Genomic DNA, 144,179 nt, shown 5'->3' with positions numbered 1-144,179 from the left:
CCATCAGTTAAAAAATGGTTCAAATGGCTCTTAGCACTATGGGACTCAACTGCTGAGGTCATCAGTCCCCCAGAACTTAGAACTACTTAAACCTAACTAACCTAAGGACATCACACACATCCATGCCCGAGGCAGGATTCGAACTCGCGGTTCCAGACTGCAGCGCCAGAACCGCGCGGCCACTTCGGCCGGCCAACCATCAGTAATACATTTATCGAAGTCAGAAGCGAGTATACCATTAGACGATAAGTAACGTTGGTGGAGCACTCATGAATGTGTTCAATCTATATAAACCCACATTTATACTTACGCCTTCCACACACAAACTCGCCAAAGTTAACGTTCTGTCCAATCGGAATAACATGCTACCGACATCCACTAATCATTTGTGGAGACATGCTTTCATAACACTTCCACCTCTCTATAGCAAACGATCGTATGCTATATTACGCACTCTGTTTGCATTTCAAAGCATTTCAATATTTTCGCAATATTAATGGACGAGCTATAAATATTTATCGTCTTCTTTCTTCCTAACTGTTGTTGTTGTTGTGGTCTTCAGTCCTGAGACTGATTTGATGCAGCTCTCCATGCTACTCTATCCTGTGCAAGCTTTTTCATCTCCCAGTACCTACTGCAACCTACATCCTTCTGAATCTGCTTAGTGTATTCATCTCTTGGTCTCCCTCTACGATTTTTACCCTCCACGCTGCCCTCCAATACTAAATTGGTGATCCCTTGATGCCTCAGAACATGTCCTACCAACCGATCCCTTCTTCTGGTCAAGTTGTGCCACAAACTTCTCTTCTCCCCAATCCTATTCAATACTTCCTCATTAGTTATGTGATCTACCCATCTAATCTTCTGCATTCTTCTGTAGCACCACATTTCGAAAGCTTCTATTCTCTTCTTGTCCAAACTATTTATCGTCCATGTTTCACTTCCATACATGGCTACACTCCATACGAATACTTTCAGAAATGACTTCCTGACACTTAAATCAATACTGGATGTTAACAAATTTCTCTTCTTCAGAAACGCTCTCCTTGCCATTGACAGCCTACATTTTATATCCTCTCTACTTCGACCATCATCAGTTATTTTGCTCCCCAAATAGCAAACCTCCTTTACTACTTTAAGTGCCTCATTTCCTAATCTAATTCCCTCAGCATCACCCGACTTAATTAGACTACATTCCATTATCCTTGTTTTGCTTTTGTTGATGTTCATCTTATATCCTCCTTTCAAGACACTGTCCATTCCATTCAACTGCTCTTCCAAGTCCTTTGCTGTCTCTGACAGAATTACAATGTCATCGGCGAACCTCAAAGTTTTTATTTCTTCTCCATGAATTTTAATACCTACTCCGAATTTTTCTTTTGTTTCCTTTACTGCTTGCTCAATATACAGATTGAACAACATCGGGGAGAGGCTACAACCCTGTCTTACTCCCTTCCCAACCACTGCTTCCCTTTCATGTCCCTCGACTCTTATAACTGCCATCTGGTTTCTGTACAAATTGTAAATAGCCTTTCGCTCCCTGTATTTTACCCCTGCCACCTTTAGAATTTGAAAGAGAGTATTCCAGTCAACATTGTCAAAAGCTTTCTCTAATTCTACAAATGCTAGAAACGTAGGTTTGCCTTTCCTTAATCTTTCTTCTAAGGTAAGTCGTAAGGTCAGTATTGCCTCACGTGTTCCAGTATTTCTACGGAATCCAAACTGATCTTCCCCGAGGTTGGCTTCTACTAGTTTTTCCATTCGTCTGTAAAGAATTCGTGTTAGTATTTTGCAGCTGTGACTTATTAAGCTGATAGTTCGGTAATGTTCACATCTGTCAACACCTGCTTTCTTTGGGATTGGAATTATTATATTCTTCTTGAAGTCTGAGGGTATTTCGCCTGTTTCATACATCTTGCTCACCAGATGGTAGAGTTTTGTCAGGACTGGCTCTCCCACGGCCGTCAGTAGTTCCAATGGAATATCGTCTACTCCGGGGGCCTTGTTTCGACTCGGGTCTTTCAGTGCTCTGTCAAACTCTTCACGCAGTATCATATCTCCCATTTCATCTTCATCTACATCCTCTTCCATTTCCATAATATTGTCCTTAAGTACATCGCCCTTGTATAGACCCTCTATATACTCCTTCCACCTTTCTGCTTTCCCTTCTTTGCTTAGAACTGGGTTTCCATCTAAGCTCTTGATATTCATACAAGTGGTTCTCTTATCTCCGAAGGTCTCTTTAATTTTCCTGTAGGCGGTATCTCTCTTACCCCTAGTGAGATAGGCCTCTACATCCTTACATTTGTCCTCTAGCCATCCCTGCTTAGCCATTTTGCACTTCCTGTCGATCTCATTTTTGAGACGTTTGTATTCCTTTTTGCCTGTTTCACTTACTGCATTTTTATATTTTCTCCTTTCATCAATTAACTGCCAAATGAGTTTGTCGTTTACCCTATATCAGATTATAGATAACGTTATCTATTTCACAGCAGACAGTCGCCCGCAGCTATCGCCATTAAATTCGCTGACAATATCAAAGTCATCTCTGAACTGTTCTACTTGTTGGCCACTAGGATCCAGCACCATCCTAACTATCAAGTTGTATTCAGAAACGTTAAGTGAGCTTCGACCACCGGTTTGTTGACAAGGAGTGACAATGATTTATTGCTGTGAAACAGAGGGTAAAACTCGTATGCAGACGTGGAAAGTCGTCGTTCGTTGCAATAGTAACAACCTATCGCATTCGTCACCTGAAAATGATACTACCTGATATAAGCCACAATAATTTCCATAATCGTTCTCTTTCCAAAGCTAAACATTTCGTAGACTCATCATCATGATTAGTTCAGAGGTTTTCGTTTCTTCAGCAATACATAAACGAACAATTACAAAGACGTGGATTTTTGAAATGTCGCGAAAGCAGTACTGTTACAACTGGGAACGGAGTGTCTCGCAGCGGCATTCTGGACACAAATACTTTCGGCGTGTTTGCCGCGTTAGATTTGAATAAGAAATCAAGATTCGGACGAATCTCTCCATCGTCTCTTCCTTGACCAGCCGGCTGCAGCCGTGCTGCCAAAGAAGGCGTCGATGTCTGCGACACTGCTTCCACCATGCCTGAAACGTTTCCGAGTCTTGGAGATCCTGTGCAGCTTCTCAAGGAAAGACGGTAGCCGTGGTGCCAGTGCAAGTTTCTGCTATACATTCCCATCTGTGCGGCCTGTCTTTTCACGGAACTGATGTACCTTAGTTTTACCTGAATATAAATAACGTAACTAATTTTGCCTAAAATAATACAGCGAATATTTATATTTATTGCTAACTGTTTTTCCGCATTATGGTCCTAAGCATTTTCAGGTTTCGTAATACCCTCTCTGTTTTCACACGTGTTGGTGGCCGTCGGCAGGCAAATGCACCATTAGCAGAGCAGGAAACTCACCGCCGTCAAATCAGCATCGGAGACGAATTTATTCAGGCCTTACTTGTATTGTAAGAGTTGACTGCTTGACATGCTTTCGTTATTATGGCGTTTTCCATTGCGACGCGAAAAGAAATAGTTGTTATTATTATTTTATCAAGAGGTTAGTGAGTATCTCTGCAGTTTTTTCTTTTTTTTTGGGTGGGGCGGGGGGGGGGGGGGGGGGGGGCGGACAGCACTTCATTATCTAAAGGCCACGGCAGGCGTATGTGGCTCATACACTAAGGTGACGTCGTAACACCCACACACTCGCGTCATTCATTATGAACGGCTCTGCATTGCCACGTGTGCTAGCCCTGAAATCGAGCGAGCATGGCCTTTATGCTTCTCACTAGAGTAATAGGTTAAGTGCTCTAAGAAGATACATGATTTTCTGAAGAGGTGGTTCTTTCCGTTTAATAAGACCCCTTTTTTTCTAGTGATGGTATTAACCATCTACGAAAGCGTGCAAATTGGCCGATATCTGTCGGATGGCGGATATCTGTCCGGGCTATGAGCCCAGACCTTATACTCCTTGTGGTTTTGTGTTCGCCTCGTCAAACGGATCACGTGCTCTCTGTTGGCAACACGCTAATAATATTCCAGCAGCGTCTTGCATCTCGAAATTCCACCGCAGTCTGTTTCACATTTTGGTATATATTAAAACAATTCCGAAATTTTTTTGAATGACCACGAAAACAGAAGTTGTCATTTTTAATTCCTCTTATTAAGCGTGCCATTCGTCGTGTTTCAACAGTCGACATCGCAACGCTGTACCACAGATCGGCGCGAATTGTACATCTACATACTCTCTCGAAGTCATTGCCCAATACGGGACAAACACATCTGCGGGACATTTGTGATGATACAATTGTTCTCTTGTATTCGAATCTCCGATTTCTCAGTAATATACTTACGTAGGGGAGCGTATCTGTGAACGTCAAATGGTAGGACTGCTACTACACAGTACGTAGGGCAGTATTTGCAAATCGGTCTGCCAATACCAGTTCTGTCTTATCAAGCAACCTCTGCGATATCGATCCTGGAAATGTGCTTATACCAGAGCCAGCCTCTCGCTTAGTGGCGAGGGCTACGGCAAACAGTGGCCGGAGACAAGACACCCCTTACTCGTTGCACAGCCGTGTGGATGGGTCTGTAGTCTTTGAGAAGGTTTGTCGCCGTGCCTAAACGCCTAATACTTTTTGGTGAAATATGTTTGCAGCAGTGCCCATCTCGCACATCTTTCCACAATGAGCGTAATCTTGATCGCTTAATAAATGAGCTGCGTACGCTTCAGTGACCATGCACGAGGCTTTCGAACATCCCTTTACGTGCAGTCTTCTCCTCACCCTCCACCACATCGTGATTCCACTGGTGTCTGCCAGGAATCCGTGCTCTCCACCATCTGTTAATGTTTCCTCTTCATATTACAAGAAGACTGACAAGTTCACTTCGTCAAAGGATAGCTGCATTGCACAGACCATGCGTGTAAAAGTTATGAAGTTCGGGACATTGACGTTTGTTCGCTGTAGCAAAGTCGAATAACGTTTAACATGTAACCACATCATTAGAGGAAAACGGTTTCCGAAATTTTCGCCATCTGAACGTTGTGTTCCGTGTTGTCCTCGTCTGTGTCGCATCGTCCTTCTTGATTGCTCAATACAAACATGGAAACCCGCAGCGGGTATTACATACCTTGATGGAGGACTAGAGGCAAAATTCACATTTCAGTAGAGTGAAAACGGTAAATTAATAGAATACGGGTTGCCTCTGACAGGAGGACAAATGAGGGCAACTTGGCTCCATAGGTTAGTGTGTGACAGGTGTATATGGAGATACAGAGACAACTTGATATCACACTATTGATCGGTCTCTGAGTCATCACTTCCACATCACAGACGCCATAAAATTATTTCGTCTCTACTCACGATGATAGGTGCAATGCGACCGACGCCATTAAAAGTTGTGTTTCATTTTCCGTGCACTGGGAATTGAGCAACGGCGCACTGCCTCTCTTTTCATTAATACCGATGATGTAGGACCTCGTATGTTGCCCCATAATAACGTAACAGACGCTTGTGTCACGACATTTATACATTTACTACTACATGAAACATGGACACGTGATTGTCTTCATTTCTAAAGAAGTACTATCTCGTACGTCGGCTAAGTATGATAAACGTGTATATGATGTTCTAAGTTTTGCTTTTTCTCATCCTGAAGACTGATTAGTCGAAAGACTGTGTTCACGCGCACATTTTCTGTGGATTACCTTTCATTTTGAGTAAAGACGTCCCTATGTCAGATTTTAATTACGTTCCTATAGCGCCGAAAATACGCATGTACGACCCTTAGTTACGACACTCACATTCTTACGTTTCATACTGTCTTTCCGACCTGCACTTTTGGTCAAATTGTCGTTCCGCAACCCGGTATCACGTTGCTGGGTGGGAAACCTTGCTCAACCAGCACTGCTTAAATTATACTCTTTTTATGTACGCTACACGTATGTCATTGAATGAGTCTAAAGCCCGATCATCCGCCTATATTCTAATGTTGTTTCTTTAATTTGATCTGAAAGCGGTGCCGATAGTCAATAAAAGCGGGTTAAAAGCTGTGAGCTGTCTGGGGAAGTTAACCTTGCATTACTGAGCAACTGTTTCACCAAGTATCCAGTCTAGCTTACCAAATTCCCAACCAGACTAACATTAATTATAATCTTTTAATAGTCATACGACAACCGATATATATATATATATATATATATATATATATATATATATATATATATATATATATATAAGAGAATCTAAATAAAAAGAAATAAATCAGTTTACATTTGGAAATTTATTTTAACATTGATCATTGAAATTTCAGCATATTAAACTTGAATCATAACTAAGCTGGTGCCTTATTTAGGACTGTGAAAATGTGAGTTTGTTATCTTACGGAACACATCAAATATGGAGCCAGGATTGGGAGGCTGCATACAACGCTGCATTCATAAAATAACACACGAAGAACGTTGAAACATATGCAAGAGGAAATTAACCACAACCAACCGATTCAATTTTCACCCAAAGAAGTTACGTTCGTAGCACAATCCTGTCCGTCATGTAATTACCACACACTGGTATACTAAATTCATACTAACTCTCTGTGAAATCTTCCCCAAAAAGAATAGCTGAGGGCTTCTTTGATGATTACACCACATGCTTCACGTGGTCAACTTGGTTTACACAAAGAGCGTAATTCCACAATAATTTTGATAATTAAAATAAATTAGATCGAAAAGCAATTTACAAAAGAAAAACCTCGAACTGGTTACTATCGTCTTACTATTAACCTGATGGGTCAAACAATTGTATAAGCACGTGGTACTGGTCTCACAAAGTACACCCCACGTGGGTTGAACATAAAGAAAAGTTGCTATATTGAAAAATATTGTCAAGACGAGACGTTATAATCTCACGCACATTCGCATTTAAGATTGATGATCTTAGTTAAAGCTACTGATCAACACGTGGTTCCACTTTACTCACAAAGTAGTGACAAAGCAACTACCGGAATATATTCTAAACTTCACACTCGAATTACACTGCGTTGCTATTTAAGATAACATTAGATATTTTAGAGGTGAACCTGAAATTTTCAGTTAGGCTGAACTTAAGAAATCCATTGTCCTACGGACTTAACAGACACGCGCTTAGCCGGAGATCTTACCACTTCAGACGCTCGCCACGGACCGACTGCTCTGGTCCCTTCCTGAGGGTGGCTCACAAATACAAACGGAAGTGGCCAGAGAGGCAGCTTCCTATACTAACATGACAAGGGACAGACAGGACCATACTAAGGATAGAAACCTCTATGCTTTTAGAAAGCGTAGCTACCTGTTCCGACGTTGGTCCTACTGTTCTCTAGCAGACAGGCTTGTCTGCTACCATCAAGCATGCAACTAGAAATACATTTGCTCATTCATACTCTCACACAGAAGGGAAGGGGGATGACAGTATCTTATCATATACAGTATATAAAAGAAAGCGGATGTAGGTTCCGTATGAGACTGTGTGACATGAATTACATATAAAATGTGTTTTAAAGTGTAGTAGTGTGACACATCGTTCTTGTTTATGTGTAAAAGTAACACGTTCCACTACTCAGTCTCCTCCCAGATAGTCAGAAGCACCACAGTAAATTTAGAAGAGGAATTTATGCCGTAAATGACAACATATTTAAGAAATTAACATGAAAGGAATGCAACAGAAACCTTTCAGTATTCTGCCACGTCACTGGAACGCCAGCACGTGACATACAAAATCGCGACGGCAGCATCAGAGCCACATAACTAAACAGTACCGATTATGTGATATGAAATAGCGGAGGTCGGTAAGACGAGTGTCGAAGCCAAGAAAAGGGCCACCGAAGCCAAGAGACATGCAGAATTAGTAAGGGTAGAGGCAGCTGGCGCCAAAACATTGGCCAAAACCGCAAATAACCGTGCAAGGATAGCTAGGCGAATGGGACACATGAATGCAATAGGAATCGATGCAATGAAAGCCCAGTGGAAGGAAGCACTTGCGAGCACAACGCAAAGAATGGAAAGCGTTGAAGAACGCGTTGCGGGTACCACCCAAAGGTGTGGAAGCCTAGAAAAAGATGTGGCACGCCTGGAACGCCGAGTACAAATTGGTACACAGCGTCCAGAGGCGGCGGCCGGCTCGGCGCGACGCAGTCGAGTACGAATCGCGCTCAACAGCCCAGGGAGCGCACGGCTGCAAAACTGCAGCCCGACCGCGACAACTAACGCTCAGTTCCAGTATCATTGTGGGGCAGAACCAGGAGGTGTCAGTTTGCGTCAAACAGAAGGGCGCGTGTGATACTACACCCAATAGAAATGTGCAAGAGGTACCAGTGTTTGATTAAAAACACATTTTACCGGTCCTCAAATTCCAAAATTTCCGGGAAAATGGAGGCTCACTTCACCCAAAAATTTGGCTGTCACAATTTTCTAACACGCTACTAATATCTTGGCCATTGACAGAAAAATTAGAATTTATCTGCGGGCACATCGAGGGCACGGCAGCTGAGAAAATGCGTAGTGTTGCAGGTGCATGCCGAACGTATCAAGAATTTCACCGACGCGTTAATGGGAAAGTATTGATCGCGCCAAGTGCAAGACCGAATAAAAGAAGAAATCATTTTGTGTCCATATCCGGAGGCGTCAGGATACAAGAGCCCCACGAAGCTCTTTGAGGCTTTAATTAGAAAGAATCAGTTTCTTGATGTGCCACATAGTGATGGTGAAATAATGAAGTTCTGTTTCGCGAAACTGCCGAGCAACTACCGGATAGCGCTTGTAGGAAAGTACGGAGCGAATATCGAAACATTGAAAAGCCTTCTGCGCGAGTTGGAGTTAATTTTCGAAAAAGAAGCAGCGCATGATGGAAGGAAAGGGCAAAATAACTATTACAATGGCGACTGTCGTGGAGTACCGCGCAATAACTACATCCATCAGCGTGGAGGCAGGACTATAAGAGACAAAATAGGGACGGCAGAGTAACTTGCAGAGACAAAACGATACCCGCCAGTATGACACGAGCTGGAGCCGCAGAGATTCACATGAAGAGCGGGATGAGTGAATCGAAATACGTGGTCCTAAACCGAGATCCAATCACCGAAACAGAAATGGAGGGCGAGATGGAAGCCAGGACCGTGCGGTTTCGGCTGGGGGAAAATCCGCACAAATACTCGGACAGAGCCGTTTACATATGTTGAAATGGGAGGAGCACAAGAACGTAGTTTTTGTACAGAATAAAAGTGTTGCCTGTGTGTGAAACAAAAGGGAAACATTTGTAAAATAGACTGGCTTAGAAAACATCTTTCTGTTGTGTACGTATGAGACATTAAGTGTGGTAATTTGTTTTTATTTATATTCTTTAACATGTACATGTGTAACTTGTAGGGGCTACGTGGCGACATATGGACCTTCCGCGTTCTTTGTTAACTCCGAAATCGAAGGGTCGGTCTAACTCACATTTCTGTACTTTCCATTTCATGGGGGAGCCACCACTGTTCAAAGTCATTGGTAACACAGACTCCATCTTCACGTGTGTTTTGTCTTTACACCGTACCTATTACTGTGTCTTTGTTGAGGAAGAGCTACTGGATGCATACCGACAGTGTTCTGGGCACGCCTTACAGCGTTGCACCTCTTCTTTGTTTGCGCGGTATTTGTCACTGCTGTCATGGGCACACAATTGCGGTGTTGCACCTACTTTCAGTGAGACTTTCCTCTTCGTTGGCGTGTTGGGCACGCCACAGCGCGTTGCACCATACTCTTAGGGTTTGGAGGCGGATGTACAAAGGTGGCCATTGTGCCCACCCATGCCGCTGCTGTTAAGCGCAACCTTTCTGGAGTGTGGCGAGTTTCTCGTACGGTGGTACGTCACGTCTCTGAACGTGAGCGGTCGTCGGGATTTATCGTGTGAGCGGTGTAATGCCGAAGGTATGGAGTTCCTCAACAAGTCCGGTAACTGGGGTCTCGGTGTGAGACTTAGCACACACGAGAAGTCTAAAAGTATGATATTTACAAGAAATTGTGTACAGAGGTAGAGTCCTTGCATTGTAACTTGCGAAGTCTGCCGTGTTTTTTTTGTGTGTGTAAATTTTCCACCGTAAGTTTGTGTACATCCAGTTCCATCTCAGATGAGTAGCGACCGACTCAGCGATCGGCCTCGCCAGAGACAGCAACATCCACCGAGTTGTCGCAGCGGGGCAGGACGGGGGGGGTATGTATGGTGAACGGGTGTATCCGGTAAGTTACATACAGTATTTTTATTAATTTCCATTACTAAGGCGATTACAGCTAATTATATCTCGTGTAATATGTGTTCATTGTTTATTTGTGTGCGTCCGCCATGTCTTGAGCAGTTTCAGGGATCCATCGAGGCCTCTGGGATCCGAGACGGCGAGGGACGTGCAGTGGCGCCTGTAGATAGCGTAGTTGGTGGAGTTAAAGAGTCAGCAGTAGTTGTGAGCATGCTCCAGTGACAGGTATGTCATAGGTGGGATTACGTACAGTATTTTAGAGTTACGGGTGGAGTACTTGAGCTTCTCTGTATCTTAATGAATCGTACCCTGGTATTAACAATGGGCCCATAGGTTAAGTCACTATTCTTTACAATAAGCATTAATTATAAAGTCTCTCAGCAGAGTATAAGAATTTTGTGTTGTATTAGTGTAACAGTTCTATTCATGTAAATATTCATCTCTATTAATTTGTTTTATCGAATGTACAAAATACGATTTTTACAAATTCTGAATGCTGTTTTAGTAAAAAGTTTAGAGGGGGCACTCTTTATGAAAGGTCTTAAGTATTGTGCAGGTACTGCGAACAGCGAGTGACTGCCGGACGAGAAGTGACGCTACACGGTGGTCGGTGTGGAGTAAATGGAGGCCGAGCGGCAGGGAGACGCCCGAGCGAGGCGGCTGTCAGTCACGACACACCCCGCCCCTCCGCGACGGCTCAGAGGCGCGTGCCGCCCACCTGCTGAGTGAGGCGGCGGCTCACCTGGCCGACAGCTTCCGGTCAGCTGAAGGCGGACACAACCCCGGGATCCCACCGGGACGGGCGACCCCGTTGGCGGCTGGCCGAGGAGACAGCACGGCACCGCTCAGCGGTGACGCAGAAATGGGGACTCCACTAGAAATGGGGACTCCACTAGAAATGGGGATTCCACTGCAGAAGAGGTGCCAGACGACGAGGGCGTACTCTAACAATGGCAGAACGGAGAGTCGGAGTGATCTCTTGAGGCGCACTTATGACGGACGCCGTTTACAGTTCCTGCACCAGTTTGCATAAATCACTATAATAGGCCGGACTGAACGCCCAAAGCAGTTCTGTGCCGGGTATTGCTGGACTGCAGTTTGTCGTGATTATGTTCTCTCCTACAGAGAGCAGTTCCGAGCAATCGGCCGCGTTGATCGATCTACTATCCTGGTTTCAGCCTCCATCAGATGAATCCACGAGTGTTGCAGTCACTCTAAGAGTAGAATCCCGTATTGCAATTTTTCGGTCTAGATAAGACCGAGTGCTACGGTCTTAGGACGGCCAACTACCTGTCCTACGGCTCTGTCCCGATTCTTGCGGTCCTCAATACACACAGAGCCCGTACGTGTGCTTGCCACCGTACCGCACTGTACTGCACATCAACAGTAGGCTGTCGTACCACCCCACGAGCTTCTTGTCGATGGACAGTGCCGCTACAGAGAGTGGAGGACGACTGGAGCAACTTCCGGATGGCGCGCCTGGTTCCCAGAAACATTAGATTGGTGGCCCACACCACCAGTCGCACTGCTTCCAGCTGGCGCCGCTTTCTCCACGCCAGGAACCACCATCCCGCTCCACACCCGAGTGTGGCAATATTCGTGTGTTGAGTGATTCGTTGTGTGACGTCAGCATGCGAAGGACGTTACGGTAAACTGTTTTTTTTTTTTTTTTCTTTTCTTGCTCAGACAACTGCGTGAACACAGTAACATTCGTGCTTTTAGTGAAAACGTTGTATTTTTTTTGACCCCCCCCCCCAAACTTTATTTCAGACACTAGAGATTAGAAATTCAATGTCAAATACATGTATATTTTTTTGCTTTATAGCTTTCAGTCTTCTTTTTTTATATGTACATGTTCATGTTAAGGATATCCTGGTTCCCTATCATCATGTCAGTTTGGAACAATTTTTTTTTTTTTGTTGATGCACACTACGTTACATAATCTTCGATCACACAGGTCTTTTTATGTACACTATATCTCTCTATCTCACTTATGTTCATGCCTGTCAATTGTCACTATGTGTACAAATTTCAATAGTTACAAAATGTTATATACAATAATATGCTACTGTTACACGAGAGTATTTTTGTTTGTCTATGTGAGCGGAATATCTGTCGTTACAATTCTGGTTAATGGTGAATGGACCATCAGCCAATCAATCACTGTAAAAGCTTTATCATCCTTTCTGTTCAGGGAAACGGCGTGAGGGTGGTTAAACGTTTCAACCATGAAGCATAGAGATGTTGTTTGTCTTTTTGGCTTCATGCAGAAGTATGTGTGTGTTAGAGTTGGGCATCAGGAGCTAATTCTTAAATGTTACTTTAATGAGAAGCTTGCAGGTCCATTAGGTCAACATTTTACTGCAGCTTCGAACTTAGCCTTCTGGCATGTGTTCAACATTTGTATGACTCTGTGAGTATGTCCATGCATGACAGTGGGCTCCCTGAGGGTGACTCTGTGTTGCGTGTGACTTATTCGTCAATGTGAGTAAGATGTTGGCGAAGCCATAAGAAAAATTCCACCTTTCATTTTATCATCAATTTCCAATTTAATCTGCCAGTTCGTTGTGACATTTTGGAAACTGGACCGATTCTTTCTGAGTGATTGACACACTACATTTGTCAAGTGTGTCATCCACTACCAAAAATAATCTAAATTGACTGGTGGTGGGGGGTGGGGGGGGGGGGGGGGAATGAGAGGTTCTGTGTACTCTTTTGCGTGTCTCCTCTCATTTTAATCAATTTTATCAGAGTTCTATGTCATTGCACGGTAGTAACAGACCGAATAAGGTTATTGTAATGAGAGTATTTGGACTGAGTGCTCAAAAAATAATTTTCGCTTGATTCCTATACATGTTGGGTTACTTCCCTGGGTGGCTTGTGCGAAGCAACCATCGGAGGACGTGGCACATGGCATTTCCGGTTGGGGGCTGCTCTTCCCTGAATCTGAGGGGTTCGTACAGTAGGCTTAAGCCCCTGGCGGAACGACCTGCGAGACGTCTGAGTGTCGCCGCAGTTTATGTGTTTACCATTCCGGCGCGTCCAGAACGAAGATTCCTGGCACCGACTGACTGCATTCTCCTCTTAATTCTGACAATACTTGTGGACTGTGCCCTCCGGGGTGCGACTGTCTGGTGCCAGATGGCCCGTGGTCGAGGCAGGTTGTTTCCGTAGTCAGTCAAACGGCAAGTTCAGTGCCCTCAGCTGAACAGCAGAGGCATGACTGGTCAACATTAACTGAGGCTAGTTGACGTCATAAAGCCCTGCTCGGAATTGGAGGGAACGGCCGTTATTGGCGCGAATGATGTTCCGAGACAGTGTGGCGGAATTTTGTAATCAGCGGTTTCCGAGGAGAGTAGAGAGTTCAGCAATGCTGGCTTCGCTCTTGCTTATAATTCTCAGACAGCCCTCGCTGCCAGGGGTTGACACAGAGTCGCTGCACGGCAGAAGTCGGCCCCTGCATCACCAGGACGCTGCATACCGACGGCGTGCTGCAGATTTCAGTACCGGCACAGCATTGTGCGGCTCCAGCATTGTAGGTCCTTATCAACACTGAATCACTCAGCAGCAAGCATGCTCACATTGTTACAAGTCCACCTTGTTTGTTTCTCCATGTGATCCCCTCTGACTGCTAATTGCCATACTGCTATATAGTCGGGAGATTAATATTTGATTCATTAGGACCTCCAGTCATTATCGTCAATCTATTGCATCACAGAGAGTAGGAGCCCCTTGTTCTCGAGCCAACTCTTATTCTCATAATAATTCAGTAACCCTATTCTTTAATGAAGTGTCTGTGTCGATAATCATGTGAATTTATGTTCTGATGTATAATAAATCTCATTCTCATATTTAATCCGTATATCTTGTCGTAGAGATATGCAGAATCCCATTTCCTGTTGTTTAATATGATAGAGTTCTCTTTTTTTCTGAGTAGATTACTATTCTTATTAAATTATTGTCAGTGTGCACTCCTTATTTAACTAACTAGCAGGGGCCACCATCATTTTCTTCCATTACCATTGTGCGCATAATTAATTAGCTGGTAGATAAGGAGGGGGTCGAGTGCATGTCTCGTTCTCATGCAAAATTCGTCATAATTAAAGAGGCACAAACTCTTCTCCACCCCGGCACCTCGCAAGATTTAATTAATGACTTAGCTGTCACGACAACCCTATGATGGCAGACATCTGTAGCTAAATCTTTCTCTTTCGTGCTTGGTTATCGTTGTTGCCGAGAAAACTGCAGCATTCATGCACATAATGCAGTAAGTAATTCGGTTCGCCGTTTACTAAGTATTCAGTTTATAAGGTTAGTCGCAACAGGAATGGCTCGGACTGGAGGAATTGCTTCCCGGACAACTGCATGATAGACGTAAGACTGCTACATCGTGTGAGCATTTTGCTCTGTCTTTACCTAAGAAAAATACCAGAATAGTAACAGTAATGGTCAGCTTCGCCATGAATTACAGGCATAGTTAAGTGTAGTTCATAAGAAGTAGTCTGATTCAACTGTGTGTAAAATAATATCTGGCAACGACGATAACTTTAGTGAGTTTGTCTCTGTAGTGCGTAGCTTTAGCTTTAGCTGTTAACTCAGTCCCACTACGTAATTTATCATTTAAATTCGTCATCGCATTAAACTACCAGAAACGTGCTGCTTGACTGCTAGATGCCGCGTTCTTTACTTCTTTCTGTTTCTATTCCTTTAATAGAATCACAATTTAACTGCCATCGTTCTGTGGCGCCCACACCAGTAATCGACCGCTGATGCAGCGACAGAGCTCTCTGGCCTGCAGGAGACGGAGAACAAACGGAAAGATAAACTCAGCTTCTACATTACTATGATCTGCATTTGCGATTAATGTCTGAGGTTGCTCACAAGCAGTACAGTGTCACTATGAGAATCTGATGCTGCGTTCATGATTTTGAGGCACGCGCGTGGCTTTCCAGTGTCGTGGCGGAATATAGGCGGACGACTGGGCTGGGAGTCATTCAGTGAGCTGTGTGTAGCGTGCGTAAAAAATGAATTATTTGAACAGGGCTGGTTGAGATAGGTTTGCTATCCAGCGCCGTTATACCAGGCGCGGAAAAACAATTTGACCAAAAGTGCAGGGCGGAAAGATAGCATGAGACATAGTATTTTGTGTAGCTGCATATTTTCTGGGCTACAGGAACGTAATATAAATCTGACATACGAATGTCTTCACTCAAATGACTGGTAATTTACAGAAAATGTATACGTAAACACAATACTTGGACTAACAAATCGTCACAATGAGAAAAAGGTAAATTTAAATTATCACTTTCACCCGTATCAGACTTAGTTGACGCACGCTAGACAGCATTGTTTCAGAAATGAAGAAATAACATGTCCATGTTTCATTTTTCAATACGCCTTAAAAGGGCCAAAAGGAACGAAAAATAAGCCACCAGTTAATTAACAAAATTATGTGGAGCAAATGTTCCAACTGACCACGGTTCATGCTGGCATAGCGCCTTAAATACTCAACTGCGACCTCTACATTCCTTCATTTGATGTTTTGGCTTTTGGTCAAACTGTGGTTGCGCACCTGTATGTGCCAGACAATGCGTGACATAATGTTGGTCGAATGCTCAGGAGTCAAGTACACCTAACCTTTGGTGGAGAGTGCTAACAAAGGCAAAATGACGGTTGCGTTGGTAGCGATCAGTAACTTTAAAATTCAGCACACAATAAGTATCATACGTTTGACAAAGGCGCTAAGAAAATAGATGTATAATACAAACAGTCCTCTAGTAAAGTAGTAAATGTGTAAACGTCGTGACATGAGTGTCAGTCACGCTGTTATGGGGTAACACATGAGACCCCACGGAATCGGTATTATTGATAGCAAAGACTGTGCACCGCTGGTCGATTGCCAAAGCACTGAAAACGAAACAAAACTATTAACTGATTCGCTCACATCGATCCTATCACCATGCGTAAAGACGGTATTTTTTAATATCGTCTGTGAGCCAGTAGTGATGAACGAGAGACTGTTAAATACGGTGTTATTAATTTATTTTTGTATGTCTGTATGAACCTAAAACATATGGGCAATGACCTAAGGTACCACGCAGACGTCGACCAGAATTCAATATTTGCTGCGATTTTCCACGTAACCTATTTACTGAGCAGGCAAGGTGAACGGTACGACAGATACGACGTTTACACCGGACACAACATTCTGAAGGCGAAAATTTCGTAAACCGTTTTTCTCTACTTATGTTTACATATTAAACCTTGACAGGTTTTGCTAGTCCTTATGACGAGATTCATAATTGTTACGAGTATCGTCTCTGTAATGCAACTGTCCTTGGTACAGCGAACTTATCGGTGTTTTCCTAAAATGGAGAGGAGACATTAACAATTATTGGAGGGTATGGATTTCTTACGTACGCCAGTGAAAATATAAGGAAGAGGGGAAGGAGGAGATTGCACGTAATGGGATGCTCAAAAGTACTATCCACGTCCGTTAAAGTGTTGGAAGGTGCTATGTTGAGCGTCCAAAGTTAAGCTTACTGCTGCACGGTTGTGAATTAAGTGCAGATATAAGTTGCGCAGCTATTTGTTTTGCGGCTTTGTGGTATAGACTATTCAAACACGATGGAGAATGGACGGCATACTTGACAAGAGGTTACAAAAATGATAACTCTACGTGTTTCCACATTGTCAACAAGCCAAGTACGGGCCTGTTTTTATATACGACCGGAAAGTGCAGGAGACCACAGCACCATATCGGGAAAGAAGACGTCGCAGCGATGTAAACACGTCGTCCACACGGCTCAAGCGATCCTTTTGCTGAATCAGGAGACAGAGCGATTAATAATTATATAGTTGGTAGCTGTAGCCAGGAGAGCAAAAACCAGGCGGAAAGGTGTCCGCCGTTTGCGTTTTCAAGGTGTATTAGGCGTAAACCAGAGCAAAAATGGAAAAAAATGCTTCTTTAGTAGGGTCAGTCGATTACAGGGTTGGCGCGTTTGTCAGGGCAGGATCGTTCGTAATGAGTGAGTCGCGAGTATCGATGTTATGACGTCACCATACTGTCAGCGATAGACGCCCTCCCGAGATCTGAATATATGTAACACCACTGAAGCGAAGGGAACAGTTGATTCTGGGAAGCCCGCCATATTTCTAACATTTGATACTTGCCCAATCTGAGCGTAATACTTCGCTAAGCGTTGTACGCAAAACTATTTGGAGTACTGTTAAAACGAAATATCGAGGAATACACAGATTCCTTTCTATAAGAAAAGGGTTTTACTTTTTCTGTCATCATAGAGGCCGCACAGATCAGATTTTGCAAACATGATTTCAACCTGTACAGTGGCTGTTCTGCACAGCAGTTCGTCGAATCATCTGTTTCCCGACTTGGGGGAACAGCGTCGCAGACGTCGACACCTTGTCTGGCAGCACGGCGATAGTGATGCGTAGACGGAAAAAAAAGGCGATGGACCTTTCTCAATTAATCCTGAACTGCTAGTAAAGTTCATCTCGACAAGAGCACGGACGTGGCACAAGAAAGCCGTCGCGAGAAACACCGTTCCCAGCTGTGACGGAATTTTCCGGCCTACAGCTGTTTTCACAGCAATTTATTGTAAACACCGGGCCATTTTAATTGTCCGTTTACGTGACCGTGACGAATTACAGGGCGGTGAAGTAGAAAGAACTGCGATTACGATGATAATCTCAAGGCTTTTCTTAGCAGTAATTTAATCGAAAGAACGTAACATTTCTTATCGTGTTTTCTGTGGATTAAGGGAGACAACGCTATGCCGTTTCAGTCCGTCCCCTAAGCAATGAAACTAAAAGACAGATTTGCCCCGAGTGGAGAAATCGCTTCATCGTATCGCTAGTACGGACGACCTCCAGTTTGAAAAGCGAAAACAAGAGTCTGCTATCGATGCTTCCTCAGCTCCCAAATAGAGCAGTGCACACACCGAGAGGTGAGTAACATACACGGTAATGAATCACTTCCTTAAATATACTGATATCAGGTTTCTTTTTTTTCTGGTCTCGCTATAAACCTACGGCACAAGAGGAACATACTGTGTGTGGCACGGTGGTGGTACGTGCAGCTACGGTGAAGTATAATCTGTCGAAACAAAGAGGTGCTATCAGTTTCTTCTGACCAGAAGACATCGTAGCTTCATATACTACCAATATGTTACCGATTCTGAGTAAACTGAAAGCACCTAAATACTTCTTCCAGAACCGTATCTGCACTGGCTCCAAAACTTTAATAGTAGCTGGAAATTTCGATATTTACGTCGAAGCATCGGTCTGGACGAATCAGAAGAGTCCTGTTGTTTGTGTCATGTAAGAAGGCGGTCCAATTTTCAGCTGTTCTCCTCATCCCCCTCCACTAGCCACTGGCGGCCACTAATATTCATGCTCTTTCCGAGAGGCTAGCAGCGAGTTCTAGCAGAGAGCGAGAATCTCGCTCCTACGTGCAGCACTGTTGCCGCACTTCGCCACAACCGAACTGTCCATCCAACTATCAATTTCTCTCTTTCTTTTATTTTCTTGCAGCAGTACAGCTGTGAATCTGTATCTTGTAAATGTTTAAGAGCGATTAAAAAAAAAAGTCATATGACGGCAATCAACGTGAAGTGCATCACAAGCAGGCGAGGCGGATTATTTACCTCAATTATAACTTTTTCAAACGTGAATTTAAAAGCGAGCCTCCTACGGTTGATATTTGAAAGCACAACAATGGCCCACAGAACCATGTGGAGTCGGCTCGTTAAAGCGAATTGTAAAGGGAAGTGTCAAGACTGTCGGAACTGTAGAAACAGTTGGTTTCGTGTCGCCGGAAAGCATCGAAATCGCAAAGAACCAGTAACACAAATGGATAGTTTTAACAATGATGTTTTAAAGAGATCCATGTGAATGATGAATGCCTGACATAACAAAAACGTGTTACAATTACGCAGGCTTCAATGGTAAGCGCTTCGTCAAGGTAAAGTATTTTCAAAGACATTGGTTCCAGATACGTTAAGAAGAGAGTTTTTAGTTCAAACAAATGATATAGGTGCAGCACGAACTACATGCCATATAAAGATTCACGATACAAGAGAAGGAGATAGGTAAACAGTGTATTACGTCGATGATACATGGGTCAGTTATAATGATTCCAAGAAGATATGCCGGAAAATTATTGATGGTACTGTCAGTTTTAAATTTCTCATAGGGATAGGTTCTCGGACAATTATTATGCAGTCTGACTCTTCTTGTTTTATTTCTGAGAATAAACTTGTATTTACGTGCAAGTAAAACAGCAGTGACTACCATTCTGGATGAACGCTGCCAGTCTCGTGATGTGATTCACAATTCTTGTCATACCTCGCATCGAAGTCGGTCATTGCCAGTTATAATTAAACTGTTATAGAAAAAACATCAAGTACAAACACCTGAAATGTGGATATTTTACCCCAGCTTAAAAATAAAAATAGTAAGCATCGTATAATCTAGACTCGTGTCGATCTTCTGCAGCTCGTTAATTTATACTGTACCAGTCACGCGACAGAACGTTCACACACGACTTCCTTGCACATGAATGCGGTCACACGATTTTGCGTTTACTCACGTGTCACTGTCATTGTAGCCACATGGAATTAGTTTGGGCAAAGGGTGTTAACACTATATGGAAGAAAAAGAAACAAAACATTCAAGGTAACATACAGTGAATCGCTTGTACATGAGGCAATAAGCAACGAGGCAACAGACAACATCCCACCTGTAGTGTGGGCATAGTCTGTGTGGCATGCTGAGAAGCTTTAGGAAGAAGAAATTGACAGGGAGACGATGATTGATATAAGACTTGAACCTGTCATCATAAATTTAATACCAGATTGTTCGGAAACAGACTCAAACACAAGTGAAGATGGTATTAGAATGTAGACTTTGCAACAAAGTAATATTTCTTAGTTTTAAAGACTCACGGCTTAAAAATGTGTTTGTCAACAGATCAGTTGCATACATAATAATGAGAACTTCCTAGCCTTTCTGATTAGGACTTGTATCCTTTTAATTATGCAGACTACAAATATATTGCCCAAGGAGAAGTTAAGCTTCTCCCACCGTATTGTAAACCTCTGTCATTTTCAAGGCACTTACTGCACAGGGCTCTAAAATGACAATGATGGTTATCTGTCGACATATCGGTAGTTTTCGATGTTATCGGTCAGATTCCCTGGAGTTATTCGCAGGTTGTGCTTAATTTTTTGCTTCTTCAATTGATTATCAATCCGGTCTCTCACTGTAACATCGAACGTGTTAGTTTACACTCACAATGCCCGTTAACAAAGAAAAATATGACAACTTACTGACCATTCTTACGGTAGTCTTTTACATTAGTCTTTTCTACCACTAATTCTTTTTTTACACGCAGTGATTACACTCAACTACCGTCAAACACAAACACACACACACACACACACACACACACACACACACACACACACACACACAGACACACCATAGACACAGAGCAGAAGCAGTTGTCAAGCAGATATAATGATTTCGGTTTGTGCTCGAAGTAAATGTTGTAGTGTATTAAATTTCTACTCATAAAGCAGTTCAAATCGCAATAAATGGTAATTATTGCAAGCAGTTTCAATGACGTTTTGAGAAAAATGGTACTTCACTTCTTCACAAAACTGTGTCAGCTGTTCTCGAATATTTACTATTTCCACGTGGACTTTGTTTGCCCGCTCTCTGCTGCTGGCACGTGCGCAGTTTTCACCCCCCCCCCCCCCCTAGCCCTCCCTTCCTTTCCGCTCCGCGTCTGTATGAGGAAGCGCCGCCCTAGATGACGAGGGCTTTAGTGTGCGTTATTCATGGAAATCTTCAGAGTACAACACACGCCTTGTTATGTAAAAGTCAGTGTATCAATGACAAATTAAAAATTCTAGTAGTACACCGTATTCAAGTACAGCGACTGTGTTTCCCGTAATTGGGTCACGGTTTTCAAAGGTTATGCACATGTACGATTGCCGGCCGAAGTGGCCGTGCGGTTAAAGGCGCTGCAGTCTGGAACCGCAAGACCGCTACGGTCGCAGGTTCGAATCCTGCCTCGGGCATGGATGTTTGTGATGTCCTTAGGTTAGTTAGGTTTAACTAGTTCTAAGTTCTGGGGGACTAATGACCTCAGCAGTTGAGTCCCATAGTGCTCAGAGCCAAGCCACATGTACGATTCGCGCCAATTTCTACTACAGTTTTCTAGTAAGGACTATTTAAACACGACGGAGAGTGCACAGCACATTTGGTAGAAGCAGATATTAATCATAAATTTATTCTCTGTTGTCATCAAGGCATCTTTGATGCTGATGTGATACGTGGCCGGAGTGTGTAAGATGTCGCAGAATTACTTTGTAGAGAAAGATGCAACTACAACTTTAAGACTTTGGCAACAGAAGTTGCGCGTTTCGATTGTCGAGACAGAGATGAAACTGCTGGTAATTTGTGCGTTTGGCACGTGTAGCCCACACTGTTCCAAACGAGCCGTTAGTTATACGCCATTTATATGTTAAAACGGAATAGCACAAGCTACGCAGCAAACACTTCCCAAAATCCATGGGTTGGAAGAATGTAGGGATCTAGGCTATGTTGGTCGTCAGATCGAAAACTCTACGAATGGCGAAAATTTTTGACACGACAGAACGTTTCTCTCTAACCCACTATTATGAATTTACTCTTCAAGTGACGTCATCTCGATACTGTGTCGGCATCTGTACTGGATTAATCAGAAGCCATAGCGTTTCATTCCGTATTAAAACTGGACACTACGGATGTTTCTTATTAAAACATAATGACACGCAGTCCTGAGGAAAGGGCCAGAAAAATATGTGCTTCCCGTGAAACTGACATTTAGTCTTCCGTGGAAGCGGCCAGCTAAATGAGCCACAGTCCAACAGGAACAGGAATTCTCAAATTACTGCAATTCTGTCGTTTGTTTAAATAAAGAATTGTCAGGACAGTGTTTGAAACGTTTTCTGTCGCTCTACCTGCCCAAACGTAACAAGGACAGTTGTCGCATTAACATTGCGACTGTTGGAGAAAGTAGGTTAATTGAATTACTGCATGTGTGACACTAATACAACAAGATCATTTTTGAAATCAGTAATTGATTCCAGGTGTAGATAATGTAACTGTCTAATCCATTTGGTTTCGAATGTCAACACGGCAAGGATAGATGCACCCGCCGTGTATATGTGTACCTCTGTGGTCGAACGCATGAAACTTGGTGTGAGTCCACAGTTTCACATGCGCCAACGAGCGCCCTATAACGCAATCAGGCGCAGTAAAATAAAGCTTAGGTGATCTTCGTTCTCCCGATCGGCGCCGCCCTGCGACACGACAATACCTCTGAAAAAAGCTCTTCCCTGTTCATCGCTTTTTCAGAGAAATTAATTGTTGGCTCTAATGTGGCCGTCCTCCTCTGATGTGGAGTGTGTAAAGACCCTCGACGAATCGTTTTTTATCTGTTACCGTTTAACGAATGCAATTTGTACAAACAGAAGGTGAACAGCTGATACATTGTCACGAAGTAAAACAAGGCCTCACACTTGGGTTTAGATTTCGCATCGATAAAAAACAGATGATGCTGTCAACTTCATTATTACTTGTTCTCAAACTGTGGCTGGTGACATATCCGCTAATACTATGTACGTGATTAGGAGTTCGCCTTGACTTTGTTAGGCAGTTACACGTCTTCAAAACCATGGACTGTAAATACGTTCCACCCCTTACTGCTATTCCTATTCCTCACTACGCAAGTCATCCAGGTGAGTATAATAAACGTATCACATGCGTTAATTGGTTTGTATAAAAACGTTTAGACGGTATTTTTTGACGATTTCTACACGTTTTCCGGAAGATCTTCTCACACAATCGCCTCCTTCTCGGGACTGTAGAATAACATCAGCTGGAGGCAACTGAGACAGAAGGCCGTCCATGAATGTGTCGAGTGCGAAACAGGAAGTGTGCGGATGCGTTAAGATGGTAAAACTGGCCAGCGACTGTCAGTGTGACTCATATGTGGGAGTGGACACGCGTCTCGCAACTTGAGGGATACGCGAGGTTGTGGTGTGGGCACATTCTAAAAATGCAGTCTCTGCGTCAAATATAGATTCGCTCTTATTAAGACGATTAACTCATGCATGCAAATTTCTCTGTCGTTCTCGTTTACTTCATATAACAGCCATTACTCGCGGGAGAGTTACAAGTGGCAACAATCCGCGATGCTAACAGCAACAATCAGTCGCTGAGGCAGTGACAAAGCTCTGTCGGTTGCGAGAGACGGAAAATTAACGAAAAAATAAATGCTACTTATCTGTGTATAATGTTTCACACTTTCGTTTCAGACAAAAATATTTGCAGCACTGTTATCAACGCAAAACCGGGGGTACAGACTTTTTTAAATCATAATATTACTTAACGTTTTCTGTTATCAGAGAGGCCACACAGATCAGATTTCGCAACAGTAATTTCAATCCAGACAGCGGCGTTTCTCCAGACCAGTTCGTCGAATCATTTACGTCGCTACGTGGGGCAAAATATTTTAAAATATTGTCGAACTGCTACTAAAGTTTTAACTCGGTAAGAACACGGACGGCGTCTGAGGCAAGAATGCCGTCGTCAGCAACTCCGTTCCCAGTTGTAACGGAATTTTCTGGCCACAGCAGGTTTCGGGGCAGTTTATTATAAACGCCGTGTCGTTTTAACCGTTCGTTTATATGAACTGAGGAACTACCGAGGGACGAACTGGAAGGAATTGCGATTACGGTGATGAGGTGAAGGCTTTTCTTCGTTGTAGTTTAATCGGGAGAGCGTAAAATTTCTTATCGCGTTTTCTGTGGGAAAACTGGAACAGAAGACAATCGAAGCATTTGAGATGTGGTGCTATAGACGAATGTTGAAAATTAGGTGGACTGATAAGGTAAGGAATGAGGAGGTTCTACACAGAATCGGAGAGGAAAGGAATATGTGGAAAACACTCATAAGGAGAAGGGACAGGATGATAGGACATCTGCTAAGACATGGGGGAATGACTTCCATGGTACTAGAGGGAGCTGTAGAGGGCAAAAACTGTAGAGGAAGACAGAGATTGGAATACGTCAAGCAAATAATTGAGGACGTAGGTTGCAAGTGCTACTTTGAGATGAAGTGGTTATCACAGGAAAGGAATTCGTGGCGGGCCGGATCAAACCAGTCAGTAGACTGATGACCAAAAAAAAAAAAAAAAAAGGGGAGACAACACAATGCTCTTTCAGTCTATTCCCGCAAGCGATGATACTAAAAAACAGAAAATTTATCCAGAGTTGATCAACTCGCTTCACCGCGTCGTTAGTAAGGGCGACGTCATTTCATGGCGTCTCTGGTTTGCGACCAGAGTTTCAGCTGTGGGCAAAAGTTTACTACCGTTACTAACTAGAGACGCATCCTTACTTTTCAAATAAAGCATTGCATACACAGAAAGCTGAATAACATACACAGAAATCAATGGGAGGAACTCATTTATAATGATTTCATCGTATTTTTTTCTTTCTGGTCTCAATATATTCCTGCGGCACAACACTTTCATAGCGTGTGTGACGTTGTGGTCCACGTAGAGGAACGGTTGAACATAATCTGTCGGAACTAAGAGGTGCTATCAGTTTCTTAAGATCAGAAGACAACGTAGCTTCATTTGTTAGAAATCTTGATTAGACTGAAAGCTGCTAATATTGCCTCTTGAACCGTATGTGGATAAACTCCAAAACAGTAACTGCTAGTTTCGACATTTACTTCGAAGCATCGGGTTCAACGAAACAAAAGTAGTATGCGTCATCCACAGAAATGTGCTGAGCACCTGACACGCTTGCTTATGTAAAGTCAGTGTATTGAAAACAAATTAAAGATTCTGGTAGTACACAGTGGTTTTAGCTTAGCAACTGTGTTTGCCCTAGTTGGGACATGGTTTTCAAACATTAGGTACATGTACGATGAGTGCCAATTCGTACTGCTGTTTTCTAGTATGGACTTTCCGGACACGTCGGAGAGCGGACACCAAACTTCGTACGAGCACCTAGTAATGATAACTTTCTTCTCTATTGCCATCAAGGCAACTTTCATACCGATTTGATACGTGGCTGGAATGTGTAAGAAATCGCTGAGGAGGAAGCAAACTGCAACAAAAACCCTTTGACAACAAAGGTTGTACGATTCGATTGTCGATGCAGAAAATAAAGTGATGGAAATTTGTGCATTTGGCACTTCTGATCACCGTTTTCGTAACGATCGATTAGATGTACGCCATTTATATGTTTTGAGAGTATATTAAAACAGTAGCAACGCAAAAATTATGGGATTTAAATGGTAAAACTTAATAGTAGGACAAATCTTTTGCAATGCTAAGCGTATCGTCGTGAGTAAGAAGACTGTAAGGCCAAGCTCTGTCGATGGTAGGGGCTGTATATGCGGCGCTGCAGAGTCGGCCGTAATAAACAGGACGAGTGTGTCCATGTTGTGACGTCACGGCTGTGTATCACGGAACGTGGCCGGCCGCGATGAGTGCAGAATATGTGTACGTTTTCTAAAGTAGGTATCTACATCTGCATATATTGCGTTTCCAGGGCTGGATGGACGGCAGTGAATTATCGGCAGTGCTTAATATGCAAGTGGTTGCAGACTGACACGTGGAACAAAAGTCGAAATAGTCTGCCCAGTGACGGAGCAAAGAGGAATGCTTGAACACTCTTTCAAAAGAAACAGTTTTAACCCAAATGACTGTACAAACCTCTTTAAAAATCTTTGCATGTGTTGAAAGTGTGGATGCTTTTAATTCTTCACGTGTTCTGTCCAGCAGCAGAATCTTTGACAGTGTGGTGTCTCACACGATACTTGGGCTGGCAGTAACGGTACTGTACCACTGGGTGCTCATAATCTGAAGTTGAGCCACTCACAGGGGTCCAGTGTGGACTGTAACTATTGTATGGTAGCGAAACTTGGTGTACGAAAGCCCCCTTGCGGAGCCGATTTACACTGGAAAGGAATGGTTTTCGATTTTGGCCACCAAATGGCTCTATCAACGGAAGAAAGACGTATAGAAATGTTTCCATATGTAATGGATTGGCAACGGAACGTGGGCAGGAAGGGTCAAACAAGTGAGAAAGGCAGAATGTAGGTCTTGTTATTAACCGCCAGCTGCACAATTTGTTCAGTATGAGCACCGAAGACTTCGGCGAGACGTTGCACAACGACAGATTCGCACCTGGTAACTAAAATCAGAACTGATTTCCTCCGGCGCAAACTGGTTTCGCATTATCGCCTTGGCATACCTGCCAAGTTTCGTTGCCATACGGTAATTACAGAACACAATGGACCTCGGTGAGTGGCTACATTTTACTTACGAGGACCCGGTACTTCTATGGCTCTGCTGAAGAAAAAAGCGATTCGCGAAGATTTAGCTGTCGCATTTCTGGCCCATTTGGTCATAAACCATTTAGTAGTTAGCCAGTTAAAAAAAGTTTGCAGTTGTCTGACTTCCGTCTTGTTTCACCTTTTTGAAGCGTCAACACTCGTTAGTTTCTGCAAATACTCGTCTTCCCAGTACAGGCGACTGTCTAAACTGGAGCAGGTCGCAGCTACCAATAGGGGGCGTCAACATTGCCCCGTGGCGTAATGATGTACTGTGTGACGTCATATATACTTACGGATACAACAGAACGCGGTGTTGTTTACATGACTGCTATATTACGTATTTTTTCTAATATAGGTTGTGGTGGAAAAGTGACGTGTTGCATAGCCCGAGGTCTAGGCTGGGTTGACAGGTTACAGTACGGCTGTCAGTTAGCGGGGCCAAAGAAATGGAGTGTTATAGTAACGATAATTATTGCTGTGTCAGATATTTTATGCACGTTAGATTTCGACGAGTGTTTTATGTCCGTTTTGATGTCGTCATGGATCGAAACACAGTTGGAACGGCAGGTTCAGTATTTTTCAGCATTGGGAACAGTTCGTAGGTAATGTAAACGTACGTTTACACCTGTGTAAATTTGCGTGTGCACAAGACGAACGCAGCCTCTGCACAAAGAGGCATCGGTGCAGCCAGCCTCGTACGCCTGTTGACACGTGGGCGCGGGCAATCAACACGTCCCAGGCGAATACAGGCCGTGCTGTCCCGTCCACGGTTTTGTTTCGTTTGCTCCGTTTTGCTGCGTCGCACTATTAAGTTCTAGTCTTTCGTGCGCTTTCAAATTTTTGTTAACCCATTGGCCGAGTGGCCTAAAAAGGAACAAATGGATCTGAAGAATATTATCTTGCGTGCTTATGACGCGAGTTATCTGTAACATCTAGTGTGTCTTCTGAATGATATAATGGATAATCGACTTGAACTTTTTACTGCTAATGTTATGAGGAAACGTGCTTTCCAATGCAGTGGTAACGCCTATCAATTACTAATGGCCTTTTGAATAATATTCATGTTGATTTGAGACACACTATATAGTGCCTGCTAGCTATCGCTGCATTCTCGAAAACAGCATGAGAAAGTAGGCTGTAGTAAAATTATAAAGATTACAACTTAATTAGAGCAGTCAACCACGAATATGATATGCAAAGTTTATTTACACAAAACCATTACCGGTTGCCGATTTTCAAAAACAAGTTGTTAGGTGGCGTTCAAAAGCTGATCAGTACTTACGTTAACCGCCATTTAAAAGAATATTCCTTTCTGTGCAAAATATCAAATCTTCACGATCGGTTTTTCTCTGGAGATTTGAAATTATCGACTACCTTTTCCCATGCAAATGACGTCGGAGCTTTGTGTTCGGGCACTACATACTAGATGAAAGGCAACAGTAAAATCAGCTACAGATTCAGTATGCCTTAAATGAAAAATAAACAGGACGCAGAATCATTCGTGAGTGGTAACGAAAATTATGTACATTATCTGTACATGTCATCGATATAGTACAGGCCCATCTGCCCTTTAAAGAAAGTTAGAACAGTTACTGTGGCATGTATCTTGTAATCGGTATTTCAGGTAAGGAAAGGAGCCACTCGTCACTGATTCTATAAGTAAATTGTCAGTAAGACGTGAATTAAAAGTAAATGAATAGCAGCACTGATAGCTCACCATACGTGTTAGAAAACACTATCATACATAAATTTCTCATCATTGTTTTGCAGGAAGAATAAAGTTATTGGGGTATTAAGTTTTCATTCTTGAGGCTGCACAGCAAGAAGTTCTAGATTTAATTACGGAATTCAAACACACGCTACCTATTAACAATACCTGTGTCTTGGTCTATGAGTACGTCAGTCAGGTGCGAAATTGCGTTGGGTTCCATGGTCGTACTTACTGAATAGTGTACTGGAAAGGAGTAATAAAAGTCGGATACAAGCAGGCATATACTCACCATTGACGTATGTCATCGTTGATTGCTTACAGCAAGATGGCAGATGGTAATGTACGCAATATAGGTAGTAGCATTGAAGTCACTACATAGTTTTGGCACTGTGTAATTAGTTAGTACAGAAGTGCTAGTACATTTTGTCAATGAAATATTAGGCGCTGCGGTGATTAATTGGAGATGCACAGAAGTACTTTGATTCTTAACATTATCAGGAGAATCCTTGGAGGCAGGTATTGTGTGCAAATAAAAGAATCTGTAAATACAACATTGTCAAACTTTCCGACTTTCCGACTAATAATTAAGACAACTTTTGGCTTCATATGAAAATAACAATGGGATCGAAATCATGAGTTGCGTCGCTCAGACGACACAGGAGGCGAAATACAGGGCTACCAATAAATCGTTCACTGGTTTCCAGAATTCTACATTTTCCGAAATATTTTTCGCCTCAGCGAGTTTAGACTGTGCCGACCACCTCATAATAAGAATGCAGCGCCTTGCGAAAATGCCGAAAAGGCGAGAGAAGAGTTTTCGTGTGTTGGACAGTACGGGATGTTTGACCAAATACGGCAGCTTCGGCCGTGGAGGAGGGTGAGCGAGATTTTTGTACAAAGAAGTCAACAGCAGCGACAAGCCGCGAACTCTTAATACCGCAGCAAGGTGTGTGGAAGACCGTGCGTCGGCTGTTACACTTCGAACCGTACCGTCTGCAGCCCGGAAGGTTGCGGCCGGCGCCTTCAGATTCGCGCCACAACGGAAGGATCACTGGAGGATGAACCTCCATGCTGAACATCCATCCTGATCTTCAGCGACGAAGCAACCTAGAATTTATCTGAAAAACTTAATCTCCGCAATATGAGTGTGGGCTACTGAAAATCCTCATGAAATTGCGGCGCATGAACCAGATTCGCAGATGGTTAATGTTTTCTGTCCAGTGTCACAGACAAAGCTTGAATGGGCCGTTTTTATTCTGTGAAGGAACTACAACGATCCTCAGTACGCCACACTCTCACATTGCGGAGATAAACATTTTCGGATAAATGCAAGGTTGCTTCGTTGCTGAATATGAGCGTGGGGACGAAATGTCCATCCTCAACCGGTCCGTGCATTGTGGTGCAAATCTGAAGGCGCCGGCCGCAGCCTTCTGCTTTTAATAGTTGTGAGAAATGCAGACGGCGCGGTTCGATGTGTGACCGCCGACGCACGGTGTTCCACACACTTTGCTGCGGTGTTTAGAGTTCGCGGCTTGCGCCTGCTGTTGACTTCTTTGGACCGCGTACAGAAATCTCGTTCACCCCCCCCCCCCCCCTACACGTTTGCAGCTGCCACATTCGGTCAAATATCCCGCATATTACAATACGAGAAAACTCTTCTCTCGCTTTGTCGGCATTTTGGCAAGGCGCTGCATTGTTAATGTCAGGTGGTCAGCACAGTTTAAACTCGCTGAGTTTGCTGTTATATTCATGCTCCAATCATATTTGTACAAGCAATATTTCCGAAAATTTAGGATTCTGGAAACGAGTGAATGATTCATGGCAGCTCTGTTTTTCGCCTTCTGTCGGTCATCTTCCGTTTCTGTGGTAGTATGGTCACTGAGCGACTCAACTCATGGTTTCGATCCGCTTGCTGGTTTTATGTCATGCCAAAAATTAGTTCAATTTTTAGTCACATAGGTTGAGAATATTGTATTTACGAATTCTTTGAATAACGTAGGAATATTTTTACAGATATTCTGCCTCCAAGAACACCCCCGACAATGTTTACAAACAATAATACTTCTGTGCCCTTACTATTAATCACAGCAGCGCCTAATATTTCTTTCACAGAACGTGCTTGCACTTTGCCCCTTCCTGACCACACAGCGCCGACACTGAAGGTACCGCCTCTGATGCCAGTATTTACACTGTGTACGTTACTGTCCGGAATCTTTACGTAAGCAATGAACGATTACGTACGTAAATGGTGAGAATAGCCTACTTGTATCGGACCCATAATACTCTTTTCTGGTACACAACTTAAGTACGTACAGTCATGCTCAAAAGTATCCGAACGAATCGAATTGCATTTCGCCTGATTCGCATGCAACCCACATAACGCATCTGTTTAGCAGGTCCTCTAATAGCCTCTCAGTACAGTCGTTTGACTGTTGAAAATGGTTCCAACGAGTCACCACTAGGAAACACTGCTCTGTATCGCAGTAGCTCAAGATGTAAAGAAATACCACGATAGTACAAATATCAGGGAACCCCTTATCATATATAAACTGTCCTTAACGCTCTTAAGCTCACATTTATTACAATAAATGACATACCTCAAATGTTACCACTCTCATTGTTACGTCGGATAGGTAATGCACGTAGTAAGTTCGTCATATTCATGATTTTTTCTTCAAAGTAACATACCGTACTTATTATTTAACGCAAAATGACATTAAAAATTTAAGTTATTCACGAGCAGCTAGCTGCATATGGAATCAAACCCATATCATGTGACTGACGGAAACTAACAGTCATTCCTGACTAGGCATACAGAGAATGATATACTTCGATTTATGACAGTATCATTTAGCAAATATCAACTATAAATTACATAACGTAAACATTTTTAACGGACGCGGATTCCTACCCAGCATCTATTGTCCTTGTTAACGAACTACGAGAGATGTTAAATATTGCTTCTTCACATGTAACTTATTTGAAATGCCGTGACGTGAAGCTTTGTGTTGGACTGGGGCTCGAACCCAGAACCTATTCTCAACAACATTTCTCCTCATACTGTCACCCGCCTACTCCTGTTCCGCTCGCGAATGTCGCGTGGTTGGGGCAATTCATCGGCAAGGCCTCTTATATTGGCTGGAATTCCTCAATTTTTCTCGTCGCGGTCATTTCGCTGCAAGCCTGAAAGCCTCGAGGAGACGCGTTTTTTTCAATTACATGCCACACGTCCTGTGGATACATTCAGTCGAGACCGTTCATGGCGACATCACTTTTAACGACTTATTGGCTATAACATCGAAATCTAATGGTTCTATCTAAACCTTACATCAATGCTGTATCTAGGCTATAACACAGGAATCTAATGGTCCCATCTAAGCCCTATATGAACGCTGTATTTATAAAGTCCCTTAGGACGTCTCTTTTTGCGACTTACCGATAAAAACTACGTATTTTTATTCCATTTTCGGACAAATGTTTCGGCTGTAAGATCCGATGTTAGTTTTTTTTGTTGCTTATTTGGGGAGGTAACTCTTATTTTCAAACATTCGATTTCTGCAGATTTTTGGTTTCAAATCAGGCGTCACAACGAATACATCGTCAAATGCAAAGTGAGTACGTACATCTTAGATGTTAAAAGCAAACTAATGTAACAGATTACGTTAAGTAGGGCAGTATATTGTAGTATGTGTTACTGTACAGCGTATAGTTCAGGATCGCTAACAAGAGATCCATTTTTTGCATTCACGTGATACAATTGTATCGTCAGTTATTTTCCTAACCATTTCAGGAGTGAAAATTTTTTTGATTGATTCAGATACTTTTTTCCCAGCTGTACTTCTTCGCTGAGGTTTATGGGCCAAGTTCGCAGAACCACTTTTACGTATTCTTGGAGCTGCTTCTGGATACACACTACCAGAACTTGTAGCATATTGGGAGTGTTGTCGTGTGCATTGTTTCTTCATTGCCCCCACCCCTCCCCGTATCTTCTTTATTTGTATTCTCTTCAATGTCTATATAATTCGACTCGAAATCCCTTAACTCTGATACTTGTTCGTCTATGAGACGTTAAGCGAAAATTTCCACCTCGTTCAGGTCTCTATGATTCATTGTAGAAAATCTTCCTCGAAAGAAACACGTTTGCTCGACTGTGACAACTGCTAATAATAATGGTTAGTCTATAAATCAACCATGAAAATGAAACTAAGCAACTAGACATTCAACAATGCGCCATCAAACTTGCATTCTCTGTTGCTAAAACAAATTTAGACCGAATTAGAATTGCGGTCGCAGGTGGCGCCAACCCAGTGCAAAATATGCCCTTGAGCACAAAAGTTACACTTTTTCTCGTTATTATTTCCCATTTTCAAACGGGATGATTCGCGATCTGTTATGTTAAAATGTGTGGATAAAAGTCGTATTACAAGATCGCCAAAACTCCTCTACTGATTACTAGTTTCAGATCATTGACGAGACTTCTTCAGATCTAAAATACCAAAAGGTAGCATAAAAGAGGTCAACTATAGCATAATACGTTTTATGTTTAAAATTCCATTCACACACACAAGTAGTAATATTTATTGGTACGTATCAGCCACCAGGCATTACACAGCGCCATAATCTGTTGAGCTGAATCGCTCTTGTTGCCATGCACACACTGAAAAATTTTATATACCGTGACAAAAATAATGACATGAAGTGCATTTGGTAAGTGGTGTACAGCTTTAACCTCAGCTGGTGCTTGATTTCTCAAAATTTGCAGTATAGATCCTTTTTTTCCCAAGACCGAGACACCAGTGGGGAGTACCTATGCGTACCGTCACAAATCAAGCACTGAACTTGCCGAAAGTAGGTCGTACTGGATACGCAGTGTGCAACGTTATCCATACAGGTCCACTGCTCACAATGCCACTATTGTGTGCGAATGCACAGACTGTGACAAAGGTAACTATCACTCAGCCCATGTGTGGATGTAGATATGGCCCGTCACTCGCAACGCTGCAGGAACCAGGGAGTGGCTGTACTACGGCCGTCAGGGAACTGGCCGCGTATGTAATGTATATATGTGTGTATGTTTTTACTACACGAAAGCGCCGACTGCCAGATGGCGCCGCTAACCATGGAGTGTGTAAGCTCGATTCACAAAAATCTGCTAACGCTATTGACATCAGTTTATGGAGAGGCGGAGTACAGGCGAATTTCACAATTCTATATATTTACTCATTTTGATGTGTAAAAGAATCCTTTAGTTATTTCAAAATGTAGGAGAACATAGGATGTTACTTTGTTGACGTCATTTTCGTCGCATCAGCTCACCTTGCTACCAGATGATGGAATGGAAGCAAAAGCAAAGTAAGGATTTGCTCAGAATAGTCATCTTACATAAAAATTGACACTTTAGCGTCAGAAAACGAAGTGGGGCAAAAGTTCTACAAATAGTAGACAGCATAGTTTGACTATATGAATTTACCTTTTAGGGCAAGCGTTAGTCAAAGTAAAAACGACACCAGTCATAGTTGTAGAACTGTGTCTGTACTCTGGCAACCCGTTAAAAGCGTCAGTGAACTACAACCGACGTGGCGCAGTACAGAACCGTTTGACATAGAGATGAGTGTACGGCGTAGATAAACATTGCACGTCTAGATGTGTTTTGACCAGTGTCGTTAGATGTGGCCGGGTTGATCATCCGGTAAGAAGTTAGAGTCAAGGTTCAAGGCTGAAGTCTCATTCAGGACACGAAAGTCTGACCGGTTGACGACTGGGCACGTAGATCGCCATCGCGAAACAGTGGACTGCCGGCTAGTGATGGGGAGCTCGTGAATGAGTCGTTCAAATGAACGCTTCACTCCAGTGGACTGTGAACTAACCACTCAATTTCAATGAACTGGTACTTCAAATTCTTCACAGATAGCACACTCCACACTTTTTTATAGTTCACTCACTCTCTTCCTCTCTGCCTCTCCCACTACATCGGCGCTACGTCACTCATTCTCCCTTCACTTCAGTCCTCCCTCCACTGCCTGTCGACGAATCGCGCGGTGTTTGTGGGGAACGATAGGTTTAGAAGGGGTTGCTTCCTGCAGGGCTGACAACATTACCCGTGACTATTTGTGCAGTTATACTTTGCGTCTACAGGTAGCCTACCGTTGGCAGCGCTTGCAGACAAATGAATATTAAAGATACAAACGAAGAGTCTGGCTGTGTGAGCACGCACAGCCAATATGAAAGTAAAATACTTACCTTCTGAGTCTGGAACTGAAGTGTGAGTCGAATCCACGCTTGAAAGATAATCGTTCATGTTGGATTGTTTTATCTCGTACACATTATTGAAATAATTACACTAAATGTCAATTTAAGGATTGTACTAATTATATTTAAAAAATACATATATATTTATGAATAAACATCAACGGATTTGGCGAATGTTCAGAGATTTCCGTTTGATAACATGATTTGTTCCACTTTTTTTCCAGTCAGGCGATTTCTTCTGTCAGTTATAAGGTATCCTGCCTTCGAGAACACTCTTTCACACGGCGTGGAGGTTGCAACAATACACAGTCGTATTTTTGCAACTTCAAAGAGCGAGGGGTATACTGACAGCCGTTCAGACCACCCTGAAGTGGACTGCCTTGTCTCTGTAGCAGGGGCTCTTGTAAGTATTTGTCCACTTCCACCATTGCAGCAGCTCTCGGGTGTGAACTACTCTGCAGCCTGGAAAGCACTTCATCAAATTCGAGCCAGAGACTAGAAATAGATTGTTATTGATGCCTGCTGTCTGATAATGAAATGATACTGTTATTTTCTGCCACTGACTGCTGTTCGCTTCTGACAATTGCTGGTGTTGGTTCCGGATTGTCCGGGTTATTTGTCCAAGAAATATCGGAAGATGCAGGAGCGGGGGACGCTAAGCGCCTGACTGACAATGACACTGTTGGGTACAGCGCTCGAACATGACGCACTAGATTAAATGTAATTCCTCCTTTATATGAAACACACTTAGAACATCAGTTGCACTTTGCTTTCCCATCACCTAAATCTGTGAAGAAATCCCAAATTTCACTACTTTTACGCGATCGCGAGTTGCTAGCCATAGAATAAGAGTGAACAGACACAAAGACTGGTTTCCGAATAAAATAAAAAGGGATTTTACCTGAAATTGTACCAGTGACTACAGGTGACAGTTTACGTATTGAATCTGGAGTGTTATTATTCTCAACAAAAATAAAATCTACGGGAAAACTTCTGAATAATTACTTTAACGTAGGTATATAGACTTTGTGACAGTGGTAAACATATTCATTCTATTTTGGATAAAATTTTAAAAGGAACATAAACTTGGATGGCATTTCATTGGTAGCCCTAGTTTGCAGTCCATGAACACAACAAATAAGGTTTCACTTGGCACATAACGACTTTTTTGGGCGCTTCATGAGAAACTGCCGAGCAAGATTAAATGTAATACCTTCTTTATATGTGACAGGCTTCTTTGTTTATCTTTCCTTTGTCCCCTTCGACCATGCTCTATTTAAGTTAACTCAGACGCTGTAAGAGCGTAAAACGTAGCGTGCACGTTACTGCATAGTTCGGCCATCTGTTGGTAAAATTATGTAGTATTACGAAGCTTTGTTGTACGAGCGAGACGAAGCGAGCGTAGCCGCGGCTGAGCAACTTCGCCAGGCTTCCGTACTTCGTGAATGAACTACTTCATTTGAACGCTTCACGGCAAGAGTAAAATGAATGAAGTAGTTCACGCGACTGAACGAGTTCGACCCGTATCTACTGCCGGCAGGAAGCTCGACAGAGGCCGGGGCTTCCCCAAGCAGCTGACGCAGTGCGGCCACACCTGCAGAAAAGTACTGGCTGTCATGGCGGGGGAGGGGGGATGTGCAGCAGCTAGGCTGACGTCACGGCGGGGCGGACAGTGGCCTTGGTGTCGCAGGCATCCTCCGTCGCACACCGCAAAGCTGTCTGACGAGTAGGGATGTAGGTGCTTAGTTATTTTGGCAAAACGCTCCATCACATTGTTAATTTGTCAGTTCTTCATGGCAAGGATCGGTTTCTATACTAGATACGCGATGAACAAGACCAAATAGAACGAACTAGGATTTTCCGGACGACAGCATACAACTATTGTCATTGCAGTATATATCATACATTTCATGTAGCTTATAACATTGTTCTGTATTAATATGGAAAGCATTGGTACTTAAAAAACTACTGTATACACCATATGAGGTTTGCAGGTATAACAGTGATTTCTCCACCTTTAACAAATGATGCGATTTCTCATTTTGGATAGTTTTAGTAAAACTTGTTTGTTGACTGACGAGCTGCATTCTTTTCCTCTTCTACACAACGTTCACTCCCAAGAGGTGAGGCTCAGACTGAAGGCAGACTCAGAATTTCTGTGCTGGGATTCGACAAAGTGACTTCGCTAGAAGATGATGGGTACGAAACTCATTAAAACGTTGAGACACGACGACGCCACCACTCGGCTGATAACCCGAGGAGAATTCATCGAGTGACCCCTCGGTTTCCGGGCTCGCGCCAAACCGCCAGGCCCACCAGACTCCAGGAAGCTGGAGAGAGCCTTTAATCTCCCCTGCACAGCCAACACAGCGGTAAGACTAGGCGACAGTGGTAAATGGTAGAATGGCGATGTTGAACAGCTGAAAAAAATTTTGCTGTCATAGTTTCTTTCATGGTTTCAGACCACCCTTTCTCACTTCCCTTTCGCGCTGCATGTGTCATTTCCTCACTGACGCAAAATTTTCGCTCTAGTTTCCTGTTGCACTTTCTTGGGCTCGCTCTTTGGCCAGCTTGTGTCCTAATTCATTCACAGGACTGCAGACTTTTACTTCTGATCATTCCAAGATGAGGTGCCACTTCCCCTTGCGCAGTTCTCATTTATGCCCTTATTTATCTAAGATTACTGTAATTTTTCAGGGAATCCAGCGTAACTGGACTGTCTGAGCATATTTCTCGTGAGTCGTCCTGAGCTTCTGTGCCTGAATCTGGAACAAGCAGCATTTTCTAATATTTTCCAGTTCCTAAAATTATTCTCTGTTCCATGGCTCGAAATGCCTCGATAATGCCCACGTGTAGTTCATACATGTCAACAGCCACAGTTACTTTCATCATTTCCACCGGAAGATAGCGATGGATTTGCAGGTATGTGTGCAAACTCAGGAAGTAACTTAATGAACCATGATCGCTGCACCTCAGAACTCTGACGATGCTGAAATAACGGTCGAGTGGAGGATGATTAAACTGTTCTATCAGGACACAAGTGACTGCCCTTTTCCACAACTATAGACATATTCGTAAGGTACAAAGAACTAAATACAACAGGACTGACAAGTCAAAAAGAGTGAGAGGTAAACTATTTAGTGCTCGTTCCACAGGATCGAACGTGAAAAAGTGCTCATAGCTCATAAGGTATGCATTTTAGAACTTCGTTTACTGGACCGTTTCTCCCTGATCGCCCTTTATAGAAGTGTCCATTCTTATTCTACTGAACTGGCTAATGCGCTATATTGCAGTATCAGTAGCTCCAGAGACATTCAAGCTTGCCTCTCCATTACTTAGTACTTACGTATTCCACTTTTTTGCGTATTGTTTCTTCCTAACTAATGTTTCAAACTTCAGTCTACTCTTCACCACTATTAAATTGTGAGCTGAGTCTGTAACTGCTGCTGGGTATGCGTTACAATCCAATACCTGATTTCGGAACCTCTGCCTGACTATAACGTAAAGTAACTGGAATTCTCCTGTATCTCACGGCCAGCATGTTCTCCAGACATAAGCCCTATCGAACATGGCTGGGATAGACTGAAAAGGGCTGCTTATGGACGACGTGACCCACCAACCACTCTGAGGGATCTACGCCGAATCGCTGTTGAGGAGTGGGACAATCTGGACCAACAGTGCCTTGATGAACTTGTGGATAGTATGCCACGTTGAATACAGGCATGCATCATTGCAAGAGGACGTGCTACTGCGTATATCGTTGTGCACAGCAATCTAGACCACCACCTCTGAAGGTCACGCTGTATGGTGGAACAATATGCAAAGTGTGGTTTTCATGACCAATATAAAGAGCGGAAATGATGTTTATCTTGATTCTATTCCAGTTTTCTGTACAGGTTCTGGATCTCTCGGAACCGAGGTGATGTAATACATTTTGATGCGTGTATCTACAGGCAGATCAGATTTGCAAACCTTTTTAGCATCAAATGCTAAGCATTGTCCTAACAGAAAGCCTGAAGGTAGTATTATTGGACCTCCATTTACAAAGTCAATACCGTCTTCGGTTGCTCATATATCAGTTTTAAGTATGTGGGTATTTGCAAGTAACTTTAACCCTTTATAAGCTGTTTTAAATGTGTGTTTATATCGTCGAAATTTATTGACAGTGTACCATAGTGGCTCTATTCACTGAATGAGTGAATATATTTACTGTATATATGATTGAGGGTTTGCGGAATATTATGACGTGTTTATCACATCTGTGAACATCTTCCATAATATTTGTTTTGCACTGGTGCTCTTACATTGAAAGACAAGTACACATTGCAAATAACTTTATTTATTTACGTTTTGTACATGCAGCAAATACAATAATAATTGTTGACACATTTCTTATTATTCATTCTATCTTATATCCCTACATTATTCTTTAAATAACTGTTCTTTTTACGCTATAAATTCTGCTTCCATTGTGTTCAAACCAACAGGAGCAAAGACGTATTTCCGTTCTCTGTCTGTAAACCAGGCTCTACAGTTTCAATATTTACAGGGCATCGGTGCTGCAAGCATACATATATTTACATATTGTTCTAAATCATCTTATATGCAACATTCACTTATATAACATACAACATCGTTTAATAACGCTTTCACATATAGTTGCCACCGTATTTGTCTGTTGCACTGCATAGAGCACTGCATAACCAATACAACTTCACGACACTTCAAAGTTTTAAGTAAACACACTGTGAAGAGTCCTCTGCTGACGAGGAGAACTTTAAATAGGGGTTTTATACAGGTCGATGATGGTTGCCTTATTGCTACAGATGTTCATGTCAAGAGGAAGTTGAAATGGATCGTAGTGTGTTGTCTTCAACCTCTCAGTGTGCTTCATCGGCCAACTTTGCTCGCCGTAATTCATACCTGTAAATTGGTTTTTACATTACGACGGACATCCACAGTTTCTACTATAGCTCTACACTCACGATCACAACTTAATCCTACATTTACATGTTTTGAACCATAAGCTAACATGTATGTACTGGTAAAGAGTTGTTGTTGTTGTTGTCTTCAGTCCTGAGACTGGTTTGATGCAGCTCTCCATGCTACTCTATCCTGTGCAAGCTTCTTCATTTCCCAGTATTTACTGCAACCTACATCCTTCTGAATCTGCTTAGTGTAATCATCTCTTGGTCTCCCTCTACGATTTTTACCCTCCACGCTGCCATCCAATGCTAAATTTGTAATCCCCTCATGCCTCAGAACATGTCCTACCAACCGGTCCCTTCGTCTTGTCAAGTTGTGCCACAAACTCCTCTTCTCCCCAATTCTATTCAATACCTTCTCATTAGTTATGTGATCTACCCACGTAATCTTCAGCATTCTTCTGTAGCACCACGTTTCGGATGCTTCTATTCTCTTCTTGCCCAAACTATTTATCGTCCATGTTTCACTTCCACACATGGCTACACTCCATACAAATACTTTCAGAAACGACTTCCTTACACTTAAATCTATACTCGATGTTAACAAATTTCTGTTCTTCAGAAACGCTTTCCTTGACATTGCCAGTCTACATTTTATATCCTCTCTACTTCGACCATCATCAGTTATTTTGCTCCCCAAATAGCAAAATTCCTTTACTACTTTAAGTGTCTCATTTCCTAATCTAATTCCCTCAGCATCACCGACTTAATTTGACTACATTCCATTATCCTCGTTTTGCTTTTGTTGATGTTCATCTTAGATCCTCCTTTCAAGACACTGTCCATTCCGTTCAACTGCTCTTCCAAGTCCTTTGCTGTCCCTGACAGAATTACAATGTCATCGGGGAACCTCAAAGTTTTTATTTCTTCTCCATGGATTTTAATACCTACTCCGAATTTTTCTTTTGTTTCCTTCACTGCTTGCTCAATATACAGATTGAATAACATCAGGGAGAGGCTACAACCCTGTCTCACTCCCTTCCCAACCACTGCTTCCCTTTCATGCCCCTCATCTCTTATAACTGCTATTTGGTTTCTATACAAATTGTAAATAGCCTTTCACTCCCTATATTTTACCCCTGCCACCTTCAGTATTTGAAAGAGAGTATTCCAGTCAACATTGTCAAAAGCTTTCTCTAAGTCTACAAATGCTAGAAACGTAGGTTTGCCTTTTCTTAATCTTTCGTCTAAGATAAGTCGTAAGGTCAATATTGCCTACATTTCTGCGGAATCCTAACTGATCTTCCCCAAGGTCGGCTTCTACCAGTTTTTCCATTCGTCTGTAAAGAATTCGCGTTAGTATTTTGCAGCCGTGACTTATTAAACTTATAGTTCGGTAATTTTCCCATCTGCCAACACCTGCTTTCTTTGGATTGGGATTATTATATTCTTCTTGAAGTCTGAGGGTATTTCGCCGGTCTCATACATCTTGCTCACCAGATGGTATAGTTTTGTCAGGACTGGCTCTCCCAAGGCCGTCAGTAGTTCCAATGGAATGTTGTCTACTCCCGGGGCTTTGTTTCGACTCAGGTCTTTCAGTGCTCTGTCAAACTCTTTACGCAGTATCGTGTCTCCCATTTCATCTTCATCTACGTCCTCTTCAATTTCCATAATATTGTCCTCAAGTACATCGCCTTTGTATAGACCCTCTATATACTCCTTCCACCTTTTTGCTTTCTCTTCTTTGCTTAGAACTGGGTTTCCATCTGAGCATTCTGAAATGAACTGACAATATAAGAGAGCTGTATGGTTTATATACCTCTCTGCAGTCTAGATGACCTCGAAATCGCAAGTCTTAATGCAATAAAATGGGCAGGCGAGTTAACACACTTTCTGAGCAGTGAAGAGATAGTGAAAATGACACTGTGCAACGACTGTCGTCGGTAAGTACTATTTCAGTATCCACGGTTTAGTTCACTTCAGGATACAGAGACCAAGACCATGGGAGAAGCATAACTGATAAATCATATGTAATTATTTGATGAAATTATGACATGAAATTATGACATACACCTCAGGATCCAGAAGACAGCCCCCGGGTAATTACATATCCTGATGATTAAGCATGCACATAATCGAATCAGCACGTTTGAGGATTAAGAGATCTCTGGAATTAGCATTAGATTTGATCATCATGTGACGTCACAGCAGCGGGCAGGACGTGCAGCTGCCTCAAGCATGCTGCAACATGTGACCCTGTTTCTGTTGTGACAGTACTGAGGCCACTGGAACTGGAATATTTAGAAAGCGACATTGAATTGTCTGTAAGTAGAACACTCACCCCATACTTAAGATAAACACATCAGCCTTCTCCACTGCTAATCCATTTCAAGATCCTCTACTGATGTCTGCGGAGATCGAATCCTGTCTGCATGAATGGGTCCTTGACTAGATGCTTGTTGACTATTGATGACGGATTCCACTGAATTTTCCATAAATGGTTGACAATCAAAGAGGACACAACGAGGTTTTCTGCTGTGCATGATGAGGGTTTCCTTGATTTCAAATGTTGATGTTCTGCCTGTGGAGCATCTCGATGACTGGCCAGCTGAGGATTCTTCAGAATGTTCTTCCAGACCTTTAGGAGAGCTGGTTTCTTAGAGCTGGGGGTGGGATGATGCTGAGAACAGGAAGTCTTAGAGCGATTGTACTCTGAATACATCCCATAATATCTGATTTAGTTTGACATCTATCTTCTTAGTATGAGCACTATTGATCCTGGTCGAACAGTAATCTTCAGCAACAGAGCACCTATGATAGGGTTAGAGCTATGGATCTCAAAACACGAGCATTAGCTCCCCATAAGATACCACCAAATTTTTAAGGCTGTTGATTCTCGTTTTCACTTTAGGTGCTACTTGTAAGTCAAGAGTTCTATCTAGCGCTGTTCCTATGTATTACGGTGTAATGCAGTACAACGAGACTTGGTCTCTAAATCTGTCTTCTGGAGTGCACTCTGACTGTCTTCTGCATAGATGTAATGTAGATATTTTCTGTGGATTTAGGTGGAGCCACTATTTCTTGATTATACATCTAAGACTTCCACATCAGTGGATAAAGAGGTTTCAGCATCATAAAAGTTGAGGCTCTGAGTCACCATGCAAATGTCATCAGCATAAATCAATTTTTTTGAAGACTTTTGGTAGGCTGTGCATGTACAGACCAACGTGGTAGTGGACTCAGAACAGACATTTGAAGTTAACTATCATTTGGTTTAAGTACCCTGCATCTGTCATTGTGAGAATGGATATGAAATGCTCTATTGCTTAGCATGTTGTTAAGTAAGTCCTTAAATTTACGACACAATCGTGAATTTCTAAAGAAGTGCTTCTCACCAAGCAGTGTCGAGAACAGCTGATAGGGCCAAAAAGGCAGCTACACTTACTGATTTCTGCTCATACTCATTTTCGATATAGGTAACTAGAGAGAGTGTCTTTTCCTTGAATTACTTTCGCATCTTAAGCTGGGCTAGCGCCTTTATTCTTAACGAAAGAGTGTGTTTCGATTGTTGATCGTTGAGAGTTGCGCTCTGTAACTTCGTTGGTGTAACCAATAGTCTATGGAAAATGTGGTTCATTTGTCAGCATGGTATGTTTTCATTATTTCTATTTGCTTATTTCTTTAGTATCTGAAAACATTTTACTATTCACATTCACCCGATAGGTACTTTCCAATTAATTACACAGCTCCAGGAAATGCTATTAGATGATGGGGCTCAAGCCTACAGAATTCTTAGCCAGCTAGTATTTACCATGATTGGCAAATCATCACGCAATACTAAGTAACTTTATTAAATTTTGTTAAATCTAAGGCAATTCCCTGTTTCTTGTTTCTTTTGCAAGCCTGACAATAGTTGATTGGCAACCAAAACGTGTAATGAATGGTAAAGCAATGTGTTTTTGCGATCAAGAAAATTAAAACGTTTCATAATTTAGTTTTAATCTGTTAGTAATACATAAGATCACTTATCTCCAGCACCTGATAGGTCTTAATAACATGTGATTATGGTCAAGATCATTCGTCGACTACTTCAGACTGACTTTGTTAAAAAACGTCTGTTTCTGATTTTCTGATCCCAATTACAGTCACTGTTGACAGGAGAGGTGAAAATGAAAATGTTTAAGTTTAGTAGAAGCAGTAATGTGGCTTACCAAACGTGTTACTCTGTGAACGGAAATGTGCTTAATGATGTGGTGACGGTGTTCATCTTTAATCTGAGGCTCTTCTTTGGTTCAGACGCAGTGTGTAGTCCTGGCATTCGCCTTATGAGTGGGTTAAAACCTTCCTTTAAAAAAGCAGCACCTGCGTTTATTTGTCGATCGTTAAGGCATTTTGTTTCCTCTTACATTGTATTGGTAGTCTTTAAGACAAATGCTTAGGAACTAATCTCTTGTATGATACGAAGGGATTTGTAAGATAACTTTGTAAGTCAGAGGTAAGTGCCATGTTATGTAGGAGAAACTGCTGTCTGAATGGTGTAGTGATCTATGTCTATGTATAGTCAATAGCATAGCTACATCATATTTAGAATTTCTGCTGTCATGACATTACATAGGTTTTGTTTTTAGCTATTGTAGTTATGTCAGTTATATCTCACTGCAGGTAATATTAGAGATAGGGAAGTGGTCATGGATGTAAATGAGGTGGGAGATGTTGTAACTACGAGATCAAATTTGACAGTGTTCTGAAATATCTAAGTCGAAACGAGGCCCAGGGAGTAAACAGCCTTCTGGTAGGATTACAGGCAGCCTCGGGAGAGCCGGCCATGGCGGAGCTCTCCCACGTGTTGTGCCCGGCGTATGAGGCAGGCGAAGTACCCACAGACCTTAAGAAGAATGTAATGTTATCAATTCCAAAGAAAGCGGTTGCTGGTAGGTGTGAAAATTACTGAACTATCGGTTTAATAACTCATCGTTCTAAAATACTAACACAAATTCTTTACGGAAGAATGAAAAAACTGACCTCAGGGAAGATAAGTTTGGATTACCGAGAAACGTGGGAACATGCGAGGCGCAACTTGACCAAATGGAGGGTCGGTTGGTAGGACACGTTCCGAGACGTCGACAGGTAACCAATTTAGTTTTGAAGTGAAGTGTGGGTGAAAATCGTAGGGGAAGACCAGGTGGTGAATACAGCAAGCAGATTGGGATGGATGTGGGCTGCAGTATGTACTTGGAGATGAAGAGGCCTGCAAGTTATACAGTAGAGTGGAGAGCTATTTTTAAAACCAGTCTATACACTGAGGGGCGGAACAACATCTCTCTGTTTTATAACATCTTATTTTCCACTTGGTGTATTTCTTCATTGTTTATAACTGACTGTCAGAGTACCTCTGAAGATGACGAGAGGAGTACATATTTATTTAAAGTAAGAGTAGTTGAAGATCACAGGTTGGTGCTGAGGGATTGATTTCGTGGATCCACTGTATTTTAATCTACTCGACTTGCTTAGCGATGATTGCTGCTTGTTTGTGAAGGGGCTGACCTGCTTGTTAATTCTGCCGCATGTCGGGCCCTGACAACAGTACGCAGTGGCGTCTGTGTACAGGGCTGTTGTTTCGATCCTCGATCTTTAGCGATGTCAGCCGTGTTGTTGGTGTGTAGCAGTGGAGATGTGACTGTCCCACGTGACATCGCTGCGGCCGGCTTAATACTTGTCCAATGGTGATCACCAAGCAGCGCTTGTACTTACCTATTTCCAGCAACATTTTTAGTAAACTGCACACTTTGGGGTGGGAAGTTCAAAAGTAACGTTTCAAAGAGCAGCCCAGCATGCCACAACCAATGGAAGGCGCGTTCGCCGCCCACGAGAAAGCGTGCCGGCGTTGCGCCTGCCGTGTTGCGTTCAGCCTGCGTCGCTCTGCTGCTCAGTCCTGGGACCGGGTCACCTGTGCTGTGGTTGCCGCTGAACCCGGCTTGTTCTTGTGCCATTATGTTGCTCTATTCCTTGAATAATTTTGGCTGTCTCGAAAGCTTTCCCTGTCACTGAGAGCACGGTAACCTATGATTTGGTGTTGTTTTTTGGTCTTTCGGGTTGGGAAATCATCTTGCATCCATTTTAGAGAGACTATTTTCAGTATCATGGCCGCGATGAAGAAATGTCTTATGTGTTTGAGGCAGGTGTCTTGTGAAAGGAGTGATTTATTTTGTTATCTTCCAGTGCCTCCAGTCTCTGAGCTGCTTTCTTTCCACTTCATATTCGTCAATCTTATAAAGTAGTGGATGTTAAGCAGTTGCATTCGGATTTTCGAGTTTATTTCTTCGTCGGTTTCATCGAATTTTGGATACCGTGGATGATCGTGAATGTTTTTCTAGCACTTTGAGGAACTTTTTTGAGGTCGTCAGTAATGAATGACATTCTCTTCTGCTATTAAGGATGGCTGTTTGCAAATGGTGTGCTATGACCTGTTGGAACCTTTTTCCAAAAAACTACTGCTATTGTTGGACCTAATTCTTGTGATTACCTCGCGCATCATTTGGTGGGTTTCTCTTCTTATTAGGTCATTGAAAACGTTCAAGCCAATCGCAGCATATCCATTTGGTTAGTGCCGTATGGTCTATAGAATTTCCCTACTGTTTAATTTTGTTTCTTATGTACGTCAGGAGTCTTTCTCTTTGTTATGTTATTTTCTTCTTAGGGTAGTTTTAGGTATAGCAGGTTGTATTGCTTCCACTTTTATTTGGTGATTCCAATATGTTATAAGGAGTGGTTTGAATAGTTGATCCGTTAGGTTTTGTGTTAAAGCTTATCAATCTGAATTTTTCGACTATCCGATTTCGTGAGTTTATGATCTTTTAAGTTTTTTCCTAGTTTTTGTGGTTCACAGACTAATAAATATGAGGTATTCGTTAGCTATGCAGTCGCCAAATTCAGTATAGCTTCAGAATGTGGGTAGCTATGTTGTACGTCTTGAAAGGAGGATGTAAGATGAACATCAACAAAAGCAAAACGAGGATAATGGAATCTAGTCAAATTAAATCGGGTGATGCTGAGGGAATTAGATTAGGAAATGAGACACTTAAAGTAGTAAAGGAGTTTTGCTATTTAGGGAGTAAAATAACTGATGATGGTCGAAGTAGAGAGGATATAAAATGTAGACTGGCAATGGCATGGAAATCGTTTCTGAAGAAGAGAAATTTGTTGACATCGAGTATAGATTTAAGTGCCAGGAAGTCGTTTCTGAAAGTATTTGTATAGAGTGTAGCCATGAATGGAAGTGAAACATGGACGATAACTAGTTTGGACAAGAAGAGAATAGAAGCTTACGAAATGTGGTGCTACAGAAGAATGCTGAAGGTAAGGTGGGTAGATCACGTACCTAATGAGGAGGTATTGAATAGGATTGGGGAGAAGAGAAGTTTGTGGCACAACTTGACTAGAAGAAGGGATCGGTTGGTAGGACATGTTTTGAGGCATCAAGGTATCACAAATTTAGCATTGGAGGGCAGCGTGGAGGGAAAAAATCGTAGAGGGAGGCCAAGAGATGAATACAGTAAGCAGATTTAGAAGGATGTAGGTTGCAGTAGGTACTGGGAGATGAAGAAGCTTGCACAGGATACAGTAGCATGGAGAGCTGCATCAAACCAGTCTCAGGATTGAAGACCACAACAACAACATATGACGTTCAAAAGTGATTATCACAAAGGCGAGCGTGAGTCATTGTGGTTTCTGTTTTGCTTAGTGTTTGGCGCGCAGTGTGATTTCTGTTACTGTTGCTTCAGATCGGTAAGTAACTCAAACTGTTCTCTCGGGTTTCGATATCTGATGGGTGTGTTGTGATGTTGGCAAATTTTTTCGGATTTTTTTGTGAACGACTTGATGGCCCAGGCAACTGTTTTAATGCAGGTTACAACGATTTGGTGGTTTCTTTGCCACCTTCTTAGTTTATCGTTTATTGTAGGGTTTGCTAAAGTGCCATAAGTTGTGTTAGATGTGCTTTAATTCCATCTGCATCCAACCAGTTGTAAACCTTGTTCTTCGTGAGATGTATTTGGATGTGTGTAAACTTTTTTTAATTGGAGTATCGTGTTTGTGGCGGCTTTGCCTGTTTACTTCGGGTTTCTTGTCCGGGTTTTCGGCTAGTTCGCGTAGCGTTGCGTTTCTGGAGATCTGCTGGAGACAGAGTTCTCTACTTCAGTCTGGTGCGCTGAAAACTGTTGTTGCATATCGGAAACAGGACGCCCTGCTTGAGAACGCTCGCAGTCAGCGTTGAGTTCTGTGTCATTAGCCTCGGCAGATGCGAGTTGGTCGGCCCTGTCTCAGAGTGTGGCGGTTGTGCAGACTGCTGATCCCAAGTCTGAGTCGCTCTGACAATGCTGCATTTGACGACTGTGGTGCGAGTTACGCATGATGCACTTTGCAGGAGACATCGTCTGAGTAACACCTGTGCTGTCGAATATCTACGTACATGTAACAACAGTTCAAGCAGTTTCGGCTGCGAGAATGCTTGTCTCCTGATATATCAGAGGAAAGCCCTTAGCAGGTATATCGGTTGCAGAAGTTAATGCTTGATACCCCACGAGTGAAAGGGTTGTAACAGGTGATTCCCTGACCACCCATATCTGCTCGGTGGTTCGCCTTTTTGAAGACCAGAACGTGACAGCAGCGGCTGTAAGCAGCAGCAGGAAGTGGCCAGTGGTGGGGCTTCCAGTCCTCTGCTGCTCCTGATTGGCTGAAAGGCCCACGTGTAGAAGGATTTCGTGGAGAGGCTCGGAGTTTGGGGAATCGAAAGCTGGCCGTCGGCGCCCGTGTGGCCGACGTGGCGGGTCGCGGGCGCTCTGGAGCTGAGTTCTGTGTCAGGACGCACAGTGTTCTCGAGTTTTAAAATGCGTTCTCGTTGGCGCGCATCCATTACCGCTTAAGAACTTTCCTGTCGTTATCTGCGAATGTTGCATAGTAATTAGTGTGGGCGTTTACGGCGAATTGTAGCTCAGGGAAAACTCGGTGACGTTAGCTAAGTGGCAGTGGTGCTCCGACTCAAATGACTGACTTGGCTGGGGTAATTGGATAGCGATAATCTCAGTTTGTTATCCAAATCTGGGAGTAATGTTTTTTGAGTGACCGTCTTCCTGTTGAGTTTGAACTGTGTATTTCGTACAGCCAGTCGAAAGTAATTTCCTGGACTCGGCTGTGAATGTTCCCAGTATTGCGGTCGGAACTCGGGATCTTGCCTGGGGGTAAGTAGGTAGCATGAGGGCCGTTACCTACTGGCTTTGGAGCGATGAGGTTCGATACTTTCCAGCGGGTCGAGGCTCGGCTGGCGACCACTGTGTCGGACTGACTTTACGCGTGTCCCGGTGGTGCAGGACGCTTGTCTGGGTGGGCCGCTAAACGCCCCCAGTGCGCCCCGTGTCGGCTCTGCCCACCACCACCTAAAGAGAAGGCCGTGGCGCGCTCTTGTGACGTCACGCAAAGCGGGCCAGGGTTGGCTTGGCGCTGCGCTGACAGAATCGAGGCGCACGGCCTGCAAATCTTCGTCAAACGGTTTTACAGAATGTGTTGAGCTGCCGACGCCCCCTGCGGCCAGGCGGGCTGCACCCGGCACCTGCCTCCCTCGTGGCGTGGCGGCCTCTGGTTCCACTGCGTCCAGTACGAAAATCGCGGTTAACACTGCAGGTGCCTGCTAAGTGCGCGATGATGGCTGTACTTTCACAATTCACGAAAATCACTCCACGTAGTACTATTTATCACAGAATTTTCAGTTGGTCTGGATACTAAATTCACACAGACACTCCTTTACTTTGCTCATTCAGGTTTTATTTGAACAAATGGGAGATCGTCTATTGATTACGAATCACAACAATTTCGGCGTACTGTGTGCTTCTAGTGAAGCTACTGTGGCACATGTTTTCCAGGACTCACAGTACTGGCACAAGTTTATCCTTCCACAGTACTGTTTCTGTAAATACGCCTTTAAGTAATGTTCTTCCTTGCCCAAGAGTGGCACATGGAACATTAACTTTTAACATCTGCCATAGTACCCTTACAAACCTCTAGCTTAACAAATCACCATCTTGTCTCACAAACCCAATAATGCTAATCTCATATAACTCTGCCATTCGACACTTTGCGTTCACTTCAAGCCACATTTCACACAACAAGTCATGTGTTACTTTATTACTATACCTGTTTGAGCCACTCTATGTAATCGAACCACTAATAAGCTCAAGAAACACTTTCATGCATACACCACTTCAGTCATTGGCCCCTCTCTTTTGATTTTATAAGTATCTGAATGTCTCTTGACATGGTACTTGAATTACAAATCATGTAAAAGTACATCTTTCACACACATATGGAAAATTTCCTTGTTTCAGACATAATGTTATATACTAATATCATACATTATACATTAATAAAACCGACAAACTGCAAAGACAGATCCTCGAAGGAAAACAGAGAAAAAACGTCCTACGAAGATGTGTCCAGAAATGCACCATCGCGACGGTAGATGACACTGACGAACGGGAATTCCTCCGACAACGTGCTGCGTTTTCCTTGTATATAACAGGCCGTGTGATTGACGCAGCCTATTGTATACACGAAGTATTTCCCAACAATTTCAGTAAGTAGTCTCAGTGCATTAGAATAGGTATACAGAGGCTACCACTCACAAATAAGCACGCAGTTATAAATGAAGGAGACGTTAGGAAGGAGAAGTACTGGCTGTACGATATGAGATTTAATGACATTTAATATTGTCATACCAGGTAGAGTCCATTTTTATTGCTGGGCTTAATGCAGTGTACTGTGGAGACAGTTATTTGCGAAAAATACTGAAGGAGGCTACAGCGAGGATTCTGAAAAGGGAGACTGTTCATTGTTTCTCCTGGCCAGATTCCTCTCTGCTGCCGAACACAGCTCTAGATCTGCAGGGATGTTGGTTGGGTTCCACCAAAGAAGTATCCTGTTCTTCAGTATGGGGAGCGTCGTTCCATTGCAAACGAAACAGACGAAGAGCACTGGTCCTTGCACCATCGTAACTAGATGCATATAGTACACTAACTGCGCTATTCCCTGAGCCTGGTGGAACCCAATTCTAATAATAATTCCTATTCCACTTAATATAATGGCCTTAACTGACATAAAAAGACATTGCTTCTTTGAGGCAAATTTCTTGTTATGAACAATTTTGAGTTGCCGCATGGAGCACCGAGTACGTAGGTACATGTATCCAATCAGTCCGAGACAAACCAAATTGAATGCCACAGACACTGAAATTCCTGAAAGGACTACTATGCGACTGTAGATCAGGTAATATTTACTCGTCTTTTCCAAAGCAACAGCTGCCACACATACTATACTCCACGGTATAAACACACACAGCACCTCACGACAGAATAACTGGCTTACTTCAGCAGGTAGTAGCTGGTTAGGAAGCCTGAGATGGCGAACACAAGAATACATCTGGTAGCAGAATGAGTTCAGCCAGATACAGCTGAGAAGTGTGAGGGCGCTGTCTATCAGCACTGCTGTAGGTAAGTCAGGGACGCCTGCCATACGATACACGACCTCAGAACACACGATCTGGGTTATGCACGTGATCTGAAAGGACAACAAAATCTTTCCAGGCAAGTTACGTAACTGGGGAAGGTACATGTATACTCCGGCAGTCGAAAAACGGAAAATGATATTTATCAGTATAAATGAGATTTCTAAAGGCTTCAAGTTGTCGATTTTGAAATCCTTGTATTTCAAGGTGGCGTTGTTTAAACTGTTTTTGTAGTTCAGTGTTTCTTGTGTTAGCTTTTGATACAGTACACTGCTACTATTACGGAATATTTTATTTGCGAAATTAATGAGCGTACAATTCAGGGAAGTCCTAATGGAGGAAAAGTCGCGACACTTTAGCAACAGAATAGCTCTGGAAACAGAGCAGATGGCGTCTGTAGCGTTCGATTGCAGACATGATTGATCGTTGGGACTATCGAAATAGCAGCGAGCATCGTGCACGGACTGTATCATACTAAACGGGACGTCCTGACAAATGCCGTACGAGTTGACCGCCATCCAGGCGAGCAGACAGAGGTTGACGTTTATCCTCTGCGTGTAGGCCAGGTAGCTGGTGACGGGTATGTGGGGCGACCTCTGCACCACGTCGTCCCACAGCTGCTCGCGGCACTGCTCGCGCTGCTTAACGGCTTCCAGTGGCAGGTCTTCCAGCGGACACGTGGGGTGGTCCAGGGCGTTCACCAACAGCTGCACGCAGTCAGTGTTCACGGAGAGCGTAGCGTGGCTTCTGTCCTCCAGCTGCCACTCCTCGTCTGCAAGAAAACGACAGCAAGTAGGTGGTGGCCGTACACTGCAGGCAGCTGAATCCAAAGTCTTCTCTGGATCACGAGCCTGGGCGTTGTTTACCCACATTACCCAGGTTCAGTTACCCAGAAGTATGTAAGGCGGCATGTCAACACAAAGTAAGAGTACTAACAAAGACAGATATCATGTTACTATGCACGTCTATTTCATCTACAGGGTGTTCAACAAGTCCCTGTATCGCTCTCGACATAGTAAAAATGAGGAAGTAAATAGGTTTTATTGATAGTCCTGCACTGAAGATGGCATAAAAACAATGTTATCAGAATTATATTTTTGTTTCAGCACTGCAGTCTTTGAGTTCCGAATCAATCCTGTAAAGGAGAGTTTAGTGGCCGATTCGTGGGTGCATGGACATCCGCAGATAGGAAAAACTATGTAATACATGATGAGACAATTTGCCTCAGTCCACCTCGTAAAGTAGCCATGCCTGATTGAGATAAATGTCCTGTATTTTCAGGCTGTCTCAAAGACAGGCCACGTATTGGAAGAAATAAAAAGTGAGAGGAAACGTGTGTCACCCACTCTTAACCAGGTGAGCAGTCTCCAATGAAAACCATTTGCAAAAGAGCAGTTCGACTTAAAGCAACTTCTTCAACAATGTACGACACCACTGAAAAAATATGAATACGAAAGGATTTAGGCCCATGTTTGTTACTGAATTATCTGACAATGGTGTGGAGCAACGATTTGTAACCTACCGTACTTCGTTGTGGCGACTTGTGCCATGTCTCGCTCAAGAGTGTTGTTTACCTATAAATGTCCCATATACCACTATTTGATCAGGAAAAATATTGTTTTCTTGTCTAAGGAAAGTACCCATTATCAGCAAGAGTTGGAAAGGAACCTACCTCAGATTATGTGGGCCATTGTGTGATCAGAATACCTGTTAGGACCACATTCTTTTGAAGCTTACATCAATGGGAACTTCCATTTCTCTGTACAGCAGAAGTTTTCAGTATCTCAGCTCCATGACAATACAATCACGGATCTTGTGTGGTTGTAGAAGGAAGGAGCTTAAGTCTCGTTTTGTTGTTCAGATGTGTGGGTTTCTTAATGAACAACTTATTCTCGGATTCTATTTGGTTCTGCAGCATTTAAAGCCACATTAAAATGGTTACCACGAAATCGCAACATTACCACCTCAACAACCTTTTGAAATCGTCATGACAAACGTTTGATCTTACCACGCAAATAACTGAATATGAAGAATAATAAAGCCTCATGTGGCTCAACGTTGAAAGATTAATGGAAAATTGACACAAGTGTTGAGGAAGTCTTTCTAAGCAGAATTGCTAGAACGATCCGCAATAAGGCAAGGGGGACAGCGAGACACACAGATATCTGAGGAAGGTGTGATCGTCCATACACTGATCCGTTGGATACGTATTTTTTTTTATATCTAACTACGTCCATATAGAATATACCCTTTTGACATAACTCCATAGGCGTCCTGTACAAAGAAACAGGATGCAGGCTGAATTCTTGTCTTTGTGGTATGTTACTTTCCTCCATGAAGTTAGTGACCCCATCACGCAGCGTAAAAAAGGGTGACGGAGCATATTTGTCACCTGTTTGTTTCGTTAGCACGAGATTGTCGAGAAAAAGCACAACAAAATACAGTGACTGACGATTTTGGAAGTACCTTTACCACAATGAACGATTTACTGTTAATACTCTGTTTGCATACATTCAAAAACACGCAGAAAAATGTAATTATTTCGTCTCACTTGTACCTAGTGTAATGATAATAATGCAGCAATAAATGCAATTGGAACATATATGCCTCAGCTGCTGAGTGCATGAATGTGGGATTACAACTCCAGAGGTTTGGGATTCAGGCATTGCTCCCGAGATTCCTTCTGTCACTTATCTCTTCTTTCACCTCTGACATTGATTTATGGAAATCGAAAATGTTCGAACTGTAGAATTGTTCGAAGACCCAATAATTAACTTTGTTCCCCAATTATTAACTGGGTAAGTTAGTTCAAAAGTAGGAAGACGGCGAGTGACCACAACCTGCAGTAGGACAGTGGCTCGCGAAGCACTGTGGTGACCAAACCTGGCTTCAGCCAGATGACGGCTTTACCTACTGCATTCTGAGAAGTCCTGATGGTCGTTTTCCTCGAGCACTATTCCTGTTCGGAGCACAAATCAAAGGAGAATGATACTGATATGCTACACATCATCCAATGTATATAGTTCATTGGCGTGTTGATCGCAAATGAATACCCAGTAAGACGAATAAGTTCTGAAAGATTCTTATGCACAGGCACATTCTGTGAAAGGCCGAATGCACGACTTTGTCGTAAACACTCCATTTTCTTTGTTATTCATTCCACTCCCACCACATTATCGTGTAGTGCGCAAGCTTCGGACACTTTGCTGCTCTTCAGCCTATCGAAGTTAGGCCAGTATAGCTTTTATGGGAGAATGAATAAAATGATAGGTTTCAAAAAAATAAAAGCCATAGCGTCTCTACATAAACACATGTACATTGAAGCTGATGATGGTGCTATGGTGAAGATAAGGCTCGTGCTTCTGGCAAGTCACTGGCAGTCAGTTCCCAATAACTACTACGAGGGTAATACAGTATGATGCAGGTGCCGGCCAGAAAGGGTGTATGTATTCAAGGTGTTGGAGTGGGCTGGGAAGTATGATTGACAAGCTAGGATTATAGCTGGTTGGAGGAGTAAGTGTCTACATACTATTCTGGAACAGGAAGAACCAGCCAGCAGAAGTTCCGCTCAAATAGGATACAGAAGGGTGGCAAGTGGAGGGTGGATATGACATGTTGGTATAGGCGCACCAGAAGCCTAGGTATCCTGAGGATAGGCGAGAAAAATTGCTTTTGTTCCCCACGTTTATGGAACGTTTACAATTTGTGACAAAGTCTGAGGAACTTCAGAAGAGAGGGCAATGTAATCAGCTGATAGAGGTTGCGTCTGAGACGGCAAATATGATGCAGAGTGCAAGGTGTTCTAAGACTGTAAGGAATAGTAAATTTTTGAGAGTGCTGAGATCCAAGCTACATTGGCGAAAGTAACACTGGGGCCACTAAGGCTTTTGGAAAGACGAAGGGAGAAATAAGATCAGGGGTTAACGTTTTGTTGGTGAAACAGCTATTGGAGCATAACCCAGAATTGGGAAGAATGGGGAAGCAGGACAGCTGCGTCCACCCATAGGGACCGTCGTGTCATTCCCCTTAAGCTGTGTAGGGACATCGCAGAGAAACTAAATATGGTCGAAAATCAAGTTTGGAGCCAACAGATTACCACAGCATCGCCTCGTTCAGTGGGTTTTACCCAAGTACAGAGGATGGCTGTGTGATGGAATCCCCACATTGTCGAGTTTCCTGTCTTCTTAATTTGAGTTTGTTGTAAGCTGGGGATGCGTGAAAGTGAGAGTCCTCTGCCATGTCAGCAGAGAGGAATGGAGCAGCAGGTCCACCGCCTTACTGCAAGCGCTTATCTTCCTCCACGTAATTGGACACTGTCCTTGCATTGTGAGAGAACTCTGACTCGGAGTTATCTGTTGAGTGTACGTGACTGTAATGGATGCGATAAGAGCTTAACATCTACATCTGACACACATGTTGTTGTGTCATGCTTTTAATAAATTTACAAGTAGGTAAATGAAACAGTCAATGATCAGAACGCCTTATTGTTTGGAAAGCAATACACTTATCTTTAGCTCCTCGCGACTGTGACTGCGGGAGCACGTGTGGTATTAATTGGGGTCCAAATACACAGGAGCTGCTGAAAAAACTGAGCGGCATTACAGTGCAAGTCTGCACATGATGAGCACTGAACGTTTACTACAACTGTGCCAAATATGTGTCTGTTGTTGGCCCTCGACTCTCTGTACGTGCATGCTTGGCCTAGGCTTGACTGAGTGACGTTACGCCGACACTGCACCCTGAAGGCAGAAATTCGTCGCTTCTCTGCAGTCGTCATGGAACTGTTGATACCCTCGTAGACAGAACAGAACTCAGGCTGGACTCTGGCAGAACTTGTACCAGGCACTTGCAGATCTGGAAATACTTGTCGTGTGTGGCGCCTCGAAGCTACAGGAGGCGTGGCTTACTACTTCTTTCTCATAGCCGGTGGCGATGCTGCTTAGGTGTACAGCATCTCTGGGGTGGTCGATTGACAATTTGCTGCAGGCGATTATCGTCGACACCACATGTGTCACCCTCAACAGTGTCACAGGCATCAGTGTATCATGATACACTGAGGAGAGGTAATTTAATGTACGAGGGGCGTTCAGAAAGTAAGCTCCGATCGGTCGCGAAATGGAAACGACTATGAATATCCGATAAAGCTTTGCACAGATGTGTTGGGTAGTGTCTCTAGTATAACCCCAGTTAGCATCACGTCGCTCTTCTCATTTCTGAGCTCGCAGTGAGTGCGTAAAGACGTCTAGAAAATAGTGTCTGCCGCCAAGTACGAGGGCCTGGTGAGAAATTTCGCCTGAAGCTATGCAGCTAACATTACATAACTGTCGTGCTGTTTCTTCTTCAAGACAATTCTCAGCCGCATTCTGCAGGGGCAATGAAGATGCTTCTGCATCGTTTTCAAATGGAAATGTTAGATTACCCACAATACAGTCCGCAATTGTCTCCCCCTGAGTTTCATCTCTGGTCACATGAACCGCTGTCTTTGAAGACAACATTTTGACACAGACAACGAGGTGTAGGCCAGCGTGGAGAATTGGCGGAAAGCACTGGCGGCTGCCTTCTATGATGAGGCTATTGAAAAGTTGGTACAACGCTATGACAAAAGTCTAAGTCAGAACGGCGACTACGTAGAGAAGTAGCTGAAAGGTGTAGCTAATTGTTACAAGTAAAACATTTCTGATGTTCACTGTGGTTTCAATTTGGCAATCAATCGGAGCTTACTTTCTGAACAGGCCTCGTAGAACACTGACACGAGGTCTGATGATGAGAAACTTTGTGCTTCAATTCCCCCTCCCATTACTGGGGAAATACCAGCAATGCAAATTTCTTCCATCACCTGGATTAGAACCAGCTTACCTTTGAAGAGTGTACCACCACATAGTCATGTTTATGTGTGCCATGGTGGAAGTTAGGGAGAGAGAAACGATTGGTGGTATTTATTGTAATAATTCCTTGAGTTTTTAACATAAGTGATTTTGATGTAGTAGAGGCTACACCAAGAGGTGAAGTTATCGAGGCAGATGGAGATATGCTGTTGAGTAAGATTTACAGTAACAAAAGAAGCATGGTGTGCCAGACAAGGAGCTATACAGTAAACATAATTCATTGGGACACCTGGCACTTGCCAGTTTCCTCCCAGAGATCCGAATGTGCGACTAGTGCGGAATATTTCGCCAATGGAGGAGTCATCATACCACTTTTCAATTATAGGCCACATGTCCTGTGGACAGACACCAGTGGTTCCCATTACCTTCTGCATTCCTTTGAGCACTGCTGACTCTTCAGGGTTTTAGGAGCAGAGGAAAAAAGTGCCTGGAAGCTCTATCCGCCCATCCATCATTACTGATGATTTTTATTCTAAATTTAAGCAGTAGCGAGATTCAAACTTAGGTTCCATGACGTTTTGATTAGTATACAAAGACACTACCCTTAAATCATAGGTGAGCCGTGGGATATAAACTTGCATACAATATGATATCACACAAATTGACTGTAGGTAGTAGGAAATAAGAGCTTCTCTTTTTTTTTTTTTTTAAGAAGGTCGAAAGTAATGGAGTCATGAGGCAGCCTCTCATAAGAATTTCCTGAAATTGTAAGACGTTGTGGTCTCCTTCATTGCTTACATATTCCGCTCTCACAATCATATTCTGCACATCAAGACGCTTCATTCGAGCCCAAACTCGATAAGATAAAGTCAGTATTGTATGAATTCATGTAAACGATATGCAAATAACTAATAAATCGCAAGTGCGCACCGTGGTTGAAATACTCGAGGCTGGCGTACACACATAAATTTCAGACACGATGGTCACAGGAGCTTTTAGCTCGAGAGAGGCAACTGCACCCCAGGAGGCCAGTCCCAACCCATCTACGTCGGCCGGTGACCGCCTGTAGAGCAGACAGCATTAGCCCGAGTGAAAGGACGGCCCCGTGTTCGGCTTAAAAGCAAATTCCGCTACATTGTGTGGGAGCGGTTAGCCTATGCATTCTTTACACATAGCACGCAGTTTCAGAGATTTTCACAGGGAGACAGCAAGCGCCAAACACCGATACTACAGATTTCCGGATTGGTCACCTTAAACAAAACGTCATTGTCCCGTTTTAGAAGAGCAATGCTGATTGGCAGACGATATTTCTGACGCCTTGAGCTGAAGGAGTAATGGAAGAGATCGAAAGATATACCCTTTCACGTCTGGCGTGCAGAGGGGCCGTTCCGTTGTCGCTCTTGGAGCGAGAACACATAACGAGAGCATGCGCGCTCGTACATGTACTCAAAGAGCGAGGAACAAGTCTCTCCTCAGTACTTCACTGGGAGAGCACCTCTGTCGAGAGCGAATCGAAGTGCTACTGTATATTGAGTCCTTGCGATTAAGCGTTGTTCACTGTGTTGGACGCCACACTTATTGTGCGGTGTGAACGGACTGAGTAATAGTTAAACGCCTGCGAGCGAATTTTTGAGTGGCATCGCGGTGGACTGGTCATCTGACCGGTGTACCACGCCAATAGACTAGGGGCGAATAGGAGTCCTTGACTTCATCAAGGCGTAGGAAGAGTTTGATTGGCAAAGGTCAAGGTATAGAATGAGAGTTATCTTATTTGTCGGCAGCGAGCTGCGCAGACAGCAGTCACCACAGCTACAGCTCTTGCGACCCCCACATTTCCTTCAAAACAGTACCCTTCACTGCATATCACACGTGACAGCATCGACTGTACCTAGCAACATTCTAACCGATAATTATTCAAGTTGAGTAGGTGCAGCTCTCAGCCATTCTGCCAAGTCAATAACAATCTTACACTTTGTGTAGAAATTTCATCAGCGAATCCTATACTTAAGAGGTAACTTCACATTCTGAAAAGAACCCACAAATAACGTGTTCAATTCATAACTAAAAGTGCTAATGTGATTTCTCAGAATTTTAGCAAAATAAATAATAATTTTCGTTACTTTCATGATTTTCTTACACTAACTAGCACTACTCCAGTACCCAAGTATCCCATTAGTTACGTAAGACATTTTGTGAATTTTTGTGTCATTTCGTTACAGTGGACGACTCCAGAACGTATTTATTGCTGAAAGTTTTTCAGGCATTTCTCTTTAGAACGTTAGGAGTGTCCATCTGACTTCTGTAGTAGCATGGGGGTGGAAATTGCATCTTGCAGGGGGTAAAGGGTACATATCAGATTAATCTGTTGTGCAGAATGACAGAATAGCACCAACCCACACGCTCACAAAATGTGTGGCTTTATAGTCTTGTGTTGTAAATGCTATATTTAATTCGTTTTGTGGCGTTATAGACAGGTATTTTAAACTGGGAACAAGAGATATGGTGGTCGTATTTGTGTGACATTGTATGTACCGAATTGTCGAGCAGCCATTAGATACAGTGAGTATATCTTGAAGATATGAAGCACTGAGTCTGGCTTGTTGAGGTTGTTTGGTAACGTGTGGTTGTTGTGGATGAGAGGAGAATGAATCCTTTTTCAATAGATTGTTCAGTTTATGGACAATGTGGCAGTGTTTTTGTTCATGTGTATCACCAATCCCAGGGTTTCTGATCTGCAGAATGAGGTGCTGGTATCAGGATATCGCACAAGCACCCATTGGCAGTACCATCTGATTCTATGTTGTAGCAATTATCTGTGCTTTGTAGAGTGTAGAGTGACTGGGACTGTGTTACGTGACTGTAACAATTTTCATTAAAGTATAGTTGTAGCATTGAGATAACATGTAACTGATGCAGATCTCGTTGGAGTTGATGGAACTGACGTATGGATGGAATGCTGTGCTGCTGCTTTGTCTTGATGTTTTATGTGGCGAAACAAGGTTAGGTATAGGTTTTAAGCTGATGTTTTGGTGTGGCTGAAGATAAAGTTGGATTGCTTTTTGGAATAGGTGACTTGGATGTTAAAATGGAAGGTGACTGTGGCTGTTATCGTCATCTGTTGGACGATATGTGAACGTTGAAAGAGATTCAATTTTGTGGAAAACAGTGGTTCTAAACTGTATGTCTTTCATGTTAGGGATGCGACACAAGAAACTGTTGGGATGAAGACGATGAGCTCGACTGACGGTGTAGAAAACTGTGGATCTGGACTCAATATCTTTGATGGTGAGGATGCAATGCATGTAGTTGTTGGGATGCGGAATGTAAGTTTAGTGTCGTGAATAATGCGTTTACTTTATATTTATTAGATCATTCGAGTTGAGGCTGTGTAGATGATGCAATTGCGCTAGGACTGTACATTTGGCATAGTTAACATGGGTGGTTTTACGAACTTCCAGTATGCTGCAATAGTTTGGGTCAGCAACTTCTGGTAATCAGTGAACGAAAAACCGTGCCAAGTTTTTGTTCATTCGATGAGTTATCTGTATGCGCTCTAAATATTCATTGCACGTTATTGACATCTTCGGAAATGCCATTTTCGACTATGTTATGGTGATTTGAAAATGGGTCTCGGTCCGAAACAAATCATCGAATGAATAAAAAATAAAAATTTGCAACTTGAACGGGTTTTTCGTCTTACTGATGGGTGGTCATGTTTGTAACTGGGATAGGTCAGGTGGTTCTGCGATACTGGGGCAAATAGTCGTCACACAGAAAGTACTTGTGAGATCTGTAGGCTTGGATTTGCGACTCAGGTGATTTTACACAATGGCAGCGACAGCAAATGAGGACTCAGTTCTTGATACGTTGGTCTGTTGTGGGCAAGCATCTAGTTCTGCTGGACAGTGATGCGTAAAGAAGCCGGCAGAGAAGCGCCACGGTTTTAATAGTGGCGATGGCAACTCTTTCAGACAAGGGCGTTGTAGCAGCCTGCTGCATGGTGCAAACCGTTTCGAACATCGCCACGTGCTCAGAAGAGATTCGCACGAGTTTCTTCATTCTCTCCCCCCCTCCCTATCTCGACCGAACTGCCACGACCTCTCCGATCTCTCTGGATTATCACGACCACTTTCCCCTGAAGATAAAATGGCTCTGAGCACGATGGGGCTTAACATCTGAGGTCATCAGTCCCTTAGAACTACTTAAACCTAACTAACCTAAGGACATCACACACATCCATGCCCGAGGCAGGATTCGAACCTGCGACCGTAGCGGTCACGCGGTTCCAGACTGAAGCGCCTAGAACCGTACGGCCACACCGGTCGGCTCCTGAAGATATCTTCAATGTCGGGCTTAATTAGCTTCCAGACAAACGGCTAGTGGTCCACAACTCTGTAAGGTCTTGTCGCTGCTCATTCTTTAATATCTTGTCGCCCCACGTGAGGAATTGAAGCATCAACTACAGCCCACACGTTTGTTCTCGGTGTCCATAACAGTTTCAGTCATAATTATAGACATGCTGCAGAGTGCAGCTCAGTCTAGCAACAGATGGGGTAGGAGTCTGCTTGTTTAGTAACTTGCTAACAATGCGTATTTCCTTTTATCTGCCAGTATTATTCTTATGAGTGTCTGCAGTAAATTATCGGCGACAGCCGAAATTTTGGAAAGGCCTTTCTTCTCAGTATTGCAGTTCCTGGTTCTACTATACGGATATTTTTGTGATAACGTACTTCCTTATCTGTTGTAACCCTTTTCGACCACCTTAGTTTCTTAATTAGTCGGCTTACTACCAATGAAAACCCTGCAAGTTCGATTGCCTGAAGCGGTCAAGAGTGACAACGGCAGGCATAACTAATTTTTCCGCTGAGAGAGCACAAGCCCACTGTCCTCCCTTCCTCTCATTTAAATGGAGTTACTCCCTGCCGAACAAGAAGCTATCAGACAGTTACAAAGAGAGAAATGAACGATTACAACTCGTTTCATGTCTGGTGCACGATAGATAGATGATCGAGTAAGAGATAAAGTCCCGCAACGAGAATAAAATAATAAATTAAAAAAATATAGTGATTCGAACAAATAGAGTTGTTTAGCAGACAAGTGCGATAGCTGTGTTTCCTCAGTCCTACTACAGTATTAACACTTCTAAGGATAATATTAACAGTGTATCTGAAACAATTAACTGTTCAGTTACAAATATAAATATTATTCGTCGAAGAAAATTAGTAAATACGAACAGTATCGTGCTAGGATCACACTTGAGAAATGTAGATCACTACACTAGTTACAGTATTGACAGAACATTAGCTTGTCTGTAGCCGTTATGTTGCAGAGACCATTCGCCATTTTTAAAAAGCCTTAGACCAGGTCTGAAAAAAACTACATGTACAGAATTTTAGAGTGTTTATAGAAGATAAAAAGGAACACTTTTTTATATGAGGCACGTGTCGCGCATGTATGAGGGTCTTATCTGCACTGGCGTTCAGAGACGGTGTTCAAAGTGCTGTGGGATGGGCACTGTTTTAGAGGTGTTGCGTGCCTCCTACGGGAGGGAGACGAGTTGTTCAGTGTACCAGACACTGGTAGACACCCCAGGTGAGGTGGTTGCCTGTTAGGCTGAGGCTGCAAACATTATTTGTGAGACACCCACTTGTTTCGAGTGTGTTGCACAATCGTTAACACCCAGCTGGCACTTGAGTAACGTCTCTAAAACATCACACCTGTCACATTTGTGTCACATAAAATTTGTTCTTTTTAATCTTCTCTAAACGCTCCAAAATTTTGTCTACGTAGTCTTTTTTAGTCCCTGCATAATGAAGAAGTCAATAATACATCGAAATGAAGTAACTAGCTTGACATAGATCCAGACGGAGAGTTGCCAAGGAATCGAAAAACTGACTTTGGAAAGAGCACCAGAGATGATGCGTGGCGTGCAAAATCACGCAAGAGCTAAAAACATATATTCAGAAGGATATTTGAATCTCATTCCTCGAACAACTGAACAGTTGTCAGCGCATAACCGTGAAGTGGCCGGGTCCCAGTATTAAACTTACCTACAATCTTGAAACCATCATCGTAGAATGAATCGATGTAGTCAGCTGCAGTGACCCAGTAGACACGATGGAGGGCGGACAGTTCTTCAGCGAGACTGAACATTTGCGACGCCTCTGGCTGCCGCTCCTCGCACAGCGCACTGAAGTCGTCGTCAGAGGAGAAGCTCCACGGCTGATAGGGCAGCAGGCGTTCACTCAACAGCGGCCGCCTGTAGCACACAAGGTGCCAGGTTAAAAGTTGAAAACCTAGCATGTATAGTTTATGCAAGGACGTACAAGTATCCAGAGCGGATTTCCACTCAGCAGTGGATTAGAAACTTCCTGACAGATGAGTACTATGTACCAGACTGGGACACAAACCTGGAACTTTTTCATTCTTTAAAGGATGCATAGTAACACAGCAAACAATCGCAAATCCATTGGTCTTTTTAGCATTTTAGCGCATCGAGATTTCATCTTTAGATTTCAGAGCACTTAGTGAGGTACCGATTGTAACTATTTCTTGCAGATCATCCACTCCGTTCAGTGCTGCTATACCGTTTTAACTGGTTTCAGACACATCAAACAGCAGAGCTGCAGCGCTTGCCGCAGAATACCTCTTTTCTTTAAAGAAGAATTTCGTATGCATTGCAAGAGAGTGAACATGTGATATTTATGTTAAGGATATGAATGAATTGTTCGAATTTGTTATAGATGATTTTAGACGCTGACATGTACACATGTCTGTCATGAGCTGAAGCACACATTACCACTTGAAAATGGCTCAAAAGGCCGAAACTGCAATAGTAAAACAAATAATTTTTAAAGTCAATGGCGAATATGACGCCCTTAAAAAGATAGACATCGAGCTAGGCAGGCACGAACCGAGAGCCGCCGTCGCAGCCTTACTTCCGCCAGTACCTCAGCCGCTGCCTTTCAGCCGTCACAGAAGCTCCCCTGCACGGCCGGCGGGACCAGCGCTCCCGGAAGGATGGGCACTGCAGTGACCAGAGGCCTCGGGAGTTGCTTCCTGGACGAATCCTCACTCTGCAGTGGAGGGTGCAATCACTTGAAACGTCGGGGATCCGACACACGGCTCTGACCTGCCAGGGAGTTTCCTATCTGCATTAGGTGATGTGACATCTGCGATAATATTCCGTAAAGACTGTATGACAGCTGAAAGCAGAACTCCCACAGGAAGAAGAGCTCTATGGACAAATCTGAATGTACCGTCAAGCAGGTCCACTTATTCAGTCCCTTTCAGCTAATGCGACGGCTAAGGACAGCGCGATACGATGACTTAAACTATTTCAAATCCGTCTTTACAAATACCAAACATGTGTTTTTATTTCACAAGAGGTCTTTCGTTTTACTCATTATACCCTTATCAGTAGTGGCATTTTTACAATGTTTCTGCTTACATCCGGCAGTGTGCATCCCACCATCTCACACTGCTATGCTTGACGTGCAGAAGTACATGTCTGAGAAAATGACGCTTCACTATTGCATTAAATGTTTCTTTACTTGGCTCTGAAGCATTCGCTCCGTCTCGTTTCGTGAGTGGTTGGTGCGGGTCTCTCGTTTGGCAGTGGAAATTATCATACAGAAATTGTTGGCCGTAAAACTTTGTCCTAAGGTCAGTGTTCGGTACATCGATTCTATGCATATGTGTCAGGTACATGTTGTGATGAGAATGGAGAATCGGGTGTGAGACAATTTTTTCCTGATTAATCTACAACTGCATTCCCTATAGCCCATCAACGATGGAAAGTTTCCATACTGCCAGATACAATGCAGAACAATCATTACTCCCTGTACTCCTTGTAGTATGGTCCTTGGTTATCACTGTTACTTGACAACGTCGTTGCCAATTAAAGCATGAAGCTGCATCATAATGAGTTCCGTGTGATGTCTGGGTCCCCAGTTTGACCGGAAAGCTGTCCCTCCCATAAGACATGTGGTGCCATGGTGCTAAGGCTCGCAAACCATTTCCACGCTACGTACACCATCACGCTGTTCTGCTTGGAGGTACAGTACCACACCTACTGCACTGACAAGCTGGGACTCAGAATCCGTGCCGTGATAAAATTTATCGTTTGCATGCCACAGATCCAGGAAGTAGATGCATACTGACAATGATCTGAATTATCATTATACTGAGATTTTTTTTTTGGCAAAGAATTTCGGGAAAGGGCTGTTTTTAACGCAATGGAACCGTTCATTTCATAAGGCAACCAAAGAAAGTATTTAAGTGGAGGAAGGAGGTGAACATACGGCCGCTGTGGACGAGCGGTTCTAGGCGCTTCAGTCTGGAACCGCGCAGCTGCTACGGTCGCAGGTTCGAATCCTGCCTATGGTATGGGTTTTGTGTGGTGTCCTTAGGTTAGCTTAAGTAGTTCTAAGTTCTAGGGGATAGACGACCTCAGATGTTAAGTCCCATAGTGCTCAGAGCCATTTGTACCATTTGAGGTGAACATACAATCTCCACTAAAATGGTAAAGAAAGCCCAGAGACTTCTGGACAATTTGCCTATGTACTACACAGCAGTAATACTACAATACTGACTGCCATATTCATTTTGGGGGAACGTGCGTTGGCACACAGAGTGGCGAATCCACAGAAGACGCAATCAATACTCGCCACAGGGACGTGGAGTGTCGATAAGCGAGGCAGACCGCTACCACGGAAGGCAATCGTCGTCAATTAGGGTACAGAGGCAGGGTCAGTGTGCTATAGGCGGCTTTGGCCTGTAGTGCTGGAGCCGTTACTAAAGGTATCATGCGAGTCCAGTAATGAAGTGGATTGGCGGAATTTACAAATGACCGACTGTAAATGGCGATACGTGAACTGCAGAAGAGACACGAAATGGTGCGCTGCCTGAACTAGGAGGGCGGTACCTGAGCTGCACCACTGCCGCTGGAGCTCTGTGACCCCTCCCCTCTTGCATCTCCGGTTTTCGACTTTGTACTGACATCCAACAGAAGGTAAACACGGTGGGGCGTATGAATAAACAAGACGACGTTCTCTGGAGAAGATTTTCCGAGCAAAAGAACATTCTCTGAGAAAGCTCTTACGAGCAAAACATTCGAAGTCATAATCTGTGACGAGAGTGTTCCTTTTTCTCACTACCTCTGCTCCCTGCTGAGTTCTCGGTGTGTGTGGTCTGCCGTGTCCGGCACAGAAAGCACGCGCAGTGTCACGTTTCATTCAGCTCGCTCAAACGGGCGACATGTCTGGAACCGATATCGGTGTGTTCAGGGAGAGTTGCACTACGTTTCATTTTGTTTATTTTATGTGCAGCAAGAAATTATTAAGACAACTATGTACAGTTTACGAAAATGTATTTACTTGCGATGTTATCGAATTTACAACATGTGGAAAAATTTTCCGTTATAGATGTTAGGCGAACACATTATGCGAACGAAATCTGAAGATTAAATGACACCAAATCCGAAGTCTGTCACAGTTCTCCAACACGAGATAATTTTGGTTATATACGGCGCACAACTGTCTGCTCGCGTGGCAAGCACGTAAGCGCCCCACCATGCGTTCCTTACGAGTAACAGGTCGCTAGGTTTGCAATAAACCAGTTATTAATTTTTCTGGTAACATCACACTATATAAGACTTGTGATTGTATTTTATTGTCTACGTGAGACGCTGACAACTGCATATCAACTCTCCTAGCGTTCTCGACTGATTTACTGACTTTCGTAACCATAGTCGCTATGATAACATCATGATCACTAATCCCCATCTCTATGCTCACGCCATCGATAAGGTCCTGCCTGTTTGTGCTGGCTGACGAACTAGCTGCTCAACACAGTTTTCGGAAAACGTGTTCAAAAGCCCCTCACAAGACTGTCTGTCTGCACGACCTGCAGTGAATCCATAGACGTCCCAGTCTATACTCGGTAGGTTAAGGTCACCGCCAGCTAGTGTCGCGTGATCTGGATATTTATGCAATGCTGACTATTTACCTTCTTTGAATGGCTCCACATCTGTCCCAGCGGAGTCGGGTGGGTGGTAAAAACATCCAACAACTGATATGGTTTCACCTAGTCCTGTTAAGTGCGACCACGTAACTTCACTATTGCACTCAAATTCAACCTCAGTAAAGAGAATATTTTTTGTCAGCTGCAATGAACACTTCCCCTCCTACGGCGTCAAATATGTCTTTCCGATAAACATTCCAAGGCTCGCTAAATATCTAAGAGTTTTTTTTACTTTGGGTCTTAGCCAGCTCTCAATTCAAGAATAATTTGAGGCTGAGAACGTTCATGGAGGAGAGTAAATTTGGGAACTATGTTACAAATACTTCGACAGTTGACTGATAAAAGTTTTAGAGTCGAACTGACTATTCTGAAAGCTATCTGATTTCCCTAAATGAAAACCAACTGGCGAGTGTTCATGAGAGTACCTCAAACTACTGGCTAGCCTGAAACCCCCCATGTACTCTCCACAAGTACCCTGCTATCCGATTAGCTGCTTCCTTTGTGTACTGCACCCCTGTCTTGAAATCACTGTTGCCTTCATTCCCACTGCCGGACACAATTACCGATAGTTTTATCCCATCACACTATCTGCATGTGTCTATACACAGTGAACCAGTAACCCACTCATAGTTCTGATGACAGACCTGGAGTAGCAAATCAAAAATCACCACACAATAAACATTGTAGAGTAACAATACCGTTCCTCAAAAAAAGCTCCAGTTGGCTACAAATCATGTTCAATCATCCTGCATAATACTTTATACTGAGTGTGTATTTTACCATCCTGACCGTGATCTGTCCTACTACCTGTCTCTGTCATCATCCTATAGCACATAATTTCGTTCCTCACACTAACCACTGCCTCTCCACAGCTGTTTACCCACATCAATTCTCATGATGAACTTAACTGTGGATGTCGGTTGATCATCTTCGTTTCAGAAGACCTAGTCCATTTCCCAGACACACTCATTCCAAAGTGACTCCCCTACCGACCTCTTCAGATATAACTGCAGAAGTCTTTCATCCTATTGATAGTAATCACGACTGAGTCTAACTGTCAATCCTAATCCACGTCTTCCACCTCCATAGCTATCCCACAATAAGCCACCTAAAATAATCCAAGAACACCGCCACAAGACCTGGGGTGCCTGCTGGGAGCTTGCCCATTCCCACATAGGAAGCCACCTGGTCACCCTCCATAGTGCCAACATATCTCCTACACTACTCCAATCCACGGCCCCATATGTCAACCACTCGTGAGACTATTCCGCTTTCCTCCCGCTCGCAACCTCCAGTATTTACTCTCTATGCTACGGACTGATTTAAACACACCAACCACAGGACACAATATAAGAACGATGGCTATCCGCTTCCTGCCCTCTGCTGACGTCTTCCCATCTTCCCTCATCCCTGCTTAGATGTTTCGTCCATCTATTGAGATGAACATGACTTGTGGCCTCTTTTCCTCACCGACTGGATGCCAGTATCTGGACTAGAGTCGCTACTACATGGTATTACCGTAATTTCTCCCGAAGTGTTTTTTTTTTCCGGAATAAGACGAGGACACGCTCGCTTTTCGTGTCAGGTTCCACATCATTGTTTCCACAAATTATGAAAACTTTGGAAGTATCTGTAACCATGAATACTTTCTCTAGTAAATGCAGTAACATCAGTTATTGTGTCAGTTTTCTCCGCTTGTCTGTTACGTAATACGTGGCACATTTTAAGACACAATACGAATCAAAATATCGAAGGCTAAACGGAGTCAAAAACCTTTGTAAATCACGAGTTTCTGTAACCATGTCCTTCACTACTGACTATTAATGCTAGTTCTTTACTCCATTCTGAATTAAATGATCCCTGTGTTTTCTATAACTTTAATGAATACTTCCATGGATAAAAGTGAGATAAACTCCAATAAACCATAGTGAGTGTGACAGACATTTGAGTGTACACTGGTTTATACCTGAGTATCAAGTGCCCTGGCCTGTCCTTGTCTTCTTCCACCTCGTAGTGCTCCACCTGTTTGCTGGCGAATTGCATGTCATGTACCCATCCGGTTAATTTCGTGCGCAGCATGTTTTTCACACGTTCCATGTCCTTAATCCAACCGTGGAGTTGCTGATCACTTGCGTGGTTACCCTGAGACACACAGAAAATAGTTCAAATTACTTTCATAACATCCACAAGCCTGTGGTAGCAGATGTTTTATTAAATAAATACATTTCTCAAACTGTGACATCAGATAAGAGAGGTGCAGATATTTCTTGGTAGTTGACATTACAGACGTCTGAATATATGAATGTATACTCCCGTGACGATGTATCCAACTGAAATGTTCTGGAGCTGCCAGCAGTGTCGAGTTCCTACGTGTAAAGCCACATGGCGTGGCTGGAACTCTGAGGAGATTCTATTCAAACTTTTGAACGATTTTCGAAAATAGAATGGCCAGACTGTTGACAAATCCGTCAAAATCCTACTCGTTACCAACGCTGTGAGAAACTTGAACACATGTTATGACCTTCTACAAACGCAATGATAGACATCAGCCGCTCCATATCTGAAACATTATCTGAGTTAATTGTGCACACACGAAATGTCAGTTTGACTCAAAATTTTGTAGCGTTTGTCTGTTGCCTGGCTGATCGCTTTTGCCGAAAATTTGCGTTTGTTGCTCGTCATCTAACACGATGTCGTCTGTATCTGAACACGTCTAGAATATTGCAGATTTGAAGGAATGTATTGACTGTCCGAGTGTTAAGATCATTTTTTCTTGACCATTTTCGGGTACGAATTTCACATTTATGTCACATATTAAGGTCTATGCTCCTTTGGCGTTGTACAAATTGTAGGCTTCTAAGCCAATGCAATAAAGATATGGCCATTTAATTACACATTTTCATACTTGAAAAATCACTCACAAAAATCTATAAGGTGCTCCCTGTTGATTTAGAATCATGACATTTTGGAAGAAGCCAGATTTCACAGTGCAAATAAAGGAAAAAATCTTAAAATCCATAATTGGTAACTATATAACTCTAGAAAATACTTTTCGTATTATTTTTTATCAGTCTGTCTATTTGTCTGTCCATCTGTTGGGAATCTTTTTCTCTGGATCAGTTCTGGGTATCATGTTCAAATTATGTCACATACAACGGTATGTGGACCCTAGGCGGCGTAAAAATTGTAAGCTTATAACTGACTCCAGTCAACAGATATGGCTGTTTATGTCTCGTGTTTTGATAATCGAAAACTCACTCATCGAAACCTAAAGGGTGCCCTCCATTGACTTGGAATCATGAGATTTGGCAACAACAAAGTTTTCCGGTACAAGTAAAGCAAAAAATCTGAAACTTGTTAACTTGTAATTATATCACATAAAAATGTCGTTTTCGATTTGGACATACATTGTATTCATCACCTGTTGAAAGTATAACATACGAACATTACTGCATCCAAAAATAAATTGTATGTTGTATTCATGATTTAGTACGTAAACAGAAATATGTTATTAAATCTTCTCTCCCTACATACATAAACTAAAGTCCTCTGCTTGCTTGTTCTTGTTTGTTTGGGCTGGGCTGAGGAAATAACGTAGAATTTTTTAACCGATCTTGGTATTCCTGGGACCAGTATCCTGCCAGTAAAGTTACAAAGTGTCGATAACAGGCAAAAATTATTGGAAATCTCCATTCCCAGGATGGGGAGTTTGTACAGAACACTGAAACAGGTGACAGTGGTTCCACAATAGATTATATTGAGATAGGGAACCAATACTCGAAAGTGCATATTTATTGTGTTAAGGGCATACACAGCATACACCACCTAACAACAATGTAGCTCATGGTAATTCTTCAAAGCAACGACTGTCAGTCTGAATGAATGCATGTATTGCAATGAGGCCTGCAGTTCCTCACACCCTTGCAAAGATCTCGGGTGCCCGTTGTGCACTCGAACAGTAGCAGCTGATAAACAGTGTACACACCTGACCACCAAACGGACCTACTGTGCACAACTAGGCTCGTAGCACTCAAGCGTCGCACAGGCGCATTAACCTGTGCCGCAAGCACACCACTGACCCTGCTGTCAGCTGTCCATTGCATCAGATAGCTTGTGTCGTGTTCATGGTGAGGTGTGTTGCTGTGTACAGTGCACAATGAGTAATCAAAGATGAAATGTGCAACCACGGGGACGAACGGACTTTGAGCCCTATGTCTGCTTGTGTCAATCCAGTATAGTTCACAGCGCTGTACTGTGCAACTTCATACAGTTTGTATTGTTTGTGGAAGAGGCCTCATTCATCCGTGATGTTGTTTTCAAAAGCCAAACAGGCAGATCTAGAATGAGGACAACACCCACGCCACCCATATCGGAGGCCAACAGCAAAGATTCTCAGTCAAGGTATTTTAGGGCATTATCCAAGATCATTCCACTTTGATGTTAATGTTTGCAAGCACCAAGCACCTGAAGAATACTCACACTCATTGTAGGACTGGAAAGGGGGGTCTTCTCTGATGGCCATTGCGATCGCTGGATCTTACAACCCTCGACTTCATTCTCTGAGGTTATGCCAAGATGTAGGTGTACGAAACACCTGTAGATACAGCTGAAGACCTGCTTGCCAGGGTCCAAGCTGCCTGTCTCCTGGTACAACATCGTTGCTCACGGGCGAGGCCTCCACGACGAGTGCTGCCGCTTCATGTTTAAAGATGATTAAAGATGTAGCTGTTGTCACACACATCGACTCAGTCTGTGTTTCGTCAAGTTTCTACACAGTTGTCACTTCTGCCCAGCTGCTCAGAACAATAAAGTGTGACATGTCTTGGAAGACAGTAGCGTGATTCACTCGATTCCACTATCGCAGTAACCGCCACGATACAGGAATGACCTATGAGGATATGCTGACATCACTCCGAAACTGTGATCACAGAGAGAGCGTCATGCAGTCAAAGGTCGTGAGGTGGTGGTATGAATGTGGGATATTTTCAAGAACACTGCCATCCTGAATTTGGAATCATTCAACTGTATGTCAGGCAGACACCTTAAGCAAGTGCATGGTGCTGGAGAGAAAAATGGATTTACTTGTGTTGCAGATATGTGCAAATATTATTTTCTTAATAAAAGTTTTGTACTTGTTTAGATACTCCCGAGCTCATTTTTTATAGTTCTTTTGTCACCTGTGTTTATTATCAGGTGACATCTACACTCTTTTTGGAGAACTGTCGAGATGATTTCCCAAGTTTCTGCAATGTGTCACTCAAAACGTAGCCGATCAGCAGCTACTTGCAGCCAGCATATTCCATTTCGCGCATTTCTGACACAGCACAATACCACTCGTTTAGTATGTGGAAGTTCTTTTCTTACGAGAAATAAACCCGTTTGTGCTGCCTTGCGTCCACGCTTGGTAAGTAATGAGAGCAGTTGCAAGTTGAGAGAGGCATGTTCAAATGTGTACCAACACGCTGGGCACTGTCGCAATGCGCTATGTGTAAGTAATGATAGTGGGGAGAGAAGAAGCGTGATGAATTGCAAATGATTAGCTTTTCAGAGCATTCACACAATGTTGGCGCCGGTGGCGACATCTACAACGTGCTGACATGAGGAAAGTTTCCGACCGATTTCTCATACACAAACAGCAGTTGACCGGCGTTGCCTGGTGAAACGTTGTTATGAAGCCTCGTGTAAGGAGGATAAATGCGTACCATAACGTCTCCGACTTTGATAAAGGTCGGATTGTAGCCTATCGCGATTGCGGTTTATCGTATCGCCACATTGCTGCTAGATTTGGTCGAGATCCAATGACTGTTAGCAGACTATTGAAACGGTGGGTTCAGGAAGGTACTACGGAACGCCGTGCTGGATCCCAAGTGCCCCGTATCACTAGCAGTCGAGATGACAGGCATCTTAGCCGCGTAGCTGTAATGGATCGTGCAGCCACATCTCGATCCCTGAGTCAACAGATGGGGACATTTGCAAGACAACAATCATCTGCACGAACAGTTCGACGACGCTTGCAGCAGCATGGACTATCAGCTTGGAGACTGTGGCTGCGGTTACCCTTGACGCTGCATCACAGACAGGAGCGCCTGCTATGGTGTACTTAACGACGAACCTGGGTGCACGAATGGCAAAACGTCATTTTTTCGGATGAATCCAGGTTCTGTTTACAGCATCATGATGCTCGCATCCGTGTTTGCCGACATCGCGGTGGACGCACATTGGAAGCGTGTATTCGTCATCGCCATACTGGCGTATCGCCCGGCGTGATGGTACGGGGTGCCATTGCTTATACGTCTCGGTCACCTCTTGTTCGCAATGACGGCACTTTGAACAGATGTCTTACGATCCGTGGTTCTACCTTCATTCGATCCCTGCGAAATCCTACATTTCGGTAGGACAATTCCTGACCGCATGTTGCAGATCCTGTACGGGCCTTTCTGGATACAGAAAGTGTTCGACTGCTGCCCTGGCTAGCACATTCTCCAGATCTCTCACGAATTAAAAACGTCTGGTCAATGGCGGCCGAGCAACTGGCTCGTCACAATACGCCAGTCACTACACTTGATGAACTGTGGTATCGTGTTGAGGCTGCATGGGCATCTGTACCTGTACACGCCATCAAAGCTCTGTTTGACTCAATGCCCAAACGTATCAAGGCCGTTATTACGGCCAGAGGTGGTTGTTTTGGGTACTGATTTCTCAGGATCTATGCACCGAAGTTCCATGAAAATGTAATGACTGTCAGTTCTAGAATAATATATTTGTCCAATGAATACCCGTTTATCATCTGCATTTCTTCTTGGTGTGGCAATTTTAATGGCTAGTAGTGTAAGTGATTCTTATGAGTTCTACTTCTTCTTTTCTAGGTGTGAGCAGGCGTTACTCGCTGTGGGATCTGAACCCAGCAGCTGATAATGATGATGACGATGATGATGATCTCTGGGGAACGACTTCGATTGTTCAAAGGCAGATATCGCTTATTCTACAGTATTAAATTTTTTGTTTGTTATTTTTGAGATGCTCTAGTTTGTAGATGTTCTCAATGCGAATATCTGTGTTTTGACACGACCACCTGCTACTAGTTCTTTTGCACCTGTGTTTACGTTTGGGTTTGTCCATATTCTTTCAGACACATTCCCCTGCCGACGTCATACACCTCCTCTAGTACCCATGCTGGATATGCCCTTAATGACAAACATGCCACGAACCTACTATGCTGTCATAGTAGGAGGAGAGGTGATACTCCTACGTGGCGCGTCCAGGTGGCGGATAGGGAAGTCCTCACCGGTTTACTGGCGGATCTGACTGAAATAAAATAGCTCTCGCGGACCAAACACACCCTCTACGGTTAACAACCGGAGTTGTAAATCGGCGCTTGCTCCAACTAAGGTTGACAACCTTCGACAGTCAAAAATGGAAAGGTCTTTTAGGAAAAAATTTCCACCGTCCTGCTCAAAAAGACAGGAAAAGGCTACATCGGATTCGGTGGGTAGTCAACTAGAAGACAGCAACGAATCGGAGCATTTGCAACCATCCAAATGCACACTAAAACACAAAAAGAAGATTAAACATGAGCAAATAAATTATATAGCAACACACAACATAAACTCACTACTTCAGACCGGAAAACTCAAGCAGCTCACAGATGAACTAAATAAACAAAAAATTTTAATAGCAGGGATCCAAGAAATGAGAAACACCACAGAGGACCCATTCGAATCACAAGGATACAGAATTTATAATGGGAAACCAGGACCGAGGGCAATGAAACAATGTCCCCAGTTTGGAACAGGGTTTTTAGTAAACATAAAAATAATAGATTCAGTAACGTATTTCCTAGCAGTATCACCAAGAATTGCGACTCTAAGCTTTAAAACAATGAATGAAACCTATACAATAATATGCTCATGCCCCAACAAATGAAAGAAATTGTCTAACAAAAACTAAGGAAGAGGTAGATAAATTTTGGGACCTTCTAGAACAAACTGTGAACAGAGTAAATAAAAAGAATGTAAAAATCTTATTGGGAGATTTCAATGCTCAGTTGGGAAAAGAAAGGAAATATAAAGATATAATTGGGAAATGGAGTCCACATAAATTTACAAACAAAAACGGTCAAAGACTTGTAGAACTCTGCAGAGAACACAACCTTATATCTAAATCAACATATTGTAAGAGGAAGCCAAGTAAACTTAAAACATGGATCCAGACTGGAGGAAGGGCGAGTGGCAGCTAGACCATGTCTGTATGGACAAAAATTTTCATAAGGAGATCCACAATGTTAAAGTACTGAGAGGAGTAGACACAGGCTCAGACCATTATATGGTTAAAATTAAAATCAAATTCACACCATTAAAGAAGAGGACCGGAAAAACTAATAAAATAAAAAGGAGGTTTGACCCACCTCAGCTAATTAAAAATAATAAGTACCAACAAATAACACAAACCATCAAATTAACAGATGATCTAGAACAACTAGTGCCTAAACTTAAAAAAGAAGCAGAGAATCTAGCTCCCTTGAATCCACGAAGGATACATGCATGGTGGACATCAGAATGTGACAAATTCCATGAAGATAGACACCAAGCATGGTTAAAGTTTCAAACACATAAAACTGAAGAAAATGCCATCAACCCAAAAAATGAAAGAAAAAAATTCACTCAAAATATTAGAAGAATCAAGAGAGGATTTCATAAAGATATTATAAAGTCTATAGAAGGTAATTATCATAAAACCAACTCCAGGAACTACTACAAAATCTTCGGGAAACAACTACAACAATATGAGACCCCTACACTAATACTGAATGGCTCTGAGCACTATGGGACTTAACATCTATGGTCATCAGTCCCCTAGAACTTAGAACTACTTAAACCTAACTAACCTAAGGACAGCACACAACACCCAGCCATCACGAGGCAGAGAAAATCCCTGACCCCGCCGGGAATCGAACCCGGGAACCCGGGGCGTGGGAAGCGAGAACGCTACCGCACGACCACGAGATGCGGGCACTAATACTGAAAGATGAAGATGGAAGAATGACACACAGTAACAAGGAAAATGCAGAAATCACGGCAAAAGCATTTTACAAACTTCTGAATTGCGAGGAACCCAAAGAACCCTTACAAATCAACATAAATACCCCAATAAAAACCAAACCTAACAAACTAGACCCTCCAACTTTCCAAGAAGTAGAAGAAATTCTTAAAGAACAAAAAATTATAAGGCATGTGGAGAAGATCAGGTTTTTGTTGAAATGTGGAAATATGCAAGTGACACAGTCAAGACCTCCTTACAAATGGCTCTAACAAAAATTTGGGTAACAGAACAATTTCCCGAACATTGTACCACAGCTATCATCCACCCACTACACAAAGAGGGAGATAAGAGCAACCCAGACAACTACAGAGGAATCTCTCTCCTAGATTGCACATATAAAATTCTATCCAAGATCCTATATGAAAGAATCAAGGAGCAATTAGAACAGGAGTTAGGGGAATATCAGGGAGGTTTCAGACCATGGAGAAGCTGTGCAGAGCAGATAATTAGTTTAAAATTGATTATGGCATACTACAAGAAACGGAACAAACCTCTGGCAATAACATTTGTAGATTTTAAGAAGGCATATGACTGTCTCCACAGACCTTCAGTATTAAAAATTTTAAGAAATCTGGGACTCCATCCAAAACTAATTAAAATAATACAACTCACTCTAACCAACACCACATCAAAAGTGAAGTTAAGAGGAGAAATTTCGGAACCATTCCTTATAAAAACAGGCTTAAGACAAGGTGACTGCCTATCACCATTACTTTTCAACTGTACACTGGAATACATAATGAGAGAATGGTACAAGGACAATCCAAAGAGGATAAGAATTAGAAGTGCAAAAGATGATATTAGCTTAAACTGCTTGGAAATCGTTGATGATCTTGCTCTCCTAGCCAACGCCGTTCAAGAAGCCAGGCAACAAGTGAAATCACTACAAGAAATAGCAGAGAAAGTAGGCCTTAGAATATCATTTGAAAAAACAGAGATTATGCTAACTGATCCACCACTTGGAAACAAAATTACAATAGGAGAACAGGAAATCAAAATTGTTGATAAATTTAAATATTTAGGCGAAATAATAACATACAATCTAAATGAGAAGCCATCATGGCAAAATGAATGAAAAAACTGAACTATGCAAATTACATTACCAAAACTACATACAACAAAAAAAACCTATCTATAGATGCAAAATTAAAACACTATAAAACAGTTACACAACCAGAAATAACATATGCAGCTGAAACTATCTTCAAAACAACTAATACAGCAGAAATTGACAGAATACTAAAAATAGAAAGAAGAATAATTAGGACATGTATAAATAAACAGTATAAAATAAATGGACACTGGAGAATAGCATCAAATGAAACAGTATATAAGAAAATAGAACCAGTCATGAGCACAATCAGGAAGAAACGCATCTCATTCTTTGGACATCTGATGAGAACTCCAGAAAACAGAATTAGTAAAAAAATAATACAAAAATTGTGGAATAGCAAGAGCGACATTAAATGGATCACAGAAATTAAGGTAGATATAAAAGAACTTCAAATTACAGTAGATGACCTAAAAAACAAGACAGAGAAAACCAGAATACTGCAAGACCCACAAACCAGACTACAAATGAAAATCAATAAAAGGAGTACAGGAAGAGTTGTCTCAGATGAAGAAAGAAAGAAAATATCTGAAAGAATGAAGAAATATTGGGCAGACAGAAGAGCAAAACACCTTTCATATAAGAATAGCGTCTAATAATTATATTACCTAAATATATTAAGTTATTGTCGAACCAGATTGTATCCATGTGTAACAACTTCTTTAGAACTTTGTATTTTTGACTACAGTGGTCCAATGAAGGCCATAAAATAAATAATAATAAAATGACAAACATGCCCACTGATGATGAGTTGCTGGAAGTGTATTCCAGTAATGAACGTAACAGCAGTTTTCTTGTAAGTACTCAGAATTTATTATTATTATTATACGAATACGGATTTTTATTTCTCCTTCCTTAGATACTTATCAACTGCGTCTGTTTCTCCTTCTTGTGTGCAGAGTTATTAGGAGTTCGACGTGTTGTTGAGGGGAAGAGCATTGTCCAAGTTAGGGGGAGAGCTGTCGTGACATCATGGTGTGAGTCGATACCAGAGTGGTCATACTGAGTCACTTTTCTGAGGTGCAGGAAAGGGGGTCCTGTAAGACACTCAGCTGTATGCTCTGCCTTGATTTATGTTCATAAGATTTTGATCAACTTATTGTGGGGTCCAGTTACATCTCTCTTCAAAAGTATATACTGCTAACAAAAAGCATGTCCTAATGCCCAGAATCATGAAGAGAGGAATTTAAATTGATTTCCATGGTTGCTTCTCACTAATGATAGAAATTAACCAAAAAATACAGGGCATACAGATACACAACGAACAACCGATGTCCAGTGACGTTCTAATTTCTCGTTTATGGCCGAATGTAGGAAAGCCATAAGAAGAAGACAAACATTAATACGCTGTGTGGCACATCGACAAAGAAGTCGAGCGTAAATTAGGTGGTCCCCTCTTCTTGTCCATATTAGCCGAGAAACATCCAAATAGTGTAGACCTGCTGCTAATCTCTGAAGACGATAAGCAACACAACGTTTGGATAAAGTGCGTGTCCCACCTACGTTCCTCTGAAATGAAAACAAAAAAGGAGCAAGATATTTTTGCTGTAGATGTCTCAAGTCGTTTACCAAGAGCGTGTATCTTGAAAGACACCTGATTGACTGCTAGAGCCAGGAAACAATAGGTGTGGAAATGCTTAGCAAGGATAAACGGTTCTCGAAGTTTAAGAATGCCTCTCACCAACACTTCTGTCCCTTTGTCGTTTACGTCGATTTAGAGCGCCTCCTAGCTCCTGTGGTACAGTGTGAACGTGGTGCCTCTGCCTCCTGTATCACTGTCACAAAATGATGCATACGATATGTGGCTACCCATCAAGTTCTGTGCACTAAAATTAAAATCTTATGTCAAGGGAATAGTGCGAGATGGCTGCTCACTGAGCTTGAAAGTCTTGTACGGGATGTTTATAACATTTATAGTGAAAACGTCCTCATGACCAACGTGAAGGAGAATGATGCACTGTACAAGCAGGCAGCTGATCGTTATATCTGGGGACTGTGACTGGACAGAGGTGAGGAAGCTCCCTGTAGAAACTGTTGCCACGTAACGGGGAAGTCCCAGAGTGCAGCTGACAACCCATGTAACTTTAAGTACCAACTGCCACAGCACACAGCCATCTTTTCCACAATTTCAGTGAGCATGATGCCCACTTTCTAGTTCAGCACTTTGACGAGTCTGGGTAGCAGGATGATAAGATCAGTGTCATTGCTGACACCGTTGACAAATACATGCCGCTTCAAAGAGGATCACACCACTTCCTGGATTCACAACGCTTCATGCCCACGTCTCTTTAGAAATTTGCTGAACCAACGCGTCCTGGAGATATTCTTAGCAAAGGGAGCCACTTATCTCGATGATGTAGAGTTTCAAGAGTTTCAACTTGTGAGGGAGAAGGGGTCTTTCCATACGAATATCTGGATTCTTTAGTAAACTAAGAGACATTTCCATAATGAATGGAAAGAACGGGCACTTGGTGAATGAACAGCAGGACTTCGGCATCTCTGATTTATCAGAACATGTAAAATGATGAACACCAATGTACGTCTGACCGCCAACATCTTCGAGAAGTTCTGTAGCATATGACTGAGATTTCGTGGGATGCCATGTTAAGAAAGACACAAGCCAGCAGCGAATTCTTGACCAACGTTGAAATGCATGTCTTCCTGGAACATGCGGTCCACGAGTGACTTTGCCAATGTGTGCGCAGGTATGCCAAGGCAAATAACTTGCAAATAATCGAGGGGGAGTACAGGTTGTCTGACGATTTCAGTTTCTCCTGTACCTGGATGTAAACTGTCTCTAAAGGCAAACCATGCAACAAAGTCTCCCTTTTCAAGGGCTCTCATGGATGTCCAAAGGGGAAATGACCAGACTGGGGAAAGGGATCAAATATGTGGCTGCTGATGCTGTTGAGGGATATGTCCTAGAGGTAGAGCTGGACTATCCCACAAGTCTGCATGACAGAGACGGCGATTTGCTCAGCCTGAAAGACTTTCACGTTCAGGGACTTCAACAGGTGCCTCCTCTAGGGCATTGGCGCTGCACCACAAATGCTTATCAGGAGACCTTCCGACTGAGGTTATATACATACTGCAATTCCAGCTGGAAGCAGGGGTGTCCTATCACGATCACAAGTGGTTCATCGGGGGGCATAGGTATGGAAATCTGCTGCACCCAGACTATTTACTGATGTGTCTGGGTGGGTTTATTTGTTAGTAAAAAGGTGTTCCACTTAACTGGGTGTGTGTGGAATAGTTTGATGAGCTGTTTGTCACAGTTCTGACTGCATGTTTGAGATTACGAATGTTTCATTGCACACTGAGTGCGTCCATGTGTGCGTGTGTGAGTGTGTGTGAGAGAGAGAGAGAGAGAGAGAGAGAGAGAGAGAGAGACAGAGTATATATTTCGTGTGGAACATATACAATATGCATCCGTGTAAAGAAAGTATTTTATATGTTCATGGTGCGTGTGTGTGTGTGTGTGTGTGTGTGTATGTGTATGTGTATTGTTTTTGAGCTGCCATTGCTGTTGCTGTTCTAAGTATGTACACACTGAAAACTTCTCTCTCTCTGAGTTACTAATAAGTGTTTAATAGACATTGGAAATTGAAAAATTACCTTATTCACAAAAGAATGTGTATATTGTAATGAATCAATTACGAAATAACAAAACTGTTACGTATATCACAAATACGAGAAAAAATGGAAATTAAAAAGCTTTCAGTTGTTTTCACAATACAGTTGCTCTTCTTTTTCATATTTTTTGAATGAAATACCTCCTTTATCAGTTTTATATTGATGGCAGGAGCCCGAGAAAAAAGGAATCCTTTTCGAATACAATATATTTTAAATTTACATACATACATACATGGCCGACCGGTTCTAGACGGGATCCCGATTTATCGCCTCCAATTCGTATTTGCGTAAGTAGAGCTTTGCGGATGTGCGCCAGGAATACTGCACGCATTTACTTGTGTGTGTGTGTGGGACGTGCGTCACGTCCTCGCTGTGACAGCATGCAGTTAGCGGTCAGTGGGCAGCTAACATCCCGTTTGCGGTCTGAGCCGCTTCGCGTTTCCGACAGCCCGGCTGTGGGCGTCACAACAACACAGGGCGAGGGAGGCCAGCGAGCGACACGGGCCGAGTCCACACAGTAGGGGGCCCGGCGTACGGCCCAACCCAAACTCACTGTGGTGACACGTTACTGCAGACGACTCTTACCCGTACGTCGATAAGCAGTATAGAAAACGAAAAATAAAATTCAGAATTTCCCACGTTCTGCAGGAGCAGTGAATTGGAAGGTGGTGCATACTTTTGAATCTGCACCTTCCAATGCGTTGAATCCGTCGTCCTTGCCATGGCGCCACTGCGCTTTCTGCCATCTAGACCTAATCTATGCCGGCCGGTGTGGCCGAGCGGTTCTAAACGCTTCAGTCTGGAACCGCGCGACTGCTACGGTCGCAGGTTCGAATCCTGCCTCTGGCATGGATTTGTGTGATGTCCTTAGGTTAGTTAGGTTTAAGCAGTTCTAAGTTCTAGGGGACTGATTACCTCAGAAGTCAAGTCCCATAGTGCTCAGAGCCATTTGAACTATTCTGAACATACATACATACATACATATTTGTACACTGTATTATGTGAGAGCCCAGTTACCAGGGGCACAGGGTCAAAATCGTAAGCTGCGTCGTTACCTGGGCCACAGCACGCTTTGCCGTACTACTCTGCGGGTCTGAAGTGAAGAACCACGAGAGGAATTATCTCGAATACGAATACCTCAAGACTGCTGCAGTTGTCTGAAGACTCAAGTTTCATTCAGAAAGCAAAGTGTGTCTTTAAATCGAAACTATCTGTACAACATTGGTTTCACGGAATAACTTTTCGCAATTACACTTTTCCTAAGCAGGTGCAGTGTATGATCAACGAAGCGTCGCTGCACCGCAAATGTAATAAAGAATTACTTTTGAATGCATTATGGGAACAGCAGTGATCAATAAAATTGTAAATAATTACTATTAAAAACAGTCTTGATCACAATTTATTTTATAAGGTGACCGGTTTCGACCACTGCTGTGGTCATCTTCAGACCATTGAGTGGAAACCCCTTTCTGTTGGAGAATCACAACTGACTGTGATTCTCCAACAGAAAGGGGTTTCCACTCAATGGTCTGAAGATGACCACAGCAGTGGTCGAAACCGGTCACCTTATAAAATAAATTGTGATCAAGACTGTTTTTAATAGTAATTATTTGTAATAAAGAAGTCGTCCTTTAAACATTCTCAGAAGCTGTGAGGTACTAACTACAAAATATTGGATACGTATCAGGTAAATTGGCTTTGCTGCAGTGAAATGCATAGATGATGGTAACGAAAACTAGATGCAATGACAGGACATGATACGATGTCTGCAGAAACCATTCTTAAATACGGAAGCCGCAACTATCAATGTTTGAAATTACCATCCAGCAAACATCCGTAATATTTATAGGAAAAAGATTTAATGTACCCAGAACCTTTTCAGTTCACTGAAACAGGTATCTCCTAATTCTCTTCTCAAAGGATCCAAAATGAGGCTCACACGACACTTTAGGGACGGCCACGTTGCTACAAACACACAAAAAGCTACACAAAGACACAGATCATACTGCGTCCTTTTGCTTTCCATGTATACTACTGTCAGAATCCAAACAGTCATAATGCACAGTGGCCATTCTATGTGTTAAGGTTGGGTTGTTTGGGGAAGGAGACCAGACAGCGAGGTCATCGATCTCATCGGATTAGGGAAGAATGGGGAAGGAAGTCGGCGATGCCCTAAATCAGAATGGTCGGACACGGGATTGAACCGTCGTCCTCCCGAATGCAAGTCGAGTGTATGTGTTAAGACCACATAGCTTTTATTCTCGCTAGTGGGAAAATCACTGGTGGTAGTGTTCTTAAATCATAGACAGAGAATTCAGACTCGATAATGGTTCGAGTTAGGCCACGAGACACGTGCTGAAAGGCTAACGACTAAGATGAGTGCTCTCAGAAAGCAGCATCCGCTTTCAGGTTAGTCTGGCACACATTTTCATTGGCCTTGACGCATTCACTAGATATTCCGCTTGTGACTGTAGTAGCACAGTGCCTTTAACAAAGCCACTCGCTGACGCAACACGCGCTAACTGATGGACCTTCGTTATTGACGCGCGTCCTCTGTGGCTGCGGCGGCTGGGGCATTGCCGTGTCACACGGACAGTGCTGGCTGGCAGTGGTGAGCACAGGGGGCCACCAATGGCGTCGAGCCACAAGTGTCAGCTGCGCTATCGTCTTGTCATGGAGTCCTGGGAAATGGTCACGTGAATGTTAAGGTGGGAAGAGTTTGAGCAGTTGTAACGAACTGTATAAATTATGTGGTATGTATACAGGTTCATTACGAGATTTGAAGTTGACGAACCTCCATGTTGAGAGAAGTAATTTTATAGGCCTTCCATATGGAGTAGAGATTCTTAGGAAGAGAAGATGCTGATGGAGACTTTAAATGCCACACTGAGACTCTAGACCACTCTTCACTAAATATGAAGCTAACATGTTTCAGCTTGTAAAGCAGGATTGGATGCAAAGTTATCTGAATCTGTTAAAGAAGTAGCTAGCAAATACGAGAAAAGAAAGATACAGACGATTTTCTTCGATCTCTAACCATTCCGAGCTTAGCCTCCCTGTATCATAGCCCCAAAAGGCTCACAGAAGTAGAGGTTAGTTCAGAATTCTTCCAGATGGTTAGTATTAGAACTGGAGAGCCAAAGATAGCTACAGTGTGAAGAAGGTAAACTGGGAAACACTCTCCAAGAACTGACCAGGTGGTGTGTGTCATTTTCTCACCCCCTGTACGTACAATACAGTTTATAAGAGGAGGAAGAAAACTCCACTTACCATTCGTTCGAATGCGAGGGGAACCAACAGCTGCGAGGCGAGGGTCGCATCGAGTGAGAGCAGCTGCGCCAAGTCCCGCCAGTAGGTGGAGAGTCGTTCCCGGAAAACAGCCGCCTGGGCCTGCAGTTCTGCACAAGATGGGAGACGACGGACTGGTGAACAAGCTAGTGGATCAGACTTCTGTAGGAAGCACAACTTTCACTTTCTGCACCCACAAAGTGTATGCAGGTAGAGCATTTACCTTTTGAAACTAGATCAATATACAATGTCAGTAATCATATGAGTTACAGCACGGACACCTTGACCGAACTTTACAAAGCTCATATTCCAGCGACAAAATTAAAGAGCACATCAAGCAAAGAGAGAGGAGTACCATCACCTAACGTAGATCCAGTAATAAAAATTAACCTAAGGGTAGAAGTATCAAAATACCTGAAGAAGTGGAAATATACAACTATTTCAAAAATCACCCACACGGCTTGCCCAACAATAAGACAGATTTAAGAAATAAGAGATCTTGAGATAAATTCCAGTCAGTTTTATGTGCTAATAATAGAAAGTAACATTAATGAGGATGTATAGTTCGGCTATTTGACTTTGACTTACTGAGAAGCATAGGACGTAACGATTTGCACAGAATCGTGTCTATGCTGGTTTTATAATATGAGTAGTCTTTACGACGTTTTCCGTGAGTTGTATGATATGTATAGAAATGAGGAAGAATTACGTCCACTCATACACGTATTTATAATTAGGGTGTATTTATTTTAACATAAGTAATACATTTTAATAATTCAGTAAAAAAATGAATAAGGTGTTTTGCAAGTGTAGCTGAAAAAGCCATTCTCGGCCTAAACGTTCTAAGGACCATGGAAATGTATGACTATATTTGTACTGGTACAATACCTTACATATTAACAGTACATACCGCAATTACATGGTGATACACATAATGTTCTGTAATTTGTGACAAGTATCCAATCACATGTTTGTATCTCATTTTTGTACTCCTTTTTCTTTTTATTTGTCCAGTGGATCAATTCATGTACGAAAGTTGTTGTGAAGGCGATTTATGCCTTTGTGATGTAATATGGTACAAAGAATACATATGTAAAATGATATATATATATATGATTATTACTGCCATGGTTTCATGAGCAGCCAAGCTACTGCAAGCCTTTGACGATGGATACCATATGTACTATTACGCCCCATCATAATAAAGAAATGTCTTATCTTATTTCTTTACACCAAATGATTGTATCGTAATCACGATGTTGATACTCTGATACAAAACGTTTACTGTGGGATGTATAATCACTGCTAAGAACAAAGAAGAAACGACTTGTGAATATGTTCCCCACCAACCGCCTCAGTTGTCATGTAAACAACATGAACAGTGATTTGGGGGGATTCATGTTAGTGAAGTTAACACCAGTAACAATAAATTTACCTTATGGCATAACTATGATCCTTACGCTCATCTAAAGTTGATGTACACTCGGAGTTAGGAGACTCAACATACAGAGACAACAGTGAGATATACACACATCAGAAGATTCGTAAATTTTGACACCTCCAGTGGCCCAATGCAAGTGACGTACAGTTTATAGCATTTGTTGCAATATAACTGCCTCATGTATGGGATGATAGTGGCGTTCTATACATGCCATCTGCCCTTCACTTTTCGGTTATATATATATATACCTGTATAAAGGGCATAGGATCGAAACTGTAGTCGTGGAAACAAATAATGTTACAGTTAATGGCAGATACGACGTCTTTAAGAAAAATACTGCATTATTTTTATGCCTGTGCGAAATTTTTCGCATTTCGTCCTTATGCGAGCTTATTTTCAGTACAGAAAAGAGATTGCTACAGATGGAGAATGATGTGTGTACACGATGTTTATTGTGTTCCTAATGCTATTGGGATTACTCAGCGACAAATCGCAAAAGAGAAAGTCCAAGGAACGTGCATCTTTATGTCTCTGTAAAAAAACGAATCATCGGCATGAGGGACTTGAGAGCATCGTACCGACACATTACACTGGCATCTGGCTGTAGGGCAACGACTGCAGAATGTGTAGCCACGGGTTGGGGTGGAGACAACAGAGAGCTGAGAAGTTCACCAGCCATCACAGACAGACCGGTGTAACCTGGGTTGAGATCTGTGGCTACCACTGACACCACACTACAAGCAGCATAGTGTAGGGCGTTCTGTGGTGTTCAGCGGCGGGAGTCGCTTTTGCCTGTGGCGGTCAGGTCGACGCTGCTCTGTCCTCAGGTGGCCCCGTGAGACTTCACGGGAAGCAGCGGTCGTCGAGATGCCTAGCTCTGCAGCCCACAGAAACAAACAGGGGTTAGGAAGACTCGCGATCAAATCATGTGGAAGGCATGTGGAACAGTTCTTAGGAATTTCGAAAATTCTTGAGAAATTTGGAAGCCAAATTATTATTCAAATTGGTTCTCGAGATAAACAATCAGTATCTCAGTAAAATATCATTCATATAGTTCTGTATGTTGCAAGGGCACATAAGTGCGAGGACATCCGCAGAAATACCTAAAGAGCTCTCACACTCAAGTTGCTGACAAGAATATGTGTATAAGAGGAGAAAGAAGATTGAGGAAGTGTTAGATTACGATCAATTTGGTTTTAGGAAAGGTAAAGGCATCAGAGAAGGACTTCTGGGTTGGCGATTGATGATTAAAGCGAGACTTAGGGACAAATCTAGAAACGTCCGTAGGATTTGTAGTTAGATAAAAATACCACGATACTTTAAAATGATGCAGGATTTCCGAAACTCTCAGGAAAATGGGTGTAACCCCTAGCAAAAGAAGGGTTACGTGCAATATGTACATCAAACAAGAGGATAAAACAGGAAGACCAATAACAGCTCAAATTAGGAAAGGTGAAAGACATAAATGTAATCGCCCCTACCATTCAATCTGTACATCGAAGTAGGAATGAGAGGTTCAGAAATGGAATTAAAATTTGTGTTGAAAGGCTATCAATGACAGGGTACACTCTATGAATTAAGACTAAACCGAAGAAAGACTAAATTAATGAACTCTAGCAGAAATGGGATCAGTGTTCAACTTAAGGTCAGAACTGTAGACAAGGATCTAGACCAACTGAAAGAATTCTGCTACCTTGAGAAAAAAGTAACTCATAATGGACAAGTTAAAGAGAACATAAAAAGTAGAGAAGAACGTCCAAAGCGAATGTTCCTGGCCAAACGAAGTCAACTAACATCAAATGTCAGTTTTGTAACAACGAAAACAAACAATTATTCATAAAATTATTTAATAGGATAGATAAAAGAATCAACTCACGAAGCAGCGGCAGAACACACATGAAAGACTGTTGTGATTGGCAAGCTTTTGGAACCAGGGGCACCTTCTTCAGGCAGAAGGGTTGAGGGGGGAAGAAGAAGGGTGAAGAAAAGGATTGAAGAGGTCTAGGAAAAGGGGGAGATTTTGGGAAAGTCACCCAGAACAGCGGGTCAGGGAATCTTACCGTACAAGATGAGAAGGAAAGACTGATTGTTGGGGACTGCATCGGACAAGATTTGGAAACCTGAGAGCTTGCAAGACAGAGATTACTGCTAAAACAGTGATCACAAGTTAATAATAGTGTGTCCTCCTATCACCACCTATAAAAGCCCTGTAACTGGCAAAACATATTCTATCAAAGGGAGAGCCAGCTGCGAAACGACACAAGTCATATACCAGCTATTATAACACTGTTCAGCCCTCTACATAGGCATGACTACCATCAGATTATCAGTTAGGATGAATGGGTATAGGGTGAGGGTATACACTGCCAACTCACAATATCCTGTGGCAGAGCGTGCTCTACAGCATGACATTCGTGACCTCGGCGCCTGTTTCACCATCTGGATTCTTCCCCCAGACACCAGTTTCCCAGAACTCTGTAGGTGGGAACTAGCTCTACAACATGTCCTTGGTTCTCGCCGCTCAGCTTTTTATCAGTGTAACTGCTCTTTGCTTCACTCCATTTCAGTTTCCTGCATCTTTCATTGTCTTTCCCATCTATTTTTCACCGCCCATCCCACCTCTGTTATGTACAATGCACTTAGCTTCTTACTCTTCATAACTTATGGTAAATGTCTTAGCAGTAATCTCTGTCGTACATATCACCTCGTCTTCTACCTTTAAGCTTCGGTTTTTCAAATCTCGTCCGATGCAGTCCCCAACAATTAGTCTTCCCTTCTCATCTCGTACGGTAAGTCTCCCCCGACCTGCGGTTCTGGGTGACTTTCCCAAAATCTACCCCTTTTCCTAGACCACTTCAGTCCTTTTCCTTCACCCTTCTTCCTTCCTTTTCAACCCTCCTACCGAAAGAAGGAGCCACTGGCCAGAAAGCTTGTCTATCACAACAGTCTTTTATGTGTGTGCTCTGCTGCTGCTTAGTGAGTAGTTTTTTTTTATCTATCCAATTAAATGTCGGTTTTAGTTGGAGGACGAGTAACTCATATTGTAAGTTTGGAGCACAATACTCTATGAAAGTGAATCATGGACAGTGGGAAAACCGGGACAGAAGAGAACTGAAGCGTTTGATATGTGGTGCTAGAGAAGAATGTCGAAAATTAGATGGACTGATAAGAAAAGAAATGATGAGGTTCTCAGCAGAATCGGTGAAGAATGGAACATACCAAATACTTTGGTAGGACGATGGGACAGCATTATGTTCTTGGTCATGCAACCTTATTGTTCCCTCTTGGTTCTTGTACGTATTACCTGTCTTTCTTTGCAACATACTCTTATTTTTCTCAATATTCCGAACATTTTGCAGAATTTTACATTTCCGGATGTTTTTCCTTTCAGGGCCTATGAATGTGTCCATTTTATTTTCCAAGTTTTGCTTCCCTCATCAGTTACAATGTCAGACGTGCCGCTCTCGCGTGCTATTAGCCTTCGGTCAGTCAAAATGATCGTCATCTATCATATCCTCTATTATCTTTTCCATTCCTCTGTATATATTAGTCCTGTCGACAAATTCCATACATGAGGTGTTATGCTAGTTGTGCGATAGCCCTGCAAGTTTCTGCTCTTATCTTCATGGTTGTGTCTAATGGTATACCACCATTCTCGTATATTCTAGACGCCAACTTCAATAATTCTTGCTTGACACTTTTGCCAATGATTTCGGAAACTCTGAAGGTATGTTACCTATCGCTTCTGCCTTCCAAAGCTGTGTTAAGCTCTGACTCTTATGTGGGATCTCCAGTGTCTTGCGTTGTGATTCTCATTTCTTCTTCTGTCAAGTCATCAGACTGGTCTTTCCCCTCGTAGATGCCTTCAGTTTACTCTCTCCATCTATCTGCACTCTCCTCTGCATTTGACAGTGGAATTCCTGATGGAAAAAAATGGCTCTGAGCACTATGGGACTTGACTGCTGAGGTCATCAGTCCCCTAGAACTTAGAACTACTTAAACCTAACTAAGCTAAGGACATCACACACATCTATGCCCGAGACAGGATTCTAACCTGCGACCGTAGCGGTCGCGCGGTTCCAGACTGTAGCGCCTAGAACCGCTCGGCCACCATGGCCGGCTCCTGATGCACTCTTAAAGATTACGTCAAATGTTCTTTTGAGTAATCTGTACAATGAATAAATCTTTCAGACGCCCATGTGTTATTCTTTCTCTTCACATTTTTCCAACAGCCATTTCGCTTTGGTTTCACATCTACCCCTAGTTACTTCGTCCCCAAGTGACTTATACTGCTGTATTCCTGTGTTCCTCTGAACGTTTCTGCACCTTCTACATTTACCGATCAGTTGCAGTGTTTTTTTCTGTTTGACAAGGTTTCTTTTCTGTTAGCTCCTTATATCTATCTTTGTTTGATATATAGGACATAAAATCCCGTCTGAGGCCTGCGATAATTTTTATGTTAATAATTGGCCACCAATGCTGTACAATCGCAATAAAGTCATGAGATGTTCAATTGAATCTTTTATTTCGGAATTACACCCATCTTCAGACATATGTTACAAACAAGTACGAAACATAAGTGAACAGCACACTCAACACATATCAACGTTACATAAAATGAGAACTGGTCATATGCGTTACATACCTCAACCTTGAACTCGTTCCTACCCTACCAGGCGTACAGTCTGGACAATGCAAAGAAAGTGTTGGGGCGCTGCATTCACAAGTTATTCAATAATAATATACTCAGAATATAAATCTAACAGGGTGTAATTACGACGGGCTAACGGGTACTGGGAAAAATTTATACGAGAGTTTGGAGCTAAAATTATTAACAAGACGCGGCAGTCAGGCCGCCAAAAATTAAATAGTAAGTTTCTGTCAATGGAATATGTTGTACCATGTTGCCAAAAAATAACTAGAACATTCAGGGAGGCTGTCGTTCGCGTAGGCTACCATACAAAAAAGAAGTTGGGGGAATATTACTACATAAGGACGAAGGGAAAACAGATAAGTTTAAGCAATCCGGTATATACGAATGTAAGTGTGGGGGATGTGCTGGGACATACATTAGCCAGACGGGTAGGGATTTTGCCACTATAGTAATAATAGTGGGCTGGGCTGCCATATGAGGGAGACTGGCCAAAAGCGGGACCTGATAGAAGATAGCCTAAGAATTCAGCATTTATGACCTAAAGGGAAGATTTTAGATAACTTTGAAGATCTGGAGATCTACGCGCGTATACAGCACGCTGCACACCCAGTATTTAATAAACAGGCTTCCGGTGGGAACAACTGGTTTTCTGGCTTGTTTGAATGGATACTATTTTGAACTTGGTATCTATTATCTCCTCAATAGAAGTATGACTGTGTATTTTATAGGAGCTCGTGGTGTTCTGTCCACGTACCGTTATGATAAGCTATGTTTTTTGCCTAGTGGTTGGCTAGTTTAACGTCATACAGGGAAAGTTAGATGGGCATATAGGTTGGCATTTACAGATTTGTTCACCACCGTGCCCTTTGGGTGTTCTTTGGTGACACCATGGTTTATTTTATTGATTTTAGACTAAAGTTTTAAAACTTTTAATGTTTTGTATTTGTTTTTTAAAAATCTATAGCTCTCCGGTATGCGGATAGCATAGGTGGGACTCGGCCAATTGTCGTGCCACTAGTTTCTATAAGGAATGTATGAGGTATAGCCCACGTATCTTTTAGGATTTTATGAAAATGCTCTTCCCCTCACCATTAAACTTTTTCCATGTGGTAGAGGGCTGTAAGTTGCTGTCTGAAGGCTTCTGTTTGGGCAATCATGGCCCGTGAGTATCACTTGGCTGTAACTCGATAGGCGGATGGCTTCCGCCGATGTGGTTGCCGTTGGCTATAACAGATGCCGCCTAAGACGTTTGTGTACGCGAGCTGATCACAGGGTTTTAGATTATGATGGATAATGTTGGTTATATTTAATTTGGTGGTGTTCTCTTAAAGATTTGAGAGGCTGAAAGGTTTATTCACCAAGGAACTCCCCCCCTCCCCCTCCCTATTATTTATTTTATATTGACATATGGTTTGAGTTGTGTTTAGGGCCACTACTGGGTATAGGCATAGTATGGCAATGTAAAAAAAAATTGGAGTTTAAAAAAAAATTAAAAAGCTTTTAGTGTTAACGTGTACAGAAGTACTATTCTGACTGCTAGTCGTAATTACACCCTGTTAGATTTATATGATGAGCATATTATTCTTAAATTACATGTAAACCATACAGCATCCCCTACCGAGGGCACTTCGCTGCTGGTTGACTTGTTTAGCGTCAGTATATGCTCTGCTTCAAGACTGCTCGAGCCGCAGTCATATATTATTCGACACTTTCTTTGAATTGTCAAGGCTGTACGCCTGGTTGGGTAGGAAGGAGTTGAAGTTTGCGGTATGTAACTCATATGATCACATCTCATTTTCTGTAACGTTGAAACGTGTTGAGTATGCTGTTCGCTTATGTTTTGTACTTTTTTGTATCATATGTCTGAAAATGGGTGTAATCCCGAAACGCGTAACATGCTCTAATAAAAGATTCAATTGAACATCTCATGACTTTATTGCGATTGTACAGCATTGGTTGCCAGTTATTTGTTTGTCCAACTTCTGTGATGCCCTTTTCATAGACGTCCATTCCTGTTCAAATGAACTGCCTGTGTGGTATTCATCAATGTAATATCTACAGCCCAAGAGAAATTCAGAGGCATTTCCTGAATGCTCTCCACTTCAGTGTCCCACTCCTTTCCTCATTTATTCTTCCAGACAATTCTCTTAAACTCCTATCCACTCATCATCTCAATTCAATTGAGATCTGAGCCTATATCTGGCCCTACCCGTGCCACACAATCTACGAACAGGATTTACAAAACGATAGATTTCGACTTCTAGACGTAGATAATCGGAAAATTCTTCCCATAAATACAAATGTACGAGTATTAACAAGAGTCTCGCCAGGACGTAACCTCAGATGGAACTTTCCTGTGCCCCGATCCTTTTCGAAGCATACATCCCGTGGGGCAGCGAGAGTTTTCTATAGCTACCGACGGTTGCGAGTTAAAACAAAGAGCGACAGAGGGAGAGAGAAAGGGACTCCCCTCTCTTCCACTCCACTCCAAGGTCAAACGTCGTGTGCAGTCATGACTGTTTGTACTGAAGCAATAATGTCATGTAATTGCAGTACGTTAAGTTTTGATATTTTTATCATTATGTAATTTGTTAAAAGAAAGGCGAACAAACATGTAAAAGTAATGCATCCACAGTTTGAAACAGTTACACTGTTTTACATCTAAGTCAACTTAAAGAGGCAGAGCTACAATTTTTGTAGTATGTGTATTCTGATATAAAGCATAACATGTGGAATGTATGAAACCTCATACATTAATATCTGTCATCAGTGATAATACCTGCTACAGTTGCAAAACTGTACATCAGCAGTTGATTTTATCACTGGGATGTGTATCAACAGTTATGCATGCCCCATTAAGAGAAACGTGTGTTCTTATGTGTCTCCATTGTTGTTGTTGTTGTTGTTATTAGCGGAAGTAGTATAGTTATCACTACCGTGTGTTACTCGTGTACTTCGCATGTCGTAATGTTGACTCATTGAGATGTCAGGTTATGTATAAGAGAGTGCACGAATGCCATAATTTTATCAGGTGGAATAAACGCATAAAGAAGTAAATAAATGTACACAATGTGCGAAATTCCGCTACTTTTTATAACGCACATTACACTATTTCTAAGGAAACGGGCTCTGTCGTTTCTTGCGACTCTTAGTGTCTGTTCTGCTGGGGTTGGCATCGTGTAGTGGATCCCCGTACGCTCAGTAGCGTATGGCATTAAAGGTCTAAAAATTTCGTAAAAGTTACAGCACCTTCCTGCATTGTCACCTTTATCGCAACGACAATGAACGGGAGTGTTAAAACGTCACGTGTCAGAGATCTGTGCTGAAGTTTAGTGAGCGAGCAGTCTAGATGGCATCACATCGCATAGTGATTTTTAATCCGGACCTGTGCGCTACCTTCATGCTGAGTATCCTGGGGACGCTCCCAAGACAGCAGCCGTGTTCACAGACCGCGTGGACACGCTCCTGGCTGGACGACCGAACACTCAGCCGTCCTGCCGCATCCCGACATGTCCGCTAAGCCATCCGGTGTCAGCCTCACAGCAAATGTCTGGCACCAGCGTGTGGACAGCGGCGGTCTCAACGTCGCTGCGATCTGGCGGCTCTACGGGACCTGTTGGGTGACGTCAGCTGAACACGACACAACTGGAGAGACTCGTGGACTCTCTTTGTCGGCCAACGCAGGCCCTTGTCAGGGCTAGAGGTGGTGTGCTCTACTCCTGTGTCAGCATGATCTCTCCTTATCTGACATCGAATGAAATCTGTCCTCAACCTTCACGTTTATTACTTGTAACCTTCCACATAAACGTAACTAACTCGACCTTGTTTTGTAAGGAGAAAAACGTACACTTGCGAGATCTCAACCCTAGATACCAAACACCCGCCCCCTCTTAAAATAAATGACCATACTTATGATAATACTCATTTTAGACGTCTTGAATGCAGAGTTTTTAAAGTTCTGTAGGTGCAGGTTGCCTGCCACTGGCTCCGTCCCACTGCAGCTGCCTGATGCACGAGTGCAGAGTGCTGTGCAGCGGGGTGACGTCCAGATCCCTCATACCCGCTTCATGTCGCAAGTGTGGGAAGACGTGTGTGGAGCCGGTCACGTCTGCCCCATGTGTTTCGAAAGTTTGTTCTTCAAGTAGAACACATGTTATTTAACATGAAAAACGGGTAAGCAATATGAGCAGATAGTATGTCAATGCCATGCGCATATATGGTCAACACTATTGAGCAATATCTTAGGACAAATTCTGCAGCAGTTTTATATAAAACACACACACACACACACACACACACAGATCTCTGTTACGGACAGAGGCAAGGTGAAATCTGACAATATTACCTCTTCAAAGCAAGCTTCCTAAACAGTCAGTTCGTGATTTTACGTCTCCGTCGCATTGTGCCAATGAAGTTGTTTGACGAAAATGGTCGTGGTGAAAGGGTATCGTCATCATTGTCACCACCATCCACTCATAAAGAATAGTCTAACGTCAATCAACTATTCTTCTCTCCATTTGACGGGTCTTCTCTATGACTGCCGCAACTAAATCGCAAGGTACAAATAGTAGCACAAAGAAACGCTCATAAAGTTTCTTTTGCCTCGTGTAAGAGTTAGTCGAATAGCCACATATAACGACGCTTACCGGTCACAACTGTCGCGAGCTTTGACGTTTAAACGTGGCAATTTGACCGTCACTGTATACTGCTGCTGGAGGTGCCACACTATAGCTTGTCGGTTGACCGGCACTATAAACGCGAACCTCTTACCCACCGTACCGTACAGTAGTTCGAGCTCCGACAGTGGGCGAACGCAGCGGAGCGTGTCAGAAACAAGTGGTACACGAGCGTTGAAAAGCTATGTGTTCAGAAGGTTTTAACTGCGGACAGTCATAATCGTGGCGCAAATCTCCGCGCTACATAGACAGCTGGGGCTCACACCTGGCAAGTGTGCGTTTTGTATATCAGACCAGGTTGATGATCTTCTCTTGTTACATGAAATCGGTTGTGATTAGATAACTGTTTCTTTTCTCCAGTGTGATTATTATTTAGTTCTTATGTTTTTATTTCTGTGCACTTTAATTAGGACAGAATTTTCAAATGTGGTGCAACTCCATCACCATGTGTTGATTAACTTCGACGAGAGTTTTTATAGAAAACCTAAATGAGCACATTACGCTTTATTTAACAATAACGAACTTCCAAATAATATACTCACCAGGTTTATCCCTCCACTCAAACTGAACATGACGCCACCACTCACAATTCACTCTGCTGGCCATGGCTTTTGCGATGCGTCGAACAGCATACGCTGACTGGGACAGGATATGATGCCTCAGATCATTTGTTTGCAGCGTTGTCACGTTCCATTCCATGTTGTTCAACCTTTCAAAATAAAATGGAGTCAGCTTATGTGACAGATGATATTATGAAACTTGACTGTATTTTGTAGAATAGAATAGTGAAAACTAAACTCAACTTGCACTTCTCCCGCTCTCACGTTTCCCATTGATAGAGGTCGCCAGCCCATTAGAGACGAATCAAGGTGTCAGGAATTATGGCGTACATTACGGCTGGTATGCGAGTCTGCTAACATATTCTGGCGAACTGATCATTTCTGATGAAATGCAAGAATTCACATACAAACATGCAGCCAGAACTCAGATTGGACAAGCACGGCAGACCGCCTTCAAAGGCATGGAGTGGGCGCTGCCCCATAACATGGCTCACCGTCTGCTCCTTGGCGCCATAATCACGAGCAGCACTTCCACTATAATACCACGTTATCAAGACGTTGCCATGTCTCTCTTGTGCCGTTTGGATGAGGTTGAATTTTGATCTTTCGTGACAAGAAAGACCATACTGCGCTACCTTACTCAGTTGGACTAAATACTTATTGCACTCTGTCTTAGGAACTAGTACCTTGGCATCCTTGGGGACAAAATTGACAGAACATACAACCCCTAAGTGGGAGCTGTTGTAGCAATGTCATAAATAGTCAACATGGCTCCTTACGTCTTAACTGTATGAGTGCCATTCTCCCATGCTTTAGCACAATATGCGACAGCTCAAGAACCAAGAGAAATTGCAGCGTTGTTTTGTTTGTCTACATTTGCTCCCCAGTTTTTTGCAGGAATGTAGTGCAGTTGATTTAGAATAGAACCAAACGACTTTCACAGGTCCGCGCAGTGCTGCATAAACGACAGTGACAGGAAGAGGGAGACACCAAGGTAATTAAGGAAGTAGCTGCAGGAAATTTTGGTCCTCTGTATCATGGAGGTAGAGCTCTGTGGGCTCAGTTCCGCTTGTGTTTTGCTGGAGTCTCTATCTGTAAAAGTACTCCCTCTGTTTGGTGTCAACTCGGAGGCTCGTCGACACAGTCAGTAAGTAGCCAGTTTCACACGATGAATTTGGTCACTAGGCGACCACTACGAACAACAATAAAAAACTACCTGGGACCTTGGAGTGCGAAGAAATTGGCTAAGGGGACACGTGAAACGGAACCTGGATCAGTGGAGTGGGCTTGTGTTCACCGGCGAGTACAGGTTTCGAATGTCGACTGGGGATCGTCGTACAAGGCTGTGTAGGCGACCAGGCACCGGTGCAGGTCTCTATCCATGGGTTCTGCTGCGGGGCGGGACGGTCGTATTTTGGCCTGCTATTATGGTAATATCAACAGTAGCAGAAAACAGTATAGCGGGAGTAGGATTCTTTAGGAAGGTAGAGCAGAGAGTGTGTTACACTGAAGTTCAGTGATACAGTTACGCTTATCACAATCGACAAAAATCCGACAACGATAGTTCAGATAGTACATGCCGACGTCGGAAGCTTAAGATGAAGAGACAGAAAAAGTATATGAAGGTATTGAAAGAGTAATACAGGACGTAAAGGGAGATGAAACTCCATTACTCGTGGGAGACTGGAATGCAGTTGTAGGGGAAAACGTGGAAGAAATGGTTACTGGAGAATATGGGGTTGGGATAGGGAATGAGAGAGAAGAAAGACTAACTCAGGCCTGATATAAATTTCGGCTAGTAATAGCGAATACTCTTAATCGCAAGAGGAGGATGTATAATTGGAAAAGGCTGGGTGATATGGGGAACTACAGTTAGATTACATCATGGTCCGACAGAGCTTCCGAAAGGATATAGTGGATTTAAGGCATACGCAGGAGCTGGTATAGACTCATATCACAATGTAGTAATGATAAACAGTACGCTGCAGTTTAAGAGATAACTCAGAAAGAATCTATACGCAAGTGTGTCAGTTACAGAAGTACTAAGGAATGACGAAATAATCTTGAAGATCTGCAAGGCTATGGATACAGCAACAAGGAATATCCCAGTAGGCAGTCCACTTGAAGAGGAATGGATCTCTCTGAAAATGACAATAACAAAAGTTGGAAAGAAAACCATAGGTACAAAGAAAGCAACTGCGAAGAAACCATTTCAATTAAAATATTATTACCCATGATGAAAGAGGGAAGTTCAAAAATGTTCAGGGAAATTCAGGAATACAACAACTTTAACAGAAAGAAGGATGAGAGAAATTAGACTAGTTGCTGGCCTCAGTGCTGAATACAGAAACCAGCGCCAAGTGTTCCCCAGCAGAAGCTCGACAACACACACACTCGTGACTCTGCGCTCTTACGCAGCCGTCTGATGACATCACAGCCCGACTGTGGCAGGGATCCGAACAACAAGTTCAGCTTGTAGAGACATTTCGTTGTTTTTTTTTTTTTCTTTTTTTTTTTTGAGTCATCAGTCTTCTGATTCTTTTGATGTGGTCCACCACGAATTCCTCTCCTATGCCAACCTCTTCATCTCAGTGCAGCAATTGTGACCTACGTCCTCAATTATTTGCTGGATGTATTCTCCAATTTCGTTAAGCAGGCTGTTCGATAATTGTCGCACTTGTCAGCTCTTGCAGTCTTAGAAATTGTGTGGATGATATATTTCCGAAAACTAGATGATATGTCGGCGGACTCATACATTTTACACACCAACGTGAATAGTCGCTTTGTCGCCAGTTCCCCCCAATGATTTTAGACATCCTGATGGAAAATTATCTATCCCTTCTGCCTTATTTGATATTAAGTCCTCCAAAGCTCTTTTAAATTCTGATTCTATTACTGGACTCCTATCTCTTCTAAATCGACTCTTCTTTCTTCTTCTATCACATCAGACAAATCTTCCCTCCTCATGGAGGCCTTCAATGTATGCTTTCCATATATCCACTTCCTCCTCCTTTTTTGACGGTGAAATTCCCACTGCACTCTTCATGTTACCACCCTTTGCTAACAATTTCACTCAAGGTTGCTTTAACATGCGCTCACTCAGTCCTTCCAACTATCATTTCTTTTTCGATTTCTTCACATTTTTCAGGCAGCCATTTCGTCTTAGCTTTCCTACCCATCCTGTCTATTTCATCCCTCAGGACTTGCATTTCTGCCTGGATAGTCATGGTATACCAACCTTACTGTCGTCCGCCATATGGTCTGACAACCTCGAGTGATGGTGTGGGGTGTCATTTTTTTTTCACAGCACGACTTCTTTGGTTTTAATCTGTGGTACCCTTACAGCACAGCAGTTCGTCTATGCTGTTCTACACCCCGTTTTGCTGCCTTCAAGGTAAGCCATTCTTGGCTAACTTTTTTGCAAAATAATGCCCTCTCGCATATGGGGAGAGTTTTTACTATTTGTTTTTAGACTTGCCAAACCCTACCTCGGCCAGCAAGGTTGCCAGACTTCTTCGCAATTGAGAATAATTGGAGCGATATAGGCAGGGACGTCCTACCAGGTCGGGATTTTGACGATCTACCGCAGCATTTGGACAAAATATGGCATGATGTTCCTCAGGAAGGCATCCAACAACTCTGTCAATCAATGTCAAGATGAAAAATTGCTTACATAATGACGCATTATTGACTTACTTAACTTGTTAAGCTTCCCTCTTGAAGAAGTCATCCACTTGTTTGTCTCCTCATGTACAGCACAACTACTACTTTCTGTATCTTTCGAATATTTCCTTCACGGAGTGTTCCTTTTTTTGCCTAAGAGTGTAAATTCCATATGTGACATCGTTTTATTAAGAGCAACTATAGTAAGCAGTAATAGAACGTCTAAATGGGCTAATATCTGATGGACATGAAGGATTCTATTTTTTGTATAATGAACTGAACCTTTTATACGTCTTTTTTTGCTACAGAGGTCTGTTGAAGACTGTCCAGGTATTTGGCAGTCACGCTTGTCGAACAGTCCATAGCGCTAACAACTGGTCTTAATGGAATGACGGGTTTGTGAATTTTTGGTGTACCACACAATCTTGATGAGACCAGTTCTGATTTAGTAAGACATTTCTAGTTGGTGAGAGAAATCGAAGAGGCTTTTACTGGCTGATGCGTTACCCTAAGTACTGATCTTGACAGATTGCTTTTAACCTCATTGTACCTTCGTGGTTGTAATACAACGCAAGTTTTTCTGCAGTAGGTTCATTATTTCATGAGCATTGTAGCGTTGCCCTTATCTGCTGGAAGCTCTAGAATACATCAAAACCGAGCGAGGTGGCGCAGTGGCTAGCACACTGGACTCGCATTCGGGAGGACGACGGTTCAATCCCACGTCCGGCCATCCTGATTTAGGTTTTCCGTGATTTCCCTAAATCGCTCCAGGCAAATGCCGGGATGGTTCCTTTGAAAGGGCACGGCCGACTTCCTTCCCCGTCCTTCCCTAATCCGATGAGACCGATGACCTCGCTGTCTGGTCTCCTCCCCAAACAATCCAATCCAATCCAATCCAACACATCAAAATTGATATCTCGGATAGGTGTCTTTCCACAAGTTAGTGTTGTGTCATTGTTTATTGCCTCTGGTGGTGTCTCTGGTGGTGCCTCCACATTTAGGAGACGAAGTCTTAGGCACACAAATATGCCATGGACAGTGGCCTAATACCCATTAAGCAAAATTCACCAGTAGGTTGTATTTAAATTAGTTATCAGTAGGAATACAGGTGTTAGTGTTTGCAGGAATTACGAAAGAAACGAGGAGTGTAGAAATGGGGTGGCCAAGACATTGGCTCACGGGCCATGCCCAGGCACAAGTGCATTTGGCCCATTATATACATCTCCCCAATTAACATTTATTAAATTTTCTCTGAAGTGCTCAATAAACACTGGGTTGAGCAACCTTACAGTTTTATTTCATGGTTTCTGAACTGTACACTTTGCTGTGTTTTCTAATTTAATCAATTGTACATCATGGGCTGATAATCCATTTATCAATGGAAAAGCATGTGTTAGTTTTACACCCTCTTGCTTTACAAATACATTATCTATTAGAGCGCTACTGCCTTGAGCTATACGTGTAGGGAAATTGATAGCTGATTCTATGTTATATGCAATTAATAACACTTACACTTTTCCCGTCTGACCTGGTTAGAAAGTTTACATAGAAATCATCACAGATTAACAACTTCCTGTTATTGTCTGACAGACAGCGTAATAGGTCATCTACACATACTAACAGATCATCTACTTTATTTTTTATTCCCCTGATATTCTGATGAAGTATGTTGATACTACCCTTAGCTCATCCCTATTTACTGTACATGGAGCTTCTTTTAATTCTATTTTTTTTAGTGTTGCCTGTTTGGACTTTGACCTTGACATAAAAAACCTGTCTACCTGGTCCCATTAACCACAGGGGTCACCCTCGTGTGACTGAGGCTCCCCCTTACAGTGTCTGCTAATAGAGAAGCTGACTTATCTTTCCCTTTCCTATTTAGGTGCAGGCCATGCGTAGTGTATCCTCACCTACCAGTAGTGTCAACAGGAACATCGCGTGTGTAAGGTTTTGGCGGTATATGGAACATCACGTTCCTCCACTACTTCAGATAGCAGTAATTACAGAATAAATAAGAGTGCATGTGGTTGAGATCATATATTATTTGTGACAGTATATTTTTCTATATCATGCACTACCGCTTTTGCGTCAGTCACCTAGCTCGTGACATTTATTTTTTCCTGTGCGGAAGTAAATATTCAGTCATAAGGCTGTAAAAATAACGTGCTGGTAATATCTAAATCAACTTCCACTTCCATACTCCACAAACCCCTGCGAAGTGCGAGGTAGAGGGTTTTTCCTGCAGTAGCACATACTGGACCGTCTCCCTGGCCACTTCGCTCCTGTGCGCCCTGTAATTAGTGTGTCCTCGTCTTTGCCGGCCCTACGAGAGTGACAGCCAGGCGTCCGTCTTGTATTCTCAGATTCTTCGCTTCATACAGCTTCTTGGAATGTTATGAGTAGATATTCATCTTGAGGTGATTTCTCTACATGAAATCTCATTTTTTTAAATCTCGTCTTTGATTTAAGAACAAAAATTTGAAAAGATTCAGCCTTGAAAAAACACGGTTTCTTCTCTTTTTACCGATACGTATTTAAGCCATATTTCATTATCACCAGTGGGTTTCCTTTATTCTTCTGCAGAGTAAAGAGTAAAATATCGCATTGGGATAGACATATTTTTGGGAATGTGTTATTTTTGCTCAGAACGTTATAACAGACATGTAAACCATAGTAGCACATGCAGTTGTTCATGTCGCTGCACGTCATCTGCAATACCGAGATACCAGCCAAACTGGAAATAGCAGACACGGACATCAGCAACAGCATGTGCCATTAACGCATAATAACTTCTTAGAACGTTTCGAATGCAAATGTACAATTCTAAAATTATACGTTTCCCCGTGTAACAATATATTCTTTCTAGACTCAAATTTTCTCTCTACAGCGGAGTGTGCGCTGATGTGAAACTTCCTGGCACATTAAAACTCGAACTCGCGACCTTTGCCTTTCGCGGGCAAGTGCTCTACCAACTGAGCTACCAAAGGACGACTCGCGCCCCGTCCTCACAGCTTCAATTCCACCAGTACCTCGTCTCCTACCTACCGAACTTCACAGAAGCTCTCCTGCGAACCTTGCAGAGCTAGCACTCCTGGAAGAAAGAATATTGCTGAGACATGGCTTACCCACAGCCTGGGGGATGTTTCTAGAATGTAATTTTCACTCTACAGCCGAGTGTGCGCTGATATGAAACTTCCTGGCGGAGTAAAACTGTGTGCCGGACCGAGACTCGAACTCAGGACTTTTGCCTTTCGCGGGCAAGTGCTCTATCAACTTTTTTTCCTTTTTTTTATGAAGAGGAAAAGAAAATTTTTCGCATCCACCCACGCGCGAACCCATGACCTTCCGTATCCTATTTCCGCGCGCTAACTACTTTTTTTTCTTTTAGGAAGGTCACAGGGCGTGGTAAACGCCGCACTAGCAGTGGGGTCTCTTCACGGCACTGCCGGTGCGTCGAGGCCCAAACCCCTCCCACCCCTTTTTTCATGTCCCCAGTTGGGTCATAGCACTAAGTGTGCAGAAATCTTAACACAAAATTCCCATTCTCCGATGTAAGAAAGACAAAGAAACCTCTTCTCTGAGTAGAAACTGATCACTGACAGAAACTTAACAATTCTTCTTGAATCACACAAATACTTTGGAAGTCGAACACGAGTAATTCTGAAAATTTTGAAAAAACTCTTCGTGTAAAATAAAAGTAAATAACAATAAGAACACAAGTGACATTTAATTTTCTTCTGTTCGTTCTCGTTCAAGGTATTGTAGTGGTGCCACATCTTTAACCGACACCCATTCCTTCAAAAACGATCTCCAGCATGTTGCCGTAGTGTTTCTTGTGGTTGAGGTACGTGCCGATTTTTGCGTATTCACTCTTCATGTAAACGCGGAATTCTATCTCGTTGTCCGACCCAAGTTTGTTGATGACATAACTAACACATTTTCCCAGTAACCAGCTAATGGCGTTCGTTTTTAATTTCGGAATGTATGTCATGTCTGGTCTCAGGAGGAGCGATGGCGTTATATATTCGGTCGAGAATCGGTGAGAAAGGCGCTTTGTTGCCTGATCCAATTCCAGTTATTCACACTGCCGCCACAGGTGAATCTGTGGATGAGTGTATCCACCAGATTGCGTTTTCCACAAAGGTGTGTCTGGTTTAAACAGATCCCATACAGTCTCTCGTTGGTGCTGATGACATTGTTAACTGTTTTGTACCATGCGGAAATAGCGTCTGCAGATAGCCCGGCATAGTTGATGTTCCGCCATACAGCTTTCCAGTCACAATTAGGGAATTTCTTTTCAGTTTTGTTTCTGCCCTCATTTAACTTCCTTTCAAGTATGATGTCGCGCGCTGTGATTCATGTGTTGCTTCTGACTTCGTCACTAAGGTAACTTGCTTCGAGGAAAAAGTTCCTCACATACTGCAGACGGGCATTAATCCTTCGCACATCAATCGGTGCTTGCAGGCTATGGGGTTTCATAACCTCAAAGAGCTTTGCGGTTATACATTGTGGAAGTTCTCTGAGTATAAGGAAAGCCCGTTTGAGGAACAGAGCAGATGCTCTATTTCGAATGTCCACCAAACCGAGGCCCTCGTTTCTGACATCCAGTATAACGGTAGTCGCACCAACCCTGAATATGTCTCCTCGCCATAAATAATTGGTAACGGTGGACATGATCCCTTTCGCTACTAGTTTGGGGATTGGAAATACCTGTGCAATGAAATACGCTTTAGACAAAATGCAGGAGTTAATGAATCTGACATTTTGCACCTGGTCCACAGTTCGATGGATGTTCTCCATTGCAGTACTGCCTCATGCACTTCATCTTTAGTAATAGGTGACAGGCTGTCAGCGTTTTCTGTTCCCGACAACTGTGGACCTAAAATAGTGAGAAAGTCCTCGAGAGCTGCATCGTCCACTGTGGTAGGGGCATATAAGTTGTCATAGTACCTGTGGACTTGGTCCAGTATTTCTTTCTGGCATGTGAGCCTTGTACCAGTATGCGTCTGGACTTCAGCAATAAAAGCTTGACGTCTGTTTTTAGCATGCCGCACCAAGTGATACAGAGAAGCAGTTTCATCAGCTACTACTGATGTGGCTTTCGATTTAATTTTTAGTCCCTCCATCTGTTGCTGTTTAATGCTTAATAACTTGGCTTTTATTTTTTGATATCATTCACAAGAATTACGTCATCATGTGCCTCTTGATATAAGTCTCTTAAAACTTTATAATAAAACTCCATTGTATTCCTCAACTCCCTGCGCCTCGCTACACTATACTGCATGACAACTTTCAGCAGCCTTGGTTTAGCCCTCCTAGTCCACCAGTCAATGACTGTTGGGTGCTGGTCTGCTGTGGTGCGGAGGCCCATAGTCCACGCTACTCTTATTTCCTGTTCCAGTTCTTCGTCAGTTAAAACAGATATATTCAAATTCCTACTCTTATTTCCTGTTCCAGTTCTTCGTCAGTTAAGACAGATATATTCAAACTCCATTGCCCTCTGAATCGACGGGTTGACTGTACACTTAAATTAAAGCAAGTTAAAAGTGTACTGTGATCGCTAAGATACACGGGAACTGTTTCAACGTTTAATAAAAAAATTTCCATATTTGGTGGCACGTAAATTCTATCTAGTCTGCTGCGGCAGTGGCTGGTTATATATGTGAACTCGACTGATGTCGGATGCTGAAGTTCCTATACATCTTTGAGTTGTAGATCACTTACTAACTTTTTTAACTGTGGCGAGTAGTTGAAATTGGGTTGTTGATCTTTCTGGTTTAAAACACAGTTAATATGTCGACCTAATATAAGAGAACCCTGATTTTTCCTCAATAAATAAATTAGTTCATCTTGAAAAAACATCGCACCATCCAATTTATGGGAATTTCCTGATGGGGCGTAAAGGTTAAGCAAGGTCATATCGAAAATTTTTATGCCTACGGTTCTTCCTGATTCTAGTCGTTCGATTTCAGCCACTGGAGTTCCTTCCCTTATAAGAATGGCTGTACCGATATGGCTTCCGTAGAAACATTAACAATTTCAAAACAGCCTGGGATCCGAAATGCCGTCATCGGAACTTCTTGTAGCAATGCGATATCTGTCCCAGACCGGTAGAAGAATTCTTCTGATTCTGCCAATTTCACGGGTGACTGTATTTTATTAATGTTAATAGTAGTAGTGCTATAAACTTGCATCACAGACATACCAGAAGAAGCTATTTGGTAGGTATGATTATAGCAGCAACGAGCTTCTCTACAAGTCACGATCTTTACAAGCTGTATGCCCATTACATGCACTAACTTCATAGAAAAATTTTTACTGCTTTTAAACAAAGTGCTCGAAAAGAAAATTATCCTGAAATCCTGACAATGCATTGCTATAAGTCACTGTGGTCCTTCTCTTTCTCCTCGTCAGTGTTGGCCCTGATGACTTCATATTTAATATTCTTTTTCTTGACGTCTTTCTTCTCTGGTGTGGCTTTCGCTTGATGACGCGTGACAGCAAGACCTGGTTTCGGTCGCAGCCTCCGACGGTGGCCGTCTTGCGCAACGGCGGTGGCTTGTGAGTCGTCAATATTTGGCTCCGGGGTGTTGTCGGTTGCCTTGTCTTGCTGGCGAGGCGGTGATGCTTGTTTATTTCCTCCTTCGGCGCGGTGTTGCGCTTCGGAGCCAGCAGGTTGTTTACTTGGTACTTCCTCGTACTGTTCGCACTATATGGGCTGTGCACTCGATGCGGTTATTGCAGCTGTGACCTCAGGCTCAGGGTCACATTTCTGTGAAAGGTCACTACGAGCTGCGTCATTATCTGTTCGTGGCGGTATAATTCCTTGTGCGGGAGCCACATCGACCTGCATTTAATCTCCTTTTACCACTTCCAACAGGACTTGGCTTCGGCTTCCTGGCAACGGGTGTTTCACAGGAAGAGTCCTCATCAACATTTTTTTCAGTGTCCTCTAGAGGACGCTTTTTAGTGGGAGTCTCGCTGTCACGGGACGTAATTTCAGCAGTTAATGCAGGTTTTAAAGACGGAAAGTCATTACCATTAAGTGCAACATTTTCAGAGGTAGTAACAGGATCCACGACAGCCGCCGCCTCTGTTGTATTACTGGCCGGCAACAAATCGTTGAGTGTTAATTTCCGGCGTTGCGTAAGGTTATTTCTTAGCACAGAAACACGGCGAGGGCAGTCCTGACGGAGGTGACCAGATTCGTTACATACATGACATGTAGGGGTTTGCCATGAGTAAATAACATGCGCCTTGTGCCCGTCAACAACGATGTGGGAGGGAATGTTTGCCTTCACTTCCATCTCCAAGGAGCGAATGCCGTTAAAGCAGTGCAGCTTGAAATGCGAAGCCCACCTATCGTTGACTATTTGCCTGACAACCCCACACTTTGAAAGGATATCTTTAATATTCGAGTTGTCTACTTCTATGGGAATATTCAAAACCCTAACATTTCTAATTACAGACTCGGAATTCCTGAGTTTTACAGTACTTTTAGTACCATCACGCTGTATAAATTCCGTTTCATAACCAAATTTTTCCAGAAAGCGGTCAACACTCACGGAATCGTTAAACTTTACAAAAATGCAGTATTCATCAGAGTCTAGCTGCATGGTATGAACAGATTCAGGATGAAGTCCAAATACTTCGGTAATCCAGTCGTGTATTTCAAGTGGAGAGGGCTGTACTGGACGGGTGTACTTGTCGAAGGTGAAAATCACGGTGTTTTTTCTCACGGAGTTTGCAATGGTGTTCTGCAGCGAAGAAATTTCGGATAACGCCGAAATCCCAATAGGACTACGTAGAAAGACGACATGAACGAAGACCAATAGCTCAATTTATAACACTTAATTCACGTGCAAAAAGCCAATAAACAGTCACGAAACACGAAAACACTGGCGTAAACACTGAACGTTCACGGAGCAAACTTGAGGAGCATGCGACCGCGGCGACAGCTAAAGCCAGACTGCTGGCCACGCGAACTCAGCTACCCAAGCGCGACTCACGCTCCGTCCTCACAGCTTTAATTCCGCCAATACCTCGTCTCCTACCTTCCAGACTTCACAGAAGCTCTCCTGCGAACCTTGCAGAAACTAGCACTCCTGGAAGAAAGGATATTGCGGAGACATGGCTTAGCCACAGCCAGGGGGATGTTTCTAGAGCGAAATTTTCACTTTACTCCGGAGCGTGCGCTGATATGAAACTTCCTGGCAGATTAAAACTGTGTGCCGGACCGAGAGTCGAACTCGGGACCTTCGCCTTTCGCGGGCAAGCGCTCTACAAACTGAGCTACCCAAACGCGACTCAACGAGGTACTGTCGGATTGAAAGCAGTGAGGACGGGGCGTGAGTCGTGCTTGGGTGGCTGAGTTGGTAGAGCGCTTGCCCGCAAAAGGCGGAAGTCCCGAGTTCGAGTCACGGTCCGGCACACAGTTTTAATCTGCCAGGAAGTTTCATATCAGCGCACGCTCCGCTGTAAAGTGAAAATTTCGTCCTAGAAACATCCCCCTGGCTGTGGGGAAGCCATGTCTCCGCAATATCCTTTCTTCTAGGAGTGCTAGTTCTGCAAGGTTCGCAGGAGAGCTTCTGTGAACTTTAGGAGACGAGGTACTGACAGAAGTAAAGCTGTGAGGACAGGGCGTGAGTCGTGCTTGGGTAGCTGAGTTGGTAGAGCGCTTGCCTGCGAAAGGCGAATGTCCCGAGTTCGAGTCTCGGTCCGGCACACAGTTTTAATCTGCCAGGAAGTTTGAATATATCCTTTGCTCGGCAGAAAAATGAAGGGAACCTCTCATGACGGTAAAGCTTCGCCGAAACATGTATGGGTGAAAAAGAAGAAACTGTGTTTTGTTGAAGGCAGGACGTTTTCAAATAACTTTTATTTACAGGTAGGCTTTAAGGGAATATTTGCGACTGCCAGTACAGATTTCTGTGTTTCGCGCATCTACGTGTTTCTATAAACCGACTGATTCCAAATATTACTCACTGGTATGGCAGGTGTAGGATAACTATTATCTGCTTATTTTTTAAGTGCACAGTTTTACGTTTACAAACAAGTAAAGGAAGTTTTCAGTCTTCACTGCAGTTTAACTCTCGATTGAGCGCGACTATGCATAAAATGCGCCAACCGCAAATGGCATTGTCTTGTCCAATTCTCTGCATAATAAATAAAAAAATTGCATTGATGTTATAAAATTGCCAGCCGTACCTATAACTTCATTATAGCTTCAGCTAGCTCAGTGGTAAGTTGTGTCGTCACACGTCCAAGTGAGCAGCAGAAACGTAAAATAAACAACGCGAGTGCCGTCTTAGAATACAAGGTACACAACGCGCCCAGTCGTGTAAGTGGCGTTCCTTGCACTCTCATCTCGTTACCTTTCGTCCACAAGCGGGCCCTGCCACCCTGTACAGGCCACAGCAAAGCTGGCCGACAACGAGGAGGCTGCGTGGCCACTCGACGAGGATCCAGGGTTCGACACCGAATCAGGCAAGGAAATTGGCGATGACGCTGAGGAAGAAGAGGAACAGTTTGCCACACGACGTGGCCGACGTTCGGATCCCGAACGAGAACACAATTCAGACGATGGCCGCGAACAGTCGCTCTCCGCTCTTTATATTTTTATTAGGAAAGAGAAAAATGAAAATGTAATCAATTATGCGCTAATGTAGTCATAAAAACAAGAAGAAAGAATATTGTAAATATATTTCCTGGGTCATAAAGCGTATCCAGAAAGGTCATAAGTGAAATGGACAGTACTTAGCCTGGAAACGATTGACAAAATATTAAGTACACACTCTTCTGTACTCAGTCTAAGAAAGGGATGCTAAAAACACTACAGAAGAAGAAATAATGGCATTACTGGGATTGCTTTACCTCTCTGGGATTACGTAAGCCAGCCACACTAATGTGGTCGAACTGTGGAGAGCAGATGGCAGAAGTATGGAGATTACGGGAGCTGTGACGAGCTATAGAAGACTGCTGTTCCTTTTACGTTGCATCCGTTTTGACGACAAAAGCTCAAGACAAGAAGGGAGAGCAACTGATAAACTTGTTGCAATAAGGCAGTTATTACAATGTGACAAATGGAGGGGTCTACATAGTCGATCAAATGGGAAGAGCGTATTCCATAGCATGGGTCACAAGAAGATGGCCACTGGTCTTATCTTATTCTGTAATGGATATAGCTGGAATAAGAGCTCAAATCATTTTCGACGCAAATGAGGTAAATCCACAAAAGGAGCATTTTCCTTGAAAGACTTAGCATTTTCCCTTGCGAGGCTTCAGCTAGTCAAAACAGATAAGGTTGCTTCACTTCCTGTCGACGTAGCAACTTTCCTAGAGAAATTCAAAGATCCGTGGGTTGAAACAATTGGGTAGCCTGCCACCAAGAAAAGAGGACGGTGTGTGACATGTGGACGAGAGAAAAAGGAAAAGCTCCTCTACTACCTTAAGTTGCAGCTCAGACCGCAGCTTTCTTTAGTAAAAGGCATGGGAGAACAGCGTTTACATGTGAAAAGTTTCAAGTAGCTCTCGAAAATGCGTAAGGCAGTTAACAATGCATATAGAAAGAATTTGTGATAAATGACACTGTCCAGCTCGAAGGTTAAGATCTTATCCAGATGTGATTAGGTACATGCGGTGCTTTTGCTTTGAGATAGTACGTTTGGACGTGCTGATAGCCCGTAAAGGAATATTTTAGTGAAATGGTTTAAAGAATTTACTTCAAAGGCCCAATGAAATCTTTACAAGTTTTCTCCCAGAGCAACTTACGCTGTGCCTACGTGACAGAAGTTGCCTGCCTTCCATGACTGTGGCAGTTCTGTCCAGTTGAAGCCGCTGACAAGAGACGCCTTGAGCCCTGTGCTGAGACTGCTAGTGGATTCACGCCATCGGATTTACCCAGTAGCGTGTGTGGGGTACAGGTCACGTGTGTGGACACTGGAGCACTCTGCAATGCAGAACACGGTTGCTTCTCTCTCTCGTGATCCAGACCTCGAGCAGAACAGACGTCTTTCTTGTGAGATGTTCCACGAACGGCCACCAACATCAGTTAATGTGAATCGCCTCCCCTTCCGTTGCCATCTTCAATTGTAGTTTGGCCTCCTAGAATGGCCTAGACCTGGTAACTTTCGTCTCTGGGCGCGCTCCTTGCACAGTGAGCACTGAAATATATCCTCTTTATTTTAGCTATTTTCCTGTACTGTCATTCGACGGCAGCCTCGGATGCCCACTTATAAATCCTGACTGCGCGACCTCCTGTACGTTGTCGTCGCGAGCAGAATCCAACATTTCCCCTCCTTACCTGACCATGTTCACTTTGTTACAGACAACTACACCGTCTGTGCAGTGACTGTTAACTATGTCTGCCAGATCATTAATGTCCGACATGTGCAGCAGGAGCCCCGCAGCTCCCCCGGGACGCGCCTGCCCGTGACCCTCGTCGTGCTGCCCACACATGGCCGAGCCGTCGCTCCTCGGGCCTGTACCGCCACAGTCCTGGAAGGCGGCCCTCGCGAGCTCACGTGACGAGTGTGGAGAGGGTACTGACACCATCAGGCGGTCTGAGCACCCTTGTCCCGGTTCGTGTAGCAGGTGTAGTGCAATTTTATTCCTTCGAGGATCCATCTTTGACGAAAATTGGGCATCGGTTGCTTCACAGGTTGACAACTGAAAACATGTATATAGAGGCATGTGGACACCCATAAGTCTAGTTTAACGGAGATGAGCAGACAATTGGCCGTGAGGTCATGGAAGGAATCACCTGGGCATTTGCCTGAAGTAATTTAGGAAGATCACGAAGTAACGTAATCAGAACATCTGGTGGGAATTACACAGCCAGCATCATCCTGTATACAAGGTCAGAGTGTTAGAAGCAGCGATTTGAAAAACTCGTAAACTGTTTGTCAAACAAGGACACCTGATCCGTCTATTGTGACTTACGCTTGCTACTGTTTGCCCAAATCATTCTAAAGAAATGACAGGAACATCATTGCCATCCTCATAATCGTCATATCAGCCTTTTGCGGCATCATGTGGGGTCGGCGTTGTTTTGCCGGATCCTTCTCTTCCATAAATTCCTATCCAGTGCTTCTTCTCTGAGCCATCTTTTCTCCCATAGGTCTCCTGCTACCTTGTCTTTCCAGCTCAGTTTCGGTCTTCCTCTTCTCCTTGATATTTCGATTTCTAGGTCTTCAACTCTTCTCCCCGCATAGTACTCCCCTCTTCTCTGCACGTGTAAATACCATCTCAGCCTACTTTCTTGGATCTTCTTCCCTATGGGCTCCACTTTCATTGTTCCCATGGCGTACACTTTCCTTAGTCTATCCTTTCGTGTCACCCCAATCATCCACCTTATCATTCTCATTTCAGCCACTTCCATCTTTTTCTCTTGGACTTTTGTAATTGGGCAAGTTTTTGCACTATACAGCATCGCAGGCCTCACCACAGACTTGTAAAACTTTCCTTTCATTCTGCAGCTAACCTTCTTATCACACAGTACTCTGCTCAGTTTCCTCCTGTTCATCCATAACTATTTATCCTTTGCTGTAGTTCGACCTCCAGTCCTCCATTACTTTTCATGTAAGAGCCTAGGTATTTAAATTTCTTGATCATTAGTTGTTCTCCTTCCAGGTTAACATATAGATTTTTCGCATCCTTTCTTGGTTCTTCCTCTTCCCGGCATAAATCCAAACTGTTCTTTACATACGTCAGTTTCTAGACGCACCCTGTTCTCAAATATCCTTTCCAAGATCTTCATTGTGTGGGACATCACTTTTATCCCTCTATAATTGCCCTTATATAGAAGCATACTGCTTCTCCACACATGCGGCGTTCTTTCTCCTTCCCAGATCTTCTGCATTAGATCCCAGAGAATATCAGTACCCTGTTCTTCCAGACTTCTCCATGCTTCTATTGGTATTTGGTCAGCCCCTAGGGCCTCCCATTTTTCATTTTCTTCATCGCATGTTGGACTTCTTTCCTACTTATACTTTGGGTCATTTTTTCATTTGTATCTCCATACTCATACTTCTCTTACACATTTTCCTCATACAATATGTTGAAATGGCTCTGAGCACTATGGGACTTAACTTCTGAGGTCATCAGTCCCATAGAACTTAGAACTACTTAAACCTAACTAACCTAAGGACATCACGCACATCCATGCCCGAGACAGGATTCGAACCTGCGACCGTAGCGGTCGCGCGGGTCCAGACTGTAGTGCCTAGAACCGCTCGGCCACTCCGACCGGCCCTCAATAGCCTTAGAAAGTACTCCCACCACCTATTCAGGATTTTCTCAAGGTCGTATAATACTATACCTGATTTATCCTTTATCGGCCTCACTGATGTTATGTCCTTGGTCGCCTTATCTCTTGCTTTAGCTATCCGTAGGAGTTGCCTGTCGTCCTGTCTTCTTTCCAGCTCTTCATACGCCTCTTCCAAGACAGGAACATGCATACCAAAATGCCGTGGCTGACATCTTATCATTCCGAGAACGAGGTGCCGGAGAAAAGAAAATGTCAAAACTGAAGCTGTGAGTACAAGTCGTGAGTCATGTCTCCATAGAGTAATTTTATTTGGATCTCTTCCAGATGGTGTTTGCATACAAAGAAAGGGAACTTTGAGTCCTTCTCGATGCAAAACGACTTTGTTGTTTAGTTATTTATTCCCCAATATAGTTTCAGTGACAAGTGTCGCTATCATTAATGGGTCATGGGGTCTTTATATGTAAAACATGCAGAGAATAGCATAGTTATAAAACACTGTAAAACATTATTATATGTGTACTGTTTGTTTTATAAATCCCGTTTCCCGTGAGTACTTTCATAATACCTTATTTATTATACAGTACGGCATGGTTTTAAGATTGTTGTTGGTGTTTGGGGCATATTTTCTGTGTGCCTCTGTTTCCGTTTTTCGCTGTATAGGTTATGTCATCTGCAACTGTATGAGCGGCTATTACTAAACAAATACATAAACATTAACTTATGTATGTCAGCGTTATACAGTTGGGATTGCCGTAGTGTTGTGGATAGAGCTTTGATGTGTACTCGGTTGTTACATAGTTTCTCGTGTACTTACGTTCGCGGCACGGCTTTCAGCTAATTTTACACACAGAAAAACGTAAGTTTCGCACTTCGTTCATAATCCAAAACATTACGCCATCTTGCCATTAGCATGTGTCGCGAGAAAAGTATCGCATGTTACAAGGACGCTATGAAAATTGTAGCGGAAGTTCTGACGACTTCGCCGGCCGGAGTGGCCGTGCGGTTCTAGGCGCTACAGTCTGGAGCCGTGTGACCGCTACGGTCGCAGGTTCGAATCCTGCCTCGGGCATGGATGTGTGTGATGTCCTTAGGTTAGTTAGGTTTAAGTAGTTCTAAGTTCTAGGGGACTGATGACCACAGCAGTTAAGTCCCATAGTGCTCAGAGCCATTTGAACCATTTCTGACGACCTCTGTTCACTTTCGATATCAGTAGAGGTACAGTTTTTGTTCATTGGGTGTCTTGCGAAAGTGGAATGTGTGCTGTCACTTTTTAGGACTCTGTGTACTTCGTTCGGATATTTTTGATTGTTTCTCCCATGGGTTAGGCCTGATAGCAGTTACATTAGAGCTGGTTTATTCCAGCATGCTGAATTTTTCTGAGATTCTTTTGTCTGGTCTTAGCCTTTTATGAACTATGTTGTTTGTATAGAATATTATTGGTATCCCTTGCTTTTTCTAGATGTTTCCAGTTCTATGTGATATTTTATTACTGTATGTCAGTGTGTACCATATGTTTCCGTTTCCTGAAGTGATGTGGCCTGCTGTGTTGTCTGTGTGTTTGGCCTGTGGGTTTTCAGATTCTTTGCTGGTGCTTTTGAGTGGGTGGCCACTATTTTTATGTTTCATATTTACCTTGCTGTTGAGCTTGTTTATGATATCTGTTTTGTAGTCATTTTCAACAGCAATTTGATTATAAATGGTTCAAATGGCTCTGAGCGCTATGGGAATTAACTGCTGTGGTCATCAGTCCCCTAGAACTTAGAACTACGTAAACCTAACTAACCTAAGGACATCACACACTTCCATGCCCGATGCAGGATTCCAACCTGCGACCGTAGCGGTCGCGTGGTTCCAGACTGTAGCGCCTAGAACCGCTCGGCCACCCCGGCCGGCTGTGTTTGATTATATTTAGTTCCTGTGTGTACTCTTCTGTTTAAGACGTGTTCTGTTTATCCTGTGGAGCATGGGTGCAAAGCTGGCATATTTACTGAATGTATGGTGGTTGGATGAGATATGGGTAGCAGCGGTTGTGGATGTGGGTTTTCTGAAGATGGAAAAATAATGTTGGTGCTTGTTTCTTGTAACTGTAAGATTCAAGAAATTTAGATTATTAATTTTGTTTTTTGTCTTTCATTTGTGAAGTGGGACTGAGGTAGTACTGTGTTGATGTTACTGTGTAGCTCTTCAACTGTTTTGTGTTTCATCTATAAGACAATTATGTCATCCTCGTATCGGTACCAGTCAATTATTTTGTACTCATCTTGTTTTAGAAAGTTGTTGAATATTGTGTTCTCTATACGATCCAAGAATATGCCTACTAATTTCCCACTGATGGGATATCCCATGGTTAGCCCCTCTTTTTGCAAACACAAGTTGTTGCTGAAAGTGGAGTGGATGAGATTTCATTTATTTGTCTTTCTGGGAATTTCTTGTACTTTAGCTGTTGTTCTATAGTGTTTATAGTTTCTTCTGTGAGTATGTGTGTGTACATGGATGTAATGTCAGAAGATACAAGTTTTGCTGCTGGGGGGATGTTCTTAATTTTCTCTATTATGTCTTCTGCCGTTTTGAAGCTTCTGTTGTTTGTGTATGTGTATGTTTTCTCTAGGAATGTGTACATGTGTCTCTCTGAAGTCCACCGCTGGCCTGACTAGAATGAGAAGTTTGTGGACCTTTGGGAGGCCTGTTAAGAGTAGAGCTTTAGGATTCCTTTGTATCATTCTTTTTGTCTGGTTCTGTGTGAGGATGCGTGTGATGCTTTTTATTAATGCCTTTGGGTTCCTTTGATATCTTTGTGTTGGATAATCACTTAGGTTGGTCATTTTATTCTATCCCAGAAGTTTTTCTGTTTATACCAACAACAACAGAAGAAAATTATTACATACAAAAAGCAATAGTGGAAGGGAAGAACGTAATAAACGAAGAAACAACACTTTTCAACGACACAATCTTCACTGCTCTGGGAGAACTGACGCACGACACACAACAGAAAGCACACACTTGCAAAAGAACCACTCGCCCATCAGACAGAGACACATAAATGAGGAACGGAAGTCGTCAGAACTCGCGCTCAAATTTTCATAACCTTCTTGGAACGTGTGATACATTTCTCACGAGACACGCCAGCGGCAAGTTGGCGTAACGTTATGCATTATGAACGAAGTGCGACGGTTATGTATTTCTGTGTATAGAACTAGCTGCAAGCCGTCCAGTGAACATGAGTACACGAGAAACTATGTAACAACCTAGTGCACACCAAACCTGTATCCACAATACTACCGTAATCCCGACTGCATAACGCTGACATACGTAAGTTCACGTTTTCGTATTTGTTTACTAATAGTCGCTCACACAGTTGCAAATGACATGATTTATGTTGAGAAAAACGGCAACAGAAAAACACAGAAAATATGCCTCAAACACCAACAAGAATCCTAAAACCACGCTGTAATGTATAATAAATAAGCTATTATGAAAGTACCCACAGAACACAATATTTAAGAAACAAACAGTAAACATGTAATAACGTTTTACACCGTTTTATAACTGTGCTATTTTCTGCATGTTTTACATTGATGGCGATATTTGTCTCTGAAACTAACATGGGCAATGAATAAATAAATAAATGAGCAATCCACTGAAGTAGTAGCCATTGGGCGGCCTGAGCGAGGCATGTGATTTGCAGTTCCAGTCTCTCTGTATCTCCTCCATGTCCGAACAACATCGCTTTGGTTCACTCCAAGAAGCCTGGACACTTCTCCTGTTCAGAGCCCTTCCTGGCACAAAGTAACAATGCGGCCGCTACCGAACCGCGGTATTGACCGTCTAGGCACGGTTGAACTACGGACAACACCAGCCGTGTACCTCCTTCCTGGTGGAACGACTGGAACTGTCGGATCCCTTCCATCTAATAAGCGCTGCTCATGCACGGTTGTTTACGTCTTTGGGCGGATTTAGTGACATCTCTGAACAGTGGAAGGGACTGTAACTGTGATACAATATCCACAATCAACGTCTATCTTCAGGAGTTCCGGGAACTGGGGTGATGCAAAACTTTTTTCATGTGTGTATGACGGAGACATTACCATATTTGACAGAAAATGAAACTAAGTAAATGAATTATCGCTCGATGATCGACAGAGCATGAAAATAGTATCACAACGTATTTTCCCAATGTTGTGCAGATGTTACGAATTTAATCACAACCCATCATATCTCAGCATAAGAACATGAATCCAAGTCCGTGGTTATGTAAATAGTAGTTGCAGAACATCAGGAACGTTTTCCTTTATGTTATTAAAATGGCATTATATGCAAATGAGGAACTAAGATTTGAAATTGGTGTATGTTCAGTGAACAGCACACATATGCCTCTAACAGCAATAACAACACTTGGGTGGCGATCGTAAAACGATATTTCTTTTGTAGTAAGAAAGTAATCCACCGATTATGGTACGCCATTTATGAGTGAAATTAAAAACGAACAAAGTGTGCTTGAAGTCACCAACTACAAAGTTATTTCCCACCTGATGCTTATCATAGGCGAATTAAGTGTTGGCTAAAAGTGTACAAAACGCAGAGCTTCTGGAAAGCATGAACTAATCTCATCAGCCGAAATGCTATGCCTCCATTTAATTGAGCACAGAGGTCGCTTTGGAGGGCTGGATGCCGTGCTGCAGGGGAGGAACCAGGCGGTCACGTGACGCTCCACCGTTGACGTCAGTGGTGACGGTGAGGTGACAATCGCGGTGTGTACGTGCCAGTCCCTCGCGTGGGATCAGGGCGGTCACCTGCGTCGAGAAGTGGCAGAAAGGAATTTTTGCGTTTCGACATGTCCACGACCACACCACTAGTAAAGTTACACGATCTGTTGGTCTATGAATGTGGACTGTCCAAGTATTTGCAACGAATGGTGAACCTCTCATAGTGATGTGAGGCAGTGGCGTAAAAAGATCCTAGCCGACAGGGCTGTTGACGAGTGTCACTCCAAGTGACTGGCGATCGGTTTCAAACCAGACGCAAATTGCCAATGCCTGGCAAAGCAGCTCCATCTGACCAGCTGCCTAGCAATCGTTCGGAAGGCGGCTGCACAGACTTGACATTTGGAGTCAGCGGCCGTCGTTCACACAGACACACACAGCTGCGCGTCTTGAGTTGCCCAAACCACACAGAGACGGACAGTGGCTGGGTGGAGGTGCGTCACACGAGTCGCGCGATTTCGCCTCTTCTGAAATTATGTAGGTGGCAATTGGACTGACGGCCTATAGAGGATGCAGTTCAAGCCACTGGTGGTTCCATGGTGTCATAGGGGTGTTTCTGTCGTCGAGACTTGGATTCAGTAACCAAGGTTAATGTGAACCTGAACCAGCACGTTTATTTCAACATTGTCGGTGACGAAGTGTTGCCCTATTCTCTGGACCCTTTCGTTGTAGAAGATGAGACACACAGTCGTGTTCCCAGGGCTGCGTGCATACACTCCCGGTTTCACGAACACTCAGGCGCCCTACAGCGCCTCGAGGCGACCGCTAGACAACCCGGTCTCAGAGCCGCAGACGTTGTACGGTACTGTCTGGAACAGCAGCTGAGACGTGGAAGCCGACATCCCCACACACTGGTAGCTCTGCGGGATCTGATGCAGCGGTGGGAGGCCTCGGTCAGATGCTGAAGAAACTTTCGGAACTCTCTTCCCCGCCGAGTTGACGAAGTCTTCGAGGCTAGAGGCGGTAATACCGTGATGCCATTTCATGATCCTTGAAGTAAAAGTTGGCCTGAATGTGACTGTCTTACAATAACTTAATGACGTACGGAAAGAATGGGAATCATGCACCAGCTAGTTGTACTTCACAAGTTTATTCGAATCCTTACCTAGGTTTAAACAGATATAAACCTTTCTTCCTTGGAAGAAGTAGTAACGTGTGTAAAGTTATTGTGTGAAAAGAGAAAACAGGTCATAAAGCTCAGTCAACACTAAAATGAGCCATATAAATGCTAAGGTATAGCCACATGGCTTAATGAACAGTAAAGTAAGGTAAAAGTGTGAATAAACATCTGACGTGCCACTGGTTGGCTGTTCGATTCCTATGGCTTCCATAATTTTACTGTTGCTGACTGCTGCCATGTTAGAGATTTTAATTACGTATATACAGCAAATGTTGTGGAGTATTACTGTAACCTGGTGGTGCAGGGTGTTGACTCTACAATTGCTTCTTTCGAAAAGTAATTAATTTAGCCACTTGCAGTGTTTATTGTTCACTTTTGAACTAATATACAACTAACAACGATATCGAGCTACAGCTGTTGTCATCTCAAACGACGCTGTACTTTTATTGATTTTTGATAATACGGTTGGGAAATAGGAATATAAATTCAATTTTAGTAAGGCAAGCAATGAAAAGCTTTTATTGTTAGTTACCGCTTTCAGTCTTCGACTGTCATCATCAGATTATTTGCTGTCTGCTGTAGCGATATGTGGAGACAGCGAGCGGAGAGAGACGTATGCCACGAGGCACATTCCATTGACTGCTCGGTGGAAAGTGTCAACAAAAGAGGCGGCGGCAGAAGGTATTAGCGCGCTTCCTCTTTGGGTCTCACAAATGTGCCCTTATTGACAGATAGTTAGTATCGCAAAACTGGAAAAGTAGGTAACAGCATTGACAATAAATTTAAGGAAAGAGTTAGTTGTACAGTTAGCAGTAATGGCGTCGAGTGGTCTACATACCTCGGTACACAGCGGGAGTCGATACAGTCGTCAGCGATCTGGCAGTCGAGCTCCACGAGGACTTCCATGGATTCGCCCAACGTGAGGGGGCGGAGCTGCGCCAGGACGCCGGCGCACCCCCCTCCCTCCTCCGCTCCACCAGCCGGCGGCGGCGGCAGTCCGGAGTCCCAGAGCCGGGCTGCCAGGCGCTGCGCAGCTGACCACGGAGGGGGCGGCTGCTCCAGGCTGTCGCACGTTGGGAACCCCAGTAGCCAATCTGCAAAACGTTCTTCAGTCACTTAGAGGTCTGCACTCGTGACTCACGAGCTTCCATGGGCTACTCATATGCACATCAGTACCAGCAGTTACTGAAAGTGAAACACTAAGAGAGCTGCAGCCAACGATAATCGACACGGCGTGAGGTGTGCTGCATACTTTTACAAGCAAAAGGTGAACAAGTCAGCTGACTGTCGGCACGGCGGCCACTGCGGCGGCTCCCCTTGACGAGGAAGCGGGAAGAGCTGCGCCGACAGCACAACACTGGACACTGTGCCGTCATTCCGTATGAGCCGAGGTTCTGACTGCAGCATCGGTGTGGACGATCCGTGCATCGAGGCCCTGAGCAGAGCGGAGAATGCCACGTTGCACTCTCGCCCATCTCACGGGGAGCCACTTGGTATACAATACGTAATTGGTTACACTGATCGCAGCTGTTACATTTCTGAGTCCTTGAGACAGCTCGCTTGCGATATTTTCGACATCCTTTCAACAAAATAATTTAATGTCGCATGTCAGCCATGCTGTTCTGCCCCAGCTTGACAGAGTTAGCACCGCTACCACAGGAACGTGCGATGTACCTGGCTAGGCGCAGACAGTAATATTTAAGCGAAAATCACACTTGTCGTTAACTGGTTTGATTGGCGAGATTGGGAATAAGACATATGGACCCGTGCTCATAGATCTTTGCAGAACGCCAGAGCAGACACAGTCTCACGTTGGTGTCAGAGCTGGCAGTGCGGGGCTGGAGAGGAGACTCCAGGCTGGCCGAGAGGCAGCTGGGCTACAGGCGGCAGGGCGCTCCGGACTCGAGCGGCAGCCGGTGGGAGCCTTTCCTGGTGACTTAAGATCTCCAGTCCAGGCTGGGCCGCGAATGACGACTCCAGGCATTCTGTACTCTCATCTCCTGGAGCGCCGCACACTTAGCCTGTCACATCACAGTCTACCTGCCAAGTACTGCGTCACAGCCAAATAACTGCAGCCTGAAAAGCTGGAATTCCCAATGATGTAATCGGCATACCACTCTCCTCTCGCTTTAATCTCTGGAATCCGCCTCTGAGCTGTATTTTCCTCTTAGATGTAGCCGTGATTACCCAGGGTATCTCGTTAGGTAAGTAGCAGAGGCGCTGCCATTCGTTGTTCTGTACACTTCCGACACAGTAGTTGCACTTCTGTCCCCTTGTACTTGTGTGGGAACCTTCAGCGCTTACGGAGCAGGGAGAAAACAAATGTAATAGCTAAGTACTCATCAAATGTTGAGATCATTTTAGAATTAATCGAAATTGTCGACTGATATGCAAGTGCGGTTGACATACGGTTCCTCGCCGCAGATAAAGCAGCAATGAAGGCACTGAGTGGCAGAGAGTGGCTTTGGACTAAAAAGTGCTGATCTGTTCTCACCTGCCAGAAAGTTTACGGCAGAATCTCTGGACACACAAAAGATATTCTGCCTGCTCATTCGCTCACGAGGGACTCACGTCTTTTTGAGCAAATGCGTGATAAAACCCGCAGTGAGTTAGACTGCAAAATGAAGCAAAAGGAAAGAAGAAAGCGTAACGTCTCTGTGAAGGAACAGACGGTCAGGCCGCGCAGCTTCACTCGTCAGATCCGCTTCGCTTAGGGAGTCCAGTTGAGGCTACCTCGGCGGTGAGCTGACCTCGCCGGTAAACATTCTGAAAGTTCCGTACCTGCCCAGTGAGACTGCTAACTCTGACGACGTGTCTCGCCGTCGGTGTGGCTACCGGGCTGTAAACATACAAACAGTCGCTTCTGATGGGACTGTGGGCAGCTGCTAATGTTAACCGAAAAATCGGGATGCCATTGCTGTATGCCTATTGTAATTAACCACTGCGAACGTTCGAGTAATGCACACCTGATATCAATGAACGTAATTGACTCGTACAGAGGGAAGTCCACGCTCCTGACCCAACACGGTGACCTCCGCCTCGTCGTGTCTGAGGGCCGACTGACTCACTTGGCGCTCTCCGTAACCTGCGATGTATTCTCGCGAGAGCCTGTCCCCGTCAACTGTGTAACGATACTTGAAGCTTCCCGTACTGGAATAATGCCACAGTTACGGCAATGACTGAGAGATTTTCCCTGACAAATTCTGTAACGAAAGGAAACTACCCCTGTTATCATTAAGTGTGTTTACGGCCGACTGGCGCGCCTCCTCCACGTACTCCCCGACCTGTGTGTCTGGCTGCAGGCAGGCCGGCCTCCCACGCAGCGGGCCACGGCCCCCACCCCCGCTCTGGACGACTCGCGCCGCGGGCCGCTCGCGTTCTCCGGCCGTGGGAACACACTCCAGCCACAGCCTGGAACCTCTATTAGTCTGGAAACTCTACAAGCCCCAGAAAAGAGCTGGTTGTGCAGATTATAAATATATGTCATGAAACAATCGTACTTCGATTCTGCCTCGTATGAGTTCATTTTTTCTTCATCTTTAGTTTTTATCGTGTGATATTTTATGTTGTTCAAATAGCAAGTGTATGACTGAAAGCATTACCCGGGATTGCCAAGGTTCACTTTCACTTCTGAACCTCCGTGAGGAAGTTTATGGGCATTCCTACAGCAGACAGGAGTGACGGGAAAGATCGCCATTAACATACTGGCGGAAAAAAATAGCAGCGCCAAAAATATAATTAGTGTGAAGTAATGAAATTGCGGGAGTACATCTCTCTAGATGAAACACCTTAAAGCTTCGAAGGGAATTATGAAATTCAGAGGCCGCCGCCTCAGCTCGAGTTAAGGCAAGCGTAAACAAGCCGAGGTAAGGCATTCTGCAGCTCTTTTAACGTAAATGTTTGTAAAAGCAACATTTGCATTTCCTGCTTCACTCCTACCAATAACCCATTTTGTTTTCCGTGTTTGCTGTTAGCTAAGGGTAAAGGCACAAGCTGTACATGCCTTGACATGTCAGATCTAACGTCATTTGACGCCCCACATTTTGCCTACCGTGCTAACACAACACTGGCTGCAGATGCCAACAGGGGGAGGGACTGGAGCTATCAAATGCTGTCGACAGCACGAGGCTACGGAGCGTAGCTGAACTGCTTAGTCGACGAGTAACTCACGATAGTGCTACAGTGCTAATGGTGTTGATACAAAGCAGAGCAATGGCAACGATAAACAAAGCAAACATAGCGTTATATCTTCAGTAACAGTAGCCGAAGTTGAGATTCCGTCAGAAAGAAACCCAAGAAATTTCGCTGAGTGAGAAAGAAGTGGCAGACGAAGGATTAGCCTTTCTGTAAATGAGGCAGTGGAATGGGTGGTGTCGTGCGGACAATGTAAAAAAGGCGTATAGTGGTGGTGACACGTGCACGGCAATAGAAAGAAAGTGTTACTGAGACAGGTGTGGGGCACTTCATCGACGCTGTCGGACAGGGAGCCCCAGTTGCTGTTTCCAGTGAAACGTACTGAAGGACAGTCGTTGTCCTAAGAGTTGGTACTAAACGTAATTTTGTATTTGGAAAATCATCCGTGGCATAGGAAAACAACAATTACGAATATACACTACTGGCCATTAAAATTGCTGCACCACGAAGAAATGCAGATGATAAACGGATATTCATTGGACAAATAGATTATTCTAGAACTGACAGTGATTACATTTTCACGGAATTTCTGTGCATAGATCCTGAGAAATCAGTACCCAGACAAACCACCTCTGGCCGTAATAACGGCCTTGATACGCCTGGGCATCGAGTCAAATAGAGCGTGGAAGGCGTGTACAGGTACAGCTGCCTATGCAGCTTCAACACGATACCACAGTTCATCAAGAGCAGTGACTGGCGTATTGTGACGAGCCAGTTGCTCGGCCACCATTGACCAGAGGTTTTCAGTTGGTGAGAGATCTGGAGAATGTGCTGGCCAGGGCAGCAGTCGAACATTTTCTGTATCCAGAAAGGCCCATATGGGACCTGCAACATACGGTCGTGCATTATCCTGCTGAAATGTAGAGTTTCGCAGGCATCGAATGCAGGGCAGAGCCACTGGTACTAACGCATCTGAAATGTAACGTCCACTCTTCAAAGTGCCGTCAATGCGAACAAGAGGTGACCGAGGCGTGTAACCAATGGCACCCCATTCCATCACGCCAGGTGATACGCCAGTGTGGCGATGACGAATACACACTTCCAATGTGCGTTCAGTGCGATGTCGCCAAACACGTATGCGACCATCGTGATGCTGTAAGCAGAACCTGGATTCATTCGAAAAAATGAAGTTTTGCCATGCTGCTGCAAACGTCGTCGATCTGTTCGTGCAGATGGTTGTTGTATTGCAAACGTCCCCACCTGTTGACTCAGGGATCGAGACGTGGCTGCACGATCCGTTACAGCCATGCCTGTCATCTCGACTGCTAGTGATACGAGGCCGTTGGCATCCAGCATGGCGTTCCGTATAACCCTCCGGAACCCACCGATTCCATATTCTGTTAACAGTCATTGGATCTCTACCAACGCGAGCAACAATGTCGCTATATGATAAACCGCAATTGCGATAGGCTACAATTCGACCTTTATCAAAGTTGGAAACGTGATGGTACGCATTTCTCCTCCTTACACGAGGCATCACAACAACGTTTCACCAGGCAACGCCGGTCAACTGCTGTTTGTGTATGAGAAATCGGTTGGAATGTATCCTCATGTCAGCACGTTGTAGGTGTCGCCACCGGCGCCAACCTTGTGTGAATGCTCTGAAAAGCTAATCATTTGCATATCACAGCATCTTCTTCCTGTCGGTTAAATTTCACGTCTGTAGCACGTCATCTTCTCGGTGTAGCAATTTTAATGGCCAGTAGTGTATTTTGAAGAAGTTCGCAGAAATATGACCGTTAGTGCATAAGAAAAACTACGGTTATGGAACAGACAAGACGCACTTGTCACAAAAACTGATGTTTTCGCGTTTCGAGAATGCTCGATACAATTTACAGGATGTAGATGCTGGTGACCTACTACGTTATCCACATCAAACTGCGCGCGACGTACATATAGTGATTTGAAGAGAAATAGTGGATGCTTGCTTAACGTCAAACTGTGCTACAGAATTGTAGGACAATGAAATTTCAAACGAAGCTTGACGATGCGCAGCATACTACGGAATCGGCCCAGAAATTTGTAGGGGAGATATTCAAACTTATCGTTGAGTAAGGAATTTGTTTTCAACTGCAACCAATCTGCGTTTGAAGAGGAAACACATATGAAAGGGACCCTGGAAATTAAAGGTATCAAGAGAATTCTATCAAGATCATGGAATATCAATTCGTATACAATTAACTGACTCTTTAACCGGATGGTAAATATGCTGGAACGCTATTCATTGCTCTGCAAGAACTAAGAGTTGCTTTGCGCCCCTTGATCCTTTCTCATGTGAGTGACTTTGGCAAGGGCAGTAGGGGATATTTACATCATAGCAAGCAAGAGTGGGAGAACGGGCGTTAGATAACTGCAACTATGGTATGAACACTGCATTTGGCTAATAGCTCGTCAAAATAAGTTGCTTTTGTTTGATTCGTAGTCTGCTATAAAAGTAAACTCCTAAAGAACAAACTATCGCTCCTGGAAAGTGTGTGACATTGCAGTTCATATCACCTGGAACCACCAGATGAATTCAACCTCCACATGTTTGTCTTTTCTGTGCGTGTAAAACATATTATTGCACTATCTGCATCAACGCCTTAAAGGACAGCCAGTTTCACGATACGCTCCACGACAGGCTGTTTCGCATTCGGTTGCACGCCATCACTTTCCATCAGTTCTCGTCACCATGTTACTCCAATGTGATTTCTGTATGCATTCTTCAAGACTGGATGCCTTGCACGCTTCGTAGCTACCAAGGAGCTCGTCCTTGATCTCGATGGTGCGAACCTTTGTGATCATTGAGACGCGCCATTTTTATTCGGTTTCCGTGGTCCAAGTTAATGGTTTGTTTCTTACATTTCTTGGATGTCGATGATGTCCATTTTGTGAGGTGTAATACATGCACCCCATAGAAGGTTGATCTCTGCGCATCCCAGACTCTCGTTTTCTGTGAACATGGTGCGTCATCACCAGTTAATATTTTTCTGGTCATAATTTTCACTTTCGAATAAGCCTTACTAAAGACTGTTCCTGCGACGTCGCACTTAACAGTTTCCTTGTAAGTCATCTAACAGAGAAGGTTAAGAAGTGTGGGGAATCTATTGGACATAAGAATGCTTTTTTAGCTTTATCAGTCCTTGGAAAAACAGAAATTATGCAACATCTTAGCTTTCAGGCAAAATACTGGAAGACAGAACGGCGATATAAGACAAACTCGCTATGTTCTTTCCAAGATAAAGTTCTGCAGTGAGTCTGAACTTGCGCTATGTGTACATGATGAAACAGTAGAATCTAACAGTCCTAGAATACTTAGGGAACGGGTAAACTTCACTTCTGCGTCAGCTGCGGATGTGAAAGAGCAGGTGAGCAATGCTGCTGTCTTTTAGGTGCACCCAGTGGTATACAGAAGAATTTATTGGACTGTACGTTACATGTGTGTCAGGACGAAGATAATGCAGAACTATCGGAGACAGTTTTTGTGTCTCTGTTAGCGGATGAAACATCTGATGTAGCTTCTAAATTCCAGTTACTGGTAGTATTTCGTTTTCTGTTATCTGCTGAAGAGCCGGTTGAAAGATTTTGCATGTTTTCAAATCAATCGCTTATCAGTGCTACCTCCTTGGCTGATTCAATTAAAGATGTACTCGCCGATGTTGTCCAAGAAACGAAAGAAAACGTAATATCTCAAATTTATGATGGCGCCAGCGTCATGCGTGACCATCATACAGAAATCCAATCAACTGTAATATAAGGGCATAATTTCGTGTATTACGTACATTGTTATGAACATTCACTGAACTTAATTTTTGCCCAAGCGACAAGTCGAAACAAACAAATGAAACCGTTTTTCGGAACTACTGCAGAGGTAGCAATACTTTTCTGTCATTCACCTCGAAAAGTGGCTGTTCCAGATGCACTTGTGAAACAAAGAATCCCACACGGATCGGCCATTACATGGAACTTTAAATCGTGAAAAGTGCTCACAGTTAATGAGAACAGAGAGGCCACTCCAGAATGTCTTAAACACATTGAAGATACCAGCAGCCAGACAACAAATGTAAATCAGACATGTGGTCTAGGGATAAAACTCTGTCACACAAAATTTTCCTTTCGGTTAGGGATATCTTATAAAAATAACTAGCTGACAAACCCAGCAATGTAGAGGTGTTCATTTGGCAATTTCCTATGAGATATGAAAACAAAAATTGAACTGTGTTTTTCTGTAATATCGAAATAATTTCATTTATATGTATTCGTGAAAACACTTTTAAAATCACGAAACAGTCGCACAAAGAAATACGCATAATTTACAGAAGAGTAAGCACAGCTTATTCTCATGTCTAGACCGCGATTCTGTAAACGCCTGCATAGACTCTTCACAGCCCTACAGGTGGCTAATGTTTTCGCCTACAGTCGTTTGCGCTTCGCAGCTGAAAGATGTTGAAAGCTCTACCAGGTATCGGGGATTTCTCTTAAGTGGACTCGACTCGGTGTGTGTCTCAGCTCTAACGAATAAATGTATTAAAAATTCATACATGACGCGGCATTTCTTCACACAGCTCATCACTCATGACGCCACATTTCCTGGGCCTTGCGTCATACAATGACACGACTTTGCAGGTACATTCCCTGGTGTACATCGGTACTGTGTGCAGAATGTGCTGTGATCAGAGGTGGTGGGGAAGAAGCAGTAAATTTAGACGTCATGCATTATGAGGCAATTTGTCGTGCATGTAACTGTTTATGACGTTATGTGTCCTGAACTATGATAGATGAGTAGTTATTACCCCCACAGCAATTCATTGCTGACAGTAAGAGATGTGTGTAGCAAGTTTGGTTGAAATCGGTCCAGGAGGGGATGTGGTACATCTGCAAACCACACACACACACACACACACACACATACACACACACACACACACACACACACATACATATATCCATTTTTATAATATGTATGTATGCCCTACGTGAACATCTAGTACAGCCAATTTCAAAAATATACCACTGGTGGCCTTTCAATAAAGTAAGCAGCAGCATCATTCCGAAACGAAATTTTTAAAATGAGAGACAATGGTAATGGTATCACAGAAGAAACAGAGGTTTGAATTCTGTAGCCACTTGTTGCCCTCTAATTTACTCAAACACCGCTTCTTTCTTTCATTGAAAAATTAGTGTCCTGAAAATGTTCTGTCTGCTGTTACGCAGTCCTATCAATTTTTTAAGTAAAGCTGAGTTAAAAACAGAGCTGCAGACCATTTATTCTCGAAATAGGTTTCAAGAAAAAAAAAACGCGGGAGCCCTTATAAAGTTTGTCATTGAAAATAATCTGCAAGAACCTTTTGGCGACGTCACGAACCTGCTGAAATCAGCGGCTGCTGTCCCATGAGAAGCTGTGAAGCAGAGACGTGTTTCCGCACGTTGTCGCGGATCAAACAGTTTCTTAGAAGTACCAGAGATGAAGATAGGCTGTCACATCTTGCCGTGGTATCTGTTGCAAAGAAAACGATTCACAGGTTTCCAAATTTCAACGACAGAGTCATAGATCCATCACGAAAAAGGAAAGGAGGATGGTCTTTTTCTATACGTCTACAGGCGATTCAACCCTACGAACGTTTTCAGGCTCATTGTAAGGTAATTTTAGAACTACAAAAATATTATACTTAATTTAGGAAATTAAACTGTTCGGAAAGGTAAGTTGCACAGTGCAGTCAAGGTAGTGAACTCCGTCCCAGCCACTTGAGGCATCAGCCACCGATGTCTGTGCTGTGCCGCTAGGGATACGTCCTCTGCACCGCGATGACACAACGGCGAATGTTAATTTCTGAAGCGCAGAATGCAGTCCACCATTTTCTCTTGTCACTCGGAACTTTCCACTCTTCATTGTGCTTGGCAACGATCGAAATTTTGTTCTTAGTTTGTATTTCATTTTCTTTCTTATAAATATATCGCTGTACGTTAAGTAGTTAAGAGCCGTTTGACATCACTACATTCATTGTGAATTGTTTTTTATTGTAATATCAATGTCCACGATTATGTAGAATACAGAACTACGGAAAATACGTAAAGGGTGCTGTTATGACGAGGTACGGCAGAAATTCTGCACGAAGGTGCTTCGGTTTTAAAGAATCTACACGTTGTATTTCGCAACATCTTACTTCCATCTATTCTCCCACATATGAGAAACGTTTTGGGCTCAGTTCGGAAATATACATGCTTAATTTACCGTCTTTCCAAATCGTACTTTATGATATTTTTTCACTTGCGAATGGGTGTTACAAAGTACATTGACCGAAAAGGGTGAGAATGAAGTGCAGTTTGTCCCCAATGCAGTCCTTCACTGTCAGGGAAAAAAGAGTATGTGTAAGCCAAGGCGCCTGTGCGTGACTGAAAACTGCACTGTGCATAAGGTCTTGTCAGTCTGTATTGCACGAAAAAGCACTTACCTTCATCAACACAGTAGTCCCATAGCGTGATAGCTGTACGGAAACTTTCAGAGATTCTGCCAGAGTCGAGGTGGCTGCAGACGCAGTCCAGCACCGAGGAGGTCCCGTTTGCTGCAAGCAGAGCTGCCACTGTGGCAATTACGGCCGCCGGCTGCATTGTCCGCTGTCGACACTGGGGAGCAAACAGAAGCAGTGCGCGTCGCAGGGAGCGCGCGCTCAATATGACGGCGGGCGCAGCGGAAGTCTGCCGCAGGACGGCCAAACCGCGGGAAGCGTGGCGTGACGCCTATCATCCGGATCTCAGCCGTATTCCTGTTTGCCTGGTGGGAGTTCACGAAAGTCGTCGAGTAAAACAAACGTGGTATCTGCCCTTTCCCAAGGAAATGTTGTAGTCATTGTGCTGTTCCTAATCTATAAAAACGATTTAGGAGGCAATCTGAGCAGTTATTGTTTGCAGATGATGCTGTCTTTTAGCATCTAGTAAAGTCATCGGAGGATCAGACACAATGGCAAAATGATATAGAGAGGTTATCGGCGCGGTGCGTTAAGTGGCAGTTGATTCTAAATAATGAAAAGTGTTACGTCATCCACAGGAGAACTAGAAGGAATCCGTTATATTTCTTTTACTCGATGAGTCACATAAATCGAAAGGGTGCCGTTTCAGCTAAATCCCAAGGTATTACAATTAGGACCAACTTAAATAGGAACGATCAAATCTTCTAGGGAAGACGAGCCAAAGACTGTGTTTTGCTTGCATAACACCTAGACGATGCGGCAAGCCCAGTAAAGAGACTGTCACTTGGCGATGCTTGAAGAACCTTCCGCCACACACCGCCAGGTGGCATGCTGAGTACTGGTACATATGCATCTACATACATATTCTATAAGTCACAATATGGTGCATGGCGGAAGTTGCCTTGCACCACCGCCAGTCATATCCTTTCGTATAACGCTCGTATACACAGCGACTATATATATGCCTCCACAGACACCCTAATTCCTCTATCTTAGTGCTCCTTATAACAAATAGAGTTTGACGCCAGTGAAATCGTGCTGCAGTCAGCTTCGAATGTCGGTTCTCTAAATTTGCTCAATAGTGTTCCTCCAAAATAACATCGTCTTCCCTGCAGGGGTTCTTATTTGGGCTCACAAACCACCTTCATAACACTAGCGTGGAGTTCGAGCCTAGAGGTAACAAATCTGGCTGCACAGTTCTCGATTGCTTCGACGTCTTGCTTCAATATGGCCTTGTGTAGATCCAAAACACCCAAACAGTACTCAGGAATGGGTTGTACTAGTGTCCTATGTCTTCTACACATTCACCGTACTTTCCTATAATTCCCCCAATCGAAGTCGAGCATTCACTTTCTGTGCTGTACCCTTACATGCTCATTCCATTCCATATCGCTTTGCAACGTCACAGCTAGACATCTAATCGACGTGACTGTCAAGTAGCGCACGGCTACTGCTGTATTCGAATGTTTCTACATTTAGACCTAACTACCATTCATCTTACCAACAAATTATGCTTAAGACAACTTGCACTCTCCTACAGTAATTCAACAATTACGTCTCCCTGTACACCACAGCACCATCAGCTTATCCTGTCTGTCAGATTATGTTCTGGGGCACTCCTGGCGATACGTTTGTCTCTCATGAACACTGACTGTCGAGTACAATGTAAGGGGTTTTGTTATTAAGAAATTTTCCAACCACTCACCTATTCTGTATGCTTGTTCGTTCGTTAACAGACTGCAGTGAGGGACCATACAACGGGATCACTGTGGCCTGCGAGCAAATCGTTGCCTCACGATCTGTCAACATTTTTTTTTTTTTTTTTTTTACAGCAGACACAGCTGCCATCCGCTCACCCCTCCCTCCCCACTCCAAACCCCTCCATTCCCCTCCCAACACTGCTTTCGCCCAATAAGTATCATTTCAGGCCAGTACTGAGTAGTGAAAAGAACATCGCAAATTGCTGTCACCAGGGATGGGCCAAAAAAACAGATATATTGGATTATACCTATGTATTTTTACACCAGGCCAATGAACTCCAGGTGAACTGCAGCAGCAAGCCGCGGCCTACCTTCCAGATTTATCAGACCTGCAGTCTTTCTACTTTTAGACATCAGAGCTTCCCCAAGGCGGCAAGTCTCAGTTAAGTGTACTGCTTATCACCAAGACATATAATTTTACTGTTAGTCTATTCAAATGCGTGAATGTAGGTCTAGAACGCGACAGTGAGTTTGGGATGGCTACAGACAGACAGACGTGCTGCGTAGCATGAGGGAGTATACAAAGAAGTAGATGACAACATATTAAGTTGCATTTCAATCACCAACCGACATTAAAATGTATGGGAGGAGGGATTCAACAGTGCATATGTACAGGGAAGCTATGACTGAATCAACTTCAGGGGATATGCGCATTTAAATAAAACATACTAGTGTGGAGAATTTGGATGATTTATGCTGCATCTTAGCGACTGCTACAGACAGACAGACGTGCTGGTATCTGAGTTAACAGGAGCAATGTATGAATGCATGTATTGTCGCTGTGCCAGGAGAGTCTATTAGTTTGAGGTCCATTCGAGCAGAATTTAGGTATGGTATGTCTACTCATGTATGTGTTGAGGCACTTGTTGGACAGAATACTATACAAGCTGAATTTAAGGCTCATATGAAGCAACTCCTCGAAAAACATTGCCCTACACAACGAGTATGGTTCAAACAGCTCTGAGCACTATGGGACTTAACTTCTAAGGTCATCAGTCCCCTTGAACTTAGAACTACTTAAACCTAATTAACCTAAGGACATCACACACATCCATGCCCGAGGCGGGATTCGAACCTGCGACCGTAGCGGTCGCGCGGTTCCAGACTGTAGCGCCTAGAACCGCTTGGCCACCCCGGCCGGCCACAATGAGTATAAAACGTACATATGTAAATAAAGAAAATACAGAATAAATTATTCTTCCTGCCTCAGTGCGCACCAATCCTCATCATTCAAGTGCATGTAAATGCACCATGAGCCAGTGCTCACTCGGGAGTCTCCAGCACTGTGCGCGAGACGGCTCTGTGGCGCACGTGTCGGCCGGGCAGTGCTGTGGCGAGCTGCCGCCGCGGGCCCCACGGGGCCACTGGCTGGGTGGGGAGCCGCCAGCCCTCCTCCAGAGTAGACCTGCAGAGGCGGGGCCGCAGCCAGCAGCCAGCAGCCAGCTCCCCACCCAGCCAGCCAGCCACGGCCTCCACAGCTGTGCTGGCGCCGCAGCTGGTGAGGCCGGCCAGAGGGGTGGCACGCCACAGAGAGTGGCCGGCAGCAGTCAGCACTTTGATGTTAATACTGAATTATATATAGTTACTCTAATTCAGGGGTAATGTTTTGCGAAGCTGCTGTGACTGTATATAATTTTTTTTGTTCCTATTGTTTTACCTTGAAGTTTACTTTTTGCTGATATGTAAGGTGTCTATTATTGAAGAAAAGACAAGTGTAATGCAACACACTGTAAATAACTAGCCACATCTTACAATATCGATTTAAGGAAATCCTTCTTTTTCATCATTTACATCTGGCTAGTCATTTGTAGTGATTAGGTTCTTTTCTATGAAATAACAATGATATAACTAAACAATAACTAATAGTTTTTTAGTTAAGAATCTTTTTTTCTGAAAAAAAAATGATCCATGTGTATTTCTTATAATGCACATTACTTACATCATTTAATCGCATACAATACTTCACATTTAATTCCATATACACTTTTAAACTAATAACCAATTTTTTGTTCCATTTAAATGTGTACCATATATGCATTTAATTCCATGTACAAATTAAAAACTAATAATAAGGACTTTGTTTTGCCAGTCAACCATTTTTTTCTTTTCTGCTTCGTTTCTCTGTGTGAAAATGATTTTGTGCACTAGCACCAGTAGGTGAAAAAACAGTCATAGGCACATGCACACGTATATAGACTGAAGAGCCAAACAAACTGGTACATCTGCCTCATACCGTGTGCAGCCCCCACAAACACGCAGAAGTGCCGCAACGTGATGTGGCACACACTCGACTAATGTCTGAAGTACTGCTGGAGGGAATTGACGCCGTGACTCCTGCAAGGATGTCCACAAAAAGGGTAAGAGTAGGAGGGGGTGGAGATCTCTTCTGAACACCAAGTTGCAAGGCGTCCCAGACATGCTCAATAATGTTCACAATTGCGGAGTTCGGTGTCCAGCGGATGTTTTTAAATTCAGAATAATGTTCCAGGAGCCACTCTGTAACAATCCCGGACGTGTGGAGCGTGGTATTATCCTCCTGGAATTGGCCAATTACGTCGGACTGCACAATGGACACGCATGGATGCAGGTGGTTAGACAGGATGCTTACGTAAGTGTCACCCATCACAGTTGTATTTAGACGTATCAGAGGTCCTATATCACTCAAACTGTACACGCCCCACACCACTGCAGAGCCTCCAGCACCTTAACCGCCCCCTGCTGATTTGCAGAGTCCATGGATTCGTAAGGCTGTCTCCATATCCTTAAATAGTCTTGTTTGAGGCAAAGCCCAAGGTAATCATGGCCTACCAGAAGAAGTTATATAACTTTTGGCCCCAAAGGTAGCTCCATGTTTATGTCTCGTTTATAATCGATGTCTAGAAATTGGTCATGGAAAATCGCGGAGGTAGTTATAATGAAGGAAGTCCGATAGATGTAGTTGGTTGCTGACTGTTCTGTAAAAAGAATCTGAAAAGCTGGGTGCCGCCAGAAGTCGTCTCACCGGCTTCTGAGCGGTACAAACTACTGGCAGCTCTCTTTCCGTGCAGGGAAGGCCACTAAGAATGCCGCAAGTGCAGTACAACAACTTGTCTGTGCAGCCGCGTGAAAACACGTAGTGGGCAGCCAAGTGGGTGCTTCGGAGGCTGACGACAGCTGACGGTGGCGGCCGGCGCTGTCCTCTCAGGCAGTGGGGGCTGAGCGCTCACTGCCGAGGTAGCCGCCACGGCTGCGGCATCGTGGTAAGCGTCCTGGAAGACCGGCGCGAGTGACTGCAGCAAAGGCTGCACTTTCTTTCTTTTCCGAGCCTGCATTTGCACAGCCAGGGTCCGCCATCTGATAATTTTCTGCGGACCTCAGTGCTCCGCTCAGTGCACTCGGCCCCCGCCTCACCGCGGCGTCTGGCTGCGCAGCTGACGTCACGGGCAGCGCTGCCCGTGCACTGCCGCGTGGAGGTCTTTTGTCATTTTTTGTGTAAGATACAGCTGTAATCAATTCTCGAAATTATAATACATGAAATTTCCAAATCGAAAATTATATAATTTTTAACTTTTGAGAAGAGAAAAAAAGCAAAGTAGGAATGATTGGTAGTTGTGGCCTCAACAACGCTGCTGAGCAACGTGGTCTCAGATCGTGTCCTCGAGCCCGACTTCCCTGGGCGGCGCCTCCCATTATTAGTTTATCACATGAGATATTTCGCAAAATGTCACGAGACCAGCCATCTCTGGCGTAGCTGTTCTAATGTCTAAATGTAGTCCTGGGAAGATAGAAAAGACGATAGAAAGAAGCACAGAATGTAGCGAGTTATCCAGAATTACTTACCCTCCAAGGTCGTCTTGATGGTATTACTTGCAGTAATAAACATCCACCAGTTTACCCATTGCTCACAAGCCACTTTGGAGAACGTAGTTCATGTTTTCCATTTGAATTGATCACACAGCACTAAACAAACCTTCCACAGCCAACAACTCCTACTTCTTCCACAGGGTGTAAACAAACCAAAGACTGTGGCTAAGGCTAATGTTCAAAGATTTACAGTTTGGACGGAGCTTATCTGTGGTCAACAGTAGCATTCTAGAAAATTGCTAAAAAGAAAGAGTGTGTCAAAAAGGACTTTGTAGCTTTGGAAATACAGAAATATATTGAGATAACTAACAGAGTAGATTGACGTGTTATTTTGTAGCAAAGAACCTCAAGTTTCACAAAAAATGTGACATTTCATTTCGATGTGAATACCATTTATGAAGTGAGACACATCCCACTGGTAGTCAATTTCCTCTTCCCACATTCACTGAGGCAAATCGGGCGAAACTTGTGCAACAGCAGCGTAGATTCGATTTTCGGGTCGGCCAAATTGTTTGCTATGGGAGGAACAAAATGGCACTGAGCACTATGCGACTCAACTTCTGAGGTCAGTAGTATGTGGGAGGAACATACACGCCATCTTTAATGAAACCGCCGAACAGTTATTGCAGAGTTTGTTTCATGGAACCAGAATACACAGCGAGCACGCTCCACGCCAGTAGAAGCAGCCATCTTAACTGTGCACAACGCTGGTGTTCCTGCTGATGGAATGGGCTACTGATGGGCTGATGTACAAGGAGGTTGTTTGCTGCAGAATCGTACATGTACCGGCTCTATAAGTTATCTCAATACATTTCTATATCATTCTAAAGTTGCAAATTCCTTTTTGACTCGCCATGTACATCTCTATTTGGATTACATTCATTATAACAAAAGTGGCATCTACTGTATTACCTGGGACAGAGAGAGTCTTTTATAAGACTAACTTTAAATGGCGAAGTCTTCTGATACGAAAACTTTATTTGCTGAAATTGCAATTGTACAGTGATGACTAGCTTCGGCAAATTTGAACTGCCATTTTCTAAATATTCTTCCTTAATACAAATTGACTAAAACTAGATGTCTGAGCTTGTAACCCCACACCCTGTATGAGTTGCAAACCATTGTCGGCACATCAGTAGTAGAGCTAGAACAAGCCTACAAGGGATCCACGGACATTTCTGTGTAAAGTTATCTATTTTAATTACAAGTTACTTGTCATTTAATGTGTATGGCGAGCGTGGACTAGAGGTAGAAGATGGACGCTGATGATCTCACAGTATAGGATTATTGTCTGCAAATGTTGCCGCTCATGGCTGCTAATACACTGGCAGAAAAAAATTAGGTGCTTTTGGAGGTTAATAGGTGACTCAAGATTTATTGTTGCAACACTGCATATGGAGTACATGAAGTGGTAACACATACAGACGAATAGCACACACGGTTGGACGAACCAGGCATCGACCCAACCTGAGACATCCATACTAGCACGTGGCGTAGCCACCACGGGCGGCAACACAGGCGCTGACTCTGTGATCCAGTGGGTCGTACAGGTGGCGAATACGGCCCTGGGATACGTGATGTCACGTCGTTGTGTAAGAGTCCTCGCTTGACACGTCGCACCTGTCACTTGTCGTCCCATCATACCCCGCACCTGCTGGACTGGAGAGGAGTCCAAAGATCGTGCCAGCCAGGGAAGTTGCCACACGTCTGACAGGGCACATTGAGTCGATGAGCAGTATGTGGACGAGCATTATCCTCTTGGAACAACACACCCTGTTACAAGAAAAGCAAAAGAGCGGCTTTAACAACATTCTGCATGTCCTCTCCAGGTACGGCAGAGATGAACAGTAAGGCCAGTGTGTTTCGGAAGAGTACACTCTTTGAGGTAGCACTCACCAGCTCTTCGTCGTATGCACAAACGACCGTCACTGGGATGCAGGCAGTATCTGCTGGCGTCGCTGAAGACCAGGGCACGCCATTCCTTCTTCCAGGTGAAGGAAGCCCTGGCGGAACCAGTCGAGCTCTCCACGTCGATGCTGTGGTGTGTGTGTGTGTGTGTGTGTGTGTGTGTGTGTGTGTGGGAGGGGGGGCTGAGAGGAGAGGAGCTAGAAGTGTGGGTGCCCACAGTCTCACTGCTAATGGGTGTTTCGCAGCAGTTTGTGTTGAGGAGTCTGGTCTCACGAGCTGTGTTACCTGTGCTGCGGTAGCTGTGCGCCCTGTCGCCGCTGCCCCTGGAATAAGACGATTCTGGCGGGGGTCAGGGCTGCGTGGGCGTGCAGGAGCTCGTCTGAGAGTGCGAGAGTGATCACGTGACCACTGACAGCATCACAGAGTGGCGCAGCACGTGCAGCTTATTCAGCAGTTCTGTAAAAGGACGACAATTTGACCCCTTCCAGATGTACGAATATATGATATAGTTATGAATATGATCAGGGATAAATTGAGTTTTGTCAGGCAGAAATTATCTAGCTGACTAGTTAGATTCATGGCTGACTGTAGAGGAAATATTTGGACTCCATAACGAAAATATCTGACCTTGATTTGTCGTATGAACATTGTAATCAAAATATTGGTTTTGATTACTTGAAGAGCATTAGTTTGACTTTTCCGTCTTTCATAGGTACTGAATTCGGTGTTCAGTAACTTTCATCAAGTGAACAGCGTCGATACAATATTGCAAAGTTCAAAAGACGCGGTGGAACGGCATTTAAATATGACTGATACTGTCTTCCAGAAGGAAAGAAATGATAGCTGTTCAGGTATTTACTCTCAATAGGGGGTTTATTGGTGAATGCAGTATTACTTTCACCTCATACCCTACTGTATTAGTGAAGGAGCTGAGCTGTCCCACTGCCACCTGATGCGGTCTCCCAGTGGCAGAGCGGTCGGCGCCGGGGCGTCGCTCCGCCCCCGCACGGCGGCAGCAGAGGCCGGCGCTGCAGCTGGTGAGGCGCTGCGGCCGCCCCCGCCTGCCTCAGTCAGCACAGCACTGCAGCCGGAGCAGTCCCACGTCGAATGGCGACCTATAGAGCTCTGTACACTGTCGTCAGTGTTGGGTTATTCGCGTGTGCAAACCGGAGTGACGCGAATACCACAGGCGGTGTACGCCGAAATGCTACATCCGCGTTGACGATTTGTTCACCTAACTGTTCCGTAAACTTGTGTCTCTGATCCTACTGGTGAACGTAATACAGTACTACGCTCACTAGAAGTGTTCTTTGATGAGAACTAATACCTACCATAGCGCGTTACACAGAATATGCTGGAGTATAGTGAACACGGCTGCTTGTTAAATCACTGACCCTGTATCAGTTGAAACAAAGAATAGCAGGTGCGCACTGTGATTTCTTGACAAGCCCAGTGGTTGTAGGCTGTTCAGTTACAGACACGTTTGCTGGATGTACGAGTACGGTGTGGATGACAGATTTGATCATTTCTGACACAATACAACTTTCACTGCTCCAAGTTATTCGTTCTTTTGAGAATAAAAGTTGTTCTACAATGTGTTGAGCATTTTTTGCTTATAACATAGCTTCAATATATTTACTGTTAAATGGTAGACGTTTATTAGTACGTTTTTGACCTGGTTGCAAGCCTCGTCAATGCGATCGCGCGACATGTGTGGGCGACATGTATACACTGGCGGGTTTTATGCCAGATGTGAAGACACACTTCCGTTGTGGAAACTATTAAAAGCATACCGCATTGAAGTCCGGCAAAATTTTGACTTTCAGCAAAACATCGCCATTCTTGGTGATACTGTCCTTTTTTTTTAAGTCATTTCTCTCGTTCCTTCTTCAACAGTGGCAGTTTTGTGTGCCAAGGGAGAATAGAGCCGTGTCTCACTAACATGTTTGGTATAAATCTGTCGATTACTGGGAAGCTACTATCGCAGGATCGCGATTTCTCGCCTCCAAGTCGTATTTGCGTAAGTGGAGCTTTGCGGATGTCCGCCAGGAATACTCCACGCGTTTATCTGTGTGTGGCTGTGGGAAGCGCGTCATGTCCTCGCTGTGACAGCATGCGGTTAGCGATCAGCGGGCAGCTAACATCCCGTTTGTGGTCTGAGCCACTTCGCGCTTCCGACAGCCTGGCTGTGGGCGTCACAGCAACACAGGGCGAGGGAGGCCAGCTAGCGACACGGGCCGAGTCCACACAGTAGAGGGTGCAGCGCACAGACAAACCCAAACTCACTGCAGTGGTGACACGTTACTGCAGGCGACTCTTACCCATCCGTGGATAAGCAGTACAGAAAACGAAAAATAAAATTCTGAATTTCCATCGTGGGGCAGGAGCAGTGAATTGGAAGGTGCTGCACACTTTTGAATCGGCACCTTGCAAAACGTTGAATCCATCGTCCTTTCCATGGCGTCACTGCGTTCTCTGCCATCTAGACCTAAATCTATGGCCGGGAGGTGTGGCCGAGCGGTTCGAGGCGCTTCAGTCCGGAACCGCGCAACTGCTACGGTCGCAGTTTCGAATCCTGCGTCAGACATGGATGTATGTGATGTCCTTAGGTTAGTTAGGTTTAAGTAGTTCTATGTTCTTGGGGACTGATGACCACAGATGTTAAGTCCCATAGTGCTCAGAGCCATTTTGAGCCTAAATGTATGCCCTGACACGCTTTGTCGCTTACATGATGCCACTCTCACCATGAACTTCATGTCAAATACCTACAAGGAATCCAAAAGAAATTTCTTCTGTTTCGAATAGCTACACCCATTGGAAACCGCTTCTTTAAGTTTTAACTGTGTATCTACAGATATAAATAACTGATTTATAAATTTTATATAAGAATATAAGGAGAAGATTAAATCGATTAAGTAGACATATAGATATCAGAGTAGCAAATTTTACCTGTTGATTATCAGTACAACGGAGAATACACAGAATCTGTGGTACCCTCATGTCGTTTATGTACGAAGTAAAATATTCGACAATGTACACTAAATTACTCCAATCCCTCCTCCACCTACACTGTTTGGCGGAAAGACCCTCGCCGCCGTGGGGTGGCGTGCGTGCCTCAGTGATGCACACAGCCGTACTGCAGATCCAACAACGTGGAAGGGGCATCTATGCAGGAGCCAGACCAACATATGGTTCCCGTAGAGGGCCAGCAGCCTACACAGAATAGTGCTGAAAATAAGATGGGTAAATCCAGTTCTTAACGAAAAGTAACATAATCGAATGGATGAAACATATAGAAGGAATCGAGTGACAGCAAACGTCTTCAAGTATCGAGGAATCGTTAATGAGGTAATGGAACAAAGTGTGTGGTAGTACAGATAAAGCAAAGAAGCTAGACAGTGAATGGTTGGAGGTATCAGGAATTCTTTACGTCATTAGCTACAATTGAAAACATTACTTACAGATATTAGCATCCATAGGTTTAATACTGATTCGCAGGGCAATTTGAGACACATTGCTCATGATATCCAACCTGTAGAATACGAACGACTGTGCAAAGAGTGTTACTAAAATAACGATCAAAGTTTAGCTTCGAGATAGAGATTTTCTTACGTCAGTCCCATACTCTTCTACCTCTGTTCTTCAGAAGTACAGTGCAATGTTCTTTCGGACATGCATACATATATGCACGCTTGCATGTCCGAAGAAACATTGCATCGTATTTCTGAACAACACCGGCACTTCAGCATCGCATTTATCCGCCGATTCCGCGCTAGCGACTGTCAGTTAAAATGTCTCCAAATCAAATGGCTCTGAGCACTATGGGACTTAACTTCTAAGGTCATTAGTCCCCTAGAACGTAGAACTACTTAAACCTAACTAACCTAAGGACATCACACACATCCATGCCCGAGGCAGGATTCGAACCTGCGATTGTGGCGCTCGCGCGGTTCCAGACTTTAGCGCCTAGAACCACTCGGCCACCCCGGCCGGCAACATGTCTCCCCTGTACGGGAATATACATAACGTATGTACGAGTGCAGGGGTAGCAGACACGTGGTTGACGACATATGGAAATCAGGGTCTGGTCTTGAAGAAATGCAAGTGAATTCACGCTAACGCGTATAAATTTATGCACCATCTTGCCACATAAGTATTCTAATGTCAGTTTAGTAGGTGGTAGAACACTGGCATTTTTTCCTGGGTTTGTTGGTGAGTTAATGTTTTCATTTTTTTCCATTTCTTTCCCTGAGCGACCAGCTCGTACTTCCTGTTCCAATTTCTGTTGAACGTGAATGTGGTGTTCCACATTCGTTCGAAAAACTAAAAGCAAGTACACACTCTCAGATGAGAACCGCAGACAGTAGAGCGCTGTATCATCTGCAGATCGATAGAAACAAAACACAGCGACAAAGAAAGAAATAAAAAATTATTTACTCATTGCGTGATAATGTAATGACTACTGGAGCGATGAAAATTTATACATTGCCCTGGGTGAGAGCAGTAACAGGCGATAGTGTTCTGTCTATACCAGTGGTACAGACACTAGTCCCTGCCCCTGTACATACACACACTCACACACACACATAGTCAGAAGGTTAAGAGCTGCAAAGATGACAAATTTGTTCTTATTGAGGTAGTGGATAAGTTGCAGAACATAGTCGATGAAGGAGAAGTTCCAAGTGAACCCCACTCTAATTGACAAGAAGATGTACTGGTTATGGAAACATTAAATGCAGCCGGGTTCAGACGTCCATTCCCTCCAATGTGTTGACAATGTGCAGACAGACACACCTTGACTCTAGCCATTCCTAGACCCACGCAATTGTATAAAAGAAACAACCACTTTTCAAACTCGTAACTACAGCCTTAAGAAACTATCCTATCCAGTTTACTAACTTACGGGGTGTAAAGCTAGTTCGCATCCGTAGTGTAACACTACACGTGCACCCTGGGTAACGCTAAATGAACTAGCACATACTGGCAGTCAGATAATCTGAGAATCTCCTGACTATGAGAAACTTTCAGTAAGAGTTATGTCACCAGACAGACCAAACGGCCCTTGTCAGGTCCCTCTGACCAGGAAACTCGGACCCGTGGTTCGAATTTGTCACATAAACATAGAAGGCATAAGCTATGCTAAGTGCCAATTTCTATCAAAACTATTAAAAAATGACAACATTGACTTGGTTGCTATACAGGAAACTCATTGTGATACAGTGCAACAACTAAATAAAAGGGGCAAAATACCAGGCTATGAACTGTTGGAAGCGACCTATCATAGGTCTTATGGAGTAGCCACATATGTCAAACAAGATATTGAAAACGCTTTCCTAATTTCTACATCCACCAACGAAGACATTCATAACGTTGTCACAAAAATCGGAAGCATTACCGTCCCCAATATTTATAAGCCACCTGCTACACCTTGGCCAGCCCACGTTCTTCAAACTCATCCACATCCTGCTGCATACGTTGGGGGTTTCAATAGTCATCATGAACAGTGGAAGTATAAAGACAATGATGCAAATGGAGAAGTACTAGGAAAATGGGCAGAAGACGAATACTTATACCATGTATTTGATGCTAAGGATCGATTTACGTTTAAATCAGCTGCCTGGACACAGAAATACAACCCTGACCTGTGTTTCGTCTCGTCCAACAACAGAGACCAACCTCTCACGGCCTCGCGTAGAGTTCTGTCTGACTTTCCGCACAGTCAGCACCGTCCAATCATAATAGGGGTAGGAACTCAAATTCCCCTAATTACCTCTATACCTCGCCCACGATGGATTTTTAAAAAAGCCCATTGGACTGGGTTCTCCACAGATCTGGACAAATGTTTGGGATGGATACTACCTACTAGCAAAAATTACCAAAGATTTGTTGGTGCCATGATAAGCACGGCCAAGAAGCACATACCAAGAGGGCACCGCAAAGAATACATCCTTGGATGGTCCCAAACGAGCGAAGAACTATACCAGAGCTTCCTTGAACACGGAGATCAGGAAATAGCGGATGAACTGCTTCACAGCTTGGATGCTGCCAGAAGAGAAAAGTGGACGGAAACTGTAGAAAGCCTCAATTTCCAAACATCTAGCAGGCAAGCATGGTCTATGCTAAGAAAACTAGGTAACAGCCCACTAGCACAACGACGAAAAGCAGCTGTAAGACCAAATGCCATAGCTGCACATCTAGTTAACACGTTTAGGACACCAAAGGATAAAACCCATACAATCCAAGTGAAGCGAGAACTCAAAATCTTAAAACATGAAGCCACAGAAACTGCTGCCATACGATAAATAAATACTAACTTATTAAAATACACAAGATTAACCCTAGACTGTACACTAACGTGAAAGCTGCACATACAGACCATACAAGGAAAGTGTACAACAGAAGAATACTTCTGTATCTACTTACTGATCAAACATGAGAATTGCATCTGTCTACTGTACGCCACAACTCCAAACCTGGGAATTGACTTGTCTCATTTTCCAGAGCCTGCAGTGTCGCTGGTATGTTCTATGGCGCCCCCTGTGGACATCAAATGAATGACTACTGTCGATTGCCTAGCGCCGTAAGACGAGGCTCCAACCCACTGCAACAACATTTTCGTGATATTGACAGAGAACAATCGAGTAGCGAATTACTATAGAATGCATCAGACGTAAATTAACGGTTAAGACGGAGGTGAACGTTGTTGGGCACGAATACATTTTAACGAAAATGAGATCGTCGTTAGCATCAGCCAACATGTGTCTGCATATGCCTATACATAACATAGGGTTTTGTGAATTTAGTCTCTGCACGTACCCTAACTGATATACGGATCACTGTCTGTTGCTTTTTCAGCAAAACCGTACTGAACATGCAAGTTTTCGAAGGAGGCGGCGAGTTCTGCTCTCGAAAAATAGGAAGAATGTTTAAAGTTTCAAGTCCTCTTAACGTCGAGACCATTCGAGTAGCAACATGGCCTCTCACTACAGAAGAATTAGGGCAGAAATCAACAGTACCCGTATTGAAGAGAAGGCCGCACTGTTTTCTGCAGTGGTTTGGCAAAACCACAAAAAACCTAAATCTGGGAAGATGGACCGTGATTTGATCGTTACCTCTCGCAAATACGGCGCCGACTGTACCACGGCTTTTTCTGTACATTTTTGGTTTCTGTTGGCGTTCCCTGTACGGCCACAGCGTGGGGATGTCAGGCACTCCAGCTGTACACATCACAAGGAACACGTACACAAATGCGCACAAACTAAGTATCTGTCGAATAATGTTCACAGAAATTTGTTGCCAAAGCATTCGGCTGCCGCATTCTATAGACAAGAATTTCTCAGGAAATCGTGAACAGTTCCAATGCAACACAGTGACGACGTAATGAGTTATAGATTCTTCTATGATATTTCTGCAGCCGTGGTCCAGGGGTAGTTCCGCATCGAGCGCCGGCTGGGAGGGTCGCCAGTTTACTGCCTGACCACAGTACACCCATACCTGGACAGCTTTTCATCGGTGTTTTCGTGGCCTCCTGTGTAACACATCGTCTTGGCCAGAAGCTAACAAGAGTTTACTTTGGTCTCTTAGGGTGATGTGACGGGTATACGATGTGAACGCTAGTCCACTCAATACCCTTCGCAGAGTTATAGTAGGATCCGTTCAGTGAAGATGGTAGTAAAATACAACATTCCTTCCCATCTACAGTTTTGTGTGTACCGCATTCATACATCATACACTCCTGGAAATGGAAAAAAGAACACAT

The 144,179-nt window shown here is 43.4% G+C and overlaps 1 protein-coding gene across 1 annotated transcript; it reads right to left on the bottom strand.

Moving 5' to 3' along the window:
- Positions 1-51,006: 51,006 nt before the first annotated feature.
- On the bottom strand, positions 51,007-119,227 carry LOC124719801. The gene is made up of 7 exons (XM_047244995.1): positions 119,108-119,227; positions 95,442-95,608; positions 84,111-84,238; positions 68,964-69,139; positions 63,025-63,233; positions 51,654-51,921; positions 51,007-51,064 (listed from the first exon to the last, which is right to left on the bottom strand). Exons 1-7 carry the CDS (start codon positions 119,173-119,175, stop codon positions 51,007-51,009), a joined length of 1,074 nt encoding a protein of 357 aa, XP_047100951.1. The 5' UTR covers positions 119,176-119,227.
- Between the last annotated feature and the right edge of the window lie 24,952 nt (positions 119,228-144,179).

This window comes from Schistocerca piceifrons, chromosome 11, assembly GCF_021461385.2.
Source record: "Schistocerca piceifrons isolate TAMUIC-IGC-003096 chromosome 11, iqSchPice1.1, whole genome shotgun sequence".
Taxonomy (NCBI): Eukaryota; Metazoa; Arthropoda; class Insecta; order Orthoptera; family Acrididae; genus Schistocerca; species Schistocerca piceifrons.
The sequence above is the reverse complement of the archived record's forward strand: the minus strand, read 5'-3'. Positions and strand labels throughout refer to the sequence as shown.

Excerpts from the sequence above, each read along its gene's own strand:
- LOC124719801 (XM_047244995.1), bottom strand. The coding sequence starts at position 119,175 with ATGGAAGTCCTCGTGGAGCTCGACTGCCAGATCGCTGACGACTGTATC. Across the intron at positions 95,609-119,107 it reads GACTCCCGCTGTGTACCGAG|GTTGAACAACATGGAATGGA; the intron begins GTATGTAGACCA and ends TTATTTTGAAAG. Across the intron at positions 51,065-51,653 it reads GCCTGGATGGCGGTCAACTC|ATGTATTCTTGTGTTCGCCA; the intron begins GTACGGCATTTG and ends TTCTGCTACCAG.